This window comes from Zonotrichia leucophrys, chromosome 2, assembly GCF_028769735.1.
Source record: "Zonotrichia leucophrys gambelii isolate GWCS_2022_RI chromosome 2, RI_Zleu_2.0, whole genome shotgun sequence".
Lineage (NCBI taxonomy): Eukaryota > Metazoa > Chordata > Aves > Passeriformes > Passerellidae > Zonotrichia > Zonotrichia leucophrys.
The window spans coordinates 91008972-91130867 of NC_088171.1; the positions used below are offsets into that span (position 1 = coordinate 91008972).

At 39.7% G+C, this 121896-nt stretch overlaps 2 protein-coding genes across 5 annotated transcripts; one reads left to right on the forward strand and one right to left on the reverse strand.

The window, feature by feature from the left end:
- Positions 1-25635: 25635 nt before the first annotated feature.
- On the reverse strand, positions 25636-66691 carry ANKS6 (ankyrin repeat and sterile alpha motif domain containing 6). Of its 4 annotated transcripts, none has more exons than XR_010439191.1 (18): positions 66102-66691; positions 62116-62615; positions 59805-59849; positions 57910-58114; positions 54364-54470; positions 52778-52926; positions 46891-47101; positions 46377-46426; positions 45157-45360; positions 43200-43365; positions 42386-42555; positions 38672-38861; positions 37208-37324; positions 35196-35263; positions 33815-33931; positions 32817-32913; positions 30974-31346; positions 25636-27443 (listed from the first exon to the last, which is right to left on the reverse strand). XR_010439191.1 is itself a non-coding variant. In XM_064705657.1 (17 exons), the coding sequence occupies exons 1-17, from the start codon at positions 66455-66457 to the stop codon at positions 27394-27396; spliced, it is 2802 nt and encodes a 933-aa protein (XP_064561727.1). In that variant the 5' UTR covers positions 66458-66691; the 3' UTR covers positions 25636-27393. The 4 variants fall into 4 exon arrangements, 2 of the variants coding, with proteins under 2 accessions (XP_064561727.1, XP_064561728.1); XR_010439192.1 differs by having other exon boundaries at positions 30974-31417; XM_064705657.1 differs by lacking the exon at positions 30974-31346.
- Positions 66692-74548: 7857 nt separating this feature from the next.
- Positions 74549-121665, forward strand: GALNT12 (polypeptide N-acetylgalactosaminyltransferase 12). Its single transcript, XM_064703458.1, has 10 exons — positions 74549-74989; positions 88569-88738; positions 89449-89638; positions 92975-93160; positions 95449-95566; positions 101528-101704; positions 104274-104405; positions 111234-111347; positions 117514-117669; positions 120148-121665. The coding sequence occupies exons 1-10, from the start codon at positions 74610-74612 to the stop codon at positions 120283-120285; spliced, it is 1761 nt and encodes a 586-aa protein (XP_064559528.1). The 5' UTR covers positions 74549-74609; the 3' UTR covers positions 120286-121665.
- Positions 121666-121896: the final 231 nt, after the last annotated feature.

Here is a 121896-nt window from a genome sequence, read left to right on the forward strand (position 1 = left end):
GACAAAACGTAATCAGCTTCAATGGTATTGTGGAATCCCAGAGTGGCTCAAGTTGGAAGAGACCTCAAAGAGATCTTGTTCCAATCCCCCTATCACAGACAGGGATGTCACCCTCTAGACCACCCACTGAGTTTAAAAACAGCACTCTACAATATAGAAAAAAAGCCCAGCAAGACTTCTCACAGGTCCTTCTCAGTCTTCCTTGACAGCAGATAGGCCTAAGGCCACACTGCTGCACTGACCTTAAACCCAGGCTGCCAAAACCACAGCATGGAATAGATGCACTTGGAACCTGAAAAATACATAGAAAGTGACATGGAAACCAGCGCAGCATTCATTTACCTTTCTTCTGTAACTAACTCCTAATGTTTTTGTGGTTTTAAGAAATATTATCCACAAATTAGTACTGGCATAAATAAACTTTTTTACATGCTGCTTCAGGACTGCTAGTACAGTTCTAGGGTGAAACAACTGAATCAGCACAGTAATATAAAACCCTGACATATTCATAGATAACACTAATACACTAAAAGTATTGTCTTCTTGGAATGAACACATACAGGTAGAAAATACATATACCTACAAGTAGAAAATTACAGCTGATTAATATAAATGTTATGACTGATGATAGTCATTGCAATGTTTTTAAATGCTAATACTGCTAAACAAGTCAATTGCAAATACATTCTGTAACTGTAGCACCATTATTAAAATCCAGAGAGGTTTGCAAGTATTTTTATTGATAGAATAAATGAAATTACTTGAGAGTATGCCATCTGTTGAGTAAAAAATCATAATATAAAGGTAATTAAAATTGTATTACTAATTAATAGCAATACACCAAATACATCCTTTTAGAAAAACTTAAGTATTCGAAGCTACACCACTGCAGGAGAGGCACACGTGGATTCCATCCAGAGATCAACTACATCCCTTTTATAGCAGATATTTCACCTGACCTTCTAATCTAAAGCCTGTGCTTGCTGAAAAGTCAGCTTTTCTTCAAGCCAACTTGTCAAACACATGGATCATGTTTTCCAAATGCCAGCAATAATCTGAAGTACGATCACCCAGAATACCTTATCTTCAGGAAAGCAATAGGTGGGGTCATTCTCTTGTGTTAAGAAAACAGAAATAAGTGTTCAACATGACAAGCCTCACATCTCTGAGACTTGGCTACCCATGCACATCTTCACTTATCAGGACCCACATTTCCCCATCAGCTTGGATTCCTCTCTCCTTCTGAACTAAAAACCTATCTGCTAGCCTGAGGTGCCACACAGGGCCTGGGCTTCCACACAAAACAACTCTAAAAAAGGAGCTGTTCTCTAGGCCTGCCATGCTTCTACAGGAGCCTCAGTGAAAGTCAGAGATAGCTCATGAAAGAATGGTGAGAAAAACAAATGGCAACTCCAGTACCAATTACTGACTTAAGTATATGCAAGTTCTAATGCTGCTGAAATCAGTTAAGGTGGCATCACCTTTTAATCTTTATAACAAATGTGAGAACTTCTACACTGTTTAATTCAAGTGTTGCAAATTTAATGTGCTATCTGTTGGATAAGACTGTGATTTTCAGAGCTAATCTAGGTCTGTGATGGAGATGATTATCTGTCCAGCATTAATCTTTACATGAACTGGCACATGCTTGAGGAACTGTGCTGCCTGGGTAACTGTTATCAAATCATTCAATGCATACAATATATGCATCTGAATCCTTTCAATATTCTATCCTAGAGTGTATCATTTGAAGGATTAAGTCAGTTTAATTGATGCTTAAAATAATAGAATTTTCAAAATTATACTGACTTGGGATGTTGCAAGAATGTCTCAAAAATAAAACCTAGAGTTTGCTGATAAACCAAACGGATTATAAGGTGTTCTGTTTATCAATCACATTAGGATTCCTCCAACTCTCTTTTTACCAGAGCCAGAGTAGCTTTTGATACTTGGGCTTACTCCTACAAAAAGGCCACTGCATTATTAACTAAGAACAGTGAGTGACATGAAAAAACATGCCTCAAAGTCATGAGATCACAGTTTGTCAGGCAACAACATCTGTAGACAAAACTGTGAGCTGACCAAATCACAGAACAAGCTGAGTTGGAAGGGATACACAAGGACCATCAAGTCCAACTTCTGGCCCTACACAGGACCAGTCCCAAAAAAAGGACAAATGAGGAATTTTTCCTTTGGACATGAAATAGGGTAACATTTGATATATTAAATAATTCTCATACTTTTCTCAATCTAACACTTTCTAGATCATGCCCCTCCACCCCTCAAAAATGGTGCTGAATTTTCTCTTGTTGAAGTTGTTCCTTCTACAACCTGGACTCCAGTTCTTCCTCTCTTATTTTCATAAAAACTTACTGAAGTGTTTCATCTGGTTCTCTTTGTTTAAAAGAGACATGCAAGATACTTTTATTTCATGAAAGTTACAAGCAGGTAAGAAGTTAACAATTAATAGCATGTTTTTCATACTAGTAGTGCCAATTATATGCTGTTTAAGCTTATCATCTAATTGTATGGTAGTGCTGGCTTCAGAGATGGCATGACATTAAGTCAGACTTGTGCTGCATTTCCCAGCAGTGGAATATTCAATTATTTGTTCTGACTCATGTAATTCCCTGTATTCCAAGCTTGTTAATGTCATTACAGGGCTGAAATAAAGTGATTACTCTAAATGAGTATTTATCCGATAGGCGATGCAATTCCTGCCTCCTCCGGCTGACAACAGATGATTGCAAGTGTTCTCTTCTACTCCCTCACCTGCACTTCCCCCTCCTTCCCCTGTCAAGGAGGAAACCATAACATGGTGGTGGCTCTGTGAAATACTGTCAGATGGCGTAAAATATATATAATAAAATAAAAAGAAGCGCAACCTTCCCCAGCAGAGTTAAAGCTAATGACCACTACTTCCACTCCCAGTCAGTGATGACAGGTTGAACTAACTGATAATGGCATGCCTGCTGTTGAGCTGGCCACTTATGTTATTTCTCTTGACATGGTTCTGGGGAAGGCCTAATTTTTTTGACATTTGACCATGCAAATTTGAGTCCTGATACATTATTCTGCATTTACATCCTCCCAGTGTTGCTGTTTAAAATGTGCTACAAGCTCCTTGAGCTCAGCTAATAAAGGCCACAGAATGAAAGAAAGTTAAATATGAATGTAAAAGGAGACCTAAATGAAGGGCTAGCTTGTACATCTCAGAGATGACCTTCTGGAAATGAGCAAGTGGAAAATCCTTTTTAAAGCAAATGGTAAGAAGTGTAACACCAATTTTTTTTTCTTCAAAAATTTTTTAAAGATTCTAAAATATTCACAAAAAGGAAAACATTAAGTTTTACATAGACATTTCTTCAGTCAGCAATTCAGCTGAGTGTATTTTAAGACTAGGTTCCATTAATGACTCTTAGTAATACACCTTTCCCAAAGAGCCAGAAATTCATTAAATATAAGGAAAAAATACAGCCTACTCTCTCTCTTTCTTTTCACTTGCTCTTAAATTTTTCACATTGTTCAAGTCCAAATGTATTACCTGTGAGCAAACCCAACTTTTCTCCATCTCTTATAATTAATTTGTATAAATTTACTGCTTATGAACAGCAGTATCTTGACAGCTCTGAAAAAAAACATCTCCTTTAGCTACAGAGAGGGCGCAGATTGCGCCTGTGGCTCCCCTGCTAAGGCTTTTACATTAAACCTGAATGCATCAAATGCAGGGAGAGGTCAGCATTGCATGGACCATCTATACTTCTGTAAGCCAGGGAAGTTGTGGTAAAACTTTCAGTCCCAGGTCCTTCTCTGTTGCCTTCTCTCTTTCTTGTTAACTGTTTGCTACAACAAACCCCTCCATGCATAAGCCAATACAGAAATTTTTCTGGCTTGGATATTCTGCCTCACTCTCACATAAGAACTCCAGTAATGAGCTGGCTGCAAGAAGATTGTTCTGCATCCAGACTCTGCTGTCTGCCATGCAGTTAGTACAACAAATATACCAGACTTCCCCTAGTCAATCACTCTGGAAAACAATGCATTTCATAAAGAGTACAAATGAGGATCGCTAAAGACAAAACAGAAATTTACTCTAAACAAGAAAATTTTGACCACTGTGCAATTTGGACCTCCAATCAGCGCTAAAGCTACTTACTGTAGCTTGGTTTTGACTATATTCATTTATACTCTCCTTAGTTTTCCTCCACATTTAATTGATTTCATGTTTGCCAATGACTAAGTACTCTGCAACAAGAAATATAAGACAGGGTCTTCTGTGATCTCAGTATGTTTCCTCTGGAAAACTTGAAGATGTTAACATTGCACTCTATCTTGTGGCAACTACATTATGGTACATCATACTGTTACCAGTTTGGGATATTATAAGAAAAGGAAAGTAACACCAAAAGAGCAGGATTTCTTTTATTTTTACTTCTTCTATCTGCTGGTATCAAGACTTGGTTTTCAAATTCTAATTTGATACACATTAAATGGGTATCTTAAATCTAGCTCAGACTGTCCAACAGTTGAAAAAGATCTTATCGTCAGTCACTAACCATGTAAATCTGAAGGCACTTCCTCCAGTTTTCAAGAGAGTTTCTTTTGAAACCAGCAGCAATTTGATCAGTCATCTTGTATTCACACCAAGGTCAAGAAACATGATTTTTTTCCTTACCTACTCTAAATAGATGATTCCTCCAGAAGGCTCAGTCATTTGCAGATGTACCTAAAATCCTTAGTATTTCTCTCTCTCACACCTGGTCCACAAGGAATAGCTCCAAGCTAAGGCAGCAATTTAACCTATCTTTTCCCAAGATGAATTTAGAGACACTTACCATCCTCTTATCCTGTCTCTGTGGCTAACATGGACAACAGGGAAATGCTCTCTCTTGCCTTGTGGAAAAGGAGAGGATTAGCAGTCAACTGCCAAAACCTACATCAAAGAAAGGAATATAGCAGTCCAAATATCTGTCTGCGTATGTTCATTTTTACCAGAGAATCCTCACTTCTCCTATGATACCTGCTGCGTTTAAAATGTGTTTTCAAGTTACTTGGAATAAGCCAGTTTCTCTTTTTCTTCATCTTTAAGGAAACCTCATTAAAAATAAGCGGTGGATTTGTAGTGCTGACCAGAATTTGCACATCATTTAACACAAGAAACCAAACGAAAACTAAACTGGACTACACATTCCCTGTGCAAGACAGTGTTGTAAGTGAAAATCCAGAGAGGATGCTAATGAACAGCCAATAAACTAACTCAGAAATCAATTCCATTTCTACTCAAAAGACACCACCTGAGCAAATATTAGTATCTGTAGTTGGTCCAAAAGTAGCAGTAACAGCACCCAACACCTTGAAAATCCTGTAAACTCTTCTGTTTCTACATCTGTATAAAATATATTCTCATCCTGTAACAGCATGAATCGACTTGAAAATCCCCCACCTCAAGTGCTGTGTCATCCCAGAACAGCTGAGGCTGCAGGGGAAGCCATGAAAAACAGCTGGCTGTGCAATATCTTCTCACCAGTTACCTCATTTAAACTACATAGTTACAATCTAAGACACACTCCAAATTAAACAGTATTTCCCTCTGCAATTCTTTAATTCCATGAGGACTGATACCTGAGATACAATTAGAACATCCAAGCCAGATACTCATGTGACAGCTTTAAAAATGACAGTGTGGGCATATGAAGTCCCAATTTGCTCTGTAATTTTCCTTTCAAAACTCAACTGACACCTGCAACATTTTCTGGGCGAAAGGGATATCACATTTTAGCACTGTATTTCCCTGGAGGGAAAAATCATGAACCTACCAGAATTCATCACCAGTCTGGTTTTGTAATCCAGTAACACAATAGCCATGAATCCACTAATACAAAAAATAAAAGATCTGAAGAAAAACCAGTTTTTCAAATAAATGTGGTGCAGACACTTTTTTATCACTGCAAAGTGTGTTTCTCTGGGGGAAAGAAATTCCAAAGGCACAGTGGCATGAGTGGAAACCAGAAGAGAGAAAAAGGACACAGGCCAAAACTAGAAACATCTTCAAGATCACACTTCCTCTCCTTTTACTATTGGAAAAAATTCCACTGAGTGCAAATGCTGCTCAGTAGTTAATTTACTTAGAAAGGCTGATGTCCAGCAATGCAAGCTCAAGGGTTTCTAGACCTACCCAAGCTGTCTCCATTTCACTTCGAACATTTCTCACCTAAGAATTTTCCAGGGAAATGAAGGACTAAAATAAATTACATGACAATGGAATGGGATCATATTAAGTCTTTAGAAAAGTGTAAAAAAATGAGAGTGGCTATTTTGTTCCAAATACATAAAGTCTCTTCTCATCGTCAGATTATGACACCTGTCCTACACCAATGAAAGAAGACTTGGAACTTAAAAATATCTTACAGTTCCAATCTAATTTTTCTAGCTTGTAACAGCACTGCATAAATTGCATGGGCTGAGATTAAAATTAGCCTATTTCTACAGCAAATTACTTTAAATATTAGCATTTTCCTATTTATATCTCAGCAAATAACCCAAATTGTGTAGCCATATTGAATAACAGCTATCTACTACACAGTTTATCTGCTTTTTTCAAGTAAAAGTGACTTTAAAAAAAGCAATGCAAATATTTGAGTATTAGATACATGTAGGCATATACTGCCCTCTGCAAATTGAAATTAAACTATTTGGGATTCTGTATTTCAAGAAGGAGTATGTTAATAATATATATACAATAGATTTAGAAACATATAGCTGCTATCTAAGTACTCACATAACTTGAAGCATACATTTAATTCTTTCCCAAGTTAGGACCATGTTTTATGGAATATCCATTCAGATGGTCCCATTGTAATTGAAAAGTATTTAGCCAGCAGCTGCATCTTTAAAAACACAGCCTGAATTACTGACCAGTTATGAAAACATCACTAAATATCTCAAAATGCAACTTCTAATGATGAGAATTTAAGGGCTATTACAAGGATTTTAAATAAAGTTACAAAATTCACAGATAAGAAAGCAAAAAGCTTGGTCAAGTTATCAATAATGAAATCAGAATACCAAGTTCAGTTAATGCCTAAAAAGAGATAACTTGTCTATGCAGAGCAAGCAGGTAGATCCCTTCCAAAGACCATTACTTCTTAAAATCCCATCTCTTTACAAGATTAATATAGGATTAATATCACTGCAGCTGTATTTTTGTCACTTTAGCTAACCACAAATATTCTGCTTCTACATGACATTACCTTAATGCTAGCTAAGTATAACTCGCCATGCTCTGGGGTTATTTGCTGCTGCAATTTCAGCTTGCACTCATACTTTGTCCCAAGCAATAAATTAAAAAAAAATCCTACGTGACTAAAATAACTTTTTCCAGAGCCATTTTGATCTTGCCTGTCCCGACCTGCTATTTCTGCTACCTTTGCAGTTTCTGTTATTAATATATATATATAACCTCGATTAAGCAATAGAGTTAGGCCACAGATTTTCTACTCTATTAGGCCTTGTGCTCTCTCAGTCTTTATGCTCAGCTTACAGAGTGATGTGGATTTTCCATTTTTCAGAGGATATGTAAAATAGCAGTTAATTAATTTGGAGAGAAGAAGGAACAGCAACATACAATGCCAAACTAACTCTAAAGCATAAAGAAAAGTTTAGAAGCCAGCCTGATCCAGCAGAGAACAAATTAATAGCCAGAAGTCGGGCAGCAAAGACCAGATAACTGACCCAAAAGAGCGAGAATACATTCCCAACAAAGAGGCTGCAGTGACACAAAGTGGAAAGGATACAGCAACAGAAAAGTGAATAAACTCTCAGAGATTCCTGTTCAAAATACAGTCACTGGTTGTCGCTTTTAAAAAGAAAAATCTACATCAAAGTAAGACAAAGACCAAGGGCTGCAAGCACCCTGAAACAGAGCTCAGCACTGCAAAAGGACATACTCTCCTGGATTATCCATCAAAAGTTCTGCCCATTTCTCCCTGACCTTGTCTGGGGAAGCCTGGGAAAGGTTGACTCTGGCAAGTCACACACTGCTTGCTACTTGAATCAATTCATTTACTGCTACTCATTTACTCTCACTACCAGCCATAAACACAAACAGGAACCAGTATGTATTGAAAGCAACATGAAAGGAGATGGGGAGGCAAACTGGAGTGGGAAGTGGAAAACAGGAAAGCTTAAACAGTGAAGCACGTGCTCCAGATAACTTCAGGCAACTCAAGAGTAGCTGCAATAAAGCATTACCAACGCTTCAGACAATCCTGAAGTAGCTTTGCTGTAAAAGGACATCCTGATACAGAAGTCTTAGCAAACCTAAAAAGCACCAGTGCTGTTTCTATGTAAGACTTGAATGACTGGACTCCCTAGGAGATGAAGCAGGGGAGACAGCAATGTAATACAGAGTGTACCACAGAGAGGGTCTTTCAGAGTTTTGTGAAGAAGCAACAGGACCAAACACAGTCTGATCTCAATGAGAGCGTATTCTCTCATCAACAGCTGTGTCCAGGTTTCTTGAGGAGCAGCTCTCAGTCACCCTTCCTGTGTGATGATCTGCTAACCTCCTGTGCAGATGCCACATGCCTGATCTACCCCAGATACAATGCCTTGTTCAACTGGTAGCAGTTTCCACTGATCTCACAGGAAAAAAGGGATTTTTGGACATTTATCCCGGACTACAAAGCAGAGGCAGTAGCTTGAACTACTTGCCAAATGCCCAGAATTCCATTATAAATGACTACTGTGTGTATGCATGGCAACCTGGATTTACTAGTCAGGTGCAGAGGAGACACTCTGGGCACACGGGGAAAGCTCAGTGAATCCAGAGTGTGTCAGATGTGCTGGACACTCAGAGCCTGCACGCTTGGCAAGACTGGCACGTCCTGCTTGTCAGTCACTGCACGTGCCCAGCATTGTGTATCTGGGTGCTGAGCTGCTGGGCAGCTGAGGTCCATTTGCAGGGTCACCATCTGTACATACAACTGACTTGAGGGTAGCAGTAGGACAGCCCTTTGGAGACAGCCCAAACCTACCTGTGAATCCCACCACATTCCTGATCCAACAGCCCTGCGGTCAAAATTATCATGGAGCTGTAGAGAGTAGCAGGTATCATTGCAGGAAATGAAGTGACTACCCTATAAAGAAAAATAGGGATGGAATGTCTGTGAAAGGAAGTGTCAAATTTCTACTGTCTTTCCCTCAGTTTCATGAAACTGCTTGAGTACATGGTGATTAGATCTCCTTAGTTTTGCCAAGGATATAAAATCTTCAGAAATGTTTCGTCATTCTCAACCTCCAGTCAAAAATGACAAGGCAACAAGCACAATGGAGATGGTTTAGTCATAAATAGGCTGTCCCAAATGAGTTGGTCCATCTACAGGAACCAGTGCTATGCAGAGAGACTGTCCTGGAAAAGGTGTATTTCATTAATCCAGCATAGCCTTCTGCATAGACCAATTGTGTCTTTATGGAGCTAATCAGAGCAGAGCACATTAATCCAGACACTATCTTGCCAGCTGCTCCACTGAGATGCAGAACACACTTGTGTCCCCTCAGTCAGCCACAAGACAATTGCATGAATGTCTGCTATGAAAAATTCATTTTTAATACCCACTCCGTAGCTGGCAAGCTATCATTTGTTACCAGTCTCATGGAGTGACTTCAAAAGATGAAGAAAATGTCCTTGCAAAACAGAGAATCTGGCTGTACATTTGAATATGACAAACACAAATGTGGATGTATTAACCAGACCTTTTCATGGTGACAAAACCAGAACAAGCATCAGGGAAATAAAGCTGGCATCCAGTCTTCCCAGCTGATAGCAAGGATGCTAGTTGAGTCAGTTCAGATACTTTAACAGGGCATTCACATGAATCAGGAAATAGAACTTTGTGTTCTCTAGCTCTTTTTTTTTTTTATGTGTAACAGCCTCTTAACAAGTGCGTCTGGAGTGTGAAAGTGCCCCTCTCCCTGCTAGGAGGAAAAAAAGTCATGAACTCTTCCTTCATGAAACTGCTGCTGGAATTTGCTCAGAACCGGCCTTCATATTTGGTTACATTTCTGGAAAATTATTCTATTTATATACAGTGGGAGAGGTATAACTCACTTCAGTTTCCATATGAAAGTTGTCCTTCTGTTAACATCAGTATTGTTTTTTGTTGTTTCAGAAGTCAGATTCTGACGATTACATGGCTTTGCTATAGTGGTCTGTTGTGGTTAAGGAATGGTATTCTCCAATTTAGTAATTCCACCAAAATCCACACCACTGCCCCTCTCCTGTGGTACACTTGAGAGGGGAGTTGAAGGCACAAAAGGCAGAGAATAATGTGCTAAGAACAATTCCTGGAAACAACAATGAGAAAAGAAAATAACAATAACAGCAGCAATATTAATAACAAAAGTGTGCAAAAAAGTGATTCATGCCAAAATGCTCACTGTGGAGCCCACAATACCAGCATGCCACCCTGATGGCAAGAGAGCCCTTCCTTTCAGAAGGGAAGTCCCTTCCCTTTGTCCCCCAAAATAAGGTACAGAATAACCTCTAGGTCCTAGCCATGCTCCCTCCTGGCTACTGCAAAATTAACCCTGTCCTGGCCAGAACCAGAACATGCTCATACTGGAGGAAACCAGGGTTTCTAAGTTCTAAGTAATAAAATTGTAAATCACAGTAGCGTTTTCTGATATTAAACCTTACACTTAAATATTGGGTTTGAACCTTTTAAAATCTTTGGATGGTGCATAAATTTTGAAAGTTGATGCTTTTTTTTTTTTTAATCCTCTCCTTGCAACACTACCTTTTGGAATAGCTGGAATCTTTTCTGGAGCCTCATTTGTTACATCTGGAGCTACTATCAGGCTTTTGATCAGACCAAGTCTTACAGATGGAAAAGTTCTACTTTAAAATTCCTCTCGTGTTTGCAGATGTCAATAAAGTTCTTTTAAAGTGTCAGGAGTGATTGCTCTGTTTGTAGTTTTGCTAATACCAATTACAATGGTATTGTCTCCAGTCAGAAGAAGGTATAAAGAAACAACTAAATAAGCCCTTCTCATTCCCCTACCCACTCAGACACTAAACTGCACACAAACACCTAGGCACAGAAAGAGATGCACACATGCTCACACATGCCACTCTGCTTCCTTGGAAGGAATACATTAAAGTATTGGCCCTGTGGAATAATGAAGGAAGTATGTAAATACAGCACTCTATTCTTTCAAGAAAAGCTTTAAAAATGCACATACTCCACTCCCCTTAAATTATGGTAGAAGATGGGTCATAATAGCTAATGTAGTAGGCAAGGAGGGAGAATGGAGCACAATTCCCTAAACTCGATAAAATACGCAATTACTCTTGTTATCTGAATGGCTCTGTCAGTGGAGAAGTTGTCTGTGTCATAACAGAATCTAACAAAGGCTGTTGCCTTTAAGCATCAAAGGCTTTGGCCTTATTATCTTTCTAAGATGTGCATGTATAATAAGTTTTCCTAACAAATGGCGAGGAAGCATCTCTGGCAAAATATAAAATGGTGATAAACTATGTCCAAATGATTAATTCACAGAAATTCTCCATCACACTGCAGCTACATGTGCCCGTCTCTTCTGTTATGCCCTTGGAGATTTTCATACTAAACGTATGTGCATATTTTTCATGGCCACTGATATTTGAATTGCAGCCTGCTCCCATGCAGAACATAAAACACTTCAAACTGCATAATGCTGACTAAATTATAAGTTCTCCAGTGGCCTGAGGTAGCAAGGGCCATAATAATGAGTGTGCTTAAGTGGTTTGTGTAGATTTTTTTCCCCTTTAATTTTAATGCCCTAACTTGCTGCTGCCTTTTCTAAAGCTAGGGATTGTCTCATATAATCATAACAACAGGGAAATAGAAACTGCATTATGCTTTGAAAAAATGTGGCATGCGAAGCTGAAGCTCCACTCATCAAGCACAGTGATAGCTGATTCAGCCCTGTTGGTCACATGGATAGAAAATTATTTGGTGACTTTGTCCATACTTGTAATTATATTTGAGCTGTTCTGTGTATAAAGTCACACTTACTGGATAGAAAGCTGCAACCCTTCCAATCACATTCATATTGCTCATGTAAAAACAAAAACAACAAAAAACCCCACATATGAAGTATCATTTGATTAAAAAGATAATGAAACTAGGTAAATTAAACCTGCAAAATACTGAGAATTTTACTTATGGTATTACAATAGGTCAAAGTGGACAGCTGTATGAGCTGTAACACTTAGTGATTTTGCAATGTTTTCAATGTTCTGGTAATGGTTATTTTTCTTGGGTTTACTCAAAAGACAAATAGATGAAAATGCTTACACTGCAGCAATGCTCACTTCCATGGTAATTGGAAAAATATAGACAAACTGTGCTAATATCCACGGATGTTTACAGTCAGGCAGATAAAAAAAGCCTGGGCACATGTTAACTGTTTCTATCAACTTCCCCTAGCTCTAAATAGAGACTATTTTTGGCCAGCACATCGAGGAGCAAGGAGCTATTGACTTCACAATTCAATGCAAAGGAAGACAGGCTCCTTAGAAAATCCTTTTCAAGTGCCCCTCTTTTGTTCCACAATGTTTTGAGAAGTTCATTTCTACATTCCCTGCTCTACAGGATTGAGGTAGATGTTTAAATTCACTTCTCACAGGACTGATCCCCACCTGCACCTAACCACTTCACCTAGCCTAAGGTCTGAGGCCTTCTTTGCAGATGACTGCAAACTTATGCGGTTCAACTCAATATGGCTACACAAATCTTACTCTGGCAACAGTCAGTGAACTTCTTCCCCTGAAAAGGAAAACATGGAATAAAATACTTTGGAAACAAATGGAGGAAGTGAACGTGACAGCTTTCTGCCCCACCTCCAGAATTTCTCCAGAATCCAGTGTGGAGCTCCTAGGTTAGGAAGCAGCAAGGGTGGCTCTGTCAGCATAGCATCATGACATACATCACAGTCAAAATAGCCACAATACACAGAATATCACCATACAATTTCAGAAGGCTTCAAAGCATCTGCTCTTTGTAGCTCTTCAGTCCAACCTTTGATATCCTTCACCTTACATGCCCTACACCTGTGTGCCCTCTGTGATTGGTCAGCACACCTCAGCTCTCCATGTCCCGTTACCTTCAGTGCTGCTCACCTGTCCTGCACAGCTGCAGCCCATTGGGGATGAGGCTCCACCGTAGCCCCACTCCCAATTAACACAAACTGTGTGCCTACAGCAGTGGCTCTGCCAAATCTCTATAACAGGTAAGAACTCCTGAAGCAACACCAAGACCTTCCAGGAAGTATTGTCTCTTCTCTCTGGCCTCTAGTACACATTGGACATATTCTCCTTCTGTAACAGAGAAATGAATACACCTTTCATGTGTCTGTTTAATTCCCCATCATTTTGGATACTGTTCAGCCATTTTACTTACTCAAAGTGAGTCCAAAGTGAAAAATTAAACTACGTAGTTGTCAGAGTACAACCCTACTTGTAGCAGTGTCTTGACCTTCTGCAGCTCTTTTCCTCGCTTTCATTATATATTTTATGATTCAGTGATTGGGTTGCAAGTATGAATTAGATTTATTTGTTTATGTATTCTATCTGTCTTCATCCCCAAAATGAAAGCATGGTAAATTCACTGAGTAATAGCTTGGCTGAAGTTGAAAAGGACCTCTGGAGGTCATGTGGTTCAACCCCCCTACTCAAGGAGGGCCACCTAAAACTAGCTGCCCATTACCGTGTTAAGATGACTGTTGAGTATCTGCAAAGATAGAGACTTCCCGACCACCTGGCTCTGTCTTCTTTTCACCTTCATTTCAAATATTTTATGTGCTGACAAATTTCCCTTAGTGGTCCTTTGCTGGACTCTCCAGTTTTCATCCCAGCTCACTTTCTGTTCAGCCAACCTACACTTCATCACCTTCTGGATGACAATCTTGTGAGAGCCGGGGTCAAAAGCCTTACAGAAACTGAGGCAGACAATATCCACTACCTCATCTAACACAGCAGTCATTTCATTATAGAAGGCTATCAAATGGTCAAGCATGACTCCCTGGGGTGGTGACTTGTCCCTTATATGCCTGGAAATTGTTTCCAGGATTAGCTGCTTCACCACATGCAAAGGAATTGAGGCTGTAACTGGCCAGTAGTTCCTGGGGTCCTCCTTCTTGCCCTTTCTGGAGACAAAATGACACTTGCTTTCCTCCAGTCCTCAGACACTGCTAGTGACCATATCATTCAAAGATTATCACGAGTAGTGTCTCAATGATGCCAGTTCCCTCAGATCTGATTGGAGCCCATGGACTTACATATGTCCACTTTGATTAATTATTTTCTAACCTGAACGTATTCCATTAAGGGTAAGACTTCTTTGCTCCAGTCTTCCCACTTGGTCTCTCAGTCCTCAGATTTCTGAAGGTAGGTCTTCCTGGAAAAGACTGAGGAGAGGATGGCACACTCAGTGACTCAGCCTCTCCCACATCTTGTGTCACCAGGGCTCTTGCCCCATTCAGCAGCAGGTATTTATTTTCCCTAGTCTTCTTTTGCTAATTATGTACTGTGAGAAGTCCTCTTGGTACCTTTAACATCCCCCAATAAATTCAATTCTAGACAGATTTTGGCTTTCCTAACATAATTTCTGCATGTTCAGACAGTTTCTATCCTTTTTATGTTTGAGTTTTGCCAGGGACTCCTTGTTAACTCATATAATCCTCCTGATATTTTTGCCTAACTTTCTGCTTGTTGCAATAGACTGTTCTTGACCTTGGAGGACATAATCCTTGAATATCAAACAGCTTTCTTGGGCCTCTTTTCTATTCAGGGCCTTATTCCACAGGAGTCTGCATGAACAGTCTCCCTGCAAGGCCAGTGTCCTGATGTCCAGGGTCATGATCCTTACTCTCCTGATATCCAGGGTCATGAGCTTGCTTTTTGCCCTACTTACTCTTCTCAGGATTCTGAACTCCACTATCTCATGGCCACTGCAGCCAAGACTGATTTCAATTTTCACATCCTCAGCCTTCCTCATTTGTAATTATGAGGTCCAGCAGAACACCTCTCCCCACTCAATCCTCTATCATTTACATCAGGAAATACCATCCACGAACCTCCAGGACTGCATATATCTGTGTTGTTCCTTTACCCACCTGGTGGATATCAGGTGGGTAAAGTTTCTCCAGGAGAACCACAGCCTGCAAGATCTGTCTTCAGTCTACAGAAGATCTTTTCCATTTGTTCTTCCTGCTTATGACACCTGTAGTTTACACCTGCTACAACATCACCCAGAACTCAGTGACTGATACCCAAGCACACTCAGCTGGCTCACAGTCCATTCCCTAGGCAGAGCTCTATACATTCCAGCTCTTCATATTAAACAAGGTCCTGAAAGCCCAGTAAACAGGAGAATGTTTGGTGTCTAAGCTCTTATTTTGACTATGAGCGTACATTGCTTCCCATAAGTACTGACATATATAATTATTCACGATTGTTGTACAGGATATACCACCAAAAATAGGCATGGTTTACTCTGCATACTTGGTTTTACTTCAAGGGACACCAGGAAAATTTTGAATCTCCTGAAATATCTGTCTGCATATTTGGTTACCGTAAGATGTCTGAACAACCAAATTTCCAATCATCCATTTAGTATGGGTAACTTCTTCATTGTATAATCTGCTCAATATTGCTTTTACTAGCAAAATTAAGTCAGGCATGTATTTTAACACATGGAAAGTGAACAGCTATGCTGATTTATCAACCTGAATTTATGTGACAGAGATTCTTAAGATGCAAAAGCCCCTAATATTATTGTATTCAGATACATGAAGACCCTTGCCTGCCAAAGAAATAAACAGGCAGTGATCTGGCTTCAATCTCTTTCTTTGTCTCTTTCTCTGGCATAACTTATCCAAAATGTTAGAGTGCAAATATCTGCAGCACTTTAGTCTTCCTCAAGTCAAAGGTGCTTCACTCATTCCAAGTGGAGAGCCAACCTTTAAAGAGGCTTCTCAAGGAAAGTTTCAATTCAGATTTGCATCCTTGCTCAGAGAGCAGTACGCTAAGGACTCATCTGTGGCTTCAGGCAGATTTCAATTTAAAACTAAAAATACTGCTACTACTACTACTACTACTACTACTACTACTACTACTACTACAAGAATAGCAGCTCTGCTGGTGGTGCGATGTGAGGGCATCACAGGTAACACTCTCCTGTGGCAGACGTTCCAGCTCCTAAAGCTGAATAAAATGTTTTCTTTGTCATACCAAACCTTCCTTATCCCCAGAGGTTTTTCAGAGAAGGTTTGAAAATAAAGGTGTGTTTCAGGAACTCTCATTTACAAAACAGTATGTAAAATAGTCAGGTTTCAGTACCTTTTAATGAGCAGGTGAGCTTTGTTTAGTCCTGGAATATTTATACCACCTTCCCCAGTAAAACAGTGCACCACTTATCTCTGGGGCATTCATATGTGAATATTGTCAAGATCTACTGCTGAGTTTTCAAGTGTCAGATTTAGGATGAAAGATTTTTAGAGAAGTATCTCACAAACAAACTTTCAAGAGCTGATTGATGTTTGAGACACCTTGCTCTCACTAAGACAATGTAGTTTGTTCAAATTAGTTTACAAGATTTCTCATTGCAGCTCATTAAAAACACAAATGCTGGATGCTAATAACTTACGGAGGGTGCTTTTTATGCATCCCTTTGGAACATGCTCTGTGTTCCCAAGCACTCTTTGCACTGAATATGTGATAAGGGTTGAATTTTTAAAAGAGAAGGCTTCCACACAATATTTCAAAAGAGTATTTAAGTCATGTCTTTAATGTCCTACCTACAGAAGCTACAGAGTCTTAGCAAAGACATTTTCAATCCCATAGAACTATATATCTTTTGAGCACCTATCTCCTCCAGATAAACTAGATAAATTCTTTTCTAAATCCAAACCTAATGAATGTGATTTTCTTCAGATAAAAGCTCATAATAGAACAGCAACATATTTTTCAAGCAAAATACTACAGAAAACGGTAAAACCGAAAGGCTTATTTAACAAGACCTTGTTTGTGTGGCTCAGCCTCCATGTTAGAGGATTTCCTTCCTGGTAAGAAACAAATTCACCTTTCTTCCCAAAACCATCCCAAATGAAACACTTATCAAGAGCAGGAAACAAGCTGATAACTTGGTGGCCACCTGTCAGTTGGGCACTGGTCCAGTGTTTCTGATTTCACAGAGGCTGCAGAAAAAGTTGTAGTAGAAGCTGTAGGCCACAGAAATCAGTTCATAGTAGCTTTCAGGTGTAAATGACATAGGATTAATAGATCCAATTTCCCAGATGGAGTAGTTTACTTGTGGTGCAAAATTTTAAGTCTCCCCATCTCGGAACATCATTTCGTTGCCAGCTGAAACAAACTGTAGACACATGTTCCCATTTCTTAAATTACCCTTGCTCTGATGTCATCCATGGCATGATTTTAAGACTGCATAAATAAAATACAAGCCTGAATGTTAACCAAGCACTGAGCAGAAATATGAGTATGAACTGGTTCTGCTTGTGACTCTAAGTAAATGTAAGCATTGTAAGACTTTGTTTCCAGCTTCTGTGTAACACCCAGTAAAACCCTTGGCCTGGGTCTGTGAAGAATTACCTAGAGCCAAATGGAAGACACAAAAGATGGGTACTTAAATTAACCCCTCACACATGCCCAAGTAGTTAGGCATCTCATTCTGCTTGGATTTACAGTAATGTCTTCCACACGCTAGAATTACCTAACAGCTCTCGAATTTTTATCTTAAAGCCATTCAGACCACTTCTTTATCCCACATCTTGCCACCAACTGAACAAGTGTATTAGCTACGGCTCCTGTGGTTCAAGAGATGCCATTGTCACTATAAAATTTTCATATTAGCATAATCAAGCAGTTTCCAGAGCAGTTAGGCCCACCTTAAGGAGCCATTCCTGAAAGACAGGAAAGGAATAACTGCTGAATACACAATATTCTATTGTCAGAATTATATAGAGCACTTGCTCTTTATGTTGTTTAATTCAGTTTGGGAACTGCACCCTTCTGATGAAGAAGACAGGTCACAGAGCTTTAGAGATGAAAATGAGCACCTTCAATCCCCTTAATTTATAAAGTATTTAAATCTTTGTACTTCTGCAAGAGCTGTCACTTGCATTATTTGTCCTTCTCTCTTTAATGGATAGTTGTAGTTCCTCTACGTTGATCTGAAATCTGACACATTCTTTTCTAATTAAGGACATCTAATGGGAAAGTTACACTTTCCCATGATGCCTACTACAATAAATCCTTCTAATTATTAATGTATCTAGGCAAGTGACATCTCATTATTTGGGTGAGTTCACAAAACCATTTGACAGGGAATAACGATGACTCAACGCCAAACCAAAATTTGGAAGAATTTAAGCAGATCAGAGATTTTTCACTACCATAAATATTTTTGATTCAGATGGTTTAAACTAACACATACTCAGACTGGAGGGCTCAGAACAGTTATACCTCTTCCCACTGCAATGGGAATGCCAACTGCAATGGAGAACAACACTGGTGTGTTTTGAAGCGTACCTGCGAATATGCTGCTCCTGTCACAGTTCCCTTTCTTGATCTTTCTGTACCTTATTTCTACAGCAAATATACAGCATAATGACTGGAGTGGAGAATGCACTAGGGCAATTTTAGACCATACTTAAAACTTGATTTGGTATTCCCTCACTGGTATCATTTTGTGAGTTCTCCTTTCCTGTGTGCAAGCAGGAGAGGGCTTGGATCCCGATGCCTGTTTGGAGAGCTCACTCACTACACCGTGGAGCTGTCAGAGCACCAGCCCACACTGAGCTATTGGGTTATGTGGGGAGAGGCTGACAGAACACGCTCCGAGGGCGGCCTTAGTTGTGCCACTGCGGGTGGGCTCCTCAGGCGCCCTCTCCCAGTAAACCTGGGGGCTCTGCTCAGGGCACAGCAAAACCAAGGCCTGGCAGTCGCTTCAGGAGCACCTCTTGCCACGCAAGCCACATTGTTGCTGCCGGAGCAGCCACAGTGCCGTGTTCCCAGACCCCTTCCCGGTCCTTGGGGCACAGCTCCAAGGGGCCGGAGGTCGCATCACTGCCCCCTCTACTTCGGAGACCCAGAGCGCTCACACAGCCCCTGGCGCTGGGGACGAGGCCTTCGCCCCTGCTGGGAAACGCGGGGACGAGGCAAGGCAAAGCGAGCGGGAGAGCCCATTAGCTGCACAGCTGCACTTTCAATGAGGAAAGTGTCACACCGACGGGCAGCCATCCGCGGCCCCAGCCGTGCCGGCGCAGCTCCCGCCCCGCCCGGGCTCCGTCCCTCACTCCCGAGGTCGGGCGGGCGGCGGCCAACGCCGAGCCGGCAGCGCCCCCTGGCGGGCGGCCGCCGCCATGGCGCCCCCGGCTGCGCGGCCGGGCCGGGCCGTGGCTCTGAGGGGCGGCCCCGGCAATGTCACCTCTCCTCCGGCTGTGATCACTATTATCAGGGTGCTGCAGCGCGCCTCGGCTGAGGGGACTGAATTTCTGGGATTGTCGATAGCAATGAATAATTCAAGGCGCTGCCGCGGAGGCTGAGGAGGCCGAGATAAGCGCACCGAGAGATCAGCGGAGGCTCCAACTTTTTATCAGTGAAGGGGAGAATGTTAAACTCCATCCCTGGCGCCCGGTCCGCCTGTATCCGCCTGTATCCTCGCTCAGCAGTTCGCATCCTGGAATGCTCTGTGCACACCTCCTGTCCCGGCGGGATGCTGGAGGATGCAGGGTCCAGCAGCTGACCTCAGGTGGCCCAGTGCTCTGGTAGGGTCAGCCGGGAGGTACGAGCTGTCTGTCTGTCCCTGGGAGGTACGAGCTGTCTGTCCTTGGGAAGCATGAGCTGTCTGTCCCCGGGAGGTGCGAGTGTCTGTCCACGGCTTCATCCCCTCACGTCTCAAAATCCTGCCAGGCTGGGAGCTGCACAGCCCTGTGGACAACCTGCTGCACTGCTTGGCTGTCCCTGGGGAGAAAAGCATCACTGATCGGCTGTCTCGTTTCAAGACTGGCAATTGACTCCCGTCCTCCCACCCTGCAGCACTGAGAAGAGCCTGACTCCATCTTCTCGACAGCCTCCTTACAGGAACCAGAAGGCTGCTGTCCTCATTAGCTGCATAGCTATCGGAGTGTTCCATGTAGCCCTCTTTACACCATGCTGAATAAACCAAATTTCCTCAGCCTCTCCTAAAGAGGCAAAACCACTGGTGGTCAAGTATTTTAATGCCCTTGCTGGATTCATTCTAGTTTATCCATTGCTTTCCTGCACTGTGGACCCCCAGATTCAATGGAGTGGGGCCTAATAAATGGTAATTAGAGAGGGATTGTCTCCTCTCATTCTGTGGCTGCTGGCCTTCTTTGCAGTCAGCCTGTGCTCCTGTCTTATGTCCACCAAGGCCCCCAAATACTTTTGCACAGAGCTGATTCCCATCACTCTGCCTGTATTGTTGCTCAGAGTTCTTCCTTTCCAGGTAAGGGACATTTGTCCCAGATGAATTTTGTAAAGTTTCTGCTGGATAAACCACTGAGGTACTATTACTACTATTATTTAATCTTGACCATCCAACCAGTTTTTTATCTGTCTAGTTATTCACTCATCCATATCGTGGTATCTCACCTTGGATAAAGGAATACTGTGAGACAGGGTGTTAAAAGCTTTGCAAAAGTCAAGGTGCTGCCCTTGCATCCCGAAATTCAGACATTTTGTCATAGAAGGCAATCAGACTGGTCTAGCAGTTGGCAAACTTATGCTGACTCTTGCAGCTTTCACCATGAATCTTGGGAAGGAGCATGATCAAAAGCCTGAGGATGGTGGTGCTCCTGTCTGGGCACCAACACAATTGTGAATGTTTCTGTAGTGTTTTTAATCTCTCATTTCAACACCTAGAAAATATCAAGAATGCCAAAGAGCAGTCTGCTACAGATGCCAATGTTAATTGTTCTTGGAGCTTTCTGTTGACAGTGCTGGTGGCTGCATAACCAGCTAAGGATGGAACATTACGAGCTGTCTATTGGTGAAGGGAAACTCTGGCAGAAAAGTGATTTACTCAACATCACACGTGTTGTTGTCAAGCAGGAGCAGAACTCAGGATGTACTCCCTTCTGGTCACGTTCCCAAATTCACCACACAACTAATGCCAAGAACATAGTCTTCTATTCAGACTTTTGAGACAAATAAATATTTCTTCCATCCAGTGACCTCAGCTTGAGGTTTCATTGCATTATAAATATACATGTCTAACATGCATAACAAAAACGCAACACAATGGTGAAGTGAATTAACTGGATTGCAACATGCACTTGGCTCTGATAATAAGCACTTACAGGGTACATGTGCTCATTGGGGAATGTTAAAAAACCTAGGATGACAGACTGAAAAAGCAGGTACATGAACAGAGACAGCAAAGCTGGCAAAAATATTGTTGTTGCAAATGGAAAGTAAATTTCTAGATGTGTGTGGTTTTGTTTTGATTTTAAAAATACTACATTCTAACATGAATATAGCTATACAGCTCTCATTCATGTTTAAAACTTTCTATGCAATTTTTTAACTTTAAAATGCAAAAAGCATAGGACAGTGTCTTTCCCCTCTTCACTTCCTGAATCGAGCTTGTTTCACCTAGGAAATCACTGGTGTGTCTTTGCCAGACATCTTAAAGGTACAACACAAAGAATCTAGATTTTCTCTCTGTGTGATAAGTAAACTAAAAGGAATTTAGTGCAGCACGGGGAGCCAGACATAGAAGGTGAAAACACCATAGTATGGATTTCCATCCTGTCATCAGCTCTGCCTTCTGTATTTGCGAGTTGTTTGGCATTCTCTGCTTGTGAAATGGCTGTGCAAGGCTTTTAATGTTGCATGTTGTCTCCAGGGGAGAAATGAGGAGTTTCTCATGCAGTGCTTATGCACAGTTCTCCCAAATTAATTCAAAGTATTCACATGTACATAATGGCTAACATATGAGAAGGCTATTGCTAATTTCCACATAATAAACAGGCTGAATCATCAGCTTAGTTTTGTTGATATATCAAACCAAGTCAGGGTTTTCCAGTGTTTTTTGGGTTTTTTTTGTAGTTTTCTTTTGTCCTCTTTGTCCCCTCATCTCTATAAATGAACTGCTCTTTGTGTTGCTTTGATCCAGCAGACAAGGAAGGTATTATAAAACAAGTCCATTAATAACACATGCAATATTTATCAAATAACTACTCATCAGATTAAAACGGCAAGGCCTTCTAAGGTGTTAAAACAATGGCATAATGAATGCCAACAGGGAGGCGAGCCACCAACAAAATGAAAAATATATTTAAAGCAACACAACAAACACAGTCTGCAACTCCTTGTCTAACATACCTATGGTTTCTTTGCATGCACACTGTGCTTGCACAGAAATTATGCAACCAGACATGGTAGGTGGGATACTTCATTTCTAGGTTATTTTAGCCCAGATTCTTTTGCAGTTCCCTGCACTTCAATCCACTGTGGCTTGGATGTGGTAGTTACACAGGTACAAACTAGGCCAGTATTTGGCTCTTTAGTTCAGTATTGATTTATTGAAAGGTAAAAAGGGACATTCCCTTTTATTACAATTCTCAGCAAACATCTTGCCACAAGTAGAAAACCATTATTATGTTTAAGTAGTGCTGTCACAAAACCCAGCACATTTAGGAGCTGTCATGGGGCACTGCCTAATCTGAGACCACCACTGTCCTCTAAATTAAGCAAAGAATAGACACTACTAATGTTAGAAGTCAGTATCTTTGATCATCAAAGTTTACATTTCAGGATACTTGAGAAGGTACATCTCTCCTCACACAGAGGAAATGAGGAGTTTGGTTGCAAGTAATTATTGCTGTGCAGAAAAAGGCACTTGGAGTGATTGGCTTCCCTGGAAGTTGGACCCATGTCTGCTGGCTGGCTGGCTGAACCAAGGACTAGTCAGCATGACTTCACAGTCTGTCGTCTGGATAAAGCACAGGAAACCACCTGTGCCACGAAGGAGAGGCATTCTGTTATTGCAGGATTTGCTATCTGTTTCTGAATCTCATAGCCTGTTTCCTAACTGTGCACTGACTTGATTTAATTTTATTGTACTTGGCAGTGTGATGAGTGGCAAGAGTCAAGTTATGTGGGGCTAGGAAATATAAGGTGTATTGCAGTCTTCAGTATGTACTAGGTCCTTTTCCTCTGAATATTCAGAGCCTAACAAACTCTCAGCATTTTAAAAGGCCATTGCCCACTTCCTCATGATGCTGGATTTGCTTGAATGCTGGTAACACAAAAATGTTGGCAAATTTTAGCTGCAACCTGTTCACTATCTTTGTCCAAGGAATTAGAAGGAAAACCCCAAAGTTTATGTATCACTGTGTAAACTGAGAAGCAACACAACAAGCCCAGAGAATGGTAACCATGAATGCTGTTGCTGTGCAATGAAAACGATGGGATGCTTGGAATAGAGCTGACAAACTACTATGAAATTCACTGTAAGAGGATGTCTATAAACCACCAAAGGATGAGCCAAGGTGTGGTATGCATGGCATCCATTGTTTGAGGGGCACATATAGACAAAATATCCTTCCATGGCATTCCAAGAGATGTTGTATGACACAGACAAGTCCATGGGACCTGATGTGGTGCACTCTATAAGTACTGAGGGAGCTGTTTGGTGTCATTGCAAACCTGCTTCAATTATCTTTAAAAGGTTGTGGTGATTGGCCAAGGTTTCTGCACAATGTAAGAAAACAGGTCATCCCTATCTTTATAAATAACAAAGAAAGAGGATTCAGGGAACTGGACCTTATCACTCTCACCTTGACTTTGGGGAATGTGATGGAGAAAATAACCCTAAAAATAACTTCCAATTATTTTAATATGGTGTTTGGGAGTAGTCAGCACAAATTCACAACAGAGGAAATCATGTCTAATGAATCTGATAGCTTTCTATGAAGAGCATCTCACTGGATGATGGGACACCACTGGACAGGGTCCCAGACAACCACATCTAGGTGGTCTGCTTCAGCAGGGGGGCACTGGACAAGATGTACCCCAAAGGCTCGTTCAGCTTCAGTCATTCTGTCATTGTGTAACATGTATCTGTGGCATTGCTAAGGACTACAGTTTGTGTGTGTGCCTGACACATACACCAAACAAGCAATTCAAATGCATGACAGGAGATAATACAATGTTTTAGTAGCATCTATCAACTCAAGCTCTCTTTTGTATTCTGTGGCTCAAGCAGCTGGAAAAGGGGATCTCTGCTTATGCCTTTTAATTACTAGCACAGAGAATGACACTTTCTGTTTGCTCTAAGTAAAGATATATGAGCAACAGATTTTGAACTAAGTCTGTGATAAACAGTAAGTGCTTTGGCATCCTGAGCTGCTGCAGTAAGTGATTCCCAAGGCATTCAATATTAATTCTGAGTATTCAAAAAAAAAAACCCTAAAAGAGGCAGATCCTGGAAAGAAAACCAGAAATCCCAATCTAGCAGTTGAACTTCTATCTCTAGCTTTTTATTCAATTTATTTTCCATTTATTCATTTTTCCCAATCTTAGGAAGAATGCCATTCTAAATGGCAGCAGAGAGTGACTTGGAAAAAAACACATGGAGAAATCTGTGGAGAACAGTTGAAATCAGGCCTGTTGTGATCAAACCTAGCACACTGTTGGCTGCTGTCTGTGCGATGGTTTTATTCCACAACTCAGAAAAACAAGAAATCTGTGTACCAACTAATTGGAGGCTACTGATTCTGTGGGGAAACAAATCACAAATGCTTATTAAAAACAAGAACTCACAGCCATGCATCAAGTGTATACATGAACACAGAATATTTTTAGGCTATTTATAAGGAAGTCTTGAAGGGGCCTGCTTTCCAACACATCAACACATCACCTTCAAGAACCCTGCTCCTGTCCTGTGCTTCTGCTAACAGTCCTGGTATCCCACTCCTCTTAAGACCAAACAGACCTATTCTGAAAATACTTACGAATAAAAACTCAAGATAAGCAAGAGGCCATTTAAAATGCTATAGGTGCAATGCTGGGAATATGGCAATCATACTTCAAATATCTGTTTGCTTTTGTTTTTATAACTGCGTGTTAACTCCATTAAGTTTTAATGCACACTGGAATGCTGGGAATGACAAGTGGCAAAAATTGCTTTGAAACAATTCCTTGCCATGACACTTTAAGGAGGACATTGCATTAACAGTTTATTTCAATAATACAAACTTCTGAGAGACTGGAAATTAAGTGTTCCAAATGAGCTTTAAATATAGCACAAGAAGTTTCAGTTTTAATGGACAAAGCCTGTTCCCACTAAATGTACCCTTGTACTGCCAAGAGGGCTTTGAAATAAAATGAAGTGGCAAGTTTGAGGCTATTAGTGTCAGAATCAGACAAGCCAAGCAATTGTAAATTAAGCTGATCTCAGTATTAAAGAAATCTCTTTGCATGAACTCTTATGTTCCCCTTCACTCTGGAAACCAAAGATATTCCCTTGAGAAGGTACCTGGCTTCTAAGGCATTTGATGAAGCATGAGAAATACGATAGATGACTGCTTGAATAATTTCCAGATAACAGTATCTTTATTTAAAATCAGATCTTCATTAATGCTCAAAGTACAGAAAAAGAAAATTACATTGAAAGAAACTTATAAAAGCTTCTTGTAAAATAACAGTACTCCTCAGCAAAATCTTAGGTTAATAACTCCAGATTGGTCAAGCCTGTAGCACTAGACAGAATCATAATAAGAACTGGTTTTTGTAGGATTTTCTTCTTTGGTAAAACCCAGAAAGTATCACTTTTCATTATGAGGTAAGCAAAGTTTGCCAACAAAGATTTTCATTTAAACTGAAAACGAGGACACAGAAAATGAACAGTAAACAGGAATAAAAAAAAAAGCTTTCACCTCTGAAAGTCTGTGACAAATCTGGACAAGTCAATGAAATTACAGTCTCCATCTCTGAATGGTCTCTTTGTCCAAGTGGCTGCAATGAATAACCTGATCATAACCCTCATATAGTGTCATGTCTGGCATCCCTTCTGGGTGCTTTGGATGCCTTAGGGCCTGGCAAATGCCAGTGGAGGTCTGAACAACTGAATCAAATTCTGGTCCAGCCCAGTGAGATACTGGTGTTTGAGGCCCTGGTGTTGGTACCCACCAAATCTCCGCTGCCTACAGTAGAGTTAAAAGAGCTGCCCGTGCCAGCCCTGACACACAGACACACAATACAGGACTTTGTCTCAAACTTACCTCCTCTCAAAGGCATAAAAAGCAGCCATGAGGTCTCAGGAGCATGGAGAAATGTAAAATCTTTAGTTATATACTGAGAGCACTCAGGTAATTGGAGCTCTGAGATCTTCTTGCCCTTACCTGCAGTACTTGAGTCTTCAGAAAGATAAATATAGTGTCAGAGGCTTCTGATGAATTTTATTTTAATTCCTGATGATTTGCATTTTAACTGCTTAACAAAAATGATATTTACTAAGCAGAAAATTATTTCTACTTCTAATTACTGTAACTTTCATTTCAAAACTGCTACAAAATCAAATTATAAAAATGTATCTTTAAGGATATGCTAGTGTTACTATTTAAAAAACCCCAGCCAATATCATGTAAATGGTTTTATTCTCAAAAAATTAGTCAGCAATATAAAATATTTTAACATTCTTTCTGTTTAAATATTGGTGACAGATTATGCATTTACTCAAATAAAGTGCTGTTTTTACAAATAGGTATTTTGTTTTTATTTTTACTGCTGCTCTAACCTCATAATATTGAATAGATAAAATATATTTTGGTTATTGAAGAATGCAGCGTTACTTCTCCATTTTATTTCTTCCCATGAAATCATTACATTTTCAATCTAGACTACTTTATCTGTATCCAATCAAAAGAGGCATATTCAGCTTATGTATTTCCCCATGTAGCAGGGGTCACAATTTGAGGTGTCCTTCTTGCCTTCTTCCATGCTTTTGGTTCCTCTTGACTTGTGCCCATGTAGGTCTCCTGTGGGTTCTTCATCTGTGGGCAAGAGTTTAATGAAACATCCATCTTCTTGCACGTTCACCCATTCTTCCTGCTCTTCTGACTTTGCTCTTCTTAAATTCAGACCACTGATGCCTTGAACTATTCAACACTTAGGCTGAACTATATGGGCAATCTCTTTAGTATTTTCTCTGCCTTTCTGTGGGTTTTGTATTTTAAGCACGTTACTGCAGAAAATCCTATGTCAGTGTAGTCAGGACTAAATTTTCAAATTTTCATTTTTATGGATTTACTTAGTCAGATGCCAAGCTTCACCATAAAAAATAAAAACCACTTTTGTTCCAGTAGCTACCTCTTAGAAGAAACAGCTTCTTGTGGTTTTAAAGAGCAGCCAGGAGCTGTAAGAGGGGAAAAAAAAGAAGTCTGAAAAACTGTAATCAGCAAGACTCACAACTGTAAACAAGAGAGTAATTCCACTACTACTGGAAACAGGCCCACATTTGTCAATGTACGTTTTATACCAGTATCTAACAGTTTGATCCTGTAATTCGTTTTGCTCATCTTTAGCCATCTCCTTCAAGGAGAAGGTATAAAAAGTCAAACTCATGTGAAAAAGTCACCTACTGCCACAAAGTTTGGAGTATCCCTCTTTTCTCAATGTGCACCTTTCCAGTAAGTGATTATCTGAATCCTGTATGATTTTTATATGCAAGTCTGTATTGATTTTGCTCCTATTTTTACTTCTCTCTCTTCAATCTCTCCCTCTGCTGGATAATTTCCACTGGATATTTTTGAGTCTGAATCCAAAAATGAAAAGCAAATACACAAACAATTCTGTATCTGCAGATACATATGTATCTATAGATACATATAACATACTATAGTATGTGAAAAGAAACTGGAGGATGAGAATTTCCACTAACTACAGACTGCATGGCATCGTATTCTTTCTTCATCATAGGTATAACTACTCTTCATTTAAACTTTTGTCTGGAGAATATTCAGTTTATTCTCCTGCCTTTGCTCATTGCCTCTACCAGATGTTTGGATTTTCTCTTTTCTTCCCACCTATCAGAAGTGTTGTTCAGATGGGGGAGAGCAGCTGGATGCCTGTACTAAATGACAAGGCTGATCTTTCTCTTTCAGAAATTCCAATGAACTTGGCATTAAAAGGCAAACTAACTTAACTGGTAGTTAGCTTTACCTCCAACCAATATTAATGGGATTTTTCATAATGAGTTTAAGAAATATCCTAGCAGAAAAAGATTGTGTCCTTCTGAGTATAAACCTTGGATGCTCTCTCGCATTTTTCATGTCATTTTTGTAAAAATGGCAAATTCTGTTGCAAGCCATAAATGGGAAAGGGAACTTTCATGAAGTGTTTTCATTTTTTATCAGAGGATTTAACATGTAACACTTCCTTGCACATTTATTATAACTACAATAACTAACACATAGGATTTTATGTCTACTCTTCTGAAGGAAATTATTTCAGTTGCTTTTCTCCCCCCCCCCCATCCTCCTTTTTTTTTTTTTCATATGAATTCACATGACCTTTTTTCAGCTTTTAATTTCCGATTTGGCAAGTTTGTGTTGAAATGCAACTCTGTCTTCTTTGGTGTCATTTGTTTCAATTAACCTGCTGACCACTGTCAGATCTGCTCAACCTCCTGATTGCACTCAGTTAATGGGAGCATGAATCTTAACACAGCTCCCAAAAATAAACTAAATAATTAGTCCTGGCAACTAGGCATTCAGAAAGTCCAGTTTTCTTTTTTTACCAGAATCCTGTAAGGTCGCCTCAAACCACAAACAGAAAATCCTCCTAGGATAATATTATTTGTTAAATCCCATTCTCTCAGAAAGCTGGACTTCATGCTGCCACTTGCTGTTTCACTGAAGTTGGAATCCAGACAAAGGATTTTGCTCCTCAGAGCCTCATGCCTCCATGGGCTGGTTATCTGCTCTAAATGGCAAAGCAGAACAGTAATTCTGTGTTTGCTGGACACATTCACTAGGCTATACAGAAGCAGTATGTTCCTAGTAGTTTCTCTTATTATGGCAAGAGTGCATAGTCAATTTTCCAAGACGCAATAGTAGTCAAACCAGCAAAGTGTCAAAACCCGCTAAAACCTTCACTCTTGGAATGAATAATTTTATCAGTATTTTCTAAAAATGACAACTAATTTCCATTGAAAAAAGACATGGAGGCAACATTCCCCATGCAAGTACTGTTTGCCTCTTCAGAATTCATGGTGCTTCCAAACCTAATGGCTTGGGCGTCCAGTAACCTCTGAATCATTTACACTCCTCTGCCTTATGCAGGTCAGGCAAGGACTGGAGCAAGGAATTCACACAGCCCAACCTAGTGTCCCTGGCATGAGGTGGGGTGGAAGGATTCCATTTCAGAAACTTTTATGTGGGAGTCCAAGACACCTTAACCTGAAGTACTAGCAAAAAAGAATATGAAACAAATACACAAAGCAAGTAATAGCAAATTTCTAAGGCAGATGTCCTAGAGAAGCAGGACTAAGCAGCTGAACTGCTGTGTACAGAACACAGGCTGTTGTTTAAATTGCCACATAGCTGAGATGTGATAACAGTGATGCAAATCTTTTTAATGGTTCAACAGGAAAGGTAGGGAAACAAAGACCAGTGAACTGGACAGTAATACCAACCAGAGTAGTAAAGCCTGTAACAATCTGAAATTTTGTTGGAAACAATCAAGAAGGGATTTTTGAAGTCTTGCCTCACCAACCTACTAGAATTCCTCGAAGGTGCCAACAGTCTTGTAGATTAAAGAGGTCCATTTGATGCTTGGATTTTGACAAGGCATTTCACAAGGTTCAAGGTTAGCCCTTAAGATAATAAGGAACCCACAGGGTAAAAATAAAATTTCTTGTGTAGATAAATAAACTCTTAGGGAGGCAGAGGACAGAAGTTTGCAGTAAATAATGATTTTTTCCATAGTAGAGAGATTCATCACTACTATTTCATAGGCATCTGCATGAGGATATTCAGGATATGAACAGTATATTCAATATACGATTTTGAAAGGGCACAGAGAGTGAAGGGGAAAACTTTCCAAAGTTATACATGTAAGTAAAAAGAAAGGTAAACAGAAGACTGGCAAAAAGACTTCATATGACATCTGTGCCTAAACAATAAGATAGTGACAAAATTTGTTGAAGATAAAGTAATACGAAGATAAGTAATATGAAGTAAGGCAAATGGAAAAGATGATGTATGTGTGTTTATATAAAACTATAGGTTGTGAGCTCAAACTCAGTAGATCAGCTGGGTTGTAAGAGGTAATTTGAATTAATACCAATTCAGTCTTCAATGATAGCCAACACATCAAAGTACCAGAAATAACTAGGAAAGAGCAAGAGAATGGAAAGCAGAGAACACAACTGAAAAACAAACATCTGTCTGTCATGTAAATCCATAATATGCCTACATATTTAATACTGTATGCTAGGCTGGTATCTCCCAGGTCTGAAAAGATAACAGCAGAAAAGGAAAAGAGGTTAGAAAATCTATGGTACAGGGAATGACAAAGCAGCCTATAAGCCTTCCCCTCGAAAAAACCATGAATGAAGAAGGATATCACAGTGATCTCTAAAATCATCAGTGGCATGGAGGCAGTGAAGAGGAAACAATTGCTCACTGTATCTTCTGATCCAGTATGATGAAGCAAAAGAAGTCAGGACATGGCAAGTTCACAGCAAATGAAAGCAAGTAGCTCTTCAAATCAGTGTCAGATGAGACTGGATGAAAAAACTCAACACAATTGTATGGACCTTGGATCTGACTTGGTACAGCTGCTCTTATGTTCTAAACTATTACACATTCCTGGAAATTACTTCAAGTTCCAGAGACTGCATAAGGATTCCACTGCTACTTTTTACAATAAAAAGCAGCTTACCTGGTGCAGAAACTTCTTTTAGCTACATGTTGTCTTCCTCTTCTCTGTTAGTGCTTCTGATTCTGTTTCACAGCCAAATCTGTATCATGGAGCTCTCATACACAAAAACCCAAAAGCCAGATCTCTTATGGCAGCCTTCTTGCAGCCTCTTGTCAAAAGCTCAACCGAAGCAACTGTTGCCTTCATTCTTACAAAAGGATGTTCTCCTCAGCTATGAGCCACCATTCTTGTCCTTTGATGTCTTCAAGACACTTAAGGTCAGCAAGTTGCTTGGAGATACATTACACCTCTATGCTTAATTGGTTCTTGAGTAATTCCAGTTCTTTGCATCAGGTAATCAAATCCCAAACAGCTTCTGCTCACCTAGTAATACCTACAGAAGAGGTCTTCAGCTCTGGGATGTTACCAAGAGACATCCAGAAGTTCCCACACATGCTGACTATGCTGAGAATGGAAAGTTGCACAATGCAACAGAGACACCTGACAGTGGCCTTCAGCCAAGCAGACTACACAGAACACTGGAAGTGGCCCACATTCACTAACTACCCAAGCAATCCCCAGTTTGCCCCAAGACATTAGTAGGCCAACAGGTAGCACCTGCTTTCACATATCCAGTGAAATGCAGCTGACTGAGACTGGAACAACTGGGACTAGCTCATTATTAATGTTTCCTGAAGCATACAATACCTGAATTATTTAGCATAGCCCCTAAACAAATGAAATTATTTTGTGAGTAGATGAAAGCAGCAAAATAAACAATTGAAGAAGAAGCACTTTCAACATGGTTGAACTTCTCAAGGCTATTCAATGGCTTTCATTGTTTCTACTAAAACATGGATACAGAAGTGCATGTGGGAATAGGTTACACCCTATGCTTTAATCTGGAGTAATAGATGAGTATCTGCCTTTGTTTCAGGTGGCTGGCAGGACAGATATTTGCAGTTTTTATATCTGGGAGTGTAGGAAATGTATTCAATTATTACAGGTCACAACACCTTCCTGTATGTTTTGGTTACAGACAGTACATTTTAAAAGGCAGTTTCTCTAGCTTGGCTAGCATAACACTGGTGCTTGGAATACATGTATTCCAAAGAAACCAACTATAGATAATCATATAAAAACATCACCTATGCAAAATAACTAAATACATACATACATAAATATGTAATTAACACAGCTGCCTAAATCATTATGTTAAATTGTAAATCTTGAATATATTCATTCTACCTGATCATACTGAAGTGTCTCCTATAAAGACTATGCTAAAGTTAATTATGTATCATACAGGAACACCTCCCACTGATACTACATATATACATACAGACACTATAGATAGTATGCTGTATACTCTGGTTTGCTATACTTACATCCATTTCTGTGTTTAGTAATGCACAACAAAAATCTTATCCTTATTTCAGATAGTAATGAAGGGTGCATAAACATCTTACAGATACCTCTACTTTTTATACTGAAATCTTCTCTACGGTCTCAGCAAGAGACACACATCATCAGCCAGGAAAGCAGCTAACTGTCTTGTTTGTCACATTCTGTCTTCCAGCCAGTACTAAATAAAATATACACACATTTGGACATTAGGAAGATTTCTTTCAATAAATGAGGGATTAGACATTGGAATGGGCTGCCCAGGGAGATGATGGAGTCACCATCCCTGCAGGTGTTTAAGAAAAGACTGGACTTGGCATTCAGTCCCATGATCTGGTTGGCATGGTGGTGTTTGGTCATGGACTGTGTGATCTCAGAGGTGTTTTCCAACCTAACTGATACTGTCATTCTGTGATTCAACCTGCAATACATTTTTTCATTAATTTCAGGTGCTACTTACATTGGGAATGACCTGGTGGTCGTGTGTTACTAACACTACTCTCAAAGGAAGAGTGGAAGTTGTGTATAGTTTCTTGTAAAATCTGTCTCTCTCGACCCTGTAAAAGAACAATAAAATAAAAGAAGGTATTCTTAAATTTCTGTTTAAAAGACGAATTTACTAAGAGTACACAACAAATGTATAATTTACAACAAATGTGTAAATATGTGTGTCTATGTTCCATATACTATCAGAAATAATAACAAATCCTTACCTTACAGACATATATAGAAAAACTTGTAATCTTTTTCTGAAACTACCAGACAACAATAGAAACATTTCCATTATTTTCTTCCTATTCTTTATGGCATATCTTAGTACGAAACATCATCCACCTCCCCTAATTTTTAGCCTCATGACTACTGTTGATACTGATGTAGAGAAATTGTGTGTCTGAACTTCCACTATCAGAGAGGGAATGGACCTCAAATCTAAGAAAGCTGTTGAGAAGCATCAGCAAGCCTAATCAAAGACATGTTCAAGTATAAAATCCCTCTGGCAAGAGCAATGTTTACTGTACACCATTCTTAGCAGATTAGTTTGTGTCAACATAAAATTCCAAGGCAATAAAAGTGTATGAAATGAGAGAAAAGCTATTCACATAATCATGGACGAATCAAAACCTTTTATGTTGACTAAAGGACACCCTTCCTCTTATACTGCATTCTCTAGCTGTACTATTGCAGCCAGATGATTCTTTTTAGCACTGCTGAAATCAATATTCAGAAACTGCAAAATTGCTCATGTTTACAAGTAGCTTGTTCACTGGACTAGGAAAGAGTTATTGAAAGAGAACAGGAAATGCCACAAAGGAAGACTTTTTACTAGTCAAATACACGAAACATTACGTTTGGAAAAATTATTTTACCTTTTCTAACAAACACCTGTAACTGAATTTCAAAAGGTAATTTTATAAAAACTTTGAAATAATTTACTAAGTACAGTACTTTAAAATGTACCTTTCCTGCATTCAGTTCAGAAATAGCTGCCAAAATTTGCTGCCTTGATCCATCTGTTTTAATACCCAACTCTTTCAAATCACCATCAGTAAGTGTGAGGAAAGCTTCCATATCCACCTGCATATTAAAAAAAAAAGAAATTAAAGAAAAAAGGTAAGACGTGAAGATTCATTACTATAGGTTAAAAGTGGTTTGTTGGGTTTTTTTAATTGCATAGATTTAATGTAAATATTGTGCAAAAAGAATTTTTCATTAATTACCAGCACCAAATGGTGCACACTTTACCACTTGATTGTAAGGCTTCTAATCTGCTGTTAATCATTCAACTAACCATGATAGTACACCTAAAATATTAATGGATTTTTAGGTTTTTTGCCCATCAAGTTCTGTTAATACAGAATATATAGTCTCCACAGGAATTCCTCTGCCTACAGTGGCAGCTACTTGAATAAACCTAAGGTTTCTCTCTTTTCTTCATCCTTTCCCCCTAAGTATTTCTGGAACTTCAGAATATTTGTATACTTTTCCAGTGTCTCCTGAGAAAAACCTAGGTTTTGTTCATGTAACAGTTTTTATTATTACAACATATCCATAGGGTTTTGATAAGAACAAAAATCTGAAACTTTTCACATTGATACAACCTTCCCACACTAAGTATATTAATTTCTACACAATGCTCCATTGCCTATCATGTAGAGGAACAATAATATCCCAATCTATTGTGATGAAGCTAAATCATCTGGGCCTGTGCTGAATTTTGAACTCTGTAGCAATGTCAGATTATGGCATGTCCCTTCACTACCCTTTTCTTTGATCAAATAAACACACAGTATTTGCTCACATCTGATCCTGACTTAAACATTGGAACTAATTAATTTTACTTATTTTCAGCAACATTTCCTATCATTACATCCTTCAGCAAGTCAATGTCACAGCTCTAATCTATCATGATGCCTACGCTCCTCACTTTAATTCTCCTATTGCTTATGCACAGTGGATAAAGAAGATAAAGCGGCCATCTCAGTGACTCACACCCTGCTGCTCTCCTTCTGAAAATGAGGTTTCAGCTATGATTCCAGGCATGATACGGTACATCCTATGAACTGTTTAGCCACGTTGGATACAGACATATATACAAAAAGCAGAGTGTAACAACAGAGACAAAAAAACTCTATGTACAGAAAAGCTGTAGGTTAAGTGTAAAAAGTTCTGCTATTTGCATTATTCTGGAGAATGCCACAAATACCACTTGGTCCAGGTTTCAAAGTTCTTTCTGCAACCAGGACTAGTTTTAGAACTTGATTCTGGATCACAAATCTGATGCAATGTCTTATACCCTACTTTCATTAAAACAGTAAAAGATCTTTTAGAAAAGACATACCTCCTGTTCCTCAAATATAGGCTGATATTTCTCAAGTGACAGTTTTTTAAGGATGCCAGTCAGCTCATCTGTAATAACAGGGGAAAAAAAAAAGTCAACTCCATAGATTAGAAAATATTGTAACGACCTCAGCATTATAAACTGAAAATACATATTAAAGCTTCTATTTCCCATAGTCATTTATGGCAAGAAAAAACCAACCCCTTTATTCTCCTTCAGAAATTGAAACATTGGCTTACTCTGTTCTCACCTAATTACATATAAGGTAATTCCATCTAGTCTTACCTTGCTAGGTCAAACACCACTGTATTGCCCTTTCTAGCTCATTAAAAGGATCTTACAAAACCAAACCAGTAAGGGCAACTAAGGCACTTCAGTGCCTAAAATGCAGATGCTTGGCCCCAGATGGCTGATCCAGATTGTGCAGGTTAGACAGCAGAACTCCTCAAACAGGTAAGGAACCGAAAGTCTTATTTCTACATCATCATCCAGGAAGGCAAAGAGTACAGCAAGCAACCACACACCTGCTCATTCAAAACACTGATACAGCACAAGTCGTTCTGAACCCTCTTCTCCTATGTGCCCAACATCCAGGCACCTTGCACAAAGACAGCTGAAGTCCAGCTAAGATGAAAACTGGACAGAATTTAAGTTTTACAAGGCCACTTTCCAAGGCTAAGAGCTCTGAATACTGTCTTTCCTTTAAAAGCTTAAGAGAATTAAATGTTGCAGGACCCGACAGTGATTCTTCCTACACTTTTAAAAAAATGTGATTAGCTAAACAGCATAAGTGCACTTTCAGAAAAACCTGACATTACTTTTCTTAATCACACACTACATAAAGTTTTCTTTTTATTACTTTTTATTTTTATTAAGTTTACTTTTTATTACTTTGCTGTCACAAGTAACTAGCTGGTTTTTCCCCTCGAGTACCTAAGTGCTCAGTTAAGTATTTAAGTACTTAGTACTTAAGTTAATCCTTAAGTACTAAGTAGTCAAGAGTCCAAATGAAGAACATGAATTATTACATTATAAAACAAGACTACATTTAATATTCTGCATATAAACTAACTCTCATTTTAAAGACACCACTAGTCCATTACCAAATATACTTTGCTTTCACTTATTTCACTTCTTTGTCTTTTCACTTTCCCTTTTCTTTCATCATCACTAGAAACATGAAAGAGAATCTCATATTCTAAGCTTCTCAAAAGACATCAAGTATCTTGAGATAAACACACCTCTGTGTACTATTTTGGAAGACTTCTTTACATAGGAGAGTCCACAGACAACTGAAGAGAAAAATTCTAGTTAAGTCTTATTTTCTGCTAGGATTTTGTTGGGTTTTTTTTAACTTTAAATTGAATTGACTTGGTACGCCTAACATGATTTGCAAAAGTTGACATGGTCTCAGACTAAAAGCTTTAGTACCCTGACATTAATCCATGGGAAAACGCAATCAGTTTTTAAAATGTATCATGGGAACTTCTCTATATTGTTTGATGAAAAATAGCATCTGAGAGAAAGAAAAGAGAATTCTCATTGGATGACCTTTAGGTATATTGTTAATGGCTTTTTCTTAGAGGTTGTTAGTTACCCTACTCATTTTTCAGCATGCTGGTGTGATTAGAACTGTAGGCCATGATACAGGAAGAAACTTTCAGAGTGTCTGAGCTCAGTCTTATTGTCATAAACAACTATAACACCAAACACCCTTCACACACAGAGAAGGCCTTCAGAGAAGGCCCTTAATGGTTTCTCTTCCTCTACCCCTCTTCCAGTTCCTGTACTATTACTTTAAGGCTGAACAAACCCTGAAACCTCTTAGTTTTACAACTCTTGTTTAACATGTTTGTCCTGTGCTTCACCACTCTATTTGCTCTACACTTACCTCGTCTGCTTACCTCCATGCCAGGAGCAAGCTAAGGTTCTCGGAGCTCTTACTGCTTTTGCCATGTTACTCTTATTTAGCACCTCCTTTCATACTGCTCTATAGTAGAAAGTAAGATTACCTTTTTCCAGGTTTTCAGAGCCCTCTTTTACTCTCACATGGTTTCGTCTTTCATAATTCTCTACATCACTGGCTCTCAGAATAGGGCCAAGTTGTTGATGGTCCACCAAATGGTTGCCTAAAAAGAAACAAAGAACACCTCTGAATGCTGCTGCCTACTGTTCCTTCACAGTAACAGTCAATTTTCATATTCATTTAAGTTCACTTGAAAGAAAAGTTAACACTACAGACCTTCTGTACTTATTCTTCTCATTACTGCTTGGCATATCAGCATTTGTACTGCTGCTGCTGAATCGAACATCAGTAAGAGAAGCCCTTGAATTAAAGGAGCACTTAACTACAAAAGCTTACAAACACAATGAACCAAGAGCTACTTGGGTTTCTGACAAACAACCCCTGCTACAAGGGAATTCACAGTATCCTGGCATTAGTGCACGGTCACAAAACCAGGCTTCACTGAGTGAGATGAGAGCAGCTGATGGCTTGGGGAATTTGCTTCATTATCCAACAGTGAGCTCTCTTGCTTTTATGCATCTCTAAATCAGCAACACTTATGTTATCAAGATCTCATTATAAAATGGCACTAAACACGAAAGGATTTGCTCCAGCAGTCACTAGAGTATGTTACAGCTAAGCCATAAGAAGAGGACAGAAAGAAAGTCAAGTATCACCTGTCTTCAGTGTCAAATGGAATTAGTATTAATGGACAAAGCTGGCCTAAGTGAAAATAAACCAAAATCAATAGAGACAATTTCAGAAAAAACAAAAATAGTACAAAGTGCCTGCATTCCTTATTTAAAAGGTTCTGAGTCATGTTATTTTCTTCACTTTTTTTTTGAGATATTTACAAGAGAAAACAAAGTTATTAATACTCTGTTTCCAATGCAGTAAATGACTTTTAAAATGTTGTAATCTAGACCTAAAAGTCTAATTTAAAAGATACTAATCTTACAGAAAAGTAGTAACATCATAATTCTTTCTTAGGACTTTAAGTTAAAAAGAGGTTGTAATAAGGTTATTTTCACAATTCAGTAAAATAAATGCACTACAGTTCTTAACTTCATGTAGTTATGACTTGCTATGGATGAAAAATGTATCTCTGTAGTGATATGCTTCTCTTCATTTACTAATAAAAAAAAATCTAGTGTGGAGAAAGTGCATTTTGTACCCTCAGCAAAGGCTGGCAAACAGGACTTAAGCCATGAAGGGGGAAAATGTGGCCACCTATATGCTAGCTTTAAGGTGATACCAGTCTCTCTGTAAAATGGAAAGAATGCCAGGTTTTGGGAGAGAAAAAGGCAGTTAGTGCAGGAGCATCAATCTCACTGTACGAAACACCATAATATATTTTCTAGAAAGAAGGGAGACCTCACTCTCCTGCAGATACACACTAGTCCAGTATAGTCATAGCTTTAAACACGTGGTATTCTCGAGGAATAAGCTGCAATTGCAGTGAGCTACTCACCATCCTCTGTAATAGTACCACTGCTGGAGCCATTGCTCTTGGCGTGTCTGTGAGAAGAAGAGACAGAGGACTCTGCGTTTTGGACCTTTGGAGATGGGGAAGGTGATGGAGAAGGTGTGAGAGTTGGTGATGTGCTTTTAGATGTAGATGAAGTCCCAGATGGAGGTCTTTTGTTCATCTCCAGTTTTTGCTGCAGTTAATGATACAATCATTTGAGTTAAAAAAAGAATCACAAAACTGTTTACCTATACATGATCCTTCAACATGACTTAAGCTGTTTATCATTTCTGAGAGCATGTAGTCACAACCAGAAGTTTCTGCTTGACCTATATTAAAATAATAGAAGCAACAGTGATTTTATCCCAGATTAAAGTCTCTCTCCTCAAAATTATCAAGAAAATACATTTATTAAGGCTGTAATTTTGTAACAGGAAAATTATTTCTTGCGAAGGAATACTGCCCACAAGCACTACAATTTTTCTTTTTCTAAAAGGACTATCTTGGTGTAAGTATAGGTGGCACCTATGCACCACACAGTCTCTCACTCACCTCCCCACCTCCCTTGGAATGTGAAGAAGCAGAAGTAAAACTGGCATTAGAAATAAAAACAGTTTAATAACAGAAACAAAGTAAATTACTTTGACTTGAAAATAGGGATTTTCATTCATAGATTTAAGACTCAATTAAAGATTTTCAAAACATAGGAGATGCTAATTTAAAGTAGCACTTCATGCTGGATTAACCAGAAACATGTAGCAAGCACAAACTAAATTTTGGGCACATTAAACCCCTTGCTGCACTGGAATGGAAGTTTCCAGCCAACCCTCAAATTTATTATTACCTAACAGGAGTCAAGTGATTTCTTAATAATTTAGCAAATATTTGATACATTTGTAGCCATGGAAAACAGGAAAATACATGAGTTAAAATGGGTAGTAGAATATATATATTTGTACACATATCAATGGACTTTTCCAAAAACCATAAATGCACCTCATTTTCTAAATTCTTTGATCTACAAATACATTTTGATGTCTACACTGTATAACCAAAAAAGAAGGTGATTTTTTACTGGATTCCTGAATTCAGAGTTTAAATACCTTCTGTCACCCAGGCTACTGCAATAAACTGATAAAAAAATTGATCTAGGTAACAATTCAAGAAATGAGAATGACTGTGGTTCCTGTCTTTACAATTTTGCTTCTGTGCTGTGGCATAAATGCAACATTTCTAGTTAATGAAAAAGATGCAGATTTAAAAGATAAAACTCATTTGAGTGGTAACATTCTTTGATTACTCTATCCTATGTCAGAATGTAATACTTCCTTAGCCCTGCACTGAATTGACTACAAGTAATGTAGTATGATACAAACTTGAGAGCTCCTTGAAAAGCATCATGAACTCGTTTCAACTTTCTGTCCCAAATTTCCATCTAAATTTTATTGGTCATTTGTGTTGCAGAATGGTCATCCCTCCCTAGCACATTGTCTACATTTATTTAAATTACATCATCCTGTAAAATGTTATTCATTTTTTTCTTTTCTTTTCTTTGCACCATCTCACCCCTCATGGGTAAGTTTTGCAAAATGGATCAGTGTAATATCACTGCATTTTTAGATCAGCTATTTTCAAGTTTAGACAGCATGAGCCTACTGAGACAACACAAGCCATTCCTCAATGGATATAGACATTAAATTTCCACCATTTACATCGCTGATTACAATAACACTCTGCTAGCCTTTGCAGCCAGTGTGGATCCATATTTGATTGTGTTATCCCACCAGGAATCTCCAAAAATCACCTCAGTTGTGTGATACATTAATATCTATAGTGAGACCCACACTATGACATGTTTTGTTACTGGTGGATAGAAGGAAACTTGTCCAGACATCTAAACCAAGAGCACTGAAAAAGCTGTTGGCTTTCCAAAACAGTGGCATAAATGTTGTTTAAAAATCTTTTCAACAGTACAAAGAACAGCCTTTCCAGAAGATGATCTGCAGCACATTGCACTTCACTACTCCTTTATCCCCTAATGTATCCCACTGTGAGTGGAAACAGTAGATAAACTTCTTAGTGGCAGCATTGTTGCAACAAAAGGTCACAGGATCTGCAGCCCAAAGCTCACAGGCACAGGTATTATCTCTTGGTGGGATGATTAATATAACTAGAGAAAAATGAGAATTTGGGGGGCACACAAGGAGCTCTTCTGAAATTACTTCCAAGTTAAAAACAAGCTGAGAGGACATGCTGAGAGTTTAATTAAAACATACTGGCCAGACCACCTCAGAAAGAAAAAGCATTTGGTAACTGCTCTGCAGACAAGACTTTAATGAGGGAAGAGGATGATAAAGGGGTTTTGTCTACAGGAGAAAGAGATGGATCATTTATAACTCAGGGAGCAGTTACACAGGATAGAAAGGGAGGAAAGATTACCATAGGCCAAAGAATTGGTATAAATCCTCAGACTCTGGTGGTCCAGCTGAGTTAGAAATTTTAGCTCCCAATCTCATCTTTGAAAAGCAACCATTAGCCCCTCCAGAATCAGGACTGACATATCAGAGACAAGGTGACTGTTCACTATTCATGGAAACTGTTTCAGCATTGGTAGTTGCACCTTTTTCCGATTTTTGTCCTCCAGAAATTTCCATGTAATTTCTGAACAACTTTGCAATTTCATTTATCATTTGTATGTACTGATTAAATATAAATATTGTGTACTGTTGCCATATAAGAAATTACAGAATGAGATTGCAAAAGTATTAGTTTTATACTCTGGTAATTTTTGTTTCCTCAGGTAAAATTTGAAGAATCTCACTGAAAGACACAAACAAAGCAAAACAAAATGAGCTGCTTGGAGATTACATAAGCAAAAGTTGGAGAAATTTTGCTCTTGCTCACTATTCTAACATTTCCAGAATATCAGGCATTTAGAACATAAACCCCAAATTTTGTGTTTTCCTTCTCTTGCTCTCTGAAATGCAATGCTTCTCTATGTAAATAAACCCATCAATTTCTCAATAGTATGTCACATCTTCTGTTATGATGCTGCTTTCCAGTTTGTGTCTCTGCAGATCTTGAAGACTTAAAATCTTAACCATCAAAAATGTACAAAGCAGTTAAGAACTTCAAAGTATGTGCACAAAAATGAGAGCAAAGCTATTCCTGGGAATTGACAGGTAAGTCAGCACAGACAGTATGGCCTCAGGAACAAAACCTGACTTTGGTGATGACCTACTGTTTAAAAATAACACCAGTGGAGCAGACTGGTTATGTGCATATTGTTGTGCTCACCATATCCTGGTACAAATTATGTCATACTCTGCATTCAGGTTATGCCTTCGAAGGGGAACTAGCTGGAGAAAGCAACTATACCACTTCAGGGTAAAATCCAGGAATAACTAACATAAAACACTGTATCTGATCCATAGAAATAAATAATGAGAAACTGTAATAGTGCAGGTCTACCCAAAAATCAAGCACTGCATTTACTTTTTTTACAACAGAGTGAAATTAATAATAAAGTAAAATCATGTTTTATTATTAGGTTTCATCTTCTGTGGACTTGCACTTAAAAATAAGGTTTGTAGAGCTGAAAAGCTTCCACTAACATAACAAGTGTTCATTCTTTTTTGGCTGTGCAGTGTTGTGCACCAGCCACCCATCACTGAGATATGACCTATTTGGAGTGCAAAATTTTACATTTCCCATTACCTTTACAACATTTCCATTGCCAACAACCTGAGCACACTGCAGATCCGACACAGTAGATGAAGGAGTTGACTGGACTGGACTGTGCTGGTGGCTGGGCTTCTGTTCAGGTAAGCCTGCTGCTTTTCTTCTTTGGGCTGCAATCTGAGACAAAACATTATCTGCACTGCCACCTAGAACAAAAAATAAAATAAACCCAGTAAAGGAAACCATACTTTTGAAATGTAAAGGAAACCATACTTTTGTTAACTCTCAAACATTCACTTTCATTTAAAAACTGTCTGGATAAATCATAAGACAATTGCAAGGTTCAGATTTCTACAGCAGAATAAAGAACAGAAATCAGTAGCAGAAGAGGGAAGCCAGCCCTGTCTATACACACACAGAGCTGACTTTCATACCTTTGGACATAGTGTTCATAAGCCACTTCACCACATTGTCTTCAACAACTACTAGGTACAATGCATGCAGCTTTGCTTTTAATTGAAAACTAGCTTTTATTTCAAACAGAAAGTAAGAGCTGGCTCCTATGCCTGCTGCTATGACATGCATGGTGCAATGAGCCTGACCCACCATGGGTGAATGCAGTAAAATCTGCATGAGATAGGCTGACCACTGAGAATTCTGTAGCAGATGTAAGGCTGTCCTTCCCTTATGCAAGTGTTTGAAGTCCAGTCCCGAGTCCTCTAAATTTACAGAAGCTTTGCTTCTACAATGGTAGGAGCACTCAGAAAAAGTTTACTATCTTCTACCATCATCACAAACACTAACTTTTAACTGAATCAGATACAAATTACTTTCTTATTAAAAATGGTACCTGATCTGTTATGCAGTTCTCCTCCATGCCTGTTAATTCCTGCAATGTTATTAGAGCCACCAGAAGAATGGGGAGAATGGTTGAAGTTATTGGAATTTGAAGGAGATGCTGGCCTTCTTGCAAATGTTGGCAATTTGACTGGTCTAGTACCTTTGCTAACAGATGTCTGGAAAACAAAATGAAAAATAATTTGTTCTTTCTTGATTGAGAAAAATAAAGAGCAAACTTCAACTGCTATTTTCTTTATCCCAAGTTCTGAAACTTGCACTGAAGAACAAAGGGGATATCAGAAAGAATCTTATTCTACATATACATATATACTGAATATATACCTATATAAATATATACATACTGAATACATTTATTCAATGAAATAAATTACAACACATTAAGCCATTAATTCTTCTTAATCTTTGACCAACAAAAATGAGCACATATGATGCACCTGAGATATGATATACACAGTATTATGAGCAGTAGGGAAGAAAAAATATCACATGTGAAATTTCTTTCCTGCAGAATCCTGGCTTTGTCTCTCCCATCTTACAAAACAGCTACCACCTTCCCATCCATCATATATTTGTTTCTTACAAACTAAGCTGCAAGAAGTGATACAAATTTTCTCTCCACCAGTTGCATTTCTATATGCAATTTCCCTGCAATCTAAACAGCCAGCTGCACCACTTTATTGAGTTGCATTAAGTGAGGCACTACTGATCCAGCTATACACTACCCAAATCCTCAACCACATTCTCCTTAATTTCTTTTGCTTTTACACCATTGGCCACTGCCAGTCACTTGCAATATGACCTTTTGCAGCTCAGCTTTTTAATGTTTCTTATTCTGTTGCTCAAATCACTTCTTCCTTCTCTGACTTACTGTTTCCCTCCTTCCTACACCTTCAGCAAGACCCTTCATTCCTCACAGAAGGACTGATGGGTAGTCCTCTCCTACTCTCCCTGTTCCTCACTTTATACACATGCCAATTATCCAGCTATGTTACTACAATCATCTTTTTTGGGATGATAAACACATACCTTCCTGTTATGTCACTTTCCTTATTCTGCCTTATTCCACCTAAATCACCTCTACTGGTATTAGGCTAGCTATAAAAAAAGAAAGAGGAAAAAAATTCCTCCTAAATGTCTTCATTGTTCCATGTCTAGAACTGACATTGAAACACTAGTCCAGTTCTGGACTGGTCTTCTCTACATCTAGTTATTACAGTCTACAATTAGGGGAGGAAGCACTTCTCCTTTTTCTCCAACTATGAAAGAGAAGGCTGTCAAGGTTTTTTAATTTCCTATCTCAAGATTTCCTATCTCAAACCACCTATTTTTCTCTTGGTTTGCATTTTGACTGAAAACATTTAGAATCAGGAAAGCTCCTTCTATAAAAAACAGAAACAATCAAGACTTTTTCCAGTTTTACCGTACTTCCAATTTAAAGCTGTGTGCCTTCAAGTCCACTTGATGACTACTTGCTACAATTTTATCTATTCTAATTTTCAGCATATTATGTCTGTATATTGGTCTTACTGATATTTCTTCCTTCCTGCTCAGTTACTAAAAATTGAGCAATTTTCATTCTTTTCTACTGTCCCTGGTCTTTTTTTCAAATCAGAGCAGTTTCTACCACACTGTTGGTGGTTCTGGTTAACAGCAAAAAAACCCCAAAAACCCCAAACAAACCAAACCAAACAAAAAACCAAACAAAATCAATAACCCCCAAAACCAACCCAAATTTAAAAAAATGTTGTTTCACTTTATACAGAACCTTTGTTTCCTTATGCTCCTTACATACACATGTGCATTCTTCCTAAGCAGCACTGCTTAAATGGACAAGTCATTGCTGAAACAGTGGGTTAAAAGAAATTTCTAATCAGAAACAGAATGGCTCACCAGTCAACAGGGCCAGGGCATAGCACAGTATTTTCATACACATTTAGTTTGCTTACTATATCAGAGTTTCCACTGCTGTTAAAATCGTGCTTGACTACTCTCTGTGGCCAGGCAGTTCTCATCTGTTCAGCTTTGCCGTCCTTGCTGAGTCGGGTTCGGTCAGAATTCCAAAGCTCAAAGCTTGAGGGTGGTAAGAAAGGTGGGATCACTGCTTTCAGCTTATCACTGGGCAGCCTGGTAAATGGAGCACTGCTCCTCAGCTGAGAAAGGAGAACAAAGAAAAGGGTGGGGGAAGAGTCACTTCTTAAGAAAGTTTACTGGGACCTGGTGATGTGGTTTCAAAATACTAAGTTAAGCAAAAAGATGAAAACACATTTAAAAAGAACAGAAATGAGACACAAAAGTACTATTTGAGGAGAAGCACAAGACATAATAACAACAGAGAAACCAATGAACATTGTGGTACCCCTCAATATTATGCTTATTCATTTGATGCAATGAATACAGCTCATTAAGCGGCAGAAAACTGTCTCTTCCATTACTGGGCTAAATATTGCTCAAGTTGACTTTCACAAGAATAACAATGAATTTCCAAAGAAATAAAAATGCAGTCCTCTCTGTATTCCCAGACAGGATGACTGGAAACAGTGAGCAACTGCGTGTTCCTGTTGTATGTGTCCTGCAGAAAGAGACAAAAACACCTCAGCTGATTTTGCTCCCTGGAGTTCTGTCAGTCAGCCATATCAAAAGTTCTTACAAAAAAACTCAAGCTTTCTTTTGAAAGAACATAAAGATAACAACCAGCCAAATTTAATGACATCGCCAGGGAGAAAGCTGCAGGGGAATATAAAGCTATAGCATAACAAAAGAAGAAACAGAATAACACAAATGCACCTCCCAAACGAAATATTTCATGGTTGTCTCTACTAGTGATTTCACATCTCCATAGTACCATGTTCCATCCCTGTTTTCCTCACTTCATAATAGTAGTCAGCAACTAAGCAGCTGCTCCATTTATTTTACTATTTCATTGCTGATCAAACAAAGGTATGGATAACTCTTGAAAGAGGTCAGTACAGCTTCCATATCACACTACTTTTAGTACTTTCTACTCTAAGAACTACTGGTATATCAAAGCCTATCAGTTCATGTCTAATGACTACAAACAAGCTCTTTTTCTAGAAGTGACTTGGACAGGAGGCAAAAAAGTGCAAAAATTATGGGAGCTACATGACCCTCTGAATTAGGCTGAAACACCAAAAACACTGCAACATACCATAGTTTTCAATAATTCATCGTCCTTTTCTCCTTTCACAGTGTTTGCACCTGAAAAATATATAAATTATGTTTTGTTTTTTACATGTTTCTACTTCTGTTTCTAAGCCTAGCTCATTGTTTTTAAACAATCAACAGCTTTACCCTCAGTATGCACACAGTATGAGGATTTCCAGTGACACTCCCATGCACCTCAGCTACAGTTAAACCAAGTCTTACTTTGCATTCAGACAGTGGGGAATTTTTATGGAAGATATTAACACTTTTCAGTGACTGGTCTTAATTTAATGGCGTTTACTAAAAAAACAGTAACATATTTCTATTAGTATTTTCCTGCTTAAATGCTACTGCACTCAGCACGATCAACGAGTACAAACATCTCTCTACAGATTACAAATACGTTATGTTTTTTCACTTATTTTAAGCTAAAGCAGAACTAAACCAATAAATCAAAAATAATACCATCCCAACCAACGCACAAGAACTCATTTCCCACAAGATAACTCTGCCTTTACCACTAGCTTTGTTATTTGTGTTCCAAGCTGGAGCAGCATCAAGGTTTCCAGAGATGTCTGTATCACTCTGTGAAGCTACTTTTATAGTGGAATTTAATGATGGTTCAGTCTCATCCGGGAAAGGCACAAACTGATTAGAAGGAAATCCATGGCGCAATGTCTGAGTCAACTTCAGCTTGCGGAATCGATTGGACATCCTGCTCCACCAGGACTAGATTGAAAAGAAGACACAACAATTTAATTACAACTAAAAGGAAAAATAAAAGAGGAAAAGAGATGCATAATTAAGCAATCATTGGAGAAGTGATAATTTCACCAAGGAGTTTTTGAAAAAAGGTAAAAAGCAATGCTAAAGTGGTTTGCAGTTACCAACAGAATCCTTCAGTGTAATTTGCATGTGTAATAATTATCTCTTCCCTTATTTTTCACCTGGAAAATATTTTTAAAAGTTTTTCCACAGCACCTGGAAGGCCAAAGTAGATAGAAGTATTAGGGCAATTTGAATAGGGAATTTTTGCAGCTACATAGAAAATATTTAATTTTCCCATTAACTTCCAATTTCACCATAGATTTTTACTCTCTCTGGAATCAATGAGTGGCATCTCTATTTTATGTTTTTTATAGGTGTGCATTTGAGCTCATGTAATCTGTATCAAAGCTTCTTGCCAAGATTTTCAAAACCAGTGGCAAACTGTAAGAGTTCTCATAATATTTCTGTCAAACTAAAGGTCCACGTCCATACAGTGTTTCTATATAGATAATTTAACCAGACTGGGAAGACTATAAACTGAAAAGGAGCAAGGTAAGGAAACAACAGCTGTGAAAACAACATAGGACTATGTACCTATAGGACCTTAGGACTATGTACCTGTAACCTCCATCCATACACATATCACATATGTGGAAACTGTTCTGCAAAAAGACTTTGCTCAACATAAAATTTATTCAAATATTCACAGACCTGCACATTTTTACAGGCAGACAGTGCAAGTTGCTTCTTTTGTATAGTCTACAGAAATATCATCAGTCAGATATTTCTCTAGACTATACAAAACCTAAGCCATTTGCACCAAAAAATATGTAGCTTTTAGGTAAATCAGATTGTAAGTACCTTCTGATTATTTCTTTATTAAGTTTCTCCTTCTCTTTCTGGAACACTGTTTTTAAAAACTAATGTTAAAGTAACAACACTTCATCAGGGTAGCTTTAAGTGATAGCAAATCCAGGTAACAACCCTTTCTAACAATACATATTCTTCTCTCTTCTTGGCATTTAATATTTTTCAACTACTCACTCATACATATCTTTGCAACTTTTTTATACTTATCCTCTACATATTAATCCTTGTAGCAGAAGACCATTAAGAACATTTTAGATCTGCACAGAGCATTAGTAATGTATAGAGTTCTCAGACCTCTGTATCTCTTTGGTGTCACAACTAATAAAGATTTCCATTACTTTCAGCAACAAAGATCTGATGAAAAAAGGCAAGAGAGACAAATAGCTCTGAGAAGGCAATAAAACCCACAGTTCAGCATTTATTCACCTTCCAAAAGGAATTGGAAGTTCATCTAGTTTTAACATAGACTACAATGAGTTTACAAAAGAGAGTGCTTGCACTTCTTGGTTTTGGTCACTGAAGCTACCTTGCTTTCTGTAAGAAAGATCACTTCTAACTGCCCATCATCTCTGTTAATCCTACCCACAGTGCTTCTGCTCCCTGAACATACACTCACACCACAAACTACCCCAAAATTGAGTAAATACAGTCACTGTGTTACCAGACAAAGACCACTGCTCTCTGGCAAGAAAGTCATGGCACTGGAGAGGTTCACCTTGTCTTCTGGTGTTCACAGTATGATGGTCTGATCTCTGGAGTTTTTAGTTTGCTATTGTAGGAGTTTGCAGTCTCTCCATATACCCCTACCGCATCACACATGTACAGAAGCTGTAATAAAGGGCTTTAAATACACTGACGCATTCAAGTAACAAAAATTCATTCCTGGTTAAAAATAGTGTCTATAAAAAGGCTGAAATCTAGCAGCAGTGGGAGAAGGCAACAGTATCAAAGAACTAGAAAAATGGCTTTTCCATTTTGGAAATACCTTAGACATTTGTAAAAATGCTAGGAATAAAAGATTAAGGGGGAGAACTGGAAATCTCTGCCCTCAAATAATTTTAATCTAGAAGAGAAACTGAATGTAGTAATTCACACTGCTCTAAGACTGACATTGAGAGTGTAATTTGCTGAAGAAGAACAGGCAAGAAGAAAAAAAAAGGAAATAAAATTTTTGCATATGGAAAAGGGACAACTTTGGTTTTGAGGCTTTTGGGAGGAAAGGGTTAAAATCAAATAAGAGGAGGCAAGGGTTCCTGCTCAAAGTGACCTTTCAGCTGGGAATGTGAAAAATGTAGGTGTGGAAAACTCCATTCATTATGCCTGGTGTTGTTCATCCTCTGCCTGACTGGAGAAGTAGAATTTCTGTGCACAGGTAACACACTCTCACAGCCACACCCGAAGCCCTTACTTAGAGGATGAACTAAACCTATTGGATGGAGCCTGGGTTCCTGTGCGTCTCTGGCACCCAGCCTTGTGGTTGAGGTAACAAAATAAATCTCCTTGCATTTCAGCTATGGCTTGGTGGTTGCCTTGGTTACCCACCCGTGTTGATTCACACAGAGGCCATGAAATGGTAAGAAACAAATCAGTTAACAGTTCTTGTGTGATAGAGGTGAAGAATGAGATCATGAATATCCACTATGTTATCAGCAGGTAAAGGAATAGGGGCCAATACAGTGCACAAACTAAAAATAAAAGAAACATCACAAAAAGTCTACTAGTTAATGACAAAAGTGCTCAAAGAAGAGGTGAAACTGAAAAGCATTTATATTTTTAAACTTCATAAGCAGCCTTGCTGTAATCAGGTATTTTAGTATGAGTACCATTAACAGGAGGAAGGCAGGAATACATCAGCATTTGCTTAACAGAGTAAGAGTATTTAAATGAGAACCAGACAAATTAGAACCAGACAATATTGATTAAAATTACCCCAGGTTAATTATAGGCAACATGACCTCTGAATAAATATTATCTTCACTAAAAAGTATGGAAGAAGTTACAGAAATCAGGCAAAAGGCAAATATACAATCACTGAAAAGGGAAAATCTGAAAATTTACTGATCAAAATGCTTACCATGAAAAGGCATAACTGAAAAAACTTCTTATATCATCACAGCTCATAAGACACAGCCAGCATAGGTTTGTTGAAAATAAACTCTACCAAATAAATCTCTTTTTGACAGAATAACTAGTCAAGTGAGCAGAAGGGAGGAAAAGTTGGAACGCAGCTTGACTTTATTAAAGCTTTTATTGCTATTTCATGTAGCATTCATCAAACAATTAAGAAAAATATGGTTCAAGTAAAATTAATAAAGGGAAAAGACCACAGCCAAAAAATGAGACAAATTGCAAATTATTTGATCTCAAACTGGGAGAACATACTTTGTGCAATAGGTTTGGGAATGTTCACTAACAACTGCAACGATGAAACACAACGTATTTTTCTGTAGTCTAAGGAAGACATCCATCTAGACAGTTTTGTAATCACCTTTAACACTCTAAACACTGCCAAACTGACATTTTTCAGTGGAGGTTCAAGCTGGCATGCAAGAAGAAATCAAGTGTACTAATGTAGGAAAAAAAAGCAAGGAAATAAGCAGGTGTACTAAAGAAAAAAATCAATCACAACATAGCAGAAACTCAGTATAGATGCACAGTGTTACTGCTGCAAAAAAAAAGTGAATTTCACTGGTAACAGGAAACACATCTGTGACAGAGTTTTTGTATGCCACTAAATGATACTGTGACCCTGGTCAGAATCTCACCACTCATTTTAGAATCCTCATCTTGACAGATAACATACATACTAGAAATAGTCAAAAGTTTAGGAATCAAAACATACAAACAAGGAAATTTGCATTAATCAATTTTGTTTAGACTAGAAAAAAATATTAAATATTATAGTTCTTCAAGTATTTATACAGTTCTTACAAAAATGAAGGTGACCACTGAACAAGATTCAATCAATTTAATGGGCAACAAAAGGAAAAATTTCAGGGTGAAAAAAATTCTAACCCAAAAAAGCATCAAGCAGTGGAACTGGGTGCTAATGGAGAAACCATGGGATATGGGAATCTTCACTACAGTGAAAGAAGAGTGAACTGAATATCGATCAAGGATGTTCTTGGTATATTTGTTCTGTCTCCTGATGCTAAGGCAAGTGAGCCTCATGAATTCCCTCTCACTCTCACATTTCCATGATCCTGCAGACCCCACACTCAGTCATTTGCACTGATCTAAACAAAACAATGGTGTAGAGTTGCCATAAGCTTCTTTTGTTCACAGTTCCAGCTCACCACAGAGCAGCTGTTCACACAGAAACACAGTTGCTACAAATCCCAGGAGAGGTCCCCTCACCATAGCCATACTGTCCCAAAGAGTCATGCCTATTATGACATTGCCTTCCAGCAGAAAATCTGAAAATATCATTTTTATCCTTTTGGAGTATTTGTAAGAAGAGTAAGATATGTAAGATACTCATGGTCAGACAGGCTGATTAGCAAAGCATTAAGAAGTGATGGAAGAATGGATTACATAGGCTTACAGGTTGTATTTTTAATAGAACTATACAGAATACAATTTCTGCTGAAAAAGAGTTTGATAATAACTAGTAAGCACTGTAATACTCTGTAGCTTTGAGGCCAAATACTTAAATATTCCAGAATATTAAATTCTTGTCAATAATTGTGCCTGTATCCTTATCAATGGCAACTAGTTTTTTTTTCACCTCACAATCTTTTATGACCCTAATTAAAGCCTTTGTGTCATAACTGCAAGGGTTGCAATCCAATCCACTGCTGATCTGTATTCCATACAGCCAAAAACAATTCTGACAAGTCTCCCATCTATGTAAAATAGCTCTGTCTAAATTGACAATGAAGTTGTATCATACTGAATGATAGCATAATCATATGAAAACAATCACATGTTCTTTTATAGTTAAAACTGCAAAACAGATTTGAGCTGAAGCAGAACTTTAAATGGTCTTTAAAATTCATGTCAAAAATAGCCTGGAAATTAACATTACTTTTTTCAAGATCCTGGTAATACTTATACTTCAAGGATGACATCATGGACTCCAGAAAATTCTGAGGTACACGACACATGCACCATAATTAAAGATTATTCACTAAATAAACTGATGCCTGGAAACAGGCAACAACAATGGCAGCAACAACAAAACTAACTCTTCTTCGTTCTCTTTTTCAGTCAATGAAAGTTGGAGTATCTTTGTTTAGTTGGCATACACTTATTCTAACTCTATGTTGTTTCCTATTGGGCCACCATCAGTTCTGAGTTAAGGATACAGCAAGCCAGATGACATGTAAGACTGAAGTACACACTCCTCCACAACTCTTCAAATTAAAATCTCTGCTATGATTTTTTTAATTTTCAATGTCAATAGCCTGTTATCATTTATGGCTAGGAAGGAGTCTACCCTCTGTCCAGATTTAAAAGCAAGATCATAATGGAAATTGAGTTCCAAACTTATTAACATGGTACCTTCCACTTAATCATGAGATCTATTTCTAGGCACTGAAATGCTTCAATGCACATGCTTCAATGCCTTGCTACCTGATGAAAAGGAAGTTGAATACCTGCTACACTCCACAAAATCAGAACATACTGTCAACGAGGAATTCAGAAACACACACAACTCCCCAAAAAACCCAGTTACATATTAGATCCAAAAGACTTAGCAATTGTTTTTTCTGCTTATACATTACAGGAATTAATGAGGTTTTTATCAAGAATGAATATATTTACCTTTAGGCCTCCTTTGTCATCTGGCAAGATCGGGACATTTAAGGATTGCCTACTTCTGGAACGAGGCAGAGATGACCTGTTGTTCACTTTATTCTTGTCTTTATCTACTTGCATGCATGCTGATGCCAGTAACCTTACAAGCTCTGTATCTAAAAGGAAGCAAATTAAGATAATGTTTGGCCTCTTTTGCTTTCCCGAATTACAACCAATGTACTGACATTTTCCCTGTAAATCACGTATAAGTAGCAACTGATCTACCTCTCAAACACAAAGCAGATGAACCCCCAAACCTTTCTTTCTTGACCTATTTTCCCATGTCTTCTCCCCAAAATTTGGGCTGCAGTCTTACCATCTCTCTAAATGTATTTATGAATATAAATACGCACGCTACTCAGCTGGAATCAGTCACGTGTGACCAAGTGAACTGCCCTCTCTCACACTTTGTACAAGTTAAGAACAATATTGAGATGTTCCCTTTTCTCACCTGGCACAGAAGAGAGTAGAGAAAAATGAATATTCTTTCTTCAAGCGTAGGTTGCAGAAAAGAAGTTCGAAAGTAAATCCCAAAGAGAAAGAAGATGTTCAGCCTGGACAATGAAGGGACTGAAAAGAAATGGTAAGAAAAAAGATGGACAAAAAAGAGGTAAGAAAAAAGTAAGAGGATGAAAAAAGAACAAGCATGACAGGAGACAGGAAAGCAAAAAAAAAAAATTCTGTAAATCTGCATTTTGTACAGGAGTCAGGTAGGATTTTCAGAAAGGCAAAGAGAACTGAACAAGAGAGAAAGAAGTAGCGAGACAAACTATTCTGTCGTAGAAGTTAGGTCTAAAATAATTCTCTGTATTTATTGTCTAAAATGTTGTACTATTAGTGATCTACCTTTGACATAGAAAACAATCTGCTAGTAACCATGACCACCATAAGGAGTAAATTCTGAGACTTCATTAGCAGTAATGGGTTTTGGCTTCAGATAAATCAATTCAGGTACCAAGGAAGATTAACAATAACAAATTATGTACGTAAAACAAACTGCAACAAAAACTAAATGTGTTTCATTCAAGCCTCCCCAAAGCATGCTGTCTTGTCCTACAGCACTCCCACACAAATAACCTGAACCCCGAGGTGTGATTTATTCTCAGCCTTTACAGAACTAGCTGGAGGTTCAGTCAGGAGATCCCTAGTTCTGTTCCCACTGTGCTCTCTCTGTCCTGGCCCTTTGCTGCTCTTTATCAAGGGGCGATTTCTAGCTCCAGCTCATAGCTCTGTGCTAATGGCACTACAGAATACCAGTGCCCCCACAATCAAATGCCACACAGCTGGCTCTGGCAACACAAACAGCACAGTTTTCAAGCATCTTCAGAACCAAAAGCAAGAGGAATGCACAAAATCTGTTATCCCATAAATGTATACACTCATCTAATCAATTAACTCAAACCCCACCACTTTCCGACAGTGTCCTTTCTTGGTCCAGTCTGGCCTAGACATGAGAGGATACTTCCTAGCAACTGCAATGTATTTTCTAGATTGGAAGGAATGTATATTTGTTTATATTGTGCATTTCTCCACAGCATTTTGAAATAGCATACCTGGATCATTCAGCAGCATTATCAGGTCAAAAGCTGTGTATCCATTTTTCGCACGAAGGTTAACATCAGCTCCTTGATTTAACAGATACTTTACAACATTTTTGTTTCTTTAAGGAAAGAAAAAAAGGCATTGATCACATTAAAGAACAAGTAAATGAAGAAAGAAGCTCCCAGTACTCCATTTGCAACCTTTTATAACCTTATTCCTGAATCAGAGATCAGTTTTACACATTCTACAAATAACTTAGTGTAAAATTTGTTCACAAGCTCTTCAAAAGCTCCCACAAGTCCTTTATCAGTCACATTTACTCAGTATGATTTACATTAATCAACATGCAGAAAGTTAGCCTTAAAAGCACCATTTGAGTATCAGCTTCCTAAGCTGATCCTTTGGAAGTGACTGCAATATGTTGCTAAACACCTTTCCAATGAAAGCCATTAATGCTTAGGGCAGAAAAGCAGATGGAATGACAAAGGACATTTCAGTAGTCATCACATGCCATCACTAAATCTTCAATGCAACCTCATTTTCACAGCTTGCACATTAAGAAATTGCATACAGAAAAGCCAAATTGACTGAAGATAACTTATAAACTTCAAACAGTACTTCACCTAATTACAGCCATAAATTTTATAATTGAGAGGGCACATTATCACTTCCCTGAGGTGTTTAAAATGCAAAAACAATCAGCATTAAATGCCAACCAACACAAACACCTCCAACAAAAGCTCCTCAAAGCTAGCTGCATAAAAGACACTCACCATCCTGCTCCAGTTAGCCCCTCTCCCCTCTGATACACCTGAGTAAATAAGCAGGACTAGCCTTGTGAGTTAAAAACAATACTTCAATTCAGCCTATGAAATAACTGAACAGAAAACAAAGCTAGAAAAAATATATTTAATATTAAAACTCTTTAACAGTGACTGACCTTGTATAAAATCAAACTGACATGCATCAGCAACACAGAGAAAAAACATTCTCAAGCACCAACAGGTAACTGCAAATTCTAATAATGAAGCTGAAAAATGGATCTCAACATCTCCACTTCAGAGCATCATTTCTTACTCAGATTACATTTCCACCCCTGAACTCACTCCACACAAAATCAACCTGAAATGGAGGATGACTGTTACTCACTCTTCTCTTGTAACAAAAATTCTGCTTATACTCACCACAGCTCCTCTGAGTATTTCCTATTACTTTCCTACTCTTCTTTAGAACTATCATCCCTCCATCCTGCTGTCCTGTCCTGCACCTTGTGAGCACAGAGAGACACCACTTCTTAGTGCCTCTAGCTCAGAGAGACCTTGCCTGCTCCCTCCTTCAAGCCCTTCACTCTACTACTGGTGGTCCTGAGAAAGAGTTAGCTGAGGCTCTGTGGAGCTCAAAGATTTCCAGATGTTATGAAAATTTGCTACTCTCCATGCTAAGAAAAAGGTTCAGATACAAAGTATAGAATTACAAGGATAAGTATTATGCACGTGAGGTGGCTTTACACACAAGGTTCTTGTATATTTCAAGTGCACTACCTCCACTTGTACTATGATTACTCATCATAGTAAAACTTAGCACAGCAACTGTACTTCTGCAGCCTTCATGCTGCTCTTCTATTGATCCAGATGTCCCTGGAGTCAGTCCTGCCGTCGTTATTTACCTATGACAACATACAACACTGAGAGGGTTTCATAGCTGGCTGTGATGCTAAGATTATCTTGGGTGACTAGAGACATCTTTTATCCTTCATGGATAGCTCTAAGTTCCCAAGAAGTCACACCCTTATTTCCAGGACTGGGATGTCCTTCTGATCTTTCCACTGAGCCAGTGTCCTTTAGACAGCTCTACTTAAGCATGAACAATATCAAACACTCCTTAAATTCCACTACCTCAAATGTTAAGCATATTAACAAAATTAACTTACAAAGTTTCAAACTTACAAAGTTGACTGATATATTAGGGAAAAGACTTTTCATAATCCCGTCCTCCAGTAAACTGAACCACCAGTATCTGAACAGATGCAGGACTAACTCTTGTATGTGCTTCCACGAACAAGTACCTGAGTACCACCAAGGGGACAAGCTAGCAGCCCTGCCCATCACTTTGTGCTGGCTGCTCCTATTCCAGCTGCGTACTATGTGACTGATGCTAAGTGAAACAGCTGCACCAGAAAATCTGATCTTAGTGCACTTCTGTCACTACTATCAATAAAGGTCCCAAGAACTACTTCAGAAAAGTTTCACAAGGCAATGACAACTTGACCTCCTATTTTTCCTTTTTGTTGCATTTATATAGTCCAAGTAGATCTGCTGACTAAAAAAAAAAATCTGCTGCAGAATACCTGCCTTTATACAATTAATGCACTACCGCTTAAGAGAACCTTCACCTTGCTGCAGGCCTTATCTACAACAAAGAAAAGTTCACCTTCCAGAACTGAACATCCTGTATTCAAACAGTGTTAAGTATATGATAGATATCACATGTGAAGTACCAGCCAGGGCAATTTCTGAGGTCTGAGTCCTAAGCAGCTACTTAGATTTACGAAGGAGCTTTACAGAAAATGAAATTATTTTGGCTGCATTTCCAAAAACTCGATGAAAACTAAAGACAGAACAAGAGAACACAGAAATGGTTTTACGACTGGAAAATGTGGTACATGGAAAGCTGATTGCCTTGAAGTTTCATAACTTCATGTAGACTTAAAACCCTGGCAGGAAGGGTGATAGAATCTTTCATAATACTGAAAAACATCAAAGGATGGAAGCTGACGTACACACCAAGGCTCCTGGGGACTGCCTGGAGCACCATGTTCCCAGTACCTACTACGCTTGCTTCAGGTTCCCAAATGCTTTACTCATTCTAAAATCCAAACATCACAGAATCACAGAATAACCTGAGTTAGAAGGGACCCACAAGGGCAGTTGAATTCAAGACTGCAGAATCCCTGCACAGCACTATCCCCGAGAGTCACACCATGTCTCTGAGTGCTTTGATCCAACACTCCTTGACCTCTGTCAGGCCTGGTGCTGTGACTACTTCCCTGGGGAGCGCCTTCCACTCTCTAAGCGAAGAACTTTTCTAATATCCAACCTAAACCTCGCCTTGACACTTCTGGCCATTCCCTCCGGTCCTGTCACTGATCACCACAGAGAAGATGTCAGTGCCTGTCCCTCCTCTTCCCTCCATGAGGAAGTTGTAGACTGCAATGAGTTTTCCTCTCAGACTCCTCTCCTCCAGGCTGAACAGGCAAGTGACCTCAGCCACTCCTCACACAGCTTCCCCTCAAGGCCCTCCACCATCTGTGTTACCCTCCTGTGGACATTCTCTAATAGTTCAATGTCTTTCTCATACTATGGTGATTAAAACATGATTCAGATCTGCTCCAAAAAGCTGAGGGCAGTGCAAGAGTCATGAGAAACTGAGGTCATGAGTCTCTTAATTTTTTTTAAGACCTCTCTGCTTCTACAGTCAGTATCAAAGAGCATTTTTTCTACTGGGATGTAAGAAAAATTAAACTTTACTGCTAGACACAAAGAGAGCACATATCTTACCCATGGTACGTGGCCTGCATTAGTGCTGTCCAGCCATGAACATTATCCTGCTTATCAATATCAGCCTTTTTCTCAACGAGGAACTGAACAAGGGGCAGCTGTCCAGTTACAGCCGCAATCATTAAAGGAGATGCACCATCAACAGTGGTAACATTAACCTGACTCACATCTTCATCAATGATGTCTTTAACCAGCTGAAAGTTTCCTGTAAAACAGCAATAAAACATAACTTAAATGTTAATTAATTAGTACATTTTTCCAGCTGACATAGAATTGCATGAGGCACTGTATTTTCCTCATTTTCTCTACCTGTACACTTATGGCATAATCCCATTTACAATAATTATTTTCTGAAATGAACGACTAACGACTAAATGAACGGTTGTATAAACTGCAGTGCATCCTGCATGTGAAGACACAAATAGGGAATATTTCTATTAAATTGCCATAAGATGATATCCTGCAAGAAAAATTGATGATGCTCAGGCACCATTATTTTTCTTTCAAAGATCCCTGTTCCATTTCCACAGGCTTCAATCACAGAATAAACAATTTTAGAATCAAAGTAGATGGGTAGAAAGGCACTCTAAAAGGTGGCGGAGGTCATCCCTTGCCTTGAACAGGTAGAATAACGCCATGTCTCACACTGACCAGTAAGTTCCTCTTACAAAGGTAGTTCACTGGTTCTAAAAACCTTTACTGATAGAATTCCACAACCTCAAAGGAGTTTATTACAGTGCTCACCTTTCTTATGTTCCGAATTATTTTCTTTTTCTGCCTCCAGTATTCAAACTATGCCTCCAACACAAAATGTCCCTACTCTTTGCTTAAGAGTAAAATCATTTGTTGTCATTAGTTACAAAGTGTCTGCTTTACAGTTCCTTAAAAGTTAATCTAATTTTCAGGTTTCCACATAAAGGAGCTGGAAGTCACTTGAGTTCTTGTCTAGATTACAAAAAGCAGTATGAAATTTGTTACTGAATATATTTGAACAAGGTTGAGGGTTTTTTCCTAAGTCTTGACGTAGGGCTGCTTTTACAAAACATATGAGGTAGTCAGGATTGCCTTAAACAGAGAGCCTAAGCTCACCTACATCCTTTTTGCTGTCCTATGGCAGGCAAAACCAGGGAAGAAGGGAAAGGAAAAAAAAACAAAAGATCTCTGTGATTGTGTGTACCACCACAGGAACAGGGGCAAGAACAAGCAAATCAACAACTTCCATGCAAATGGCAAAATTTTCACCTTTAATAAAACCCTTCAGATGGTAAACTGCTTCACAGCATAGGCTGCTTTCAACTCCATCACAGGCATGAACATTTTCCTTGGAAAGTCGTTCAGAATCCCAGACAAATCCTGCAGCCACCTGAATGCACTCACTGAACCTCACACCCACCAATGCCACTCAGCTAATTTCTTGGAACAGGACTACTTTTTGTACGTTCCAATTTGGCAAAAGACAGTGGGTGGCTTTTTTAACACAGACTCACAGCAAACTTTGTTAAACAGAAACCCTGGAACCTACAGAGACACCTACAGAATGTCCTCTCAACCCTGGACACTCCTTAACCTAGTGAGATGCTTTTTTAACAGTGCTGCCATCCATAGCCAAATAAAAAAAAGCCAAAACTCAGTGTGCCGACCAGTATTCATTTGGCCTCTCCTATGCTACTTCTGATCCAGCACTAACATCTGTAAATCTCAAAAATCACAGGGGTACAAGAAGGGCACATGATCACTCTAAAAATCTAACAGACTTGAGGCTTTCCCAGGAAGATGTTTTGGTAGCTCACATGTGAAGAGCAGGAACAGAAAAATCGTGTTTCCCACACTAGCTAACAGACATGCTCTGAAGTTAGAAAAACTAGACAGGGTGGAAGAATCATGACAGTACTTACCCATTTTTAAAGCATGAAAGACATCAGGTTGCTTCTTTTCTGCATCTGAAAGAAATATAAACATTTATATAAGCAATCAAAAAAAATAGCAAAAAATCTCTAGTAGAATTTTTATACAAAAAACTATTAAAAATTTAAAGTATTATAAAACACAAGTTTAGGCATATACTTAATAAGAACAAAGAAAGTACTGACAAGTTCTGTATTACCTTTGGGAAGAATGAATCACCTGTATAGTTCTCTGAGCAGAGCTAAAGCTAGAAACTATGATAAGGCACCAGCACAGGCTTTTCAATTTCCATTCTTCATCAGGCAACTGTATTTGGAAACTCTTTTTTTCCTGCCTGGATGTCTAAAATATCCACTAAAGAATTACAGTATGGCTTTGTGGTCTGGTAAAATCACCTGTACAACAGTGAACACTGAAATTGTATGGGATTATTTTGAAAGGTGACTCAAACGGAGTTTTACAAGCTGCTCCAGTTTTATTTCCTCTTGAGTATTTCCAGGTTAATTTGTAAAGGTCACTAAAATAATAGTGTCAATTTAACTATGCAGCTTGTTACTTGTGAATTAATATTCTTCAGCTCCCAGATAATCATCCCCATAATAAGAACTGTAATTATTATAAATTGTAGTACTTGGAGTGAAGAATCATTCTTTTTACATGGATTAACAGTGCTTTGAAAATTCTGACACTATATAAGATGAGGAAAAAATAGTGACATATTTTTCACCTTCCACTCATGCCAGAAAATACCATCCCCTATCCTCAAAATTATTGTGGACAAATTATTACTACAGAATCCATGGGGTAACAAAATCTTATGGAAAACAAGGAGACACAGAGATTTCGTGAGCCAATTCTGGCATTTTTATGAAATACAGAAAAGGTTTATGTTCACAGCTTTACTCCAAAGGAAGTCACCTTAATATGCTGAACAAAAGGAATTGCTGAAAATCCCAAAATACTCCAAGAAACTCTTATTCTAAGACCAGGAAAGAGAGTGATGGGTCCTACATTTTCTCCTGATTCAGAAACTGCTCTTATAGAAGGAACTGTGTGTATGAGCTCACCACTGCAAAACAGATTTCAAAACACTACTTTAGGAAAGGACCAGCCTCCATTCTTGTCACGTGAAAACCCTGGAGGACAGGCAGCTTCAGGGAGCAGGAGACCATGAGAAGATGCCAGAAGGAAAGACTGTGATCTGGGCAAGCCTAAGTAAGGACAGGGACAGAAGGCAGGTAACACTCAAGCCATTCCAGGCAGTAAATTTGCTGCTGAGAACAGCTGTGGGAAGAGAGCTGCTTTCTCCTAGGAGGTAATTCACCCTATCTATGGCAATGGATCAGAAAAAAAGTTCCTTCTTTCCTGTCTTCCATATGACAGAAATGATCTTTCTTCTTCACAAGATATTCAAGATTCCAGCGCTAGGAGAGACTTGAAGTGTGGTCAAAAACCAATGCAGAAATTTGTGTGGAAGAATAATGTTTTTACTCCTCTCTCTGCCCAAATGGGTTACTACCCTCCTGATGATGGAAATTCCCCCTCAGCAGAGGTGACAAATATCTATCTGCTTTAAAGCAAGTCCAGTCTTCTCACTTAAACAGAATCCTTCAATACTTTAAGTTGAGGCCAACTCTGCCTGAACATACATCCTGTATATGCAAACACATGGACACTCGTGAATTCCATGGATCTCTGATTCTGTATACTGTAAGCAACTGATGTCTGTTCCTCAAGGTCATGAACAAACATCTACAATCAATCAGTCCTGCCTGGCAGCATGGCTGGATGAAAGCTCTAGAGTCCAAACTTAACCTGTAAGTCAATATCTGAGTTCACACTTTCTCTACAGCAGAAACAGATGTCTGATTTTTGCTCTTACTTCTTCAAGTACAAGGGAAGTTTGACCGGCAGAAATGACACCAAATGTAGACAACAGTTTTGGACATGTCCATATGGCAGTGGAAAATGATCTTTCTAGAGCTAGCCACATCCTTATCTTTTAAAGCAAACAATAGAAAGCGGGAAAATCCAGCTCTTCCAAACCCTCTTGTTAAGCACTTCCCAGTGCTGGCCTGCATAAATACCTTGAAAAGTGTTCCTAAAACAGCCACATACAGACAGGAATCTTATCCTGCTAACATGGAAAAAATTTGCTGAAGTTGGGCACTTGTACCTCAGCTGAAGTAGGTGTGCCTACTCCAACATTTTCAAAATCCAGCTACAAATTACAAAGAACCTCATGCCCATACAAAATAAGCTCCTCAATTTCTAAAGAGAGACAAAAAAATAATTCCATACCTGCCTGAGGCCTAATAGTTGTGAGAGATTCCAAATAGTCCTTCATGTCTTTGTGTTTGAAGCCAACAGAGATTTCAAAAGGTGTTTTATGTAGTACATTCAAGTGATCAGGGTTGGCACCTTTCTCCACGAGCTGCTGTGCCATGCTCACCTTTCCACTAACAGCTGCCAGCATTAAAGGGCTCCAGCCCATTGTCTTTATAGTGTAGTTACAATCAGCTCCCCAGTCTAGCAACAGATGCACCACTGCCTCATGTCCATGCTGAGCAGCTGCCATCAGTGGAGTGATATCAGGAAGGTCATCTCTGCTGCTGTTAAGTACATTTGTGCTAAAATGGTCGTAATTGTCCACAAAAGCTCCAGATTCCAGCAACAATTTCACCATGCTGACATGACCGCCTCTGGAGGCCATTGTGAGGACACTGGCTCCTAACTTGTTCTGTGCATTGAGATCAGCACCATTCTCCAGCAAGATGTGGGCCACGCTTAGATGTCCAAACCTTGGAAGACAGAGACACAAGGGAGAATTAACACCTTGGACTGCAAAAACCAACATACTCTGAACCTAGAAAACTTCATTACCAAATTTGCCAATTGACTAATACATACACTGAGGGATCATACAAGCATCTCTGAATGTGACAATGGGCACCTTGCTGGAGGAGACCACTCATCAGCCGAGGACTGTAAACAAAACCATTCCACACGCACCAGTGACCGCGCTCATAAAGCAGGCACCTATCAAAGAGGATGGTCTGCTCAAAGCAGCAAAGTGCCAGCCTCATTTTCTGCTCCAGGCCACCAAGGCACCAACTCATAACTTCCACAAACCAGTGTCACTTTCAGGCTCTTTTTCCACAGATGTATCACATTAACAGATCAAAGCCAGTTTGTTTCCAGAGATCTTTATGAAGTACCATCATTACTACTGAACAACTGGAGTAAAAACTGCAGAGTCAGTGCTAACTAAGGAAGAAAAAGACCATTTTATCAACTGGAGAGTCAGTCTTCTATATTTGCATTATCCCTTGTTTTCTAGTTGTGAACCATCAATGAACTCCCACAATATAAGAAGACTTAGGGATTACAGATGTGTCCATGAAGCTCAGAGAAGAACACGGTGAGTGGCCATGACGGTTGTAAAGTTAGCTGAACTTCCCTCAACACCAAGGGGACCAGAGAGGACCTTTAAGAGAAATGGCTTACCAGCAGTGGGACAACTGGCCATGTGAATGGCCTTCCCTACAACAATTAATGGAAATTGTTCTGCTCCTCAGTCACACACACCAGCATGGGGGGAAGCATCAACACGGTTCAGCCCAACACCGAGCACCAAAATGAAATGAAAATAAATGTTAAAAAAGTAAGGTGCTGGTGAGTTGGCTTCTAGCCAAGTATTCCTTCTTGATAATTGGGGATACCCAGTGAGTAAGCTGACAAAAGCAGGCAGACAGAACAACCACAAACTCACTCAGCTAGAATGCAAAGAGTAAATTTACTTGTTACCTCGTGAACCTGGGGATCCCCAAAGCAACACACATGCAGAGATACACAAGTGGAGAAGCAGGCACCATAACCAGTTCATGCTAAAGGACCAATGGCCTGCAGTTCACACAAGACTTATCAAGAATTATTCCTGGCTGCAAGGTCACTTGAGTGATTTACAGTCCTCCTCAACAGTCTTGAGGTTTTTAACCCATTCCTTCCAACACCCAGCACTGTGATGGTGAGCATACAGGGACTGGTAATGGGTGTGCCAAGGTGTCTTGTGATTCAACTGCCTATTAAAGTTGCTATGTCAGGCTTGCTATGATTTCAAGACACTGCTGTATTACAAGGTTAAATTAAAACCCTGTGTAATATTAAGTATCTGCCAAGAAAGAAATATGGCACCAAACACTCCTTGTGTGAAATGTCTACAAGAACTTGGTCAGAGTACTGAACTCCGACACCAGCTTTACCAGAAACCTAGCTTTGATATCACTTGACCATCAGAGGCTCAGCTAGTTTGTCAGTAAGCAAAAGGCAATCAGACAAGCAGGAGGTTGGGGTTAGGGTTGCCAATTATCAGTGAGAAAATGGCAACCCCATATTTTAATAAATATAATACCTTGACGAGATGTGTGCATCGTGCTCTTGTTGCAGGCATCATGCACTACTGCATGCCCATGCACATTGTGGTTAGCACAACCCAACTCTGACCCTGAAGGCAACTTCTGTACATTACAGCAAAGCAAACCTTAGTCGAGGAAACCCCAGAGAATGCTACTGACTACTTAAAGCAACCACAGCCTCAAAGTCCTTTGTTTCCTTCCAGAGAGTATACAGTGGCAGGAGGAAGCCTCTGGAGCTTGTGTACTCCCTAAATCTACCCTGTACCTTCACTGCATCACCTCAGTAGAGCCTGCAACCCCTGCACACAGTTGATTTTATGCATATATGCTACCTCCTGTCCAGCTGCAAAAGAGCTAATCACAGCCAGAAAATGAAACAGCTACCTAAGTCTGAAGCCTACCTTTGTACAAACACCAGGCTTCCTTTCTGGTTATCCATTAAAAAGAAGAGAAAATATGCTCTTTTACTTTATACTTTTCAGCAATATATACAACACTTTTCAAATGTCAGCCAGTAATTTCTTGAAATCAGTGAGTGTTTTAGTCATCTGACTTTATTGTTTTTAGGGAATGAGCGTATGGTTTTCATTAAGGGGAAAAAAATCTGTCTCTGCAATTTTTTTCCTTTTCTTTAAACCTTCATAAAATAACTAAATTGTTGAACCTTGTCTTCCTTGTTCTTACTGGGAAACCAGCTGTGTGACTCATTCTTGGGAACTTTATATGGCCATTAATTGAAAAGAGAAATGTTGACTTTGAAACAGATTATTTTCTTCCAAATATTTTGAAGTTATGAAATTAAAAAAAAAAACAGCCAACAAAAAACCCAAACAAATACAAACAAACAAAAATTCCCTTCCCGCCCCCCCAAAAAAAACCAGAAAAACAAACAAAACAAAACAAAACATCACCAGAATAACAAAAAACATTCTCCTGATTAAGCATTCAGTTATTATAGGACAGCAATGCCCTCCAACTCTGCAAAACATGCCAGTGAGCCCAAGGTGTGCTTGTAGGAATAAAGACAAGCGCCAACCCCAGCGTTAGCAACACGGGAACCTCCCACGGCCCAGCAGTGGGTGACACAGAGGAGAGCACCACCGATGCAGAAAACAAGTGTTTTGTCATCAAAAACCCTCAGCAATGATTTTCCCTAGCCTCTGGCAAGCCACCTAGGCACACATGGGCAAACTAAGAGAAATTGTTTCAGTTCGCTTCAGTACGTCTTACATCAGACGTAGTTTTCAACAAGACACACACAGATTAAAAAAAAAAAAAACAAAAAAACCCAAAAAAACACAAAACCAAAAAAAACCATGCAAAATTAAGTAAGGCTACGTGCATATACCTATTGTCACAGAGGAGAGCAGTGTTTCGTGTTCACGTTAGCTCCAATTTTGCACTGGCTAAACCAAGGAACAGCAAGCAGTGCTTCAAATACCACATTCTCAACATGAAAAGTTTCTAATGCCCCAGGATAACACTTAGCCAATTCTACACGGGACAGCCCCTCTTCACCCCCGCCCAGGGACGGGAACAGGCGCCCGCTCCGATCCCCGGGACAACTCCGGGCTCGGCTGGCACCAACCCACGGCGGCCCTCAACATGGCGCCCGCCCTCTCTCCCACGCTGGCCCGCCCGGAGCTCCCCGGCGCCCTCCCTCGGCCCGGGGACCGCGGTTCGGAGAGCGAGGGAGCCGAGCGCCCGCGGCAGCCCGGGGGCGGGGAAGGCAGAGCCCCGGCGGCCCTCCCTCCCTTCCCCGCCCCGGGACTGCCGCCGACTAGGCCGGCGCTCCGCGGCGAAGCGGGATGGCGGTGGGAGACCCGCACCTCGGCCCTGATCCCTCCCTCCCTCCCTCCCTCTTTCCCGTACCTGGCCGCTTGCATGAGGGGGCTCCATCCGTAGTGGTTCCTGCTCTGCACCGAGGCGCCCTTCCGCAGCAGGAACCGCACCAGCTGCTCGTGCCCCCCGGCCGCGGCGAACTGCAGCCCCGTGTTGCCGGCCTCGTCCGTGCAGTCCACGGGCACGGCGGGGCTCGGCGGGGACGACCCTTCGCCGCGGGGCTCCGTCGCCGTCTCCTCGGGGCCGCACGACGAGGAGGAGGGGGCCGCGGAGTCGCCGCCGCCGCCGCCGGGCAGCCCCAGGAGGCGTCGGGCGGTCTCGCAGTCGCCCTGCTCGCAGGCGCGGAGGAAGAGCTGGACCTGAGGGGGCACCCCGCTCTCCCCCATGGGCAGCGCTGCCGGGCCCCGAGCGGCTCGGCCGCCCGCGACCGCCCCTCCGCCGCCGGGAAGGCAGCGGGGAGGAGGGGACTCGGCCGGCAGGAGGAGGCCGGCCCAGGGCGGCCGCAGCGCCCCGGCCGCTCTCGCACGGCGTGAAGGGGGAGCCGGGCTGGGCCGCGCTCCTCGGAGCCGGCGAGGGTTGTCCCAGCCTGGGTCGGGGGTCTCGGCGCCTCTCCTGCCCCGCTGGCAGCCCCAGTGGTGTCTCCCCGCCGCGGCCAGGCAGCGCCGGTGTCCTCACGGCTCCTGCCCCCACGCCAGGGATTTCTGCGCTCTGGGCTGCAGCCGTTCCGCGCCGTTACTGGCTGCCGCACATTAAATGTCCCCGCATTACGTGTCTCTGCCCGCGGTCATGGCAGAATGGGGCATATTCCTTCGCTATGGGGCTTATTTTCACCTGACACAAAAATTCCCTTTTCTTGCTTCACAGCGCGACTTCCTACAGCCTGGCGCGGTCCCTCTGTCAGCCCCCCTCCGTGTACCTGATACTCCAGCCTTTACTTACACCGTCCTACTTTGTGTCTCCTTTAGCTCCAAAGCGGTGTCTCTCTTCAATGAAATACAGGACTCAAAGTTCAGTCTTTTCCCCTACAAACACCCATTTCCCATCTCCTGACAGCACTAATTAGTCTTTCAGTTTAAGATCTTTGTGCATAAAATGTGAATTTCTTGTGTGTCTTCTCTTCAGTTTCAGCCCCCCAGGAAATCCTGAAATATTTTCTAGGTTAAACTGATTTTACAACATCTAAAGCAAGGCAAAAAGGAAAAGAAAAAATCTTAAACTTCGTCACTCAGTGATATCGTGTTGTGTCCCTATCTATAAGACCAGTGACTTCAATGGCAGGACAGGGCACTTGTTATGGAATGGAGGGTTTGGGGATGAGAAGACTAGGAAAACTTAAAAGGAGTATAAAACTATCAAATGCCACTAAAATGTAGTAATCCCCTGGTTTTAGGCAGTGGCATTCTTATCTTCCAAGTTATACAGCTTTTTGGCTGTGATACACTGACAAATCCAGATTGCCAGATCATCATGGCAAAGGGCCAAACTTATTACACTTGGAGAAAGTCTACAGCAAACAAGAGTCTTGGCTGCCGTTATGGACACTTTTTCTTTGGGAAAGTACCATTCATAGCAAAAAAAAAAAAAAAAAATTGCATATTTATCATTACAGAAATAAAAGAACAATTTCCTGGACAGGGCATGTATTCAGGGATACTTCTTTCATTACAGATAGCATGTAGAATATTTAACTATTTAAGCATGTCACCTACATTTATGTTAAATAATTTTCTTAAGCATAAAGGAGCTTACAGTGGCCATCAGCAGAATGAAGATGCATGGATAAGGAGAATTTTGGTCCAGTCAAAACAGCTTACAGCCATTCTTGCATTATAACAGTATGAGAAGCTTGCTGTTGTCAATAAAGCTGGATGGTGCAATTGACTCTTTTCAAGATTTCAGAGCCTGGAAGAAGGGAATGGCAAGAGTGATTAATGCAATACGTTATTCATGATGGAAGAAAATTGGGTCATACTTACCAGATGAAAGTGCATGCTCGGATATTGTCAAATTAGTGACAGGATCACTCCAGTTTGTCTTTGAGATAAGCTACTCAACATGTTGATCCTACCAATTGATGCTATGTAGCTGATGGTTATGCTATCAATTTCTACTAATGGTTTGAAACTACAGACAAAAATATCATGAATGGAACTAGAAGCCTATCAGCAAAAGATGCAACGCTTATTTTAAGAGTTTTATAAGACATAGGAAATATTTGATGGGGTTTAAAAAATGAGAGGGAAAATTATTTGTTCTGAATTCTGCTGCTGTCATCTGATGGTCATTATCATCTTCAGCTGGCATCCTAGGCATTTATACTGGTATGATCACTCAGGGATTTCTGTCACTGACTGATGATCAAGGCAAGGAAAAATAATCAAATTTCTTCTGAAATTAATAAATTGCTGGAATATTCTCCTGGATGATGCAGTACCAAGCTCTTTAGAAAATACAGGACTTGATTTCTTCACCAATGAAAGAGCTACCTAAGCCTTTCAAACAGTTAATTAGGATAAGATAATGGAGAAAGCTTAGTTTGGAAGATAAGATGGGATAAAATAAAACCAAGATTCTCTGTGTGTTAATTGTTCAGAAGATTTGTCCAAACTGCATCTTTCTCCAGTCAGTGAAAAATGCATTGATTTTGACAAGAAAATCGTTTACATCAGTTCTGTGCTAATTTGTATAGGTCAATGTTACATTGCTCAAAGGTTAAAATAATTTTAAATTACAGAAAAAAGCCCTAATGAATGAAGAAATTAATTACTTTCAAATAAAGAAGACGAGAAAAGTGCAAGGAACAGAACAGGCCCACCAAAAAGGGCAGAACAGATAAGGCAGGAGTACACATGTCAGGAATCAACATCTGTGAAACTTCTCTAACATAAGTCTCCACTGCTGATGATCTCATAACACCAGCAACACCACAAAGGAGATACAAGCTTTATTGATGCTACTCATCATATAATGTGAAACAAAAGAGATAAATTATTTAGAGTCATTGTTCTTCAAGACTCAGAACTAAGCATTTGCCAAACAAAGCCTAGGAAACCATTAGAGCATGTAATGTACCTGTGGAACTAGTAAAGTAAGTATAATATGGCAAATGAGCAATGATACAGAGCTACAAATTGGCCAGGTAACAAAAAATTCCATTGCTCTTACAGTAGTAATAGGATGTAATATATTTGGACGCATACTACCTCATATGTAATTCAGGATCATGTAATAAGGAAAACTGTAAAAATGCCATCATAATCAAAAGCCTCTCAGAAATGTAGAAATGCAAGTAGTCAAGCAGTCTGTTCCAAAGAAATCCATAAAACTAGAAACAGCTGACTCACTTATAATCTGCATTATCAAAGTGTGAGGATGGTGGCATCTCAAATCCCCAAGTATGATGGCTTTTTCCATGGCAACTTAAGAGGTAAAATACTTATTTTCTACTGTAAAATCTTACTGATGTGATTCACAAGAAGGTCATACTTCTGAGAAAAAGAAAACTGAAATTTTAAATATTTTTTTTGTGTGAAGACACTTAGGTCTGTCTTAAAGAAAAAGAAGACATATATTAGAACTACCATCAGAGAAAAGGAAATGCTTCCCCAGTATCACTGGACTTATATATGTTTACTGTGGTCCTTTCAGGCATAGAAACAGAAACAACCTTGAAAAAATTATTAAAACCAAATGGTAGTAAGTAGCTACAGTGTAGAGTGACATCGATTAATTTCACAACATAATATCTGTTTGACTTCTTGGTTCAGAATTTTAATCATGGTCTTCTCTTTGTCTACTATGACCAGCTGCATTACCTTTATGAGGAATTTACTTCATTGTTTCAGAATATGCCGTAATTTTGACAAACTTTCAAAAAGTATTTGCAACTCAGTATTTTAATTCATTGTGTCTGCATGAAATTCTGAAAAATTAGTCAGGTTTCCAACATAACATATCTTCCTTAACATCATACCATACTTTGTGAGCAGAATGCAGTTTTGTTCCAATACTTTCTGACAGCTAAGCTTCCTGGCTTAGGTTTCCTTTATGTACCTTATCTCCACTGCCTGCAGTTCATGCTTGCTATTTAGTTTAAGAGAAAAATTATATGCCAGCAATGCATACGTACAGCAAGCAAATATTTTGATTGATAGCTTTGACATGCATGTTCTGACTCTGTCTGTTTGTCTGTCCATCCTGGCTTGTATGTGACCTTTTGAGCAGGCATTTTGTGTGTGTATTTTGTCTATGGGTGCACACACATGTTCTACAGAGATCTGCAACCTGGTGCAGATGAGGTCTTGCCCAAGTAATCCACTGAATGCTGCCTCATTTTATTGACCTGTCACTAGGAGAATTTCACAGCATTATCAGCATAATAGAAGATCCCTGAAATAGGCAACAGTTTCTATCTCAGCCATCAAGTCTGTGGTTTTATTTTGTTTTAGTTTTAGGGTTCTTCCTCTCAACTCCTTGATCTCTCTGCCTCTGCACTGAACACCCAGCTTCCCTCTTGACCCAAAGCTCCCCTGTAAAACAGGGTTCCTGCTGAAGCACTGAGGACCCTTTGGCCCCGGGGAAACAGGGTGCGGCTCATTTCGTGTTTTGCATGCACTGTGCAGCTGTCTCAAATAAAGAGACTTTCAATTCAAACACATTTATTTAAACAAAAAAAATCCTTGGCAGTGGTAGTGCAATAGGCCGAATAATAATATTTTAAAAATATTTGTGCTAATAAAGGAGAGAAAGAGCAGCCAATGTGAGAACTTTGGGGAGGTCTTGCAGGGCAGTGCACAGTTTTTATGCACAGTTAAAACAATGGTGAACAATGACCCCATAAGTCCAATGCTATTTGCAGGGAGTATGTTTTATAGCTTGGATGATTCTTCCTCTCCTTAAGCAAATTTCCTATCTGTGTCCAAAGTATTTGTACATGATGGTTCCTATCATATTCTTCTGATTTTCCTTCTTTAGAATATGTAAGCTTTGGCTTTTTCTAGAACTAGTAACTTTATTCTGAAATACATTATTTGAGACTTTATTTTTACTCTGGAAGTGTGAATTTGGGAAGCTGTTTAACTTATTGAAAATGCAGTCTTCCCACTCTATTTCCATTTAAGATTTTTGCTTTTTACACACAAAAGAAAAAAAAAAAAACAGGAAAAGTTTCTATGACGTGAATTTTAAATATTTGGCAAATTTAATAGCTCTGTTTTTTTCTGTAATGTATATATCATCACTAAAAATAAGAATACCTTTTAATAACTATACAGGTGTTAAATAGTTCATCATATCTTACCTCTTTAGGGATTCCCTGTATGTAAACATGGTCCTTCAATAAACTCATGTATTTTAGGTGAACTAAATATTGCCTGCATTTCAAACATATTTCAGAGAGCAAGAGATACACCCTAAATTTCTGTTATTACATTCACTATTATGTGAATTCTTGTGGACAATTGCATATTGTTGTGGTTAGTCTTTTTCTCTTAGTGCTTTTTGAAAGGTTTAATTAATATTTTGAATACTTCTTGAGGTGAAGAAAAAATTTTCTGTTTTTAAAAATAAACTTTTAAAAGCCATTGATTATTCTCCTGATCTTTTGTTTTAATTTGGACAACTAAGGATACAATAGATATTTCTAGATAAGTAATTAGACTTATGACTTGTTTGGTTACTTACTTATCTTTGGTTGAAACTCCTCAAGCAATTGAAATTATAACTCGCTAAATACTAAAAAATCATAACAAATTATTTTAACTTCCATTGTTATTCAACCTGAAAGAAACAAGAGGACTGCATAAAAGGAACTCTTCCATGAAAATTTTGCTGCAAGTTTTATGGCTAGCAGTAAACTTATTAATTTGCCTTGTTGATTGTAGATTTTTTTTTTCCCTGCTGGGGCTTATCTGTATGTTCAGAGAAAATTGTTTACACCTTAACTATTTCAGCTCAGAATGTTCAGTCTTCCCATCACATTTACACCCCAAAAATGTTTGAAAAGGTTTGACAAAACATGTTTTTACTTTCATATTCTTTACATGTTGTACAAACTTCTTTGTGAATGCAAATAATTGATTCTTTATGATTTTTACATTAGCCTCGTTACTGTACCTTCTCTTGATGAATTTCCTCTGATTTATGTGTTTGGACATTATCCCCAGGGAACTGCTGTTTACTGGCAATACTTCAATTCCCACTGCAATAAGTCTTCACCCATTACTTTGCCGTAAGAGCATTATTACTGCCGAGAGCAGTTCTGTAGTTTTTGGTTCCCTGTTTCCCATTATTTTTGTTTCAGAACTTGTTTTAGTCACGTGATGATGTTCTTGTGCTTCTTCCATATTGCTCTAATACTTAAAATACTTATATAAAATACAGATTCTTATCATATTTTAGAACATCTACAGCAGAAATCTCTGGTTTTTTTCTTGGGGTGTTTTTGTTTTTTTTTTCTCACTCTTCTTAATTAACTCTTAGTCCTACATTTTGCTCTTCCCAATCTCCTCTGTAACTTCTTTTGGGAGTCCAGGAGGATCTCTTCTCCTTTGATTCATTCCTGGAATAGGCTTCCTTTATGCAGAAAGATGGTGAGTAAGGAGACAAAGCAAACACTGGGCATGCAATAACTGGTGTCACCTGACTCTTCAGACCCAAAGTTTGCTAGACATAAAATCCTTTATATGCAATGTAAATTCTCATGTCCAACATATTGATATTTAGTAATTGTCTACAAAGCATATTGAAATTAGATTTATGCCTATGTAATTTCCTGTGATAGCTAGCTGTATAGCTGCATAAGAAATAATCTGTCTATAGACACATTCATTGCAAATCCACCTAAATGCCTTGATTTATACTAGTTTGCCAGAATCAGAATCAGTCACTGGTTTTCAGCACCCTTCTGTCCAGAGCATGGCCCCCACAGTAGTTGAGTCTACATTTGTTGTCACATACAATATTTATTATCATGTAAAATCAGAAAGAGCTCATAGCTGTATGCTCTGACCCTGGCAGTGGTGACATTTTTCCCCTTCCTTAGTGTTAGTTTCGCTCTCTCCCCAGTAGTGCTGGTGAGCACCGCCCAGTGCTGTGTACTGAAGTTCTCTCTCTGGGCATGACCAAACTCCTCTGCTGGGCTGATCTTGACAGGTCTCCAACAGCAGAGGATGTTGCAGTGAACATGGAAAATGCATGGAGCAAATGACGCCTCGAAAGCTGTTCCAGTTCCCTGCTGCTAATGAGAGAGAAACTGTATCCAGTTATGTTACATTTATGTTGAAGTATTTCAAACGCAAAATCCGGAGCTCTCGCGTAATCTCAGGGTCTCCAGATCACAAGTTTCGGCAGATGGGGCTTCATACTGTTAGGGGCTGAAGTAAAACAATCAGTATGGATATCTTGTTGAGTATGAAGCAAGTCTGAAAGTTCTAACTAGTGCTGCTGTTGTTTTTTTCCTCCATGATTCTCAAGCCACAGAATAGACTGCCTATTATGTGTATAATAAACTTGGGAATTTCACTAGTATTTTGGATTTCCCTCAATGAGGCCACATTGGTTGACTTTTTTCAACCAAGAACACTCCTTTCTTCAGCCAAAAATCTTGTCATTAATGCCTATAGTTTCTTAGCCTGTGTTCTGCTCTACTTCTGAAGCACATGCTATTCTACAGGCAGTAGAATGGATGAAGCCTGGTTTCCTATCGATTTGTTCTCTTCGATCCCTAAGCTCTTCCTAGTCCCTCTGTGGGAAATAACCTCCCTTGCTGTCCTGCAGCTCTGAAAATTTCTGTCCATAGACAGCAAGTCTTGGGGCTACCTCAATCACTTCCAGAGGCCAAAGCAGCTTGCTGTGGCTCTGACAGCTCAGTGCCAGCAGATTTTTCCCTTGCTGGGAAAGTGGCATACCTACCACGCAGCTACCAGCTCTTATGAAGGTCCCTGAAGTTTCAAGGGAACCAGATCACCTTTCCCTTGAAGAGTGAAAGGAACATGCCTCCCTCCTCCCCGCATCCCAGCTCTGTGTGATTCGGCAGAACCGGGATGGCTTCCACTCCCTCCTTGCCCCAGGATGGGTCAGCATCAGCCCTGGTTTCCACCGGTTGTGTCCCCAGGGTGAACGCGGAGCAGGTTGGAGCTCCGTGTGTGCCTTCCCTGGGATGCCAGAACCCTCGGGGGCCAAGCAGCCCTCCGAGCACCAGGACACCGAGGGACATCGTTCCCAGAGGCGGCTGGCGGGCGGCAGGGGCGCAGCACGGCCAGGGGACAAGCAGGGCGGGTTCCCTGTGCCGGGGTACCGCTCCCCGCCCCTACAGCGCCCGAGCCCGGCTCTTCCGCGCCGCGCCCCTCCGGGCTGGCCGGCGGCGGGGCGGGGAGGAGGGAGGAGCCGGCGGCGGAGGAGCCGTGCGGGCTTCCTGGCGGGGCAGCGCTGTCGGCGGGGCGGCTGTCGCGGCGTGGGCAGGTCCTGAGAACTTCGCCGAGCCTGCCCGGAGCGGAGGCGCGCCCGTGTCCGTGGGACGGCAGCCGCCGCTCGCTCGGCATGGCCGGCCGCCTCGGCCGCGGGATGTGCTGGGGCAAGCGGGGCCGGGGCTGCCGGGGCGAGGGCGCGCTGCTCGCCCTGGGGCTGCTGGCCGCCCTCGGCTTCCTCGTGTGGCGGCACGGCTCGCCGCCCCTCCGCGCCGCCCGCCGCGCCCCGCCGCTGCCGCCGTCCCCCGACCCGGAGCTGCTGCGGCGGCCGGTGTACGCCAAGCCCGCCCTGGACCCGGGGGCGCTGGGGGAGCTGGGCCGGGCGGTGAGGCTGGAGCTGAGCCCGGCCGAGAAGCGCCGCCAGGAGGAGAGCATCCGCCGGCACCAGATCAATATCTACCTGAGCGACCGCATCTCGCTGCACCGCCGCCTGCCCGAGCGCTGGCACCCGCTGTGAGTACCGCCGAGGGCAGGTGGGGCCGGGGCAGGGGAGCCGTGCCTGCCGCTGCTGCTGCTGCTGTGGCTCAGAGAGCCGCTCCGGCAAACCGGAGTGTCTGCTGGCAGCGGGCAGCGCGGGGTAGTCCGCTCTCTCTCAAGTACCTCTCGCTCAGGAGCGTGGAGGCTTTTGGAAACTTTCCCATCACAAACGCTCTTGGATCACCGCGTTCGCTCTCGGAGTTAAGTTGATCGGTGACTTTGCCAGGCTGCCGCACCGACACAAGGCAGCACGAAGTCGCGTGTTGGTGGAGTGTGTACAGGTTGTTTCCCCGCCTGTAGCCCTGGTAGTGTGTTTTCAGTCCTCAAGCTACGCTGCTCTGTCTTGTTTCTCCTGCTGCTGTCCCCTGGGTCAGTCAGCATGGGCAGCAGCATACTTTCTCAGTCACTCCCAGCTTTACAAATGTTACGCTTCCCAGATTTCAGCTGTGCATTGTATTCAAATGTCTTAAGACACACAGTTTAAAGGAGATTGTGTTATCAGCAGTTTTACCAGGAGTGAGCTAGAAATGTTGCTCACAAAGGTGGGCAGCAGTATTGTAAAATGGGACTGTGCTTGATCCGGGATGCATGCTTGCTGGGACAAGGTGCATTTACTAATTACATGTACAGTTATGACACCAGCGGCAGATAATGGCACAGGCAATGGCACAGGCAATTGCAAACAAAGGGTTAGATAATGTTTGATGAGGTGGCTCACGTTTACAGGCAATGGCTCAGTGCAGCTGTGAAGCCAGCGTGGCACGGCAGGTCTGACTGCTGTGCCCTTGCGCAAATACTCCGGGTGGCACCTCTTGGGCTGTCCTGTGAGTGAGCTGCCGGCTGGTGAGAGGGAGGGCCAGCCAATTAAGGGGATATGCTAGCTGTCACAGGGGTTGGGATGGAGCCACGGCTGCTGCTGACTCCTCACTTGTGTTTCACTTGAGCTTGGCTTCAGCTGGTTTGTTTCATTGCAACAGGTTTGTATGATATGGTAGCAAAAAGCAGTGGAAAAAGCAGGGCTCTGGCTCTCCCGTGCATTCACTTCACGCCCGTGTGTCCTGCCCAATGTTTCACCAACCCTAATTGTAAGTGCTGAATCTAAAGCATGAATCTTAGGATGGCTTTGAAAAAGTTGCAGTGCAAATGCAAAGCCTTTTGATCATAAGTTTACGCCTGACACTAGGCTTGTTTTACTTAGTTATTATTCCCCTCTTATCAGCAGTCTTAGACCATAGGTCAAAAAGGACCATTTAAGTTTCATTTCCATGGGAAGAATTAAATCATTTCAATGAGTTATTTTGGACTTCTGCCATTTCTCTATGAAAGGATGTTAGAAAAAATGGAAGGTCACAGTTGTTGAATAGGAGATATTATAGATGGGTGTGGGTGACTATTCTAGAAATGAAAATAATTTAAATAGATTTTGCTACAACAGTAGACCCTTTTTGATTTGAATATATGGATGCTGAAATGACAAAATATATCCAAACCAGAAGAATCACAGAAGCATCAGTGACATAATCTCAGAGATAATTGCCTTCTGAAGCTGGGGCTGTATTGTATTGTTGGCAGGTGCTTCATGCCTTTGTGCGCAGTTAAATCTAAATTGTGGCAAAAATGTCACAGAGCATCTCTCCAACTCACACAGCAAATGTAAAAAACTTTCCCAAAGGCAATTTTGCAATGAAGTGTTAACTCCTTCTCTCAAGAAGGAAGACCATGTAAGAGAATGAAGTAAAAAAAACCCCCATAATTATAAAAAAGAATTAAGAACTTCTCACCAAGTCCACAGCCATAGCAAATGCATTGCACTTAGTTCCAAGATTAGAGGTCATACAGTTCAAAATCTCAAGTCTAGGGGAAATATTTTTTTTTTTTTATTTTAAGATGGGTAATGCTTGACTATTTATGACCTTTAATGAACGTTTTATTAATGGGTGAGGCCACAATGATGGGAAATAAGCAGTAATGGTAGATGGCAACTAGACTTCAGCGGTCCACCAAAATCGTGCAAAGGCTGAATTTTAGATGTGATCAGCGAAACAACTTTGGTACCAGAAGGTGACAAGTGCACCATTTTTTAGTGGAGTGCCAGCAGAGAACCAGAGAACTGTGTGCTGGCAATCCTTGGATCTTTTCCAGGCATGTTATCTACAAACTGTGGTAAGGGAAAGAATTAGTAACAGATGGGAGGGTGTGATCTGTTGAGAAAGTCAACAAGGCTATTGTCAAGGATGACGTGTCTTACAAATCTATATGAGTTCTTTGAAGGTCGTAATTATATGGATAAAAATGTGTGTTGTTACTTGATGAGTTCCTTAAACAACTGTGAAATAATGTCGAAATTCCTTGCATTTATAAATAACTGAGTAGAAGCTGCAAAGCAGTGTTGGGGGGTTTTTTTGTGTGGTTTTTTTCAGTTTTTTTGTTTGGTTAGTTTTGGTTTTTGTTTGTTTTAAAGAGCAAAGATAATGTCCCACAGAAATCTGTGTTGGACTCAATGCAGTTCAACTTACAGCATGGCTTTCATAAAGAAGTGACTAATTTACAGGTCTTCAGCCTAAAAGACATGGGGCCTGCTGGAAGTGTATCTCCTGCAGGATTCCTGCAATACATGGTTGATGCATGAAAATGGATAAAACAAATTCTGCCACCTTCCTGTTCCAAAAATCCATTTCCTGTAAAGCATAGTCCATCCACTAAAAAATTTAAATCAAATATTCAGGAGGTATTGATCTATGCTTGGAGACTCTGTTCTGGGCTATGGGCTTTTGGTCTGTTTCAGCATATTCTTGTGTGTGTGGAGGCAATCTGGATATTTTAGATACCAAAAAAGTGGGAGAATAAAAGGGAAACAGAAACAGCATTACCACCACCTGGATGCCCCAATGCTCCTTTTGATGTTAATGTCCTCCCACACTGATCAATGAATCCACTCTCTGTGTGTGAATTGGTGAAAACATTTGAATCCAATGAAAACTAGAGTTTTGCTAATAAGATAGAGTATCTGAGCCAGTAAGCTGTTAAATGTGATATGCAAAATGATTGCACAAGGTGTTGCTGTGTCAAAAACTCATGCCCATAATCTTTTCCTACTGCTGCATGTTGTACATCCTGGACCTGCCACGGGAACAGAAGTGTGGCAGGTATTTGCTAATATGTATGTCTGGTAATACTGTACAGGAAGAGAAGAATAGTCTGGCTGAGATTACTCTCTCAAATAATGTATTGATTGATGATACTTGACTATGAATCCAAGAGGTTTTCAATATAGACCTTTCTCCTACTAATATATTCCTGACAGTGAAAATATTCAGAAAGTTGTTGTTCCTTCTTGTTCCCACCACTGTAACTTGCTTTTTGTGATGACTGATTCTGTTTCTATTGACCCACAGACCCAAAGAACTTGACAGCTACAATTGTTGCCTTTAGACAATTTCTGCTTCCTTTAACTGTCTGAGCTTGACATCAGCAACTGAAAATGTGTTTCATCACACAGGATTTGTTTAGTTTTATTGAAAGTATACATATAAACAAATAAACATTATGTATAAATAATCTAGAAAAATTCTTCCATTTGGAAGAATCTGATGGATAAGAATGTAAGTTAATAAATGATGATACAGTTTGTACAAGGCTAGAAGTGAAATAAGCCATTGGGTCAGAGAAGGATGGAGGTCGGAAGGAAACTTTGAGGTGTCTAGTCCAACTTTGAAGCCTCCAGGGATGGAAATTTAATGATGTTTGAACACCTCTTTACGTGCAACATCACTACCACAGTGATTTATTTCTATTTTTGTCCCTTGATCGTAAGGTTGTCTGGATGGCTCAGCTTGTCTTCCCAACATCTACCCTTCATTTCTTGAATTTGTACTCATAAAGTGAGCAACAATTGCAGGAGGTTTAAAACCAGCAAGTGTCTTCTGTCAAACTTGGACTTACTGAGGGCCCTGTTGGGTCTGATGCCCCTCTGTAAGTGGGTGTGATGAGCTTGGGGCCATGGGTTTGGCTGTTGCTGCTGCTGCTCTGCTTTCCTCCCCCTGCAACAACACGTCAGCATTGTGTCCCATGGGCTTCTCCTTGTGTGCTTGTTTTACAGGACTGTAGGGCTGGCAGACAACTGATATGTTCTCTTAGGCTTTTACAGCTTATTACAAGGTGTAAGAATTACATTTCCAGTTTTTCCACCTGAGTTCTTTTAGATTAAGGGCAGTTTTCAAGCATTGTTTCAGATTTTAGGCATTCTGCTTTTTCTTTCTGTATTACAGTAGGGATGCATTGCTCACTTATTTTGGGAATAGTTTCTGTCAAAGCACATGAGTTGCCTTTCAGCTGACTCTAGGTACAAAAGGAGCAAGTCAGAACCAGGCATTTTTGTGCTGACTCAGCATTTCATGTTTTCTCTTTCATGGTAGAAGCCTGATTCAGCCCTTGGGACTCATTTTACTTGTGATCACAAGGAAATGGATCTTTAATTCTTTCCGGTCTTTCCTAAGTAGCCACAAAAGCCCCCAAAATATTGAATGTGATCTGCATAGTATTTTTCAGCTATTAAAAAAAAAAGTTTTAGAGGTTTGTTCTTTAATTCTAGGTAATCTTTTGTGTTTTGGAGAGATTCTTTAAATAATTTTTTTTATATGTGTGATTTTATGTATATGTTTAAGTGTCTGTCCATATATCTTCAAGTGTCTTTGTATAGATAGCTGGATATACACAAATGCTCAAATTCGTCTGCCACCACCATTTATGCCTATGATTTTATTTATTTTGGGGAAATATTATGTTTGACTTTACCAAAACAATCTTGTGCTAAGATTGTTTTGTCTTTCAATACTGTTTTTCCTGTTTGTTCCCATAATTGAATTTGATTCTCCCGAAGTCTCTCTTCTGTGGTTTGTTTTGTTTTCTGGGCTGTAAATACTAAATTATACCAGGATGTTTCTCTGATAGTATCTTGCTAGCAAGTAGCAAGTTCCAAGAATAAGCCTTGGTACTAGGTTTTGGTTCCTTTTCTACTCCAAAAATCACAGCTACTCCTGCCAGGAGTTTTAACCTGATCTCTTCTGGGAAAAGGTGTAGCAGCAGCTGAGTGTTTCCCTCTTCAGCCCACAGTGAAAGACTGACTTCACCCAGGAGCTTCTCTTTCATCTCTTACGTAAAGGTGAAATAGCTGCAGTGCTTTTAATATTTTTTCTTTTTTTTTTTTTTTTCCTTTTTTTTGTGCTTATAGGAAATAGAGCCCTTTGAAGAAGTGATCTGCAGCAGCTTGACCTTTCTGGCACATCCCTTCCCTCTAAACCATCACCTGATGGTGCACCTTGTGCCCGGAGCTGGCTTTGGCACGAGTGCTCCCAGCTTTGTGTCTGATCAGGAGACACAGCACACGACTTCTTGCAAGCCAAAGCTTTGCATTAAACACTTAGAAGTGTGTTTGGTGTAGTGGTTTTGGAACACTGTGGTCGCTTGTTTGGTGTTAGGATTTTTGGTTTGATTTCTGAGCTTTTTGGAAATACGTAATTGGTTACTAGTAACAATATTAATTATAATACCTTTTAGTCATTACTTTAGTGTTAGTTGGCAGGATTTCTTTAATATATAAACAGGCTTTAGACCCTCAAAGCAATGTTTCTCTAGGACATTGCATTCTTTCCTCAGACAGTAAGTGGGGTAAAAATAATTCTTCACTATAGTTGGGTTTTTTTGGGTTTTTTTGTTTGTTTGTTTTGGGGTTTTTTGTTTGTTTTTGCTTTTCTTTTTTAAAATATAAAAGCTTGCAGTACAAAATGAAGCAATGCTTCCACTATTGCTTTGATATTCAGGATACTTTGCTACTTCTGTTTCCTGTCATCTGTAAAAATGTGTCACTTTTCATTGTCATTATGCTTTTAACAACCCCCAGCAAATATTTTCCAGAAGAGCTCACATGATTATTTTTCACCGCTTTCCTTTCCAGCTTCTGGTAGACTTCCTCAACTTCCTTTGACATCTAGATTATTGCTTGGTTTCAGCTGATTTAATTTTTAAATTGAAAAAGTTCCCAGATCAGTGATTGATAGTAAGCAAAAATTGATTTTTTTTTTAAAATTCAAAAGCTGCTTTCATTTAAACAATTGTCTATAAGGATCAGGTGCATCCACACCTTATTTGTAGTGATGAATACAATAGCTTCTTTCAGTTATGGCTTTGCAAAATATTTTTTCTTGTCATGAATCAAATTACTCACACTAAAGTAAGTTTTTGAATGTAGGTGTAGGAAATAGTATGTCTCTGTGGAAAGGTTAAGTGTATCACACTATCTTGGAAGAAAAGTGAAAACATTTGAGGAAAATGCAACCACTGTTTCAGTTCAGCAAAATAAAATGAAAATCAAGTGGGTTTTCCCACTGTATCATACAGAATTTCCTTCTCCTCTGGACATCCAGAATCTGGGTCAGTTAGGAAATTCTTTAGTATTTCTCTAACAATTTGGAATTAGGAGGCTCTATGGATTTCCTAAATTTGTGGATTTTAGGATACAGACCTAGTAAATTCTCTTACTTGTTCTTTCTAGACATTTATTTCTTAATATATATTTGATCTTTCTTAAAGTGATTTGCTTTCTGTACCCCCTCCTTCCCAACCCCTAACTTCTTAACAAATATTTTCTTCTGTTTCAGACTTTGTGTCTTTCTTTCTTGCTTCTAACAATGTTTGTATACAAGGCAGCACAGCCCATTATTATCTGAAATCTTAAGACAGCTTTTGGCAGTCAGTCTTGTCAGTACCTTCTTGTCATTGGGAGAATCATTCTGCAGAATGTTAAATAACCTGGAAAACTGTTTCACAATCAAACCAGCTTCTGTTTCCAGAGACTTGATCATATCACAGTGTTGTGGCCTGTAGAGGGGTGGTTTCTCTAACATGGTTTGTTTCAGCAGATATAATTTAGGGAGCTTTTAGCCAGCCTGCTGGGCTGGGACAGGCAGTGGGGAAGTGTAGGCCAGCATCCTGAACTCACCTGCTTAAGTGTTCCAGCCTTGCCCCAAATAATCTGGTCATTTTTCCAGTTATCAGCACTTTGCTGCTGTGTGCTTTGCTACTCACTCCAAGACACACCTTCTGTAAACTTTCAATGCCTCTTTCTGCAATAGTTGAACACGTGGCTTGTGTAGGTGTGCAAAACCAGGTGAAGCCTCTCCATGCCCAGATAAACCTTTTTTAATTTAAAAAAAAAGAAGAAGAAAATCCCTGAACTGGCAGTTGGATCAAGGTAGTCTTATGTGACAAAATAAATTTGGCATGGAAAGTTGGGTACTGTTTGTAGGAGATGAGAATAGTGTTTATTATATCCTTTAATTCCACTGGAGATGTTGCACTTTTGTATCCCAGGCTTTGGGAGGTGTTGCTTTTGGCTCGTGTGCTGCATTTTATCCATAGATTACTCTCCCATACAGAGGGGTGAGGGGTTCAACTATGTATTCAGCCTGGAGTGAGGGACACAGCCTTGGTCACTGTGAGGTGGCTTAGAAACCAGTGCTGCCACCTGTGTCACACAGCAGGGCTCGGGGTGCTTGTGGATGGATGTGCAGATAGAAGATCCCAGTGCTGCTGGGTCCTGTGCCATGGCTTTGGGAAAGTGAGAGAAGGAGGTGCTTTCTCTTGGGTGAAGGTACTTGGCAGATTCCAATGCCCACATTGCTGCCTCTGCAGTTTATGGAGTGGGAGTGAAGATGGTAAGACTAGATTGAGGTGCTGCCATTCATCCCCGTCAGCCTCATTTATTGCAGCCTACAAAATGCCCCTTTTGAGCACACCTCTTACTGAAAGAGCAGTTTAAGTTGGTGTTTTAGCTGTTCAAATTAGGAAGAGGAAAGGAGGCTGCGAGGTAGGTCAGCATGTCTATGGTCCATCACAACAAACCCAGCCAACCTGGTTCCTAGCCCACCGTGTGAAAGCCAGCCTGAAGTAGAGCCCTGGCAGTGTTTTCCAGGTGACACTGGGATGGGGCATATATGTCACTTACTGTAGTCACATAAATCAAGTTAAATAAATCAGCTTCAGCAGTGACACGTGCTGTTTTGCATTTCTTGAGAGAAGCTGCGCAATCCTGAACTTGCCTGGGGCGCTCAGACTGAAACTTGAAAACCAAAACTTACATAGTATACCTTCTGAAAGCATTAAATAATTGATGAGCAGTTTGTGTTCTTAACAAATCTTTGAAAACTCAGAGAACATTTCTTTTTCTTTTTTGTTAAAATATAGGTAACTGTGCATATAGAAGATCATATTTGGAGATTGAAAGTCTGTTTTCCCTTTCTGTATCATTGTCACAGTTGTGGTGAAAGTCTCAAGTAAGAGCATGTCAGCAACCATTCCTAATTAACTCATGGCAGTGCGCCCAGTGTGCACACATTCATGCTCTCTCCCTGTGTATAGATACACATCTCTTAGAGAAACAGCTCTTTACAAAGAAATAAATTGAGTGATTACATTAATTGACACAAATGTTCTTGAAAACAACCCATTTAATTTTGTTTAGGCATTTCCTGAGTGATGTCTCCTTGGTTTCTAATAAATAACCTATTGTAAAACTTGCTAACAGGAGACTGTGTAGTGTAGTAGGTTAATTTATTAAACTTGTCAGCTGTTTACTCTTGGTTAGGCTGTGATTTAAAAATGCAGTGTAAAAAAGGCAAAACCAAAACCCCACAGGAATTTGGATGTGTGAGGATGCACTTTTATATGTTTGGCTTCAGTCTGCATTTTGTGGCCTTAGATGTTTGAGTAGAAGCTGTAGTGAAACATAGAGAAAGGGCAGTACATAGTGAACATGGTTTATGTTCAGCATTATTTTCTCTTTCTTCCCGTTGGGAAGTTTAAAGGTTTATGGATGAACACATTAAGAATTCTAAAATATAGATGTTGTCTTAGTGTAAATTGCTAAGAAATGCCAAAAGACAAAGCTTTTGTTTGTTTTATGCCTGTCTTATGCCACAGTGATAAAGTAGGAGGGTCCCTGGAACACCCACCCAGTGTGGCAGAAAGTGCCTAAGGGAAATGAAGGATGATGCTGGAGCATCGCAGTGTTCCTGTCTGCTCCTTGGAAGATGGCTGGAGCACTCCTGGCCATGTTTTGTCTGTCACTCTACTGTGCACAAGGCTGAAATATTGGTCTCCTCAGCCAGGTTTCATAAGCTCTTGGAGATCTATTTCACACCCAAGATAGCTCAGCTACCTTAGAAGGCATAAAATCAGCAGGATGGCTTCTGTGATAGTGTGGGAAACAAAAAAAGTTTTAATAAAAGGCAAAATAACAAAACTCTTTAGAGAGAATAAACTGAGCCAGGTGCAAGAGGTTCTTGCTCCTGGTAAAACACCTCACAAAAGCAATTACTTCTTTGTTCTTTTTCTAGTAAATTGCTCAGGTGGGACTTTCTGGCTTCTGTCCAATTTGCTATCCTTAAGTTTGAGGTGAAGCCCCCCAGGTCCTGTGAGGTGCCTTTTTTTGCTAATTGAGGAAATAAACTTCTGGGCTTTTTTCCTTTTGAAGGAGACAAAGGTTAGTTTTGTCACTCGATCAACAGAGGGCACATTCCTACACGAGGCTTCTGCTTGTGCATTTTCTAGCGAATCTGCAGAGAGCAGATATGACCAGAGGGCAGAGACTGAGCAGGTGTCACTCCTTTGCATTGCCATACCTGTTGTGGCTCTTATTCATTATATATCAGTGTTTGCCATTGAAATCTGTGTCCTGTTTAAAGCTACATGCATTTATTTTGTTGCCTCTGGAAAAGCCTCTTGGATGTGTTGGCAACAGGTTTTTCCTCAGTGACTGATCCTGGTATCTGATAACTGTTACCAAAATCAGATTGACTAAAGATATGTGTGCTTCTCTGAAGAAAATGAGCCCACTCAACATGCCATTTTTAATTTAGGTAATTGTTTATTTTAAAATACAAATTGCAAAATTATTACAAAACAGTAAAGTTCCTGTGATTGAATAAGATAAGGAGAATTGTGAAGGAATGTTGGACTTCAAATGCATCTGCATTTATTTTCCATGTTTGGAAATGTCACGCTTACAGGCAACTAATTTCCTTCTGTCTGTGTTATGTTTTTACCAACCATTTGGTAGTTAGGATGACTAGGTTCAAAGTGATGTATCACAGCCAGTGGAAGGGACCACATTTAACTTTATTCACAGAAAAGTTAAGGAATGTTCCATAATCAAGCCTCTATAGACAAGAGGGACCCGCTGAGGTCTCTTGGGCTGTGCTGGATCAATGGCTTAAGGAGGGTGAGGCGAGTTGCCTTATGGATCTGTCTTTATGGACCTGCAGAACCCAGATGATCAGCTCAAAAGTAGTTTTTAGGATGAATAATGTGAGATGCAATTAATACTGGCTTAACATGATCCTCTCTATTGGAAAGGACAGTGTTATGGGTTTGAGGGTGGCACTAAAGAGTGCCCTACTCAGAAGCTGAAAGCAGGTTGCAGTATAGTATGCATAAATAGATGTTCCCAGTGTGTGCAAAAACGTATTTTGGGACTGCTGTCACCAGTTGCTGTCATTTTAAAGGCATACTGTAATTGATACGCATTTGTTTTTCTGAATAATCCAAAAGTAGGAGTGAAATGATTCAGCTGGAAAGTAGGAGCTGGGATGCTTGGCTGACACATGGATAATGAAAGTACATCTTGAAGTTTGCAAGTGTGAATACAGAAGGTGGACTGCTGAGGCATTTCTGTGGTAAACAGGAGTTGAGGAATGGAAAAGATCAGTTATGACCACTAAGCTTTCAATCAGGTTTTGTACTCGTAGTGGGTTTTTTAAAATTTTTATATCTTGTGAAGTGGTGATGTTTAGTGTCCATATGCATACCACTTAATTGTTATTCAGCAACACTGCCAAGCATTTCCATTTCAGGGATTCATTAGCTTTTAAAGATTTTCTTCTGCTATAATTTTTCCAGGGTTTAAATGCTTTGGGTTTGTAATCTCCCGAATGGGATTAATTTTTAAGGCTTAGTGAAACTCTTTCATTGCAGAAAGATAAGGAAAAGTGTGCTTCACTTTAGCAACACTGTTTGAGACTGCTAACAGTTGAGATCTTCTGGCACTTTAGCGAGAAATATGTCTTGGAAATAATATCTGAGATAAACATGCAAATCTGCACAGAAGTTGAATAATATGGGTGGGTTTTTTTGGTTTTGTTTTAATTTGTTTTGTTTTGGTTTTGTTTTTTTAGTAAGGGCATCAGGGTACTGCTCAGGTCAGGGTGGCTGTGCTGGCCAGCAGCCTGCCCTGCTACCATGGTGGGTCACTTCTCTTCACTCCTGTGCAGCCTTCCACCACAGAGCTGGTAAATTAAACCCATTTTTTAGTGCTGGCCTCTTTCTTGACTTTGGAAACCTAAGAAACGTGTGTTCTGGTATGTCTTGTAGTAGGCTGACCTTTTCCTGCAGTGTGGGGTGTGCTCAAGGAAGGAGGCAGCAATGCACAGTGAATCACAAACAGTGTGGGGATTGCCTTGCTCTGTGCCAAATTATGTTTTCCATCTCCAGCATGTAATTTCAGGCAAATCCATTGAAGTCTTTAATCTATAATTAGACTTCTAAGCTTCTTTAGACCTTTTAAGTTTCCTTTCTTTAAATGGAATACAGCATTTTTTTCCCATGAATATTCCTGACATATTTTTCAAAGAATGCTTTCCTGGTATTTTTATTTATTTATTTATTTATATTTTCCTTCAGCTTTCTAAACTGGGTATGTAGCGATCCTATTTCCATCAAGAAATTAACTCAAAATTACCTGGTACAAGTGACTGATGTATATGTATTCTTTTTTCCTGGCAGTACTGAGCAGAAATGTTTTTTAGTAGGCTAAATTAAATATGTATTTCTAAAATTGGATTCATACAGTGGGTTTTTCTGCATAACAATTAAAGAAGTTAATTAAAATGTCACTTTTCACTCCTTTTTATGTGTCAATACATGAATGTCTGGCTAAATAAATCAATTCTGTCACCAGGTGTTGATGTGAGACAGTTCCTCTGTGAAAGCCCCTCAGGATAAGTTACAGCCTGGAGGGACAGGCATTCTTGTACTTCACTGTATCAATGTGTGTGTCTATGTGTACTACCTATGTATATATGTCTGTATGCACACGTGTTGTCACAGGGCGTTCCTGCCATGTTTGAGAAGCAGCCTTTGGGTGCCTCCTTTGCCTGAGTGTCATTTGTCCTGTTGCTTCCTCATTTTCATATATTTATTACAGAACTACTCTACAGACTTATTGTTTCCTTCATAAGAGTTTTAATATTAGGCACAATCAGATTCAGATTTTTTTTCTTTCTGTACAACTGATCTTAATAGATACTGCCTAATCTCCAAAGAAACCTATAAGCCTTTTTTAATGCAGACACAGCAGACATAAATAGTTTGTTAAAATATTCTCAATGTGCTATAGGTAAGCAGTTTTCATCTAATATAATTTTCTTAGTGTTTTGGGGAATTTTTGTGCCCCTAAATTGACCTAAGGTATTTTCCTATTGCATTTTCTACTGATCAGTTTTAATTTCCCTTTTCAGCTCCCCATAGCACATGTTCTGGAGGACTCACTGTTGTTCTGCTACCTGCCTTGGTATCTGTTGTGATTTAGCAGTCTACAGAAGTTGAAGTCTGTCCTTCTGCCCCTTACAAGCCTTGTTGACGGCAGGCAATAAAAGCTGCCAATATGGAATGCTCTGAGCAAAGAGGGGAAATTGTAGAAGATGCCATCGTTATTTTAAAATTCTTCTAAACCAGGGAATTCTTTTAAGAATTTATACATTTGGCTCAGCTATAACTTTCTTGGCATCCTTATGTTCATTTAGGGAAGTTCATATATATATTTATAGGAAATACATTCTGGAGCTTAATCCAAAGGTTTGCAAACTTTCTGGCTCTCCATAGAGCCAAAACCATGCATTTTTATATCTGTTTTACGCTTCCGTGGATTTCACTATTAGATTTTGCCAGTTGTGTGGTCTCTCCAAATTCTGCTTCAGTGTGCATACATTTCAGTTTTGTTGCTGGTTGTTTGGTTTGGGTTTTTTTTTCCTCTTTATATGTTGCTGTTCCTTCACAGTCGTATTTTTACTGTCTAGCACTTGTTCTATTTTCCAAAGCAACAGTTTATGTTACTGTTTTTACTGCACTTAGGTTTTACATTTCTTTTTTTTTCCTTTAATCTGAGGCACATTTTGTTCATTACCTGTTCTTCTATTTGAAATTGTGCGAAGACAGCTACTGCAGCTACACCAGCCCAGAATACCTCCTATTATTTTTCTTTTTAGACATTTTGATAGTTTGCAGAATTTTATTCATAATGCTTCTGTGGAAATGGAACCTCTGTAAGAGCAACTTCCTAATGTCTTCTCATACAATTTTCCACACACATGCATTTCTTTTAAGATCCATTCTGTGTTCTTGCTTGCAGTTAGTAACTAGCATGCAAATGGATTTGAGACTTGTTTCCTGAAAATTAAAAAATGCTTTTGCACTTTTACTAAATGTTATCCCCCCGCCTTTACAGATGCAGAGAGGAGAAATATGATTATTATAACCTGCCAAAAACCTCTGTTGTGATAGCTTTTTATAACGAGGCTTGGTCAACGCTTCTGCGAACTGTTCACAGTGTTCTTGAGACATCTCCGGATATACTTTTGGAAGAAATTATCCTTGTAGATGATTACAGTGACAAAGGTAGGAAGAATAAGTCTAAATAATATTGATTGTTGATGGGCTTTTTTGGTCAGCCAGTTCATAGGAGAAAGAGTGATGCTGTTCAGGTCACATAACAGAAAACTGTACAACAAAGGCCTCTCACTGAAAAAGTTTTTCTTGTAGTGTGCCATTGAAAAATTTGGCTTATGTACCAAATTTAGTTTGGAAGCACATTTGCTGTGCTGTAACATGAGTGCTTGTGTGTATAGATAGACTACAGTCTGAACAGAGCACTTTGGGTTTCCTGAATTGAGCAAGTTTCGATTGCACCAACGCTCCCCTGGTGTCTCATATAATGACAGTGACCTAGTTCTTTGGTCTTGTTTGAACAACGGGACATAAAGGCAATGCTGGCATTTTCCACCACACATGAATTGTGTTAAGAATAAAACTTTTATACAGAAAATCTTAAGTAACATTTGAGAAGCTCTTATTGAGCTGGGGATGTATTACAGAGGTAAATGTGAAGCATTCAATTTCTTAAAAGTAACTGTGATTTGTGTTCAAATCCAGGTTTTGTGCTTTTTTCATGTCCTTTCTAAACATGTAGAGCCAGATCTGAGTTCAAAGTACCACAATCTTTAGAGCCTTCTATAAGTAAAATGCTAGTGAGGAGAGAGCTTCCTATAGAAAGACATAAACAAATAATTTCAGAGTGTATTATTCCCTCTTTTTTTGGCTTGTTACAGAACATTTAAAGGAGACTTTGGAAAACTACGTGGCTGGCCTACGCAAGGTGCGTCTTATCCGCGCAAATAAGAGGGAGGGGCTGGTCCGAGCCCGGCTGCTGGGGGCGTCTGTGGCCAAAGGAGACATCCTGACGTTCCTGGACTGCCACTGTGAATGCCATGAGGGCTGGCTGGAGCCACTGCTGGCAAGGTGAGCTTGTGCTCTGGGCGGGTTTTCTCTCCCATTGGAGAAGAAGGGGCGAGACAGTTTGGCCCACTTCTGCAGTGGAAAAATGACTCATGGTTCACCAAAGGATACTGCAGTCTGGTCCCTGAGGCACTGCCAGTGTTTGGTGTTTGTCTCCTGGCTGTGGGGGAGCAAATACAAATGGAAGTTTGAAAGATCATGGCATGGTGGGTTTTGAATTTTTTTGCTTGTTTGTTTTTGTGTTTTTGTTTTTGTTTGTTTTATTTTTTTTTTTCCCTGAGGACCAAGCTGCCTCTTCAGGCAATGGAAAGTTTTGGTTTTCAAGACGACGAGTCCTCACCTCCAGCTTTGGAACTACATTGGTAAAGAGGGCTATTTCTGTCAGCCTGGGTGAGCAGAAGGTCTGGAGAGATGTGTGCCCTGCAAGGCAGTGTCTGCATAATACAAGTCAATAAACTCCGTCTTCTTAGTCCTGAGCAAATCCACCTTTCCAGACTGCTTCTGACATACAGCATCATGGTGTAGGATAGGGAGGAGTAAATGTTATGTCAACACTGACTCTTATTTGGAAACCATCTGTCCTGGGACACTGTACTTTATGCCTGTGTGGTCTCTTGTTAATTCTGCAGATCCGTCAGGCTGTTCAGAAAACTTTGGTTAATTAAAAGCAAGAAAACAAACAACAAAAAAACCAAGGAACCTTCCCAAAACTCTAACAAAAAACCCCTAGAAACTAGAACACTAGCCTTCTGTTTCAGCTGAGAATATTTATTATATTCTTGAAGCCTCACCCATGTGTAGCCAGCAGCCATACGTTGACTTTTCCTGCTATGGGTTCAGCCACTGGCACCTCACTGCAGCACCTGCTGCTCCTGAATCACATTGCAAGGCTCTGTTGGTTCTGCCCCTTTTGCTAACAGCTCATGGCTTTACCCCCTTGGATGCCATTAGTAGGTACTGATAGATACAGGACCTGAATCAGACCTCCAAAACGTTGTATGTAGAAAACCAGCTTTCCTTAAAACATATAAAAGAATAAAAGTCTTTCCCCAAGGCCAGTGTTTTGTCTTGGATCCTGTTAAGATTCCCACCAGATGCAGAAAAGGACCAGAAAAATCAGCCCAAACACAAACTGGAGAGAGACTTCCAAAAACACAAAGTGTCTTGATGTGTGCAAGTCTTCCTGATTCCTAGTGGAACTTGTGTTCCCAAATTCCCCATGTCCCTTTGAAATTGTATCTAGAATACAACTTCAGGTTTTTGTTTTCTTAAAATTGTCATACTTACCTTGTTTCTAAATTTCACAGCGAGTGTATTCCAGATAACTGAGGGGTAGCTATGATAGCGTGAAGAAAGGAAAAGGGATAAACCTCAAATCATGGGCATAGGTTTAACTAAAAAAGTGTGTGATGAGGGGAAAGTCTGTGATTTCTTCACTTCTTTAGCGCACCACTAGATGGCAATCTTGAGGAAGGATTGGGATTTTTTTAAATGCAATTGTCACCACCTGTAAAAAGTTAGCCCCCTCTTGGAATTCCTGCCGTTCTTGCTGCAGATGCAGACATGCATCTCTAAGGGGTTTTTCTGCGGCATATCTGACTCAAATGTATGGCAGCAATACCATCGTGTTAGCATTTTGCAGGGCAAACATAGCTGTATTTGTAAGCTGCCTGTGCATTGTACCATCTAGCTAATTTTCAACTTACAGAAAAAGTGATGACTTTTCACTTACTTCACTCCTTTCATAATTGAAATCATATGCCAGCTACCTACTTTTTGCTTGTTTTCCTACTTGTTACAGGAGGAGGGAAATATTTTTACTTTTTATTGATCTTTTTTCCTTTTTCTCTACATGCGGATATCATTTTCATTGCTTTGTACAATGAAGATTTGTACAAAGTTTTATGCAAGTGAGACAGGAAATAACAATATTTGTATAAGCCCTTTCTTGTGCTCTACCAAACAAGGTCTCAATGGGAGATCATAAAGAAGAAAACAGCTGTTTCACATATTCCCTCCAGCCACAAGAGGCCATTTCACACTTTGGGCAGTCTTTCTCAGCTCAGACAATACTACTTTGTAATTGCTGCTGTTCTCTGCTGCATTTAACCATCACAAGCTACTCTAATTTCACAGTATGAGCCATTGGTCAGTGTACAGATTTTTAGCCTAACAATCCCATGAGGAATGAGCTCCCTTTGGATGACAGATGTACTTCATCTCTTACTTGTTTGACAATATAATGTGTTCAGTTTTCCTTCACCTCTGAAACATGCAAATACAAGATGCAAGGCTAAAATGCATATCTGCATCTCTAAGTGAAACAAGTTACTTCATTTCACTGAACTATCAGGGGGTGTCTAACTACAACAGGGAAGATGCTAAACAGTGATTTAGGAGAAAGACCTTGGCTTGAGTTTGTGTGCTTGATGTTGCTCCTAGTACTGAGGGGGGGGGCATTCTAGAAGGTGAGGAGAAGGCTGATAATCCCACTGCTTCCTATAAAGATGAATCCTTTTGGAAAGGAATCCTGAAAACCCTGCATGATGTTGAGAAATGGGAGGAAGGGATTTATCTCCTTGTAGAAGTAAACCTGCAAGAAATGTCATCAGCTCTGATGTATTCGTGTTATGATAAAGATCTGGACTATCTTTAGATCACCCTTGTATTAGGAATGTCATTCTGCAGTGCTATCTTGTTTCTCCTTTTCATCTCCTATGTTGCCAAGGTTTCTTGAGGCCTCCTTCAGTTATGTTTCATTGTTGGAGGTCTAATTCCCATGTTGCAGGTTTGGTTTTTTCTAAGCTCAGGGCTTCTTTTTGAGTTACTGTTGCAGTACTCACTGCAACATTTGCAGATGATCACAGTTACAAGAACAGCCATGACTTCAAGGGCCAAGAGTCTGGCTGGTTTGTTATTCATCACTGTGAAAGTATGTAATCAAACTGCTCTCTTAAACAGCTACCTGTACAAAAGAAAATGAACATTTTTTTTTTCTTGATAAAGTGGTGCTGGCTATGGCAGCCAAGCCAGATGCTGAATGTGTTATCTCAATCCATCTGGCATATCTTTCTTCCACCATCCAGGAAGGTTGATGCTTGCCAGTGGCGTCCATCCTGATACATCCTCCTGATGTAGGAAAATGGGGGTTATTCTTGCATTTATTGTATCATATTTCCTTGTTATTGCAGCATGAATTGAAAAGGAGCAAAACTTCATGTTTGGCATTGTAAGCATTTTTTGTTCCTGTCAGTTCTAGTTTTGGTTTGTTTTTTTTTTTTTTTTATTTTTAGAGATGTTTCTAAAGGAAGTCACCCTTTTGTTTTAAAACCTTACCAGGATTGCTGAAGAAGAAACAGCTGTTGTCTGCCCTGTTATTGATGTTATTGACTGGAACACATTTGAGTACTTGGGAAATGCCGGTGAGCCACAGATCGGTGGATTTGATTGGCGCCTGGTCTTCACTTGGCACAGTATCCCTGAAAGAGAACAAAAACGGAGGAAGTCCAAGACTGATGTGATCAGGTTAATTTCTATGCATCCTCAAAACTGTGCATGTGTTTTTGATTTCACCTGAAAATGCCAGGTGCTGAAAGATATTTGGGAAATGAACATATTACTAAAAAGTACGTATTTTGTTTAGTTCCCCATTTTTTCCAAAATAGCTCCTGTTTACCATATTCCTGGAAAAAAATAGTGCTCTAAAAGCTGAAAATGCTGTTTCATCTTCCATATGGAAAGCCTATTGCAAAGTAGGTTCTTGACTCCTCTAGACAAACTCTTACAGATGCTTACCAGCACATGGAAAGAGTGTAACTGATTAACTAATACCAGAGGATGCCCTCTGTGCAAAGAGCTCTGTGTTGTAGAGGAAATGTATCATGGGCAACGATGAAAAGGGAAAAAAATCGCCAACTAAAAAAGCAGTTTTGAAGATTTTTTTCCTGTGCTGTGTAGTTCACTGTGCTATTTTCAGAGGTGAACCATTTTGCCAGCTCTTTACAGGGGTGAAACAATACAGCTCTATCCACTATGGTTTCTGTGAAGGAAAGGTGCTATTTTCAAAGGTGAACCATTTTGCCAGCTCTTTACAGGGGTGAAACAAAACAGTTCTCTCCACTATGGTTTCTGTGAAGGACTACCTTGCAGAGCTCAGGCTGATGTCTTCATTATGGGTTTTAGTTTTGTTTTCTTTTAAGATAAGATGCCATCAGTTGGTATTGTTTGTCACTCAACATTGTATATTTAAGAGAGGTAAGAGAATAGAACAGACAAGGCATCTGGAAAATGGGAATGGTAGACAAGATCCTGATAGCTGAGGATCTGCCATGTTCAACCTAGCCCCATCTGCTATGGAAGTTTCTGTATTTCAGCAGTTTATTGAAGTCAGTTAACCTGTTTGGCATTTTTAATACCGTCATTTTGTTAGTACTTTTATCTGTTATTTTATAGACCACAAAAAATACAGAATTACTAATTTTTTCTCAGTCTTTTCTAAGTTGCTTATCATGATATTAATTCCCAGTATTTCACGTGTATTAATGTACTTATACTCAGCAGAATGAATTTTTTTTTAAATGAGAAAAGTGAGGTAGTAATTGAGTCTTTCTCAGCAAGTATTAGTCCGTGTCATCCTTAAAAAAAAACAACAAAAAACAAATTGATTAAATGTTTTTTAAAACATTTAGTTCAAATATGATGCCTTTGTTCTTCATGATAAGAAGAATTGTGTTTGACAAGCCAAGAAGAAAATGATGGGGGATAAAGTTTCAGGGTAGCCTGAGGACTGGGAGCTCGACAAGTGTCTGGAGAAAGCAGCAGTGCTGGGAGTGGTGTCACCAACAGCCTGGTTTGGAGAGACCTGGAGGGAGACAGAAGGACTTGACTGGTTATGGAGTTTATTTTTCCTTCTGTCTTGTCTCATCTCATTCCATTCTTTGAAACAACATATGACAGTGTGAGACAGTGTTGCTTCAAAAAGAAAGCTGGTAAAATTAGTTTTGACAGATTTAGTGTAATTGATCATTCATCTCGCTTTTGTTGATATTTACCTCAACAGCAATTTAGTAAAATTCACATAATGCCAGATGAACTTAGTTCTAATCACCATTATATGCTTGGCACTTTAAAGAAAGTCATCCTAAAACTGTAAACAATAGGGAACAACATTGAACAAATAAAAATTTATGTATATGTGCACACTCTACCATAATGGAAGTACATCCCTGTCACTGTGGGCTTTATGATCTTCAACGAGGACCCAGCCATGACTCCTGATTTTTTTTTTTTCACCAAAACTTAGTAAAAAATTTAAGAACACACAGATGGTTTCTTTCTTAGAAAGAAAACAAATCTCTTTAGGGGCTATATTTACTTAATAATTAAAATGTGAGTCTTTTAATTTCTATTAGTGGGATCAAGAATGTTGGTTTTAATTACGAAAGCACAAGTATTTATTTAATTATTGCTTAAGTAAAATATGTAAGGATACAGCACTTAAAATTTCAGAGCCAACTAATACAGTTCTGACACAAAGAAGTAGTGTTCTGTTATGTGAAGAGGCTCTTCATTTACACACAGACACTGCAATTGGAAAAATGTATTTTAACACAATATTTTTACATTCTGGTGTTGCTTCAGGTATGTTTTTTTAATGCAAAATTAAATTCAAATGGCCTCATAATAATTGATAAATTTCTGTTACTTTGTATCCACAAAAGGCTGAGAAAATAAAAATATATTGTATTTTCTTATCTGTTACATTGGTTTAGTATTTTTTTTATTCAGTTCAGAGTTTCTCTTCTCTTTCATAGGTCTCCAACCATGGCAGGTGGATTATTTTCTGTGAGCAAGAAGTACTTTGATTATCTTGGTTCCTATGACACAGGAATGGAAGTCTGGGGAGGAGAAAATCTTGAATTCTCATTTAGGGTAGGTGGCTTAATTGAAAGTTCCTTTTCCTCAGAATACAACAAGTTCCTGTTTCTTTCTTCATGCCCTTTTACTTAATGAGGTAGCTAAGTGCTAAGAAGGGAGTATTTAGGGAGTATCTTGTTCTTGCACTTCAGGATCACTGTACTTTTCTTCCAACTAGCCATTTTAAAGCAATTTTTAAATACATGTCTTTGTTTTGAGCTGTAGTATAAAATGTAAAAAGGACTGTGATACTAGTGGGTGAAGTTTACATCCTGCAGCTTGAAGGAGGTCACGGGGAAGAAGATTTGTAGTGCTTGGATATGACTCAGAGTTCTTGCTCTGGTTGATGGAGCAAGCAGTTCCCAGAGGGGCAGCAGAAGGCAGCCCCTGTACTAATTTTAGGGCTTTTTTCTGTTTCACCTCAGAAAAAGTTTGTACAAAGGTTATAAAAGGTGGAGGATCTCCAGTAACTGTAGAGTTGTGCCCACAGGAGGCGTGACCAAGTGCTCAGATGTGAGTCAGATAGCTGTAATGGAAACGATTTACAGCAGGAAAAGAGAGGAGACACAGCACAGTCCAGGCTGATCAGCAAAGCAGAGTCCTCCTCTGCTCGCCTTTACCAGTGCTGATTCCCACTGAGCACTGGCTGCCTATGGTTTACCCCAAATCACACTTAGCTCATTGAAGCCATCCAGTGGTGATGTAAGAGGGATGCCTCTTTTGGCTTTCATGGAGTTCACAACTTATTATCCTGGATGACCCTTGTCTGTTCTGCCCATCATCTGTTATTTTTGATGGTCATGTTTGCATTTCTCTGAGTCATTGACTCATGGTTCAGGAGGATTTTTGGATTTTTTACCAGGTGACAACAGATTTCAAGGTTAAATAGCATTTTAATGTTACAGAACCACTTTCTTGAGAAAGGAGACATCAGCAGACTGTCTCTCTGGATGTCTGTGTGTTAACCAGAGAAGCATGGAGTTTTCCTGGCTGCTGTTATGATGTCCTGCTGCCTGTAGTGCAGAAATCGTAGAAAAGAGGGTATAAAAATAAGGAACAAAAATTGTTAGGAATAACAAGCACAGGCTTAGAGTTGATATGGTTTCTCTCTGGAGGGAGACTTCTCAGCTGGAAACGCTCTTCAATCTGAGTTCATGACCACCTCCTTTTTCACCTAGGGAACAGTTTCTGGCACATGAGCCCAAACACAGCCTAGTCAGTAGTCTTGGTCTAGTTCAGCAGGCCTCCACCTGAAGGGAGAAGCAGTTCACCCACCTCCATCAGCCCTGGAACCTTCTGAAGCAGGAGTCTCTGGTCCCGGTGTACCCAGAACTTCAACTCCTTGAAGAAAACCTCTAATATGGCACATTTTGCATGCGGTTCTTGGCTTCCTGCTCTCTGTGTCTTGCTTTTGGGGAGACCAAGGCTTGCATGCAGCATGACCCTTCCTTTTGGCTCAGAGTGCCCCAGTCCCAGCTGCTGCTGAAGACCCACCCTTCCATTGCCATTGACCTCTATGAAGCTCTGGCAGCCAATCTCATTTTGTACATCACAGGTTCCCCTGAGCCAGGGCTCCCTGGGATGCAGCAGCATTTATGAGCAGTGCCTTTACTCTTTCAGCATGCAGGACAGAGATCTCCTCATGGGATAGAGGAAGCCTCAGAGGTGGTCTAGCACACAGGAGAAGCACAAAGGGAGCAGCAGAGTCCTCAGGAGAGAGTGCACAGACACTCTGCAAAGGTCTAAGCCAGCATGTAGGTGCAGGTGGTTCAAGCAATTCCTGGGAGACAAATGATTTAACAGGACAGGCTGTGCAGTGGCCAACAAATATGCCCGGCCAATTTTCCTAGTGCAGATTGCCAGTAGCATCTGGGTATTTGTACGCAACATGCTTTGCTCTGTTTGATTTGGAGCCCTTGTACTTGTGCTCTGTGTGGAGAGGATTTTTGTGGAACAGAGCAGAGTGCTATGATGCTGTTTAACTGTGTTCTTTTGGCTGCCTGCAGTGTTCCAAGAGGTCGGAAGGGATAAATCATTGTTAGTGTTGTTGTCCTTGTGTTTTCTAAACCTGTCAGACCTGAAAATTAGGAGCAGAACTACTCAAAACTGCTGTAAATTAATTTATTGTTGCTCTCGTCTCTGAAAACACCACTCTCTCCCAATGACATGAAAAGACTTGTCCTCAAGCCTCCTCTTTCTTGCACTTTGATTATTCTGAGCTGAAGAAATTCTCTGTGGTTTTGAGAGGTGCAACAAGGACAAAGCTTTCACTAAAAGCACGATGACTAAGAGAGATGGAGGCTACGTGCTGAATGCAGAATCGAGTACCTTGATTTTGGATTGCTTAATGCTATTTGGCTGGATAAGATTTCACTTCATGGGCATAATGGGCATTGAAACTCCTCTTTCCGAGGGATTCAAAACATGCTCTTTCATCTTCTCCCTCTTGTACTCAGAGCAAAGGGAACCTGGTTGCAGCTTCTGTCTCCTCTCTTGCTCTTGGTCCTGCAAGTGGCACTGCAATGTAAGTTTGTTTCTGGACCAAGGCTTAATATGTCTGTGGTCTGTCCTTCAGCCTACCATGTGCAAAAAGGTCTTCTCAAAAATGTTCCTGCCCATGAGCCTGGGTGATATACCTCAGAACACCTGGGGTCTTCTCTCTTCCAGGATTTTTGTATTGTTTCTTTTTGTCTGGATCTGGAACTCTGTCTTGTGTTGAGAGCAGCCAGGGTGAGTCTGTGTGTCTGGGGTGCCTCTCCACCCACCCAGCTTCCGGCAGACTGTGCATGAGCACCACACTGGGGGCTTAGCCACAACTTGTCAAGAAAAAATTGCAGCAGGACAGAGCAGCAGAAACATAGGGTTTTCCACATTTTGCCCCTTTTTAGGATGTAGCATCCTTTCTATGTTTTTTATTTCTTCCAGATAGTCTTAAAATGTTACAATGAGCTGGTAGAGCTTTTATTCTTTTGTATTCATTGACCCAGCACAAGGTCAATTGTCCAGAGACCCTGGCAGGGAGAGCGATCCCAAGGTGAGATTGTGAACATTTTCTGTAGGTTTTCATAATGCCACCATCTGTCTCTGAAAGCAAAAGAAAATACGCCAATAGTCTGCATGCATCAAGATGAAAGTGAAAGTGAAAAAAGGAATGTCACCTTGTTTTCTTATTGAAGTGGAGGAAAAATGTGTGCTTTTATAATGAGAGCTGTGAGTTACCCAGACCTAGTAAAGAAACAGATCTACATGTACGTGAGCTTGCAAAATATGCATGAAACCTTATGTGCTTTTCTGTTAGAGAAGGTTGAGCTAGTTTTATGGAGAATCTTCTGCAGAGCCACTTACTTAGCATTTAGTAATCAACTTTAGTTTCTCTATTAAATTCCTCGCTTTATTTTATGGCTGTTCATTTGTACCTGATTCTGTGTAGAGGTCATAATTTTTCCATATTAATGAAAGTGAATAAACAATTCCTTTTGAGGAATTGTTTAGCTGAAGTAGATTCAATTTTCTTTTGTAATAGGATGACAAGATAATTTTTGTATTGTTTTTATGAAATACTTAGAATTTAATGAGCATTGCTTAGCAACCAACAGTTATTTTTTAGAGAGCTTTAATTATTAAAAATTCAGCTGTTATGGAATTCTCTTTTTGTCATCAATTTAGCGGAGGTATGGTCAATTTGTTTCATTCCTTTGAAATCAGACTTTATCATGGAAGAGCTGAAGCATGTGCTTCCTGTTTAACTACATTTTTATTTCAGTAGTCTTTATCATCTGTTCCTAATATATTTTTTAAGAGTAGATAAATAAAGATGAATTAATAATTCTTATGTGGAATATAACATTGGAAATTTTTAAACTAATAAAATTATGGCTCTTAATATTTGCTGACAAATCTTGAATGGTAAATTGAAGCTTTAAAAAATAATTTTGAACATAGAAATAATAATTATGAAAAATGTTGTTTTGAAATAAATCTCACAAAAGGAGGTTGTAAAGTGAAAGTGGATAGTTAGTTTCATGGCAGCTTTCAAAATGGCAGTAAAGTAACTTACCTAAGAAAATATGCAAATTGTTTAAAAGATTAGTACAGAATTCTAGATTTTTTGTATCATTCCTTTAATCATCTTTGTTCAAATGACAAATATACTGCTTCCCTGAAAAGCAGCAAAAAAGAGGAAAGAAACCTCACATGGAGAACAAGAAATTAAAATTTTAAATCCAGGAAGTAATAATCATCCAATATTCCCTATAGCTGATTAATGATTTACCTGTATCTTTAAAGAAACGCTCTGTTTTAAAAGTAAACATAGATATTAGAGTGGTTACATTTTGGTAATTAAATACAGCATTGCGCCATGCAGAAAGTCCAATGTTGTTATTCAAAACCAAATCAATGGACATGACACTCATTGATTTCCAAATTTAGAAATTTTAGAGAAATTCTAAGTAACTTAAAAAAAAAAAACCTAAAAGTTAGCAGTCTAAAATCAAGTCCTATTTTGTGTAAGCTGAAAACCTTTATCTTTTTAGATCCCTAAAACTCCCAGAGAGAGAGATGGGAAAAGTCCCACCACTGATCTTTTGGCACTGTTAGCAGCAGAGCTTTTATTTGCTGCCTCGTATCTTTCACTCCTGCTGTATTTATTTGGATAGCATATAATTAAAAATGTATGTCTTATACAAGAAGGTTGTCAGGGACCAAACCTCTACCCCTTAAGCCTATCCCAGCTAATTTCCTTTGTCTTCCATTTAGAAAGGAATGATGAGCTGCCACTTATGCATGGTTGAATACATGAGGAGAATTCTAAATCTTTTATGGAAAGTCCATCAGAGCCATTGGTGACAGCCTCAAGTTAGTTCAAGTACAGCAACATCTCCGGCCTTCCTCCCATCTGGCAAAATTTCAAAAATCTTGTTTCAGGCACCCTTCAGAAACAGGGCATCTGCCATGGTGTGGTCACACACAATATTGACTAGGAAATGCATAGCTCTGCTTTCCTTTCAAGTAATCAAACTTGAGATCGGAATGGGTGATGGGAAAGTGGCTGTGTAGATGAGCTGCCAAAAGTCCTTGGTTTTCAGAGGCGAAGAATGTAATTACAAAAATGTGTACATAGTGCTGAGGCTAATGGATCTACTTGATGGTTGTTTCTGGACCTTATCTCGTGGGCTGTACATTTCCCAACCTGGGGAGCCAGAGAAGCAGGAGCCTGAGCACAAGGGCAGAGTGATGGTTTGCAGGGATCTGCCAATTCCACGTTTGGGTGCAAATACTTCCTTGGCATCAAGCAGGAATATTAGTTTAGATAGGGGAGGTTGTTTCATTGTTGTTGGTTGGACCATCATAAGTTATAGAAGTACTTTGCTTTTTCTTCTCATGTGTTTGGTGTGGGGTACATTTCCCAGCTTTCCAATGGAAAAGGTTGGTGAGATTTTATCACCAGGCACCTATGCCGCCCTTCTAGATTGGTGAATGTACAAATGGGAAGCTTACCTTTGCCAAGTCAGCTTTCCAGTAGAATATATAGATGGTACATAGAGCTATAGATTTCTAATAAGAAGTAGTTATCAGTTACTGGTTTCTTTCTGAGATAGCTATTTATGTGGTTAATTTGGAAAAGAAACATGCTTCTTTTGTCTTTTAATTTATTTTTTCTAACAATGCCTGCATAACTTGTATGGTAGATCACATCTTATCATGAGAAAATAAAGCTAAGAAAGGAATATTGCACTCCAGATAAAACCAGAGAGTGATTATCTCCTTGTGAACTCAGAGCAAATTACTAATAGCAACAAGGATGTAATTCTATCCAGTTTAGTCATCAAATGAGACACAAAATTATTGTATGTTACTTGTAGTGTGGTGTGGTGTTCTTGAGATGGTGTTGTTCTTACACAGGCTTATTGTTACTATATCCTTGAGCTTGCAAAAGACAAAATTAATGACACACACTGTAAATTCTTTGCTCAGATATGGCAGTGTGGAGGAAGTCTTGAGATCCATCCTTGCTCCCATGTAGGTCATGTTTTCCCCAAACAAGCCCCATACTCACGGGTCAAAGCTCTGGCAAACAGTGTGCGTGCAGCTGAAGTGTGGATGGATGAATATAAACAACTTTATTACCACCGAAACCCACACGCTCGCCTGGTGAGTTCAACTCCATTGTTCCTGGAATTTCAGAATTTGTTTTCAACTTACTAACTATTGGCTAAGCTAATACTTAACATGAAGTGCTTTCTATGTTTATTTCTTATTCCTTCTGAAAGTTTTTCCCAGACATAGAATAAGTCTGGGAAAATTTTAATTCTTTGGAAAGAAAATTAAAATTCTGTAAGAGTACAAGGTCGCCCAATCTATGTCAATAATAAGTGAAAAAATGAAAGAATAATATGAAGTGGGGTCATCAAAGCAAGGAGGAGTTGTTTAGCCTAAAATGTGCACTTCTGTGAAATGGCTGATCCAGGACTCTCAAATAAGAATTACATAATTAATGAATGCAAATCAACAAGTTTCAGTGGACAGTAGACCTTCAGGTAAACAGCATATTAATAATATTTAGCAAAATTACCTGTCTTGTAAAACTTTGGACTGATGTAAACCAAAATAGATTTTTCTGTTTGATTTACTGCTGCACCATGTTCAGTTAAAAAAGAAACCAAAACGCCAACAAGTAGAAACCAAAATCAATATTGAAATAATTAAATTAATTAAAATCAGTCATGGCAACTCAGATGAAAATGTTCCTAATAAAATGTTTCAAGTATCAGTTCTGTCAGTTTTGAGGTTCTTTTAAGTTGATATTTTTATTTTCCTTGAAATGAAAATACAAGATCATTGGTTGCAGAATTTTTCAGGAAATTATTACTGTGAAAACTGAATATGTCAAAACAGTAAAGCAGTGTGCAAATTCATAACTTGGACGTATTTATCATTAGGGGCCTGAAGGCTGGAAAACAGTAACACTGGAATGTTCTCTCAGTGTCTAGAAATGAATTAAATGAACCTCTGTCGCAAGGTCTGAAATTCAGGCCCCAGAGAAATCATTGCCTGCTGTTGCTTGTTTCTGGAGGTGCCTGGTCTCCCCAGCATGATCTCTTTGCATGAAGTTTTCTAAATGCTGCCTTTTTGGTTTTGTGCCTGGGATGGGCTGCTGGGCATCAGCCTCTGGCTGCACTGGATCAGACCTGAGGGACCAGTGTGGGGCACAGGGAGCCCCCACGCATTTGAGTGGCCAACCCCAATAGATGCAGCAGGGGAAAACTGCCCTTGCAAACATGAGGCTTTTAAAAAATATGCTGGAGGATGCTGGAGAAGATGAATTTGGTTAGCTTTCATCTTGTGTTTGTTTGGATTAAATTGGGTAATTAGATCATTATGGTCCACACATTTGTAATAATTGGTTTACTTTAATGTCATAAAAGCCATTTAGGTTTTATTATCGGAGTCTGACTTGGAGAGAAATATGGGCTTTGCCCATAGGCAACGCCAGGCTGATTTCAGCTTGTCATACACAAAAAGAGCAATAAATGCTGACAATTTTTCTTGTAAAGTGCTGGGCATCTTATGTCTGTAATGACAGAGCTTTAACTTTAAAGGATATTTGTGTTAGTACTGAAAGTTTCATGTATTGGCTTATTGTAACACAGTGGATATAAGCTGAAACTCATGAGGGTTATTTTTCCACATATCAAAGCTGCTGCCAATGAACTTTGGTTTCCATAATGCTCTGTGCACCACTTGTTGCAGCAGTTGAGCTCAGACCTTTTTACTTCATCAAACCCAAATATTCAGTTCCGTAGCATACAGGAAAATGATTGATGTTATGGCTGCAAAAATTGTTTCCATGAAGTTTCACTGCAAGATTAATGTTCAGACCTCAGAGCTAATATGTCACGCTGTTTGTTTATTCAAACAGGCATCTCTGTTTTACATCTGCTTTGTGTTTTCAGTGGTATTTCCACAGCTCTGAGAAATGCAAATACGTTTGTGGTTTGATGAAAGACTCTGTCAAGTGACCTGTAAAAATCTGGGGGCTGCAAACGCTCTCTCATGCCTGACTATCTGAAATCCCTAGTCAATATGAAGATAGGGTTTTGAAGACAGACATAAAAAGACATGGACTCTGCTCCAATCCATAGACAGGGAAAAGTCTGCAATGAAAGCTTTTCTCTGGAGGTTTAAGATTTCATACTCCCCACCCCCCAAAATGGTGAAGTTCAAAGGATACATTAGCAGATTTCACAAATTTCATAACTTAAGTGTAGAACTGTACAGGTAATTTGCAAATGGATAGTGTTGCAATTTAAAGTCCTAAAGATTCATTCACTGCTTTGGAGATTTTCAATTATGTATCTAAAGGAAGTCTCATTTTCCAGTACGCCTTCTCAGTCTCCAGCAATCTGTATTCAAGGGCTTCCTCACTTGCAGATTCAGGGAGTTTTCTTAGACAAACTGTCTTCTAGAATATTTTAAAGTTCTACTTGCACAGTTCCAATTATTTTTTGTCAGCATTTAACAAATGTAAGGATAATGAAATCAAATCCAGCACCCAAACATGGTGATATTTCCTGGCTAGAAGTCCTACTCATCACTGTAGCATACGGTTCCTAATAATGTATACAGATAATTTAAAAGAGAGCATCTGTTCTGGATTTTTTTAATTTATTTTTTTTTCTTCTTTCCTTTCTTTTTTTTTTTTTTTTTTTTTTTCTTTCAGGAACCATATGGAGATGTGACAGAAAGGAGACTTCTACGAGAGAAGCTGAAATGTAAGGACTTCAAATGGTTTTTGGAGAACGTGTATCCAGAACTTCACGTACCCGAGGACAGACCAGGCTTCTTTGGAATGGTGTGTGGCTGCTGAGAAGGGAGCCTGCTTGCAGTTCTCTGAGCTCTCCTACTAAGTCAGTGTGAAGGTGGTTTTGTGCCTAAATCAGTTCGGGATTTTGGTAGAATTCACTTAAAACTGGTAGGCTTTAAAATGTGGTATTTATCAGAATCTTTATTTAAGGGAATGCTGTTTATGAAGGAGTTCTGTGACAGAGTAGGAGAACAGGTAATGTTGTTGTGGATTACTCCTTCCAAGTGACATCTTGGGACTGTTAAAGGCAGGAAAAGAGGAGATTTTTATTTCTCGAAACATTGCGTAACAAAAAGGTAACAGTAAAGTGTTTTATTTTATTTGTTGAATTGAAAAGAAAAGGAGTCTGCTTTGAAAATTATGTTCATACATTTTATCTGTTGAAAACTATGATGCTCTGGTGATGTGAAAGAGAACTGGTGCTAAGTGCTTCCAGATCATAGGGGATTCTGTATATTAAACCAACATGCTAATTTTTAATCTGAAGGTCACTTTAGACCAACAAGGGCACAGGCAATAGTTTCAATCAGAATCCTCTTCTCTTTTAAGAGCAGGCAGCTCTTTATGCTCTTTGCAGTTTACAAAGAAATATAAACTATAGCTCTATGCATATTACATTACTGTAATCTCATCTGGAAGGGATGAAGGCAGAGATGATGCAGCAAGTAGCTGTTTCCTCTGAAAAATCCCCTCTCTCCTCTCTACCAGCTGCATGTTAGGAACACAAAACTGCACCTTTCCACCAGGCAAAGATGTATCAAATACCTTCCTAATCACCAAATACCACATCGACTTAAAAGTACTTTTGCTGGTAACTCAATCTCTCTGCAGATCCAGCTGAGCTGCATTCCCACACTGCATCATCACATCCAGCCCTTGTCTTGCTACCATCTGCTCTTCCCCAAGTTACTCAGCCTCTGCTGAATCTCCTTCAGGAAAGGGAAAAAAAAAATCTGATCTCTGTGGACATAGAAAACATTCAGGAACAAAGTCTCCCCACAGTCTGCCCTAATAGCTTTGTAACTTGTTGAATGAAAAAGATGCTAATGTGGAAATGCTGTGGTTTTCCCTGGGGAAAACTCCTCCCCTGGGGAGCTGTGGGAGCTCCCCCAGGGAGGGGAGCAGTTGTCAGAAAAGCCCTCTGGGAGAATTCCCACCCTCCTCCATTTGTCTTGGAGCTTGCAGGAGAGGTGATATCTCTCTGATCAGTGGCATGAAAGGTGCTACCCACCATTTTCCAGTACTTGAACAAACCCTGGTACAACACTGGTTCTGGTTTTGCTCTTTTGTTCTGTGTTGCCACTGGCAAGTTCTGAGACAGTTGAAGCAGTAAAGTATTATAAGACTTAGCTTCCAGGAGCATTTCAGGTATTTTATCCTTCCCTCCACCTCCATCCTTCTCCCTCCAAAAGAAAGGGTTAGACTGGTGCCAGTGATAGTGAAGAGAAGGGTTTTGTGCGGTTTCTTTCATGATTTAATTGTCATCTTCAGGCAAGGAGTTGACAGTACCTAGAAATAATAACTCTTGTTCAGAGCTGCTTGAGGTATCTAGAGTGTAATTTAGGTGTGCTCTATATATTTCTCTAAAAACAATTCATAAATGCTGTCATCTAGTTGTGAGCATAATGAGAATACGCCATTTTTGGGGGGGAGGAGGAATTTAAAATGTGATGGAAATATGGTTGTACTCTGAGAAATTGGGAGTGCAGAAACGACACCTACTGATTCAGCTGATTTGTGGATATTGAGTCCCATCTGCTAGCTTCAATGAATCACTGATCTTGTTCTTTACTCCCGCCTTAGCTGTGTAGGGCTTTTCTTCTTCACAAAAATACTGTATTTAAAAGTGTCAGCTTTGATAACAGCTCAACTTAGTGTGAGGTTATTTAATTGTTCAAGGAGAATACAAGGGAATATGGAGATTTTTACCTCCCTTAAAAATCTTTTTACTTTTAAACTGAAGTTAAAAATATTTCTAAGATTACCTGTAAGTCAGCGATGCGTTATTCAGACGGAGTCAAGAATTAATGAGCAGCATTCAGTGCTGTGCACTGGCAAGCAGCTTCTTATGCTACATTTCTTTTCTTGATACATAGATAAAAATATCCATACTACCTACCCTTGGTTATCTAAAATGCTAGCTGCCTCAAACTTTACTTAAACATACTGAATTATGAACCTTTTTGCCTGAGATATGATTGCATTCCTGCAAACTGCCTGAGACCTATAAAAGAGATAAATATCTTCATGCTGCTCCTTGGGCTTCGTGCAGCTTTGGAACTTTGTGGGACATGAACCTTCTGCCTTGAATCATTTCTGTTAGGGGGCAGGAGGAACTGATGCTGATAGGCACTCAGTGGGTTAAAATAATATGTCAGCACTTCTGGAAAGGCTGATAATACCTTTTAGGCTCTGGTGTAGCACACTGATGTGTCTTTTTCTGGCACAGCCTCTGATTTGGTCATCCTTGAGCATGCTACAAGTAGGTAGGTGTGAAATTGTAACAAGGCTTGAGCCCCAACTCTGCAGAAATTGCCCACCTGGACAGCAGAGACTGGGTCAGCTTATAAATCCCAACTACCCTGGGAAGGGATGGTGTGGGAGTCTGTAGGAAGAGCTTTGAGCCAGCTGGTGTGCTCAGCATTGGTGTGGTGACATCTCTGCAATGTGCAGCTGGATGGAGATAGAGGGGCTGGGCAGCTCTGTGATCTTTTCATGTTATGGGTGACTGTGGAAAGGCACGGCTGCAAAGCAAGGCAGGAGTCAGAGCTCTTCTCTCTTCTGAGGTGTGTATTAAGTATGGCTGGCATTGAGGTGCATATCCAAAGATAAAGATTGGGGTCAGTCAGTGAATTTGGCTTTAAGTTTGGCATCAAGATTGCTTTTAAAATCAGCAGTGACACAAAAATCAGGATTTTACTCTAATTTTCTGTAAGTTTGATCACTTGGTGGTGAGACCATACTATGTTCTGACATGGTAAGTTTTTCTTTGTTCTCAGTTTCTAGCTGATATTTCTTTCAGCTGAATGTAAAGCAACTAAGCTGATAGATGTCTTGTGCTGGGACTTTCTATCTGGTCTCTCTTTCTGCCTTCTATCACTAAAGGCATCTGTTTCTGACTGAGTCAGTCGGGAAGTCAAAAAACTTGAATTTTTCTTTTGACAGCTCCTTCCCTATTTTCCTCCAAGACCATCTCATCTTCCTTTTCAAGTCCTCAGTCATAATTTTCTTTTTATTTAGACTAGATATAATCCTAAAAAAATTGGAAGGAAGATTTTAAACTATGCCTTTAAAACTTTGAAGAATTTTGTTTTGCTGCAACATGAAAGAGAATTTAAAATTATTTAAATTATCTAAAGAACACATATGTCTGGACAGGCTTGCAGAAGAATACAGCTATGTGCTTTAAATTACATAATCAAAGATATTGCATGACTCGTGCTTCAAGTTCTCAGAGGTATCAGGGTCCCTTCTCTAAGGTATACCTCTAAAACTTCGTTATAATCCAATTTGTAGAGCTGCCACTTGACATTGACTTGGTAGCCAAGATTAGGACTGACTAGACCTGGAGAGTTTATGTCAATCACAGGAAAATATGCACCACTTGGTTGGCTCTGAAAAGCCTCTGAAAGCTAGGCAGAGGCTTTTTAAAAGGAATTTCTGGAAGAAATTCAAGTGTTTGGTAGTGAACACACCATTGCTTGAGCCACATGCTTATAGGTTTTTGAGCTTCCCAGGGGGATTTGGGCTTCCTGGGGTGAGCCAATGAATCCAACAGCAGTGTGTCACCTTCCTTCAGAGGGTTTTAGTCATCAGTCTTGTATGCCCTTTTCAGCATTGCCCTTAAGTTAACAGGTGATATGAAAATAGCATTTACTCAGTAGAATAATTTCCTGTGACTGCTTGGATTACCTTTGAGGTAAAAGCTGATATTTGATCAGTACTAGTGAAGCTGTCTGGCTTGCTGCAAATTCATATCTTACTGCATCCCACAGTATCATCTGTCCATCTCACTAATAGATCAGCTCCACTGCCACTGGCAGAATAAAGAGGATTCTGATCTATTTTGTGGATGTAGAGAAAGGTTGGCAGGGCTCCATTGGCTGTACTTATCAACTAATGTAATGAAGTTTTAATGTCAGAAATCTGTTGTTGATGGTTTGTTTGCAATGCACTTTATCAAACTAAGACTTATTCATAGAATGCCAGCTGTATTGTGTAGTTATATGCAAGCGTCCAGATATTAGGAAACAATAGATTTAAATATCTCCTGGCAGTAAGGGTTAAGGTCTATGGTGAATATCTTGGTGTTTATTACCTATGTCAGCCTCCAAACAGTGGTAACTAAATGGCACATAGAGTGACGTCTGTAGTTTCAATAGCAATGTTTCAATAAGAAGCAAATGCTGTAAAAAACCACAGCCAATATTCCTGCATGGGTACGTGGTTTTAGATCTGAACAATGTGTTTTAATGGCAAGGTGATCAACATTTTTTCTTGCTTCTGTTTCTCTAATGCAGCATTGTGCAAAAGAAGTAAGGTAAGTCACACAGAAAATTATATTCTCATTGCATGACTTGTTTATGGTGGATGTGGGAATAAACATAGCTTCAGAAATGAGTGGGTGATCACTGTTTTGATAGAGCTCTTGCACTCTTGCACATAAAAGATACTTAAACTGTATATTTTCATTTAACAAGAGAAAAATATTTCACAAATTCTCTTATACTTTTTTTCTGCCTTGGAACAGAGGGCAGGTGTGTATCTTTGTTTTTTAGGTTTTTTTTAATAAATGGTGCTGCAGTCAGATTTTCAAATTTTTCTATGTCATTTCAGATCAGGTAATTTAAAAGCTTAGAATATAATATTCCCACTAATTAGGTCTTGAATACTTATGCCAAAATTTCATCAGGAAGCCAATATCTACCAATGTCTGACAAAATAAAAGAACCAGGTGAACAACATGGACCATGTACATGCAGGAAAATGTCTGCATGTATCACAAGCTGACATTTCATTTATGCATGAAAGCAAAAAAGGAGAGAACATACATGGTAACACCCTAGAATACAGCCTCATTTTCAAACCATCTGACATGAAGCTTAAGTTTAGTAAGCTTTTACATATCTTTTTGCTGTGTATATTTGGGCATTGAGTAACATGCATATGAGAGTTACTGTAGTTCTGGTGATGCAGGACATTTTCAAACAGATTATTTAAAATTTCCCAAAAGGGAGCTCACACTTGAGCATGTGCCGGGGGCTGATGGCAAAGAGCACTAGGGAAGTCATTGGGCTGCCTGGAAGGGCACCATGGATGAGGGCTTTTCTGCCCTTGGAGCCAGTAGACAGTCAGGCAGAGTCATATGTTATTAAACCTACTAATGGGAGACCCTCTGGTCCTGAAGACAGCTGCTGACAACAACAATTGTAGAGATAAAATTACCATTTTAAGTGGTTATGACTTTTAGGTTGATATTTCCTGATGTAGAATGTAGAAACATGAGAAGCTTATTGTTTGGTTTATGTAGTTCCATGGCAGTGTTAAAAATAGTCTATGTAAGACACTTCTCTTTCCTGTTTTTCTAAGTGTAATTCTTGGCTTCCATTAGGAAAGTAAACAAAATGTTTTATTTTGACTGTTCAAGGAGGGTTGCAGTGGTCTAATGCAGGAGTGAGCACAAGGCAGTGGAAAGAAGATGTTGGGTAACACTAAAAGTAGAAGTTGGCAAAGCAAACATATATAGAACACAAGTATTTAATTTTCCAGCTTGTGTGGTTTGCTCTGTGGTGGGTTTAGGCCCCACAGGGTTTGTCTTGTTTGTTTAGTTCTAGCTGCCTGCAATCCCTGTGTGTCCGCTCATTTTCCACATTAAGAACTCTGGATACGATTATCATGACTAGGGAAGAACAGTGAAATTACACCTTGCTGAACTAACTCTTCTGAGATTTACTCTGTCTATTCTTTTTGTCTGTGATATAATTACACTCAGTAACAGGGGCATTCAGCTTCTTGTTTACCAAACCTATTCTGCTCTGTGTGTTTTCAAATTTGGTTATGTGGCTGATACCAGGAATCAGTGGTTATGTGATTGTTTAACTTATTTTCAGTTACTTTTGCCTCCTGAATACTTAAATGCAAATCCTTGATAACTAGCCTGTTGTTTTTAAAATTAGCTAACTTAATATTTTAAAATTTTATGTAGAAGTTATGTACCTCTTCTGTCAGGTAGAGATCAGCAACATGTGTCAAGAGCATTTAATATCACACCATAATAATATCTCTTTCCAAAGATATATTTTGCCCACTTTCATAATTTCTGATCCTAAAATCTGTCTACTTGTTCTGCCTCAAGAGGGTACTGGAGTCCTTTTGAGAACAAATCCTCCTAACATTTCCCATTTGACAAACTGAGAAAAGTATGTAGTCATCTTTTCATAAGAAAATTGAACAAGTAGATCCTGGGGGAAAAAGGCATGGCAGACTCTTTTGTTCTGCATGAGTTGCTGGCTTGTTGGGTTTCAACACACTTTTTCATAGTTTCTACCCACTTCCTTTGCAAATACATTGGAACACAGTGTCATTCCTAGGGGAAGCCATCATGTCTGGCTGCTTCAGTGCTCAAAGTCAAGATGATCCAGTTTTATTTCTTATTAGTCTGAGAGATGTTACCATTGCATCCCTTTGATCTATTCCCGTTGCTTTGCACTAGCTTTGGGATGGATCACAGAGCCCAGCAGGATGAGTGTAGAGTGACTACAGAATATGTTCCTTACTTTAGACTAATATTTTAAAATGTTCTTTTGTTTTGATTAGCTGAAGAATAGAGGAATGGAAAACTTCTGCTTTGACTATAATCCTACAAATGAACATCAAGTAACTGGACAGAGGGTCATACTCTACCCATGCCATGGCATGGGACAAAATCAGGTAAGAATAATGTTTTATTTTTATTTTGACTTAACATTTAGGGTTGTAATGTAAGGAAGTATGGTAAAGTCATTGCAGTAGGGCTGAGAGAATGTGTTGCCGCAGTAAGGTGATCTTAGTTTGAGTTTTGATTCTTGCACTAAATGTTTTTTATTTTGATGTATCTTCAGGTCAGATTTTCTTCATTCTGAGGATGTGTCTGCCCAGCCCAGGGAACTCATGCACACCTTTATTATGCCTTTCCACAGAGCTCATTAGCAGGGGTTAATGGCACATCACTGCAGCTATAGTGCTCACAGGCCAGTGTTCACTCAACTCCAAAACCCCTCTGAGCTTCTCTCTGTCCATGCCTCTAAAGCCCTTAATGACATTGGAAACCTCACCTAGTTCCACCTGGGTCTGGCATCATGTCTCTTCCTCGTGGTGCTTGTCTAACTACCCAGGAGGTTTTTGGCCACATCTTCTCCTGTCCTTCTACAGAAATGTCCTCCCTCCTTGGGCTCCACAGTCCAGGAGAGCAGGGGCTCTCTTTAATGCTGTCATTCTTGCTGTCTTGTTTTTAACTTCTGTAGATGAAAATGCTGTTTTCTTTCTCCATGTTGATTGAACCTGTGTGCAGCAGTTGTTACTTTTGATACCTATAAGCCTCTCTGCATAATGCCATGGTAAAAGTGTTGTGGGGCACTGTGTGAATGGCTAGAATGGCTGTTTTTGCATAGTTTTGAGTGACCATCTTCCAGAATTGAAGTTTGATATTTGATGTGGGTCATGTACTTGCCTATCTTGATTTTTGGCTTCTAATCCCGATTAGAGTAAACACAGTACTTGAGATATGGTCTCATCAGTGCTGAGTACCAAAGGTCTTGTGAGACCTCTTGTACATAACCCTGTGACAGCTTGGGTGGCTTGATTGTTTAGGTCCTTTTTTAGTGAAATTAATCCAAACATTCAGTTAGGATTGTTTGGAAAAAGGAAAAAAGGGAAAACAAAGTTTGGAAAAAAACCAGAGATGTGACTGTTAAGCAGAGTATCTGCTATCGTTCTGAATTCTGCTTAAAAAAACAAACATAAAAGCTCAAGGAGTGTAGAACAAATCTGTATTGGGGAGAAGGCTTCTAATGTGAATTGCACTTTACATAAGAAAGGGGAAAGAAAAAGCTATGTACCTCAGATCTTAAGAGGAAATAGATTTGCTGCTGATAGCAAGTTTATTGCCTAAAGTATTATAACTATTATTTAGTATTATTTATTAGCTCATGTCTGGTTTATGTCTTAGGTTTCATAATATTTCTGTCCTTAAGGCCGAGGTGCAGGGGAAGGCAGGGGGAGAATCTTGTACCATAAAAGCCAAAGGATCTCAGTACTGACAGATGCATGCCAATTATGCTAAGCCCCACCTCACCCTGTTTACTCCCTCAGTTCAAATTCTTGCAGAAGTTAAGAATACTTCTATAGGTCTCTATAGAGAAGTTAATAATCAGATAACCCAGTCAAGTCACTTTTTATAAATTACTTGATAGCTTTTGTAGATTAAGAAGCATTTAATGTAGAGGATTACATGCTAACATGCCAAAGGTATTTATAGATATATTTTTCCTTGTATTGCAGATTACAGAGAGGAGAGGGGTTGCATTTTTTTTTTTTTTGCATTTCTCTGAGCAAAAAGAGTTAGCTTAAATTTTATTTCTTTCCCCAAGAAAGAATAAAGAAATAAGATAAAAGGTGAAAGTAAAAGAGAACAGTTATCCTTTGTTTAGCTGGCACTAGGAGATTAACCTAAGAGATTAACTGAATTTACTGCAAGATATCACATCACTGGCTATTAATGCTCTTCCATCTCTGCTGGTGGTGCATCCATGTACCTGTTGTGTCAGGCATCGGGCTGGGAGCAGGGACACTCTGGGAACTGTGCAAACCGCTCCCTCTGCTGGCACCCGGGCAGGAGGAGGATGGAGAAGTGGAGAAAGCACCTGACTGCCATGTAAACCAATAAAGGAAAATATGAGATGACTCGAGAGAACTGCAGAGTCTGAGGAGGGAAGGCCAAACACAGGAAGTGGGTAAAACAAGATTAGCAAAATGGGCCAAAAGGCACGGGAGGGCTGGCAGGAGCCAGGCAGAAAGGGCCAAGGTGACAAAGGCAGTAGTAGTTTGTGACAGAGGTTGAACAGCTGGTGATGAGCAGGGCATGTGTGACACAGGGAAGAGTAGGACAGGGAGTGGACCAAGCAGAACCATTGGAGAACATTTTAGTGGAAAGGGGCATGGTGACTGAATGTGGGAGCTGAGATACCAGCTGGCAAAAGGGGACATGAGTAGGGGGGATAGGTAGTTGCAAGAGAACAAGTGGACAGCAGGAAGAGTTGTGTGTGGGAGAACAGAGGAAGACTAAAATAAGACAAGATGTAGAAACACAAATGAGGTGGGAAATGAAGTTGGGGTTGCTGGACTTGCAGCTCCCTTTTCTGGCTCACAAATAGCTGTGAAACCTACCAGCAGGACATTTCTCTCCATTTCTTTCCCACCCCACCACCTTCTTGACAATCTGAAAAGGTAGCAGGCTGTTCCTTGTGGTGTGAATCCTTTGGCAGGTGACACTGTCAGAATCAAAACAGTCAAGTCTTCCACATTTATGTCCATTGCTGTCTGCTTATGAAATGATTGTGGCAAGGTTTGGTCATCCTCTAGTTTTAACAATGGAATCTCAGAGATGTTTACTGACAGCAGGCAGCCCTTAATTTCTCTTTGGCTCCCTGGAAGGGAATCCACCATCCTAATCCCAGACTCTTCCTGCCTTTTTTCTGTGAGTTTGTTCTCATCACTCCACTCTTTATCTATATAGAGTTTTAGCAGCAAGCCCTTATTCCAAACTTTGCTCCTGTTCCCTGTCCCACACCACAGGCAGGTGGCTGTTTATGTAGGGGACAACTTCAAAACTCTTTTCACTGGCAACAAGTCTCTACTTGGTGACCTCTGAATATCTGTGTGCACTGTGCTGAGAGGAGAGAGCACTGTGCTCTTGGTTATTTATAAGGTCCAGCACCTGTTCCTCTTTTACATCTCAGTGAATAAAATCACTCTCAGAAAACTAAAATTTCTGGTAGTTTGTTTCTGTTCCTTCTTGAATCCATGGTCGAATTGAGAAGGTTTCTTTTACTTCTTTTGTGTGAGTGTAAGAAAACTAACTGGAGGGGTTTTTTTTTAAATTAGCATTATCCTTATCACAAGAAAGGGAGGATAACACTGCAGTATTAAAAGCTGAGTGTATCCATAAGAAAGGAAGGAAATACACAAAACACTGGGCACTGATTGCTTGTACCTCAGGCTGCTTATGTTTTGTGGGAGTATCTGCCCCACAGAGGAGAATCAAAGGCTTTGAAACTCAACACCAGTGAAGCCCTTTGCCCTTCTGGGTATGGCTGGGAAGCAGTACAGAGGCAGCAATGTGTGATGGCAAGAAATCAGCCTGATGTGATAAGAGGATGGGAACACACTGACTGACAGTGTTCTTCCCAGAATTCCCATTTAGAGCTGATACATTTGACATAACAGTGAGAGGGAAACAAAGAAGTTAGAAAGCCCTTGGGTTTTCAGCAAAAAAAGAGTATCAGACCTGGTAACCTCTCTACTGGTTCTACCCATCAAGTGCATACAAAACAACAATAGCCAGGCACAGAGAAGGATGAGAGTGTGTTTCAGGGTCCAGTGAGGTAGCCAAAATCTGCTGCTGGCCCCAGTACCAGAGAGACACTGATGCAGCTGAGACATATCCTGTAGATTGTCCAGAAGCCAGAGACACCGGGTAAAAGTCCTCATCAAGTTTGCCATTAGCACTTAAGGGAATCTACTGATTCTCAGAAGGAAAGAAATGCAGTAAGGCTACTAGTTACTGTGCCATGGATCAGTTTGAAAATGCTTCCTTTCTGCTAACAGAATGCAAGAAAAGAGAACTAAAAAATGCTTTACCTTTTGAGGAGGAAGATATTTATTTCCTGTATTACTAGAGCTTGGAAAAGCCCAAAGCCTGAAGTATTTATTCAGTTTGAAGTGTAGGGTAATAAACTGATTATGTTCATTGGGCAACAAGGCAGGAGTGCTTGGTTGTTAGTACTATAACCCCATTCCTTGAAGCTATCCAGAAATTAACCATTTTACTTGCTCTTCTTTGGAATCTGGTGCAAGTCCTTGAGAGACCATTCAGGAAAGATATCAGTAGTAAGAAGTGCTCTGATCTAGAAGCTGCTCCATTTATTCTTGGCACATCTGGTACAGTCAGCAGCTTGCAAGCTTTCACTTATACAAATTGCTAAAGAGTTATTATATCTAATACATCCCCTAACGAGCAAGGCTCTAAATATGGCTTTGTGAAAGTGGCAGCTGTAAAAAGTGTCCATCCACACACAACTGAGCAGAACTGAGGCTTTTTCTTTATTCACAAGCCATAGGATTAAAATGTATGTCTCTGTAGCTCACTGTGGTGCCCAAAGTAGCGGGTTTTCCATGTTGTCAGTCAGATACCGAACCTGGGAATAAAGCCTAAAGGCCAGGGAGTAGCTGCTGCCTGTTAGGGTAAATAATAAAAACAGGACCAATATTCACACAATTTACTTTTGTTGTTGATGAGATTTTTTGTTTTTTGCATATGGCAAATGTAAAAGTAGTGCAACCTACATTGTAGGAACAGATCTTAGCAATAGGTTTCAAGGGAAAATCATGGTCTCTGAGGCCTTATGTCAGCAGGGAGACTTCAAACCTGATGTGGCTTTCTCAAAAACACTCATTTCCCTTTGTGGCTTACCACAAATGAATGGTGGCAAATAGGTGAATTCTGGGGGGCGGGGGGGAGGGCAGGGGTCAGTCACTTGCATCATGGCTGGGAAAAAACCCCCATGAGACTCCACAGGGTGATGCAGTGGGCAGCATTGGTCAGTGTATGGGTGTGACGGCCACCTTGACAGAGAAATTCCTGATTGTGATAATAGGAGGGGCAGATTTCATGAAACAACTATTATCAGTGTAGTCCAGATCAGAGCTCTTACACTTGGAAACGGATGGCTGAAGATTTTGTAATAGCACAGTCCTGTTTATACTGAAACTCCACTTCCAACTCCTCATCAAGGTTATTAGCCCTGGTGGTTGTTAAGGATGTTTTTGTGGTAAGTTCAAGTATGAACATTTCTGAATTAGTACAGCCCCCTTCACAAAGCCTTACAGTCTCCAGAGGGGAAACAAAACAAAAGAGGATTCCTTCTCTCCCTCATCCTTTTATTGGTCTCTGCTAATGCAGCTGTACTATAGGTAATAAGCAATTTTCTGATGTTTATACAACTCTCCTGTACTTTATTGAGTGTAATGTAAATCAGATCTAAACACACATCCGTGCACTATAGTCATCTAAATTTTTTATAAGCTTGCTAAATAAAAACAGCTGTCCAAATCTGCCACTCTTTAATGAAGTCCAAAAGTTGGCAAATATTCATGATAAGTATACAATTTTAAAGAAGTCTTCAACCATAACTGCTACAGAAGCCAGGAGTTTCAGAGCATGTTCATAGCATTTCTGTAGAATATCGTGCAACAAGACAGTAAATTGTCTTTAAGGAAGTTTTTTCATGTTTAAAAGCAGCTGTACCTGTTTTGCTTCAAATAATATCTTAAAACTTTATAGAACAAAATGCTCATCACCATGCATCCCTAGTGGTGAAAATGGCCATTATAACTGGAAATGAACCTGGACCAAACTGCATTTGAACAATGCAGTGAGCAACTCCTTATTTAAAAGTGATATTACTTTGTGATGACTGAATTAAGAAGGCATAATGTCAGGCCAGAAACTGTTTTCTATCCAATTTTTAAGGGGGGCCTAGAATGTGAAAGTTAAATATTGCAGTCGAATTTTGGAAATTCTTTAATACTGGAATGCCTGTTTTCCAGGACACTTAAGTGCTACAAGAATAAAGCAGTGCTGTGATGAGATTGATTTTCTGTAAAATAGTAAGCAGTAGAAGTTAAGGACTCTTGAATGTTTCTGACAAAATTTCCCTTCACAGCAGCAACTTTTATTCGTGAACCTAATTATAGTCTCTTAGTATATGCTTCTTTCTAAACACTCTCTGTGTGCATGTGAAATGACTGCTGTCCTTTGTTTCTTCCCTTGGGTTTGTAGTTTTTCGAGTACACATCCCACAATGAAATACGTTACAACACACGGCAGCCGGAAGTCTGCGCAGCCGTTGATTCAGGAACTGACTACCTGACGATGTACTTGTGTCAAGAAAATGCCCACAGTGTTCCTGAAAACCAGAAGTTTATTTTCAGAGAGGTAAGTGTGCCTGCTTGGGTTCGGGTTTGGTCTTTTTTGCGAGTGGGTGGAAGGAGAATTGTTGAATTTTTCAGATTTTTATCTTACTGCATACACATGGTGCTACAACACTGGCGCAGGTCTCTGGGAGAAATAGGCTATCTTGGCTTTTAACATCTGAACACAGAAACGGGGTAGTGAGCAAAGAGCATTCCAGTCATAAAGAACAGGAAGATTATAGGAAGGAAAGCACCCTTGTTAGCATCAAGGAGGTTGGGAACATTCTCTCTTGCATGTCGCCCCTGCTGTTTTCTCCTGAGATTGAGGTGCTTCAATATAACCCTGTCCCAGCCAGTCATATGGCTGGTCTACTTCTCTCTTTTAATTGACTTATTTCCCAATATTTATATTCTCATTTATCCCCAATACTTCACACATCACCATTACTTTGCACTCTTTCCTGCTTTTAAGCAGCTTCCTCTACATGATATTAGAAAAGTTTGTGTTTAGTAGTTTTGAATCCGTAAAGAAGCCCCTGGATGCCTGAGAGAAAATAAGCTGGGTGAAAAATGATGGCCTTGGTCAGGTTCTGGAGTGTTGTTATTTGGCTAATGGAAAAGGTCACATAATATATCAAAATGGTATATTTACATAATGTGTCTGCATAATGCATCGAATCCCTACAGGCTCCATGGCTGACAAATGTCACACTTCGATACTACCAGCAGTGATAGGTAGCAGGGTAAACTCTAAAAAAATAAGATGGAAGTTACTGTCTGTTCCCTAAATCTAGTCCAGACTGAAGCTCATAGTGATATTACTAAATAAAAATGTTTAAAAGGTTGACTTTATAAATTATATTTCATTTTTAATGTCATCTTTTAACAAAATTGCTCAGTCATATTGCATGAATCCCTAAGATGGTGTATATTGAAGGATCTTCAGTCACTTCAAGAAGTAATCAAGAGAACTGAACTTTTCAAATTGAAAAAATGAAAAAATTGAAAAAAATTATGGAATGTATCTGTTTCCACTGTTACCATAATTTCATCATCTGAGACTTTAGAAATTACTTTAAATGTTCTTTCTCATGATCACTTTGTGTGTGTGTGTGATTTGAACGTACTGCTCTGCTCCAGTTCCTTTTCTGCTGCTGCACTAAATCAAAAGCACCAGTCTCCACCTTTCAAGGCGAGTGATGGGTGAGGTGTCAGCACCACATTTCTTTTGCTTTGTGCATAGTACTGTCAGGCAGCTGTCCTTATGGATGGAGCATAATCAAAGACTTGAACAGCCTTCCCAGCAGCTTGGCAAGAATTGAGTTCTTGCGGACACTGAGTCCAAAATGAGTGAGATGGATACTGATTAATCCGCTCTAAAACTTGAATTATTGTGATGGAAGCAAGAAAGTAATTCTGCAGCTGAATCTGTCAGCAAGTCTGTGAGCAAGCGCATGCTGCTGGGCATCAAGAGCTGCAGCTCAGGATGCAGTTAAGTGCAACATTCCTGATGGGGGAAGGAGCAGACTTCCACAGGAGTCAAGGCTATGGACAGAAACAAGGCATTGGCATTTTTCTTTCAAAGCTGCCAGGGGCCTTGGGAATTGCTGCACCCAGGCCAAGGGGATGGCCTCAGAGCAGGGCAGTCCTCCACAGCTGCTACCCTGCCCTTTTGCGGCTCGCTGTCCTAGCTGACAGCACTCCTGGATTGGAAGGAGAGACTTGATCTAGAGATAAATGTAAAAAAAAGGGCCTGAGGTCTCAAAATGTGTTCTTTAGGGAATTTGACTGTGGAGGCCTGTCAGACCTTACACTTCTGAGGCAGCTTTCCTTTCAGCAAAGCAAGTGAACTCCATACACATCTGCAGAAAAGGGGCATACTTAGATACTTTTACTTTTTCCATCAAAAATATACCCTATGAAGAGACAGGAAAATTTCTTGCTAAAATATTTCCAACATTTATGCTTAATGAGCAATATTTACCTTTTACTCACAAGATGTGCAGTAAATTGATACATTTGGGGGTAATGCTTGTGCTTGGCTTAGTTCTTTTCTGCCATATTGTGGTCCAGTTACAAAAGGCAATGAAAGCAAATGTTAGCACATCCTTTACAGGCTGAGATGCCACTTCATGAGTCACTCTAAAGCAATGCTGATGTCAGGTTATGTAAGTTTAAAAGCAGAATATTTGGATAAAGTTTCAGACATCCTCAAGTTAGGCTTTACTGCACAACCCCATTGGAAGAAAGAAGCTTCTCCTTCTCACAATCCCTCCTTCCAATCCCTTTTTCCCAGTTGCTGAACCCAAAAATGTTCAAGGTTGCTTTACTGCCCAAAATCCATTCCTTGCACAATCCCAAGGCATGCCACAAAATGGCCGCCACCGAAGAATATGTGGGATATTCATTTGTTGCAAATGATTTCTGTTATTTCAAAATACAGTGGTATGTCTGCAATTTTTGAGACCTGAAAAGCTAACTTTTTTTCTGTCTTTTGTAGGATGGTACCTTGTTTCACCCACAAACCCAGAGGTGCTTACAAGCCGAGGCAAACGCTTACAATGGGAACCCAGCACCATTGCTACGACCTTGCACCAACTCGGACTATCAAAAATGGTTCTTCAAAGAAAGAAGTTGATCCAGATGTTGTCTAGGATATAGCTGAATACAAAATAATGTGCTCTTTCTAGTCAGCAGTTAGTCAGCCTTTTGAAAAGCTCATAAGTGATATATTTTTGTATGGAAAGAACTGTAATTAGTTGACAAGCCTTGGATCTCGTTTCCTGGAGCTTTAGAAGGCACTAAGTACTGAGAGCTTCATAAAGTGCCACAGAATCTGCTCCTTTTTATTTGGCAGCTACATAACTGCTTCTGAAGTGTCTTAGGTTCTTTACATGTGACATTTTTTTAATCTGCTGTGTGGAAGTAAGGCAGTCACAGAAATTGCACTAATGTTAATCTGCCAATAACTTAAAATGTTTATTTTTCTACTAAAACATTCTCAAGTTGGATTTTTTACAGATAGTAGTTAATAATTGTTCTTGTCTTTTAAATACCAAGAAGGTAAATGTAGGCCATATTCTGCCCTAAGTCACTACCAGAAAGCCCATACTGAAGACAGTGTGGATTTACACATAAAGGCAGAGTATGACTGCATGGTTTTGCACAAATAACAATCTAGTTGCATACAAATTGCACATGCTTGACAATACCATACCTTAACTGATCTGACAATTTTAGATGTTCATGGCACTTGAAAAGTTTCTAATCATGCTTAAGATGGTTTGGGAGTAAAATGGGGATTTTCTCATCTTTCTTAAAGGCAGAAGGCAACAATATTTAAAGGTGATGCTTTGGGAAAACCTGTTTTGATTCATATGGGCCCAGCTATGTGGCTGCGTCCTAGAATCCACAACCAACTTTAACGTTATGTGGATTTTCAATGTGCATAAAACTTTCAAAATAATAATATCGACAATTATTTTGTAAAAATTTGAAAATTACAGTTAGAGAAAATGAGTCTTAACATTTAAGAGTTTAAATGATTCGTGGAAAAAATATTTTTAAAACAGTTTTACAACTGATTTCTGTGAAATTCAGCTAATATTAATACAAAAATTATTGTCTTTGAGGTGTAACTTGCATTTTGTCTGGGAGCTCCTTTTAGATGAGTTGACCCTGCATGTGGTCCTGCTGAAAACAGGGGGTGTATCTGCAGCAGTCCAGGATGGTTTGTGCCCTGGTGTGTGGGATCTGCCTTGCCCAGTCAGACAAGGAATGTGTAGCAACGTGTCTGGCCATCGACCATCAGCATTACCATGTTGATTAGAAGGGTTTCAGCTCATAAGAGGAGTTTCTTTCCCTGTCAGATGAAGGAATGCTTATGTGTAGAAGGATGAAAAAATGTCAACCTTTTTCCCCCCAGAACTCTGAGCATCTGTTTTGATTAGTTTGGTATGTGTTTTGTTCTTTGCTTTTGTTCATGTTTTCTATAAAAAATGTACAGCCTTTCCTTTGAATCTGCATAAGCTCATGCCATTTTGGCATACCTATTTATATGATTGGGTGTGGGGGGAGGGTTTCTGCTTTTAGGAGATACATGTGTACATGTTCTTCCAAGGTCTTTCTTACCCATGTAGATAGAAGGTTTTTGTGAGCACCTTTGAAATTTTGTCTCTGTGGGCTAGACTGATGAAACTGATGTTAGAATTAATAAAATATTTTGTGATTCAGTAGAGTGGGAAATGTC

Excerpts from the sequence above, each read along its gene's own strand:
- ANKS6 (XM_064705657.1), bottom strand. The coding sequence starts at position 66,457 with ATGGGGGAGAGCGGGGTGCCCCCTCAGGTCCAGCTCTTCCTCCGCGCC. Across the intron at positions 33,932-35,195 it reads CTATATTTGAGGAACAGGAG|GTGGATATGGAAGCTTTCCT; the intron begins GTATGTCTTTTC and ends TTTAATATGCAG. Across the intron at positions 32,914-33,814 it reads CTGAACTGAATGCAGGAAAG|GGTCGAGAGAGACAGATTTT; the intron begins GTACATTTTAAA and ends GTTCTTTTACAG.
- GALNT12 (XM_064703458.1), top strand. The coding sequence starts at position 74,610 with ATGGCCGGCCGCCTCGGCCGCGGGATGTGCTGGGGCAAGCGGGGCCGG. Across the intron at positions 88,739-89,448 it reads AGATGATTACAGTGACAAAG|AACATTTAAAGGAGACTTTG; the intron begins GTAGGAAGAATA and ends GGCTTGTTACAG. Across the intron at positions 101,705-104,273 it reads GAAACCCACACGCTCGCCTG|GAACCATATGGAGATGTGAC; the intron begins GTGAGTTCAACT and ends TTTTTCTTTCAG.